Raw genomic sequence first — 127,625 nt, 5'->3', positions numbered from 1 at the left:
TGAAATCACTGAATATAAAAATAAAAAATCATGTTGGGCATTTAGGATTTTTCTAAAAAAAAGACATTGGACAACATATATTTTTTTAAAAGAAAAAATGAGAGAATCTGTCGCATAAAAAATTATGTGTGAGATGTGTGGAGGGGTATGTAGTATGTACTAATGCGTTAAGATTTTTTCATCTTCCAATACCTTGAAAATGGAAAACACAGCAGACTACTGCTGTATAAAAAAAATATTATTTTATGGTTAAATCAGTTTTGCACTTAAATATTTAATTTATTATAAACTGTTCTGACAAAACTCTATTTAAAATCTGCAAAGAAAAAAAATTTTAAAAGACAATAAAAGAATAAAATTACACGCTTTTGTTATTAACATTATCTATATAAATTTTTACATAAAATACTAAATACCTAAATTTTAATAAATTTATTCTAACAAACTATATATATATTAGAGTACTTAAATAGCAGCTAAAAAATATTTAAAAAGAGTATATATATATTGAAGTCCTAGCTAAAAGAAGAAAATTTATGATAATAAAGGGAATAATTTATGATTATTAGTTGTACATGCTAAGCCATTATTGAAGTGATGATTAGCATGCATATTATTGTGATTTGTATCAAATAAAATCACTGAATATAAAAATAAAAAATAATGTTGGCCATTTAGGATTTTTCTAAAAAAAGACATTGGACAACATATATTTTCTTAAAAAAAATGAGAGAATCTGTCGCATAAAAAATTATGCGTGAGATTGCGGAGGATATGTATTAATGCGCTAAGATTTTTCCATCTTCCAATACCTTGAAAATGGAAAACACGTTCAGGTTGTATAAAAAAGATATTATTTTATGGTTAAATCAGTTTTACACTTAAACATTTAATTTATTATAAACTATTCTGACAAAACTCTATTCAAAATCTGTGAAAGAGAAAAATTTTAAAAGACAGTTAAAGAATAAAATTACACGCTTTTGTTATTAATGTTATCTATATAAATTTTTACATAAAATACTAAATACCTAAATTTTAATAAATTTATTCTAACAAATTATATACATTAGAGTACTTAAAGAACAGCTAAAAAGTATTTAAAAAGAGTATATATATATATATTGAAGTCCGAGCTAAAGGAAGAAAAATTATGATAACAAAGGGAATAATTCATAATTATTAGTTGTACATGTTAAGTCATTATTGAAGTGATGATTAACATGCATATTATTGTGATTGTATCAAATGAAATCGCTGAATATAAAAATAAAAAATCATGTTGGCCATTTAAGATTTTTCTAAAAAAAAGACATTGGACAACATATATTTTCTTAAAAAAAAAAAATCTGTCGCATAAAAAATTATGCGTGAGATGTGTGGAAGGTATATACTAATGCATTAAGATTTTTTCATTTTTCAATACTTTGAGAATGAAACACGTTCAGCAGACTGCTGCTGTATAAAAAAGATATTATTTCATGATTAAATTAGTTTTACACTTAAACGTTTAATTTATTATAAACTGTTCTGACAAAATTCTATTCAAAATCTGCAAAAAAAAAAATTTTAAAAGACAGTTAAAGAATAAAATTACACGTTTTTGTTATTAACATTATCTATATAATTTTTTACATAAAATATTAAATACCTAAATTTTAATAAATTTATTCTAACAGACGATTAGAGTACTTAAGGAGCAGCTAAAAAATATTTAAAAAGAGTATATATATATATATATATATATATATTTGAAGTCCTAGCTAAAGGAAGAAAATTTATGATAACAAAAGGAATAATTCATGATTATTAGTTGTACATGCTAAGCCATCATTGAAGTGATATTAGCATGCATATTATTGTGATTGTATCAAATGAAATCACTGAATATAAAAATAAAAAATTATGTTGGCTATTTAGGATTTTTCTAAAAAAAGACATTGCACAACATATATTTTCTTGAAAAAAAATGAGAGAATCTGTCGCATAAAACATTATGCGTGAGATGTGCCGAGGGTATATACTGATGCGCTAAGATTTATCTATTTTTCAATAGCTTGAAAATAAAAAATACGTTCAGCAGACTGCTGCTGTATAAAAAATATATTATTTTATGGTTATTGGTTAAATCAGTTTTGCACTTAAACATTTAATTTATTATAAACTGTTATGACAAAACTCTATTTAAAATCTGCAAAGAAAACAAAATTTTAAAAGACAGTAAAAGACTAAAATTACACGCTTTTGTTATTAACATTATCTATATAAATTTTTACATAAAATACTAAATACCTAAATTTTAATAAATTTATTCTAACTAACTATATACATTAGAGTACCTAAAGAGCAGCTAAAAAGTATTAAAAAAAAAGTATATATATATATTGAAGTCCTAGCTAAAGGAAGAAAATTTATGATAACAAAAGGAACAATTCATGATTATTAGTTGTACATGCTAAGCCATATTATTGAAGATATGATTAGCATGCATATTATTGTGATGGTATGAAATGAAATCACTGAATATATAAATAAAAAATCATGTTGGCCATTTAGGATTTTTCTAGAAAAAGACATTAGACAACATATATTTTCTTAAAAAACATGAGAGAATTTGTCGTATAAAAAATTATGCGTGAGATGTGTAGAGGGTATGTGCTAATGCGCTAAGATTTTTTCATCTTTCAATACCTTGAAAATAGAAAACACGTTCAGCAGATTGCTGCTGTATAAAAAAGATATTATTTCATGATTAAATCAGTTTTACATTTAAACATTTAATTTATTATAAATTGTTCTGACAAAATTTTATTCAAAATCTGTAAAGAGAAAAATTTTAAAAGACAGTTAAAGAATAAAATTACACGCTTTTGTTATTAATATTATCTATATATATAAAAAAATTTATGATAACAAAGGAAACAATTCATGATTATTAATTGTACATGCTAAGCATTATTGAAGTGATGATTAGTATGCATATTATTGTGATTGGATCAAATGAAATCACTGAAAAACCACTTAGTGAGTCTTATCATTATAATTAAGTTCTCTTTTGACTGACATTGAATTTTAAATAGCACATATATACATAAAAGAGTGATTTGATCAATGAATACTTTATTACTTCCTGAAAATGACATGCACGAAGGAGAACTTAGTTAAGATAGATACACCACTCACATTAATTTAATTAGATCGATTTCCACCACTCTCTAGCTAGTTGATAGAAAAGTACACGTTTGCATATTGATTAGCACAAGATGATGATAGTTATCGGCTTACCTTGCAAAAAAAAAAAAAAAAAATTCTTCTATGAATGCATTGATTACAAATTTTTAATCTCTTCTATTGCTTTGTATATATTTTTGTATATGGAACAATATTATTGAAGTATTAATTAATAACTTGGAGTTTGGATTATTGCACACAAAGATTGATATGAACAAATATTAATTGTTTATTATATATTTTCAAATTGGAGTTAGACACAATACTACATGACAACTAAACTACAAATACAACAGACATAAGGACGTGGAACATGATATTTATATATATAAGCAGATATGCTCAAGACAACATAATATAAAATGTAAGATACTAAGATATATATGTTTGGTAAGAACTGCCAAATACTATTGATATTTTTTTCTTATATAATTGATGAGCAAGTGGGTATAATTAACACACGTAGAGAATTAGAGATCAAACACAAAGCATATTAATTAGTATAGTATTTTCTTTCTTAAAGTGACGGTGTTTTGTTAATTGATTAAGAGACTAAGGCAAGAAAAAGCTAGGCTCTAGATCTTGAAACTTTCGAAAGCAAATTAATTACTTACAACTAAATTATATTATCGTTATTAGAGATATAATTATTTATAGGAAAAATATATGGAACTAACTCCAAATCAGCTAAGAATGGAACAACTTAATTAATTATAATATAGTAATTAGTTTTATTTATTTATGATTTAAAATTTTAGTTATTAAATATTTCACCACATTCAAATTAGGAAGAGATACGTTCAGTATCATTGCAACATGAATAACGGAAACTGATTCAATTAGCTTCCGTCTCTTCACTCTCTTTCCCTCTATCTCCAAATACTTAAAACACGATAAATCAGAAAATAGATTCAGAACCATCCAATTTACAAAGAAAAGAAACATCCTAATAACTAGCATAAGCACCATCTACGTAAACGTTTTGGATTCACCTAGAGACATTTGGCTGATTTTTTGCTGAAACCATCTTGGTTCTCTAGCATTATTGTTATTTATATATATATATTTTTTTGATTAGCTTAAAATTGTGAGAGAAGTGATTATGATATAATATCAAAATTTTTATAATAGGAAGATTGAAAATTTAGTTCTGGTTAAACAAAAAAAATAGCATAAAATAGATAAAAAAAATTATGTAAAAATTCAAGCAAAATTTAAAAAAATTATATTTAAAAAGACATATTAAAAATACTTCTATCAGTTTAAATTTTTTTAAAAAAATAATTTGATGATGATTCAGAATTTGTGTCTTTGTGACACAAGGTATGGCTTGATACTTAATTAGTTTAGTGAGTGAATCCTAGGGCAGATTTGGAATAGAGTATGATCTACCATCATGGGAATTAATGATTGAATTAAGACAGCTAAATCCCAACTTGGTGACTACTCCGTGGAAAAAATTAGATCAGATGAACGTACCCGTTTCAGTGTGTGGTGAAGTTTTCTTCTTGTGTTTCAATATTAAGATATATAATCATCATATATATTATAATAATATTATATTACACATAATGAGTTGATAACTACTATATAGTTTTGAACTGACCCGTTTTAATTGAACTGTGTGTATGTATGTTTATAAGCTAATTAAGGCCTTTTCTGTCAAAAAAATCAGAATCAAGACATCTTCAATCATCGTCGACCAGGATATCATTATCCGAATCAAAATCTTAGTCACATCAACTATATATATAGAGATTAATTATATCAATTTATCATGCATATACGATACTAGTTACTAGTAGCTAGCTAGATTTGTATTAAGATTTTGTGAATGAGACGTTTTACTTGCACCAATGTGTAATAATAAGACGAATGCTTTTATATATATCAAACTTTTCAACACACGGATTTCATTATTATTTCACCTTTTCAAATCATGTTGACGTGTGGATTAAAAGTCCAAATTAAAGTCATCACTTTCTGATCCCACCACACGAGCAACAATTCATAGCAACATTCGTGCTAAAACAAAAATAATAATAGTAAATTATTAAATGAGTGAATATCTCATCCGATCCCTGACAATTACTTCAAAAGGATAACGAGATAAAAAAAAAAAAAAACCTAATCCGGTCTCTGATTTTTTTTGGGGATTGATTAGCTTCTGTGCTAAAAAAAATAACATTGACTTTTTTTTGGCACAGGGGCCTCGTTGTCCTTTCCAGATAATTGTCAAAGGTTGCCAATTGGGTTAGATTTTTTTTTTCAAAGGTCTCGTCGTCTTTCGAAGTAATTGTCAAAGACTGTTTTGAATTTTTCTTTTATTAGATATAACAAATTGAACCTATGGACGTAGGCCATCTTAATTAATAATCTTCATTAGGTCAATGTCTTTTCCCGGATTGTGAATGACCACAGTGTACATTTCAGATCTAATTAAGATCAGCATTAATTGTTATCTTAATTAATCTTATCAATGTAATGTGTGATTGAGAGGTACGTTCCATCGTGGGTCTATGCATGATTTCAAAGAAAATGGTTACTAATTCCAAAATCATATCGTTTTCAATGTTTAGTACCGCACGGACTGGCTCCTAATTGGAAGCAATGGACGCTCTGACTTGTAACTTGTGACCCCTACATAGTAGATTCGGAATTTCTATATGCTAATAATTATTAGGGTTTTAGTTAATAAGAACACTTGCTAAGGTTACTAATGAAAAGTTTTAGGGTAAACTACTAAATTGCTCCTTACGTTTGGGGCTCTGTTTTGGTCCTTAAAATTTAAAATGTCTTATTTGAATCCAAAAAAATTTCATTTAGCTTCAATTTAGTTCCATCGGAGGTCAAAGATAAATAATTAACAAAATGTCTTAGATGACAGCAGTATAAGAACAAGGTCGATAATCTAAAGAATAAGTACAAGCTCCGGAGGCACAAAATCAATCGTGGATGTATCAATACATTTATTTATCATTTTTCTTATAATTAGAATGAAATATTTTCTATAAAACTAAAAAAAATGTTAAATACATGTATTGATACATCCACGGTTGATTTTGTGCCTCTAGAGCTTGTACATATTCTCTAAATTATCGACCTTGTTCTTATACTGCTGTTATGTAGGATATTTCATTAATTATTTATCTTTGACCTCATGATGGGACTAAATTGAAACTAAATGAAACTTTTTTGGATTCAAATAGGACACTTTAAATCTTAAGGACCAAAACAGGATTACGCCCAAACATAAGGGACTAATTTAGTACTCTACCCAAAGTTTTATATAAAAAAAATTAAAAAACTCAAGTTTTTAATACATATATGTTATGTATTTATTAACAAATTTTTAAAATTACTACTAAAAACTTTAATATCATGCATGTTATATACAATTACTACAGGAAATTTTTTTTAGCAAAACCCTTATTATATTCATTCTATTATAATATAAGATAATAAGTCATAACTAAATATTATTATCTTTATATATTAATAATGATATGAAGTAGTCTACTTAAATATTTTATGGCTAGTTAATAAAATTTACTCGTGAATTTTCTATAAAATACATGAGATGTAGACATATATAAAACTATGTACACTTATGTCACAGAAGTGGTTAATTAATTATACGGTCCATGTGTGTGATTGATAAAACAAACACAATGAATGGTGCAACTGATGAAGGTGATTATCAATGCCTGGCAGATTCCCTCATAAAGATTCGACCATAGCTAAAAGATAGCACTATGCATTCTATATATGAAGGAAGGCTTGGATACATACGAGACCAAGAGACAGAGCAACATGGCCTAGCCAATTTCCCTACATACTATACCATAAATGGTGTGGCATATAGTACTTAACTAAAGGTAACCAAATTAATGTACCTAGGTACCAGAGTAGGCCCTATGCTGCCTAAGATATCTTCAATCAAAGCTTATAGCAAAAGCCAAAATAATGTTTGATATGGTCAATCAAACAGCACAAACTCCCTCAAATGAAAAACATGGGAGCAAAATATGTATGATATAGCTGTATTTTTTGCCAATTGTGTAACGGACCATGCAATATGACTGGAACCTCATATCTTCAATGGATCCGAATAGGGAACTACAACATGAAAGTGATTGGAATCCTGGGTATCCTATGAAGTTTTTGTTTTTGTTTGTTTTCTAAAGAAATGAAAACTTAACGATACGCTACTCTATCAACGAAGTCGTTGTAGTATAGTGGTGAGTATTCCCGCCTGTCACGCGGGTGACCCGGGTTCGATCCCCGGCAACGGCGTTTTTTGCTGTTACATTCATTGCTCTGCTTCTTTTTGGTCAATTTATGGGCTATAAATAGCCCATTTAGAATAACAAAACCCAATGGAATCTACCCAAAATGGAATTTTTTGCATGTTGGGCCTTGATAATTCTGTTACCAAAAGCCCCAATACCTTTGCCCAAAAACACCTATTTTACCCCCCAAAAAAAAGAAAGAAGAGAGAGATTAGTTCTGACCAAAATCAAAATGAAATAACCCGTAGGATTTTTTTTTTTTGGACTTGGGCTATGCCCAACAACCCAAACCCGTAGGATTAATGTAGTGTAGTTTCTCAAGTCCAAAAGAATAATGCAGTGTAATTTTTCTTTTGGGCTTTACGCCTAGTTGATTAATCGGAAAAAAAAAACTATAAAAATGAAAAGAATTGGTAGACAGAATTTACCAAGAAAGAAAGAAATAAGAGAAATTATTAATGGATGATATTCATTATTGAACAAGATGAACGTGTGTTTCAGGGAAAAGAAATGGATGCAAGTGTGTTAGAATAGGAAATTTTCTTCCCTTGGTTCTCACTTGAGTCATGACATTAAAAAATTCCTAATTTTCTGCATTTGCATGATCTGCATATGCCTAAACACACGTAGCTGAATTATTATTATTTGGTAGAAGATATTCTTTGTCTTAGCACCGTTTGCATCTCAGCTTTATCTAATATTAAATGGTTAATTAGTTTGTGAAATGTATTACTGCCAACTGAGCTTGCACTTGCATAGTTGCATGTAGTTTTATGTTATTAACAAAAACATTGTGGATTCAGAATTAACAGGAAAATCAAGCCTCTTCTTATATGGAAGATTGAAATGATTATTCATCAGAACACACTATATCTTTCATTTATAAAGTTAAACTGATAATACAGAACCAAAATCTTATTCATATGCTTGTACATTTATGAAAACATCTCCGAATTTGCACAAGAAGGTGGAAAATAATAATTGCTCCTAAAAGCAAAGTTGGATGAACTACCATAGATACAAATATAACAAGTGTCAACTGAAATTGAAAGGGAAAAAAAAAAGAAAAAAGAAAAGGGAAAAGAAAGAATAATAAAGAATTCTTCAAGTGTCTCTATCTCTTTTGGAAGTTAAAGGCCTTGATTGCAGAAGCAAAGATAAATGCAAAAAGCACAGCAATTCCAGCAACCACAACAGCAGCATATCCTATGAAGTCATGCTTGATTCCAAAATAACTGTGTATGAACTGCCCAACATTCTTGCCGCCTTCACCATCCATAGGAGTAGTTATATCTCCAAACTGTGATCCAATCAATCCATAAAGGGACCATGCAACTGGGCAAGCCCAATAGTACCACCTCCACCATATAGGTATGCTCTGTCATAACATAACAAAAAGCAAGTTAAGAAAAATGTTCATAAGTATAATTTTTTAGTTTTGTTCACCAATTCAAAGTTGTTAATACTTACAGGTCTTGGGACGACAAATCCTGAAAAGAGGTTCCAAATTGCATAGAATGCGGCAGCCACAATGGCAGCAACATGGTGGTTTGGTGTGACAGCAACAGCCATCATTCCATAGAAGGTGAAGTAGCACAATGTGAAGAACATGAAGTATAGATACCAGAAGAACTTCGCAGCTGTCCAGTCAAATTGGAGCATGGCGTAAATTATGAGGCCATAGGTCACGGATTGCGTGAAGAGGTAAGGTATTTCAACTAGTATCTGTGCAAATGCATAGGGTAAGGCAGAGTACATTCCAGCAGCTTTTTCTCTATAGAACACTGTTCTTTCAACTGCTACCACTGGCTGCACCGATGAAGCATTCTGTATTCCAAGGAACAGAACCGCACTATACATTGAACCAACTGCGTTGAACAAGTCTTGCCGTTTCTTGCTGTCAGCAACCACAAGGATTATTAGCTCAAGTGTTCAACAGGGCGGCGAAGAAAATGAGTAAAATAAAAATGGAATGTGTGTTAGTATTGCTTACGTTTTGTCTCCAAGGCCCCAGAACATTGATCCAATCATCAAAGCTATGAAAGTAGTGAAGAAGAACCTCACGGCAGTATATGGTGGATTGCGCCAATAAGACAAACGCTGTTTCCATAAGCAAGCTTGGCATTGGACCAAGAATGACTGAGAGAATTGAGTTGGGAAATGAAGATCCTTTGAACCAGGAGCAGGCTGTCCCAGCTCTTGTATAAGTTGCTTGTTTCTCCTGAGAAAGCCATGTAAAATAGTCTAAGCATTTTGGAGCTCAAGAATATTATAAGCATAGATAGACCTCAGCCATATGCATTATTAGCTTACCTATATAGATCAGAGTTTTTGTATAAATCTGTAAAATCAACACCCAAATTGAGTTCTTGTGCTGTTGTTGTAACTTCCAACATCCAAGTTGCTGGGTTATATCCGTCCTTGATTTTACTCACTCCTTCAATGCTCTGGAGAATGGAAAATATTGGAAAATAAGTAATTGCTATTGTGAATCATAGCAGTGAAGTTTAATGTTGAACTTAGGCAGGAACCTACCTCAAAATACTTGATCAAATGACTAGAATGATGACCAAGTGGCCCAACATAGATTTCTTGTCCACCACGCTTCATTAGGAATAACTAGAATCATATGTAAGCAAGATATGTCAGATTCAAATCCAATGGAGAGGGGAAAAAATTTATGAAATGCAGATACTTTTATCTTATCACCCTTCACCTCATCAAAAGCTTCAAATATGTCAATGCTAGGTTGATGAATGGTGCACACAACAGTTCTTCCTGTGTCCACTGTGTTCCTGACAGTTCTCATAACAATTGCAGCAGCTCTTGCATCTAACCCAGAAGTCGGCTCATCCATGAAAATTATGGAGGGATTAGCCACCAATTCGACTGCAATAGTTAGCCTCTTGCGCTGTTCGGTTGAGAGACCACTCACACCAGGCAAACCAACTAGTGAGTTCCTCAATGGGGTTAGCTCCACAAGATCCATGACTTCCTCAATGAACATCTGTAACCATTTGCCAAAAAGTTTTAAGCAATTAGTATCTAAAACGTGATGAGTAGTTTGTCATAATAAACATCTTAGATTTTAGCCATAGTGGTGTGTTATGCAGCAGTTACAAACCTTTCTAGTTTTGGAATCAACACTTGAAGATAAACGGAGCCATGCAGAGTAGAGCAAGGACTCATAGACTGTAACATGAGGTGAATGGATATCATTCTGTTCACAGTAACCCGAGACTCGAGCAAATGTTTCTTGCTTCTTAGGGTATCCAGAAACTTTTATGCTTCCTTCAATATATCCACCAGTTTTTCTACCAGCAAGAACATCCATCAAGGTAGTTTTACCGGCTCCACTTACACCCATAAGAGCAGTGAGAACACCAGGCCTGAATGCACCACTAACACCCTTCAGAAGCACCAACTTGTCCTCTTGTACACCTTGTTCTTTCATTTCCTGAAAGTTGAAATCAAGAGTAATGATTTCATTTGCTTTCTGATAAAGAAAAGTAGCTAAATATAGAAACAATGTTAGTGAATGTGACTTACCTGTGGCATGTCAACAGAATATACGACTTCATCAAAGGTGATAGCATATGGTTCAAAGGGAAGAACCATTCCCTTTTTCTTTCCATGGCTTGACTCCACAACAGCATCTTCTGCTGATCTTGAATTTTCTGCATGAAAAAATATACATAAAAAATGAGCATCTAAAGATGGTATCTTGTGATTAAGAGTTCATGAGTGATACGAACAAGATTACTGACCTATGCGTGGCAATTCAACCTCTTGTGCATCATCTTCAGATTCTTCAGTTATTGTAGGCTGTGGCTTATCAAATGCTGCACATTGAAGAAATAGTTATCAGTAACGAAGTTGTTGCATATATAAGAGTCTTGAATTGAATCACAATCACTAATGAATGATCTGATAAAAATACTCACGGCCAAGGATATTAAGAGCAGCCGCAAACACTCCATTGAAAAGGAACACATATCCAACGCAGGCTGCAAGGCCTATCCAATACCAATATGAGTCTGTGAAGAATCCACGACTCTCGAGAAAAGTAACTCCAAAGTTGGGGTTGGAGCTTTTCTGAAAATTGGAAAGAGCAAAATAAGTTAGTTAGGATTAGGCCTGCATGTTGTGGATATAATAAATAATAATTATATAGATTCCAAAAGTTGCAAGTTTCATGAAATTACGTTCCAACTGTGGCCAAGAAATTCATTGACCATTAGACCAGTTTGTCCATACATCAAAGGTGAACACCAGTAACCCCAAATCCACCAATCCTTTATATTCTCTGTTTCATTCACAAAGAAATGAAAATGCAACAAACATGAGATCATAAGGTTGAATCAATGCAGCATGTTTTGCTTTTGTGTTACACATCCAACATGTGGGTGTGCATTGTAAAACTAAATTCTACTTACTTCTTGACAGAAGGAAGCCACCCAATGAAAGAAACGCAAGAATTGCAAAGGAACCAAATGTGTTGGCAACAATCATGTTTCTACCGAGTGCTGCAATAGCACGGAATAATCCAGAAGCCAATTGGTGGACGAATAACAGCAAAAGATACTGCTTGAAAAGCCTGCAAAAAAAATTAAAAAAAAAAAATTCAAGACCTCGCATCAGATTTTACTTCTCTCAACTCTCAAGAGTTTAAGCTGTTTGGTAAAAACATTTATATGATTTTATATCTTACCTGCCGACATTAGGATCAAATCCAATGACATAATAGGTGAGGAAAACCCAAACTCCAACTTCCACAATTGTGACAGGAATCTTGAGAATCCATGAAGGAATAGCATATGCCCATGAGGGATAAAACAGAAGATCCCTTTGCTTGTAGAAAACAGGAAGCTTAGCAATGGACATGGAAATTTCAGCCATTCCATTGAACATGATTGTGATCAATGTGAAAAATAGGGCACCGGCATAAACACCAGCATCATCCTGGTTTCGGTGATGCATCTTAGTTCTAAAAAACAGTGTCATTGCTATCAATGCCATGATGGTTAGCTGCAAAGAAACAAAAAAGTTTTTGAGTATCAGAAAAGAATGAAAATGAAAACGTAAATGCGGAATTTGGCCATGTAGAAAGAAAAACAAACCTGAACAAGCTTGAAGACATAAACAAAAGAGTTCCTCTTCATAAGAAGATACTCTCTTGCGAAGTTAGCCTTCAAGAGTTCCTTCTTGTTGAGACCAAACTTCTTAGTGGTTAATGCAGCTGGATGGCTCTTAGACTTGTCAAATGGAACTGCAATCTCCTCATTAAGTTTCCTTCCAACGTGGAATGACTGAAAGGCTTCAGCAAACTGAGTAACCGTCACGAATCGATAAGGCTCGTCCCTGCGAGACCAATACTGTGCTTGATCCTTCTTTGAAGTCACTTCTTGAAGGAAGTCAGCAACACCTTTCCTCTCTGGACACCTGAATCCCATGGACTCAAAGAAGTCCAGCACGTATTCGCGGGCTCCATGGTACACAACTTGCCCATCGGAGATCAAGATGATGTCATCAAACAGTTCATAAGTCTCTGGTGCTGGCTGCAGCAAAGATATAACCGCCGTTCCATTCATAATGTGAACATATTGCCTCAGAGAGCTCACAATCTGGAAAGTTGTGGAACTGTCCAACCCTGTTGATATTTCATCCATGAACAGAGCATTTGTTGGTCCAACTAACATTTCTCCGGTGGTAACACGCTTCCTTTGTCCACCGGAGATTCCACGCAGCATTTCATCCCCTACCATAGTATCAGCACATATATCCAGTCCCAAGATCTGCAAAATTCAACAACATATAACTAAATTTCTATCTATAACAAGGATCCACATCCAGAGACACATGAATAGTTATATATCGAACAATACTAATTAGTAATAACTAACTAGTAGCTACCTTGAGTGTGTAATCAGTTGCTATGCTTGATTCCTGGCCTGCAGTGGAAACCGCCTTCATGTAAACATCAATATCAGGGTCAGGCTTGATGTTTGCTGCTTTCTCTCTTCTAGCCAACTCAGATAACATGTCTGTTGATTCCAGATAGAATAATTAGGGTTAGGTTATACTACAATTATGATTTTGAGGAACAAATATGAGACGAAGCTAAGGAGTAAGGACTAACCATAACGAGATCCAACTCCTTGAACCCTTGCAGAGAAAGCCAAGGTTTCCCTTACAGTCATCTCTCCAATATGAACATCATGCTGGCTGATGTAAGCAGCAGTTCTTTGAGGCACAAACTCATTCATTTCATGTCCATTGTAAGTCACTTTCCCAGCTACCTGAAGACCCTTATCAAGCTTGCCAGACAAGGCTAGAAGCAGTGTGGTCTTTCCAGAACCTGGAGGACCTAGAAGCAGTGTCATCCTTTGAGGCTTCACAATTCCGCTAACATTCTTGAGAATAGTAACGTGTTTCTTTTTGCTTGGGAGAACATGAATAATGTTCAAGAATCCCTAATCAAAGAAGAAGTGAGATCAGACTAGCTTCAAAAGAGAGTAATAATTAGATCATGTTCAGTTTAATTAATGGATTAATTAATTAATTACCTCAACAACGTTGAAAACAGAGTTGATGAAAGAAGGCAAAGCTCTGCTTCCAACGAAGGCCTCAGCATCGATGTTGAGATGTTCATAACGAACTTCAACGGTGGGAATCTCGAGGCCAACCCTATCGATACGCTGCTTGAGTTTCCTGAGGAACTTCTCGTTGTCCTCTTCGGCAACCTTGACCAGCCTCTCTAGAAGCTTCTGCCTCTCTTGGTAACCGAGATCGGTGACGTCGACCTCGCTGGCGGGGCCCTGTGAGGCCGTTAACAAACCTTTCCTGAGGCGGTTGTAGGTTGGAAGTTTTTCAAGCGCAGCCCACTTGAGAGCTTCTTCATCATTCTCTTCACGAGACGACCGAGAGAACACTTCAACTCCGCTGTTCCTCCACACCGATGAGCTTCTTCTTAAACTATTACTCGCTCTGTATATATCAGTTCCCTCCATTATTGTTTCTTTTAAAGAAACAACAACAGCAAATTCAACTTCTCCTTCCTCTTCTTCAAGTAGATTATATTGTTCTGTTTGTGATTGAGTGCTAAATATTAAATGGTTCTTCTTCTGTTTGTACTTAGATTATTGTTTGAAAAAGAAGAAGCTAAAGAATGAAAAAATATTGAGAGAATGGTTTTGAGATGGAAAAGTTCTCGGTGTATTTATACGTTAGAAGATGATTGTTGTTAAATACAAAAAACTGGCGGCGACTGAAAAGTCAGACGTTGAATTGGTAATAACTTAAAAATTAGTTGTCATTGGCAATAGAAAATAGTAGAATTTAATTAACTCGAGTATGAAAGAAAAAAGGTAGGAATAAAATAACTTGCGTTGCGTGGGAACGTTGTTAGGGAGAAAGTTCCATTATTGTGGCATATGGTCAAAGATATATGAAAGGGGAACTTTCCTGGTTACTTAGTTCGTGAATTCATTCATCTAGAAATAGTATTTACTATTATTCATTACTTACTAGCCGTAGAATGAATGCCTTATGTAAATGTAAAACTGTATTTTCATTTCTACTGTAACCACCGAAGGAGATACAGTGAATTAATGAAGAAGACAGGGTAAATATTAATCAAACTCCGGATAGATTAATATAATCAACTTAAAATTTTTAAAAAATAAATTTAATTAAATTTTTTTAAAAATTAATTTAAAAAATAAATAATTTTTCATGAACAAAATCAACTATTTATTTTGGTGAAAACTCAGGTGCAGTCGACTTCACGTGAAGTTGATACCTGAGAGTCGTTAGATGATTTGATTGATTTGACTAAATTTTCATCCAACATCTCTCGGATATCGATTTCACCTAAGTTTTTACCATTTATTTTTACTATATATATTTTAAAGGTGGGAGAAAAGAGAGGGGGAATCTTGATTATAATATTATATTATATTATAATTGAATTAAAACGAGGCGGCTGAGGAAGTCATTCATGTATGATGTATGGATGAAGATTGGAGTAGTAGTCACAAAAAATAAAAGACCATTCAAATCAGAAAACGTTAGGAGGTTGACCAGGGTAGTCACTAGTCAAGCACCCAACCATTCAGGAAACAGTCTCGCAAATTTTTTTAAAATTTGAAAAATATCAAATTATCAACATTTTTTTTTTCACTTTAGATTTTTGGTAACTATATTCACTTTAGATTTGAATTAATATTAGAAGAGTGCTAAGAACCAACAGATTTTATAATTTATAACCATCAATTAGTTATTATTAATGTTTTTAATAGTATGAGAATTATTTATTTTTTTTATTAATTAAATATTGTCTAAATTTTAATAAAAATGTTAATCTCTTAAATTTTTTTAATTATTAACTAATTATTTGTTTTTTCTATTAAAAATATTGGTGTAATAACCGGTTGAATATGAATTAGAGTGGGTGTCCATATAAAAAGTCACAACTCACAAGAATCCTGAGATATGGCATATGATGTAAATCAGTAATAAACTAATAATCGTTAAATTAGTTATTAAATAATATAAAAAAGTAACACATGTGTGATGTTAATTAGTTATTAGATAATATCTTATCTTGGAAGTCATATATGATCATCAAGGACGCCATCCTTCGTTTAATGGAGCTTCAACTGACCCCATCAACACGCATCTTTGGCTTCTAGATGCCTATATTTACATCGTTTATTCTTTACGCTTTAATCTCCCCAAACACATACTGTTAGGTAGCGTTTGTTTTGAGGTACTAGGATAGAGACTGGAAGACTGAGACACAGTATCATATTTGTTGGTTCAGAGACTGATACTAAAATTTCTGTCTCTGTCCCTAAAATTTCAGTATTTCAGTACCTCCAAAAAGTAGGGACACAGGGGACTGAAATTTTTAGAGACGGAGATTGAAATTTTAATAACATTTTATACCTAAAATACCCTCATTTCAATTAATTAATTTCAATTTTATCCTTTGTGCAAATTAAATTAGAGTTTTATTCTTGTTTCAATTTTTGTCCCTCCCTTTACGCCAAACAGAATACTGAAATTTATTTCGGTCTCTGTCTCTTAGTCTCTGTCTCTCAGTCTCAGTCTTTTTGTCTCTGTCTCTCCACCAAACGCTACCTTAAGAAATGTGTGATTTACTATCCAACTCTACTTTCAATTATTAGAGTATAATTTACAAAAGTTAGCAACTTGCCCAACATGATTAAAACAGGCTCAAAACCTTTAATTATTTTTTGAGAGGTTAGTACAATAATAATCGTGATGAGATTAATTAATCAGAATAAGCGGTAATTAAGGGAGAAGAAAGGGGTCTAAATTGACGTGCCTTTTGTTTGTTTATTAGCACATCACATATTTATGAATGAGGCCAATGTTAGTTGGCATTCAATTCCAATAAGGATAGGGTGTGTCGTTGAATCTATTGAGTATTGACCCAATGGAATATTGCATAGCCAATAATTAATATTAATATATTTCATATGGTCTTGTGATTCTAGATGAGACCAAAGCAGCCCTCAGTACAATATAACATGTAGCCTATCAATTTTGATGCTTTGGCTTATTTTATTAGATATTATTATGATTGTTAATTAATTTATTATAGTCTAAGGTCTGGGACGTTGAGAGTGTGTACGTAAAAAACAATAAACAAATTCAATCAACTTTAGTCTGCTTTCTCATGCCATGACTCGCTGGCCCTACCATCCCTAATATTTTTCATAAATCTCTTTCTAGATGGTTGATTTTCTTTCTTTTCTTTTTTTAATATACAAATATAAATTCATTTTATTATTCTTTCTTCATGTCTTTGATTTTATCACATCTTAACTGTTAGAATATAATTAGGATCAATTAGAATTATTTAGTATATCTGAATATTTATTATAGAATATTACGTCTTTATTATTACGATTTTCTTATTCCCTATAAATATTATTCTATATTGTATCATTCTAGACAACTTGAATAGACAATTTGATTACACTCAATAATATACAAATCTTTTCTGCAGTTTAGTCTCTTATTTCTAACATTAACAAAGTAATATTCTAAATCAGTTTTTTTAATAAAATTTTAGTTTTTAATTAACTTAAATTTAAATTTTTTATTGTATTAAATAAATTAATTTTCACATCAAATTAATTTTTCACGTGAAAATACTTTTTTTATATTTTTATAAAGGTGGAAACTCAGGTGCAGTCGACTTTAGGTGAAGTTGATAGTAGAAAGCGGTTAGATGATTTAACTAATTTAACTAAATTTTTATCTAACGACTCTCAGGTATCAACTTCACGTGAAGTCGACTGCATTTGAGTTTCCACTTTTTATAAAATAATAACACAATTATTTGTTCCAAATTTTTAGGAATGAATGACTGATTTGTAATAAAACAAAAAATTAAAAATTAATTTCATGATAAAAAAATTATTAAGAATTATGATTTACAATTAAATATTTGTAAAGAATAAGTTTCTTTTCTATAAAATATTTTAGTCTTGGGTTTCCATTTTCCAAATTAAAGTACAGAGGGAAAGTACTAAGAGTTAAAACTGTACCTCCTTGAACATAAAACTAAACAAGTCTTTTATTTATACAATGTTTGACTTGAACTTGAAAGCATGTATTCTAATTTCTATTCTATCTCTTTTGGAAATTGAAGAGTTTCACAGAAACAGCAAAGATAATAGCAAAGAGCACAGCAAAAGCAACAACCAGAATTGCAGCAACTCCTACAAAATCATTTCTATAACCAAAGTATCTCTTCAGAAACTCTTCCACTGTCTCATTTGACTCAATTTTACTTGTTATGTCTCCAAATTGAGATGAAACTAATCCATATAAGGTCCAAGCCACTGGACATGCCCAATAGTACCATCTCCACCACACAGCAATGTTCTGCCATAAAAAACAGAACACCATTAGTATGTACATAATTTCCTAACATGAGATTGTTCTTTGCATTTTGTACTTACTGGTCTTGGGACAACAAATCCTGAGAAGAGATTCCAAATTGCATAGAATGCACTAGCCACAATTGAAGCAACATGTTGGTTTGGTGTTATGGCCACAGCCATCATGCCATAGAAGGTGAAGTATAGAAATGTGAAGTACATGAAGAAGAGATACCAAAAGAATTTGGATGCAACCCAATCAAATCCAATCATTGCATAAACTATGAGGCCATATGTTACAGCTTGTGCAAGAATATATGGTAGCTCTATTAGAACCTGGAGTGAAATAAAATGGATCAGGTTACATTAATTAGTACTCTCAACTCTTTAACTTCCCAAAAGATTAATCAAGTTAGTTACCTGTGCAAATGCATAGGGGAAGGCCGAATACATTCCGGCCGCCCTTTCTCTATAAAAGACAGTTCTTTCTATGGCAACCACTGGCTGAACAGAAGAAGCATTCTGGACCCCAAGGAAGAGAACAGCATTGTACATTGAACCTATAGCATTAAACAGATCCTGTTTTCTTGTCCTACAAGTTAACTCAAAGGGGATCAAATTTCTTGTCCTACAAATTTCTTGACCTTAATTCAGACTATTTAATCAATATAATAACTCACTTTTTGGATCCAAGATCCCAGAACATGGTTCCAAACATCAAAGCTACAAATGTAGTGAACAGATATCTCACTGCTGTATATGGAGGATTGCGCCAATATGACCAATGTTGTTTCCACAAACAAGCCATACATTGGATGAAAAATGGTTGTGCATATTGAGTAGGAAAGTGAAGCTCCTTGGAACCAGGAGCAGGCTTGCTCAATTCTGCCACAAGATCTTTATTTCTCCTAAGTATATATAGGCAAAATTTTTCAGCATAAGAAGTCAAGAACACAGGTTTTATAATAACATTAAGGAATATCAAAGTTGTTTAGTAGAAAAATGAGTAAGATTATAAAGTAGATTACCTATAAAGTTCTGAATTTTTATATATATCAGCAAAGTCAACATTTAAATCCATTTCTCGTGCTGGAGTTGTGATTTCCAACATCCAAGTTGCAGGGTTACATCCATCTCTGATCTTATTGACCCCTTTAACAGACTAATTAAAAGTAAAAACTATAAGCAGTTAAATAATTGTCTTTTTTGATGATCTTTGAGCTTTTTGAGACAAATCATACCTCAAAATAGTTGATGAGTTGGTAAGAATGACGGCCTAATGGGCCGACATAAATTTCTTGCCCTCCACGCTTTAATAGGAAAAGCTGCAAGAAAATTTGAAAAAATGTAGCATCTTGTTTTGTTGAACATGATTATATCTCAAATTTCAAGTCTCACCTCATCAAAAGATTCAAATATGTCAATGCTTGGTTGATGGATTGTACAAACAACAGTCCTTCCTGTGTCAACAGTGTTTCTAACTGTTCTCATAACAATGGCAGCAGCTCTTGCATCTAAACCAGAAGTAGGTTCATCCATGAAAATTATGGAGGGATTAGCCACCAATTCAACTGCTATAGTTAACCTCTTTCGTTGTTCGGTAGAGAGGCCACTCACACCAGGCAAACCAACCAAAGATTCCCTAAGAAAGTTCAACTCTACAAGTTCCATGACTTCCTCAATGAACATCTATAACAATTCATTAGTAAATATAATTATATAACTATTAACCAACTCTTAGGCTTGTGTGATACAAGTGCTAACCTTTCTTGTTTCATGATTGATTTCGGGCGATAAGCGCAGCCATGCTGAGTAAAGTAAGGATTCATAGACAGTAACATGAGGAGAATGAATATCATTCTGTTCACAGTAACCGGATATTCGAGCAAATGTTTCTTGCTTCTTAAGGTAGCCTGAGATTGTAATAGTCCCCTCAATATAACCCCCGGTCTTCCTTCCAGCCAGCACATCCATCAAAGTTGTTTTTCCAGCTCCACTTACACCCATCAAAGCTGTGAGAACACCTGGCCTGAATGCGCCGCTAACGCCTTTCAGAAGGACCAATTTCTCTTCAATCACACCCTGACTCTTCATTTCCTGCATTGTAGAACAAACCAGACTTTTAAGACAACGTGTATTTTAAGTTCTTTAATCCAATATCTACACTGAAAATTTAGTGACCTGTGGCATGTCCACTGAATATGTGATTTCATCAAAGATGAGAGAATGTGGTTCAAATGGAAGAACCATTCCTCTTTTTCTCTTGTCAACTGCAGCCTCTGGCCTAATTGATGCAGACCTTGAAGTTGAAGATATAGTTTCTGTTCTGTTGTCACCTGCACAATAATTGAAAGCTTTTTCCAGAATCCAAAAGACTTGATAAGAATCATGATGAAATCCACATACATATGCATGTATACTCACCTATCTTGATCTTGCTACTAGGTGAAGTGCTTCCTCTGAGTGTCAATTCAAGGCCTTCTTGATCATACTTGTTTCCAAGAGATCCTTCTGAGATGATAGCTTGCGGCTTCTTCAGGGCTGCAGAATCATTAGAAGAGAATATATAAGAAAGTTATAGTAATCATTTGGTGCAACAAGATTAAAGCATTGTGGAGGAAGATACTGACGGTTGAGATAAGTGAGAGCGAGAGTGAAAGTGATGTTCAACAGAAGAACAAATCCAAACAATGCCACAACCCCAATCCAATACCAGTATGCATGAATGAAGAATCCACGTGACTTCAGAATCTCAACTCCAAGTGGATCAGTTGAGTTTGGAAGAGCCTGCTTAAGAAAACACATTGCATGTAGTAGCTATTCTATAGTCTGAATAGACATAATTTGTAGTTCAATAATTCAGGAACTTACATGGTTCCAACTCTTGCCAAGGAACTCATTCACCATTATAGCATTCTGCTCATACATTATAGGTGAGATCCAGTAACCCCATATCCACCATTTCTTGATATCCTCTGTGTTATTAAGGGACAAAACAAAAAGCAAACCATTAAGAGTGAAATCAACTCTTTATATGATCATGAATAGTTTGCACTTTGCAGATTGCTGTACCTCTTGACAAGATGAATCCACCCAATGTTAGAAGAGTGACTATTGCAAATGATCCAAATGTGTTGGCAACAATCATGTTCCTGCCAATTGCTGCAATGGAACGAAATAGAGCAGAAGCCATTTGGCCAAGTAGGAACAACAGAAGATACTGCTTCAAGAATCTGTATATATTTGGGTCAAATCCAATAACATAGTAGGTGAGTGATACCCAAACAACAACTTCAACCAATGTGACAGGGATTTTAAGGATCCAACTGGGAATAGCATAGGCCCATGCAGGGTAAAATAGATGATCACGTTGCTTGTAAAAAATTGGAAGCTTCCCAATAGTCATGGAGATATCAGCCATCCCATTAAACAAGATCATTACTACAGTGAAGAAAAGTGCTCCGGTGTAAACTCCACCATGATCCACTGAATCGTGATGCATCTCAGTTCTAAGGAATACTGTCATTGTAATCACAGCCATTGCTGCGAGCTAATGGCAAAAAGAAGAAAAACAAGAGGTGAAACTCAATGAATGAATCAATCAATCAATCAAAAACAGCAACATTTAAGGCTTTGTAAGACCAACCAGAGATATCTTGAAGATGTAAACAAATGAGTTCCTCTTCATAAGAAGATACTCTCTTGAGAAGTTAGCTTTCAGAAGCTCCTTTTTGCTAACTCCATACTTGTCAGTTGTTAATGCAGCAGGGTGGTTCTTTGTCTTATCAAATGGAACTGCTAACTCATCTTCAATTTTCCTTCCTACATGGAAGCTTTTAAATGCCTCAGAAAATTCATTAGCCGTTACAAAACTATATGCCTTCTCCTTGTGCATCCAATACTGTTCCTGATCCTTTCTAGAAGTTACCTGCAGGAATAGATAGATACATATATATTTCCACATATCTTATTCAAAATTTCATAATTAAGTATGGAAGGAATGTAAAGATTGGCCTACTTCTTGAAGGAAGTCTGCTATGCCTTTCCTCTCAGGGCATTTGAATCCCATGGACTCGAAAAATTCGAGGACAAGCTCTCGGGGTCCATGGTAGACTATTTGGCCATCTGAGAGGAGGATAATGTCATCAAAAAGCTCATATGTCTCTGGCTCTGGTTGCAATAAGGCTATCACTGCAGTTCCCTTTAGAATATGAACAATTTGTCTAAGGCATTTCATAATTTGAACAGTTGTGGAGCTGTCTAGCCCAGTAGATATGCCATCCATGAACAACGCTTTCGCTGGCCCAACCAACATCTCCCCTGCAAATAATTCACATAAAAGTTGAAACAGAATTACACACAAAATTGATGGACTAAGAGTTTGATCACTACCTGTGGTAACACGCTTTCTTTGTCCTCCGGATATACCACGCAACATTTCATCCCCTACTAGAGTATCAGCACATATTTCTAAATCCAAGATCTGTAAATCACAAATTAGATAAATAGTAGAAACCATAAAGACAGTATTTGTGTTTTTGATGATGCAATATTGTGAGAAATCAGAACTCAGAACTACTTGAAGTAGTTGAAGATGTCACCTTTAGTATATATTCTGTTATCATCTGGTTTGCTTCCTGGCCTTCAGATGCTGTTGCCTAGTATTATTAGAAAGCCAATAAGATCAAAAGGTTGTGTATCAATCAAAATGAATGGTTTAACTGAACTTAGGAGGGAAGAGTATGGTTAAGGTGGTAATGTATAATAGAATCAATTGCTGAAGTTCATCTCTAGAGAAATAGTAATGCTTGCTAAGTTGATATGCAGATTTTCCAGTGTTCATGGAGTTAGTTCCTTTCACCTTCATGTATATATCGATATCTCGGTCGGGTTTAATTTTTGCTGCTATCTCTCTTCTTGATAGTTCAGAAAGCAAGTCTGCACATGGCAAAATGTAATTATAAGTCATGCTTAGACTACAGTTTACAGATTTGGAAGCTATCTTCTTCAACAAGAACAATTTAAGGTAAAATTCGACTAACCGAATCTTGAACCAACCCCTTGACACCTTGCTGAGAAAGCCAAGGTTTCCCTCACAGTCATTTCTCCAATATGAACATCATTCTGGCTAATGTATGCTGCAGTTCTTTGAGGTACAAACTCATTCATTTCATGGCCATTATAGGTAACTCTGCCACTAACCTACAGCATATTTTTCAGCAAAAAATGGATAGAAGGTGAGCAATAATCATGGTTTGGTTAGATTATCTGATTGATGCATACATGAAGAAAAACATGAAAGAAGCACTTTAACCTTAAGATCCAGACCAAGCTTTCCTGCCAGAGCCAAAAGGAGTGTGGTTTTTCCAGAACTTGGAGGGCCTAAAAGCAATGTCATCCTGAAAATGAAAACAAAATGTAATGGTGAATAGGAAGATGAATAAAGTTTGAGCTTCAGGATTTCAATTAGTCATATCTTCTTACCTACAAGGTCTTACAATTCCACTAACATCTTTAAGAATGGTGACTTGCTTCTTTTTGCTTGAAAGGATATGGAGATAATTCAAATAACTCTGGAAGATTAAAAATTTCAGAATAAGTACAAATCTTACACAAACTAAAACCAACAACAATCTTGATTGAAGCATCAAAGGAAAGAGAGATTTAGAAATCACACGTGGTTTACCTCAACTATATTAACAATGAAGTTAAAAAACGTGGGTAAGGCTCTGCTGCCAACATGAGCTTCTGCCTCAACATTTAGATGCTCAAACCTGGCTTCAATTGTTGGAATATGGATTCCAACTCTAGAAAATATTCAAAGGAAAGTTTTGCAATTTAAAACTGTTGAAGAAAATAAAAGAGAAGACAATCTTTAACAATGGATATTATATATACCTATCAATTCTTTCCCTCAACTTCAACAGAAACTTCTCATTATCCTCTTCAGCAGCACCTACCAACCTTTGCAACACTTTCTTTCTTTCAAGTGTTCCAATATCAGTGACATCAATCTCACTCACCTCACCATTTGATGCAGTTAACAAGCCTCTTTTTAAACGATTGTAAGTAGGGAGTTTCTCAAGTGCAGCCCATTTGAGAGCTTCATCATCATCCACTACTTCATGTGAAGACTTAGAGAAAATAGTGTCCTTTGCACTGTTTCTCCAAAATGAAGAACTGCTTGCTCTTAAGCTGCTTGCAGCTTTATACAGATCACCACTTTCCATTCTCTAAGAGATTTAATCTGCTTATCTTTTAATAACTGTCTAGTTTATCCATTTATCCATGCTACTATTATTCCAAATTTTGATCTAAACCAAAGAATGGTATTATCACTTAAAGAGCAAGGAGTGTGAAATTCAGAACTGAAATTTATAGAATAAATGGAGGGTGATTCCTGTAGCATGATAGTGTTGAAAGTATTTACCTGCAGTATCTAATATCTACAAGTAGTTGACTTTAAGTTCATCACAGTATTTAATTTACTTGGATGAAAGCAAGATTAGTAGATTAGTGAATACAAAATGCTTGTTTGTCAGCATGTAATCGATTATATGTAGTAGTCTATGTCTTGCAAGTCAAGTTATTACAACTTTGTTTCAATGTTTCGTATTTCATATGACTTGTTCTTACACTTAGATTTTGATACATTGTGTTGTCACCTGTTTTATTCGCTATAAGGAAAACCACCAGAGTTAATGGACTTGAAAATTTTGATAATCAACGATAATAAGAAAAGATTTGGTGGTAGGTAAGTAAATATTATTATCCACCAAGTAATATAGATGCATTTTGAAGTGGTGAAACTTGCACGTGCCTCGTTAGATGCATGATGCACACATGCACATTTGTCACACTCACATAAGATCCTCGTTTTATTTTACTAAAGAAATCAGGATTAGTTTTCTGTCCATTTTTATGTTTATTAAAAGGAGAAAAAGTATAGAGTACTAATATATAATAATTAATTATTATATTTTAAACATATATATAAAGAGACACATTTAAAAAATATATTTATAAAGATATTTTTATTAGACACAGTTATAAAAAAGACATTTTTATTAAATATATTTATAAAAATACTTTTATTAAACACATTCATAAACAAGAATTGACATGTTGGCAGAAATGTTGTTGGCAGAAATATTGTTGACAATACTACAATATTGAAATTATTATTTTGTGTGTGGGACCTGACACCAATTTATTTTCTGAAGCATACCTTGAGCTAAATGGCGGAAACGGAAATTATTTTTGATATTGGGGTGGAAATGGGTTTTTTTAAGATTATGGATGGATAAGGGTGTTATTCTTAAATGTGGAATTTTTTTGTTTAAAATATGGAAATCGGACCCTCCAATTTGTTTGGGAATAAAAATCAGACCATCCAATTTATTAGAAATAAAAATCGGACCCTCCGATTTTTGATTTTTTTATAAAAAAAATTACAACAAACAAATCGGACCCTCTGATTTGATATTAACAAAATTTTAAAAACTAACTTACAAAGTAATCGGACAGTCCAATTACTGAATCCCATATCAAAATAAAAACACATGTACCACGAACAGAATTGCATTGCACACGTTCATCTTCCATAGTAAAATTTAGGGGTGTGCATGGTCCGGTCCGGCCCGAAGACCCGGCCCGGTCCCGAACATTTTAGAGACTAATTTGATGTGATTTCATCGGGTCTAGGGTCGGGTATGGGTCTCAAAAGTAGACCCGGTCATTATTTCGGGTCGGATCCGGGCCATAGCTCGGGTCACCCGAAATCGGCCCGGTGGCCCGGTCATCATACACAATTAATATTTTGTGTTATTAGTGATGGATGATAGCTATTATTATGTGAAATTTAAGTATTGTAAACTTTAATATTTTGTGTTATTAGTCATTATACATAAGACTATAAGTTAATGTTTTATGTTTAAAATGCATAAGACTTTAGACTAATGCCTAATCTTGTGTTATTTGTATTGATTTAAATATTTGGTGTTATTAGGCAATATTAGTATTGATTATGGTTATACTTTAATTTTAGAGAAGAGTTAGTTTTTATTATATTTTTCTAAGTGAATTTTATCATGTCAAATAATGGTTGGAGTCTTGGAAATTTGGATATTTTTACATGCTAACTTACAAGAAGGTATCAAGGTAATATAATGTTAACGGCCCGGTTTTCACCCGGTTTTTACCCGGTATAATCATGGCCCGAAAGTGTATAGGTTTCATCGAGTCTAGGGTCGGGTTCGGGTCTAACAAATAGGCCCAGTATATATTTCGGGTCGGATCTGGGTCACATCAAACCCGGTTTCACCCAACCCATGCACACCCTAGTAAAATTTTTTAGCCGCTAAATGGGGACTTTTATTAAATTGTTTCACCACTTGTTTTGGGTAAGGTTAATTTGGTCTTTTTAAAAAGTGTGCATGAAGAGTATAAATACTATAATAAATTAATTCTTACTTACTCCAATCCCATGTAACCGTTACGGTGCACAAGGGTGACATTCCCAAATTAAATTAAAATTTTGAGTTTGAAACCCTGAAAAAGTTGAAAAACCGAATCGACCGTTGGTTCCATCAAACAGAACACGCTCTCCCCTCTGTTTTCTCACTCCCCTGCTTCTGAAGCTACTGCAACTTCTTCAAACCAAACGATAATGACAGAAGATTATGGATTCACACAAGAGGAAATGGCTGTGACTGAGAACCTTGGGTACCCAAAAGCGTATGCTAAACTCTGCAGGGATCGTGGTTTCACTCCCTACCGCCATGGCCCTCCCTTCACTTTCATTCCTCATGCTTTGCATGAAGACGACGTAAGCAGAAAAATTGGATTTTTATCTTTCACTCTTTCTTTGCTATTATTGTAAAGGTGGGAACTTTAAGGGGAAAATGAGTAATGGGTTTATGGTTATTGAATGATTTCGTGTTATTGGGCAGCTTTAATTGAGCTTCAATTATGTGGTTTTTCTTTTCTTAGGCTGAAAGAGCAAGTAAATTAGATCAAATGTTTCCGATTATGGATCTGAAAGCTAAGCCAACCACGAAGCCAAAAATCTTTGTCAGCATATTGTGGAAGCAGCTTAGCCATCTTGGGTAAGCACTTCAATTTTTTGGTTTCTGAACTTTGTTGCAAATTTTCAATTTTTAAATTGAAGTGAAAATTCGGAAACTTTTTTTAGATCAATTTGATAAATTTTCAGGAATGCTGGTTTTGACCCTGCCGTAATTCGAGTGGATGGTTATGGCAATGTGCTGTATTATCATGCTGACTCAGCCTCTCCTCTTGCCTGGGACATTGATCACTGGTTTCCTTGTTCAAGTACTCTCTCTCTCTCTCTCTCTCTCTCTCTCTCTCTCTCTCTCTCTCTCTCTCTCTCTCTCTCTCTCTCTCTAATAAGAATGTGTATGAAACTATAATGTTGCTTCTTTTGTGGATGAACTATTAAGGGGGAGGTTTGACAGTGTTGAGCAATCTAAGGATATTGCAGAGGCAAGTCTGTAAGAGGAAGAAGAATAAGCTGGAATTCTTAGTCCCATGGTGGGATTTCCAATTGGGTATCTCTGTAAACCAATTCCTCTCCATTTTTGCCTCTTCAAATTCAGACTTTAGGTAGGTACATTAATTTAATTTTTTGTTTTTCCAAGTATTCCTTACTTTGTTCTTTTAGCATTGTGATATGTAACTAATGAACAAATAATATTTGTTGCTGCAATCCACAGGCACAGGGCATTTTCATTTTTGTTTTCTGAAGGGGAAAACCATGAACTGAATGCTTCACAAATAGTGGATTCCCATTCTTTTCCACAGCACTTCATTGGGCTCAAAGAAAAAGTTGGCCTTGCTCCAGCTGCAATTGTAGAATCTCGAAGGGAACCTTTCGATGTATTGGCTTTAAGACATCTCGATTATAATAACAAGAAGGCGAGGCCTATCTCTCAAGCAATAGGTTAGTATATGATCATTAACTGTTGGAACAAGTTTGAGTTAATTAGTACTTTCCAAGTACTTTCCAAGTTTGAGTTAATTAGAATTTTGATTTCTCTTCAGTATCTTCGAGAAAAGTAAATGCCAATCTACTGAAAGAAAATGAAGACCCGGAATTCGTTAAGAACCCCTACCAAGCCATTGTCATGGCAAGAGATTCTCTGAAGCAAAGAGAAGAAGCTACTAAAATGCAGACAGAGATACAGAAACTAGATAATGAAGTGGATGAACTGAAGCTCAAAAATGAGGAAGAGAAGCTCGTTATTGAAGACCTGGAAATGACACTCATAAGACGAAGGAGGAAGGCAGAAAAATGCAGACGGTTAGCGGAAGCTCAATCTTCTTATAGGAGCATGCTAGAGAAGATGATTAGAGATACCATGCACCAGTAAGACACTAACCAAAATTTATTTTTCCATAGACATAGTTTATCATTATTCTATGGATGATCATAATTTATATGGAGTTCTTATAAGCAAAATTTATGATATGGTTGTATGCCATGATAATGACAATTAAAATTACTACTCATGTAGGAGTGTCATGTACAAGGAACAAGTAAGACTGAACCAGGCTGCAACTAATGCACTAATGGCTAGACTTGAAGCTCAGAGGGGGATTTGTGATGCTGCAGAGAGAGAGCTTCATAAGAAGTTTAGACAAAAAGAAGAGGTAGAGAATCAGATAAGATCTACATGGGATCAAGGAAGGAAGAGGTCCAGAATAGATGATACCAACTTTGAAGGAAGAAGAGATAGTAATCAAGCTCTCTATTTGCCTGGGATCAGGCCAAGAACACCATTGCACAAGGAGCTCAGACTGTTCTTGGAAGAGGAACAAAGGACATCTGAAGCTGGCTTATCCGCAAATGAAGAACAAAAGCAAGAAGTAAAAGAAGAGGAAGCAAGAATCGGAAAAGAGAAGCTGGAGGAGCATGCCGGATCAGTTGTTGAATTGGATGGAGAAGACTCAATTGAGAATGGAGTTAAGAATCTTGAAATCAATGAATGCAAGAGAAAAGTCTATGAAATTGAAACTGAGGAAGAAGATGAGGAAATCAGGAGGCAGCGTGGGAAAGGAAACGTTGAGAAGTGGCTTCAAATGCTTTTAGAGAAGAGTCCAGAAGCACTGGATCCGGAACCATTCAAGACAAATGAAGATGCTCATGGTGGAACTCAAGATATAATAATCCAAAAGTTGAATCAGGTTTTCCCACAACTGGACTTGAAGATCTCCAAGGTTTCAGATTCTGATGACAATGAGAAGCAGCTTCAACTTCCTCAGGATAGAACAGAATGGGAAGCTGGAAGATCTATGGCAGCGGGAAACAAAAATTACTCTGAAGAAACTTGCATAGGTAGTGAAGGAAATAGAACTCCCAACTTTGATAAGGTGATGGAAAGTAAGGAACAGAAGAAGGGAAAAAGGCTTGTTAGATCAGAGAGTGCTGGTACCTTGAGGCGAATCCCATCATCACCATTGCTTCTTGGGATGAAAAAAGGCGTCGAATGCATTCGGAAGAAGTCCTTTAAGTGGTGATGATGATGAGGATCTTGCTGCGAAAAACATCTTGTTTAGATCATGTTTGGGTTTGCATTAGTCTATGCATAATGCAGTTGCCTTTATGTTTACTTGATTTTTCTTTTTTTCCTTCTCAATTTGTGTGATGCTGCCTGAATAAGTGAGTGGCCCAAAAAAGAAATTAAAGGAGAGAAAAACTTGTAAAAATGTAAGCATTCTATTGTTTGATACTTTGATTTGTGTATAAGATTCTTTTATTCATAGTTGTCAAATATATGTGAGAATGTATAAACGGCTTCTTGTTTTTGCCGCAAGATTCATATTTCTCTTTCTTACAAACCTGATAGAAAGTTGAAACACACATCTGCTATAGTAACTTGATTACTTGATTCACCTTTCTCTTTATCAGACAGAGAGAAATGACCTTGATTGTTCTTCTATACATTGTTTATCAAATCTAACTTAGCACATAATAATCTTGATGGAGCTGGTTGAAAACATATGATTCTCGAAATTTATGTGTAACCTGGATATATATAGCTAGAGAACTTTGATATGCTCACATCTTTTATCTTTATTAAATATACTTCAGATTCGATATTACATTATTTATTTCTGATGCCTAAGTCAAACAAAAGAACATGGACATTAAACTATACTAGTTAATCAGATTAATTAATATATAACAACCTCAAATGTATGTTTATCAGATTCATTATTAACATTTTCAGGAGGTAGATTTCCTCCACTTGTGAGGAGTCATAACACCTAACACACCACTTTTTAAGTCCATTGGCGTTTCCCTTCCAAACCTGCCACTCTCTTGTTCCATAATCTTCTCTACCTCTCCCACAATGCTGCTGCTTCTATTACCAATACCAAACTTCTTCAACTTGAAGAACAAACCTTTCTTCTTCTCCACCATTCTCTCCAGCTGCACCTGCATTGCATTGCACTGGTTTTGCAGCCTATAAACCTCTTCTTTCAGCTTCCTTATCTCGATCTGCTGAGCACTCATTTCGCGCTTTGACAGGCACCGTAAAGGCGTGTCTAAGCTGCCATTGCAGGGGCTCCTGAGGCCACTGAAGGAGCCACTACTCCAGTCCAAATGGCGGTTTAGCTTAGTTTGTTCAGAGAAGAGAACTTGAATAACAGCTCTCACAGGTAATCGTTCATTTTGAGCTGCATGAAGTGAGGCCTCTGGTGTGAGTTTTCTGCTATCAATAAGCCTACACAGACCCTTCCTTTCTTGCTTTGCCACACTTGGATGTGCCTATAACACACAACACAAGTTCATTATTTCAACATTGGAACATTAACATGACACAAGCAGCCAAAAAAAGAGAAAGATCAAAGCAAGAAAAACCACAATGTCCATATTATTACATATAATGTACCTTAAAAACAGTTCATATTTTCTTCACTTCTTTATCTTTATTTCCTTTTTATTCTCCTGACTTTTCACCTATGAAAGTCTTTGGATTTTATCTAATTTGGTAATGTTTGTTACACATATATCTCATGATCACCATGTACAACTAACTACTACAAGTCAATATAAAAGTCAATACCTGTAATTATGTAAGTATCATGCAGTACAATCTAAGCAAAAGTGCAGGTAGGTACTGATAATAAAGTGGAAAGGATTGTTTTATTCAAATAACATAGAAGAAGAGACTAATGAATGGAGTAACACTAACCATTCATGAATTGAATAACATTATTATAAATGTATATACAAGTTTCATATAGCACAGATAAAAGAAGGGGGAATAAGACAAGATTCTAATAATCCACCTATTTCCATGCATTACTATTTAATACTATCTGGACAACAGAAAAGACAAATGGAGATAAACGTTGATTAAACCAAGTATAACTATAGCCCCACATAGGTCATTCACTAAGAATAATGTTTGTCACACACACACCTTCACTCACATCTGATCTCTTCACACATGTCTTAGATTTCTAGCCCTACCAAAAAAATTTTACTCTCCTGGCCTGCATTATGATGTTGCCAACTCATACATTGGTTTTTAGTTTACTCTTTTAATTCTTCTCTGAAGAACACCTCATCTTGCTAGTAACAACACATGAAACATTTCCCTGGCTATGACATTCATCCAGATTCCATAATGAGCATACAAATCCCGGAACAAAACAAGAACAATGCATAACACTGCATTTTGGTACATTGAGAGATAAATCTGTTTGAAAAAAGAGATTAAGGCAAACAAAATTTCTGTCCACTCAAATATATGAACAAGTTTTCTTTATTTTCTTTATCTCTACTGTCTAAGTATCAACCAATTAATTTGTGTCCCACCAATTCAGCCACTGATAACAAGACATTAATTTGTGACTAATTGATAAAAAGTGAGAGAATAAGAAGTTACTTTGAGATAAGTATCAATGGCTCTGTACAAGCCATCATCAGTGGCTCTTGCATGAGTTGGAAGAGCTCCGGCGAGTGCAACAAACTCAGACAAGGTGAGATTAGCATCTAAAGCAGCCTCAGCAAGGTAGGAATCAATCAACTTAGCCACCTTAACCAAAGCAGCACCACTCTTAACACCTTCATGGTCCAAGCACACGAACCTCTTCACCAACCTTATCACAATCTCAACATCAAGCAGTGTCCCACAAGTGTGGCTAAACGAAGGTATCATAAGCTCCTTCAATGAAGCCTGGTCTAGCTGCCATGAAATCCGCTTCTCAAGCTCTAACCTGTAACTTCCCTCAACCCCAACCATGTTAGCTGTTCTTAGGAGCCTCAGGAGGAAGTTGCATGGAATGGAATCTTTCTCTGGTGGAAGAACACCAACCTGTGTTGCATGTACAAATATGAATAAGTATTGAATACAATACAGTAGTATTTGATGTATATGGTATTAGAGTTAGAGACTAACCAAGGTTTCAACAAAGAACCTCTTCTTTAGCCATGAAGCTGTGACACTCTCCGGTGATGTAAGACGATCCTTGTTATCAGAAAAGATGTCAGTTGAAGAAGAAAGGTCAGGGAGCCATTTGGAAGCATAATGAGTTATGATTGATCCTATCAAATCAGAACGAACACCTTTTTGCTTGATTCCTGAGAGGGTCTTCACGAAGTAGTCCATGTCCAGAATGCATGCATCATCAAACCAGCAATGCGTTTCTTCTTCTTCTTCTTCATGATGTTGGTGGCAGGAATGGTTGTCATTGTTCATCATTACTGCAGTGTTAAGGAACTTGTTGGCTCTGGTTTTTGTCTCAGTGGTTGAAGAAGCGTTATAGTTATTATAGTCCATGAATTGAAAGTGATATGAGCAAGGTTGAAACAAATGATGTGGACAATTTAACCATGCATTAAAGTTATTAAAATATACTCTTTTAGTATAGCTCTCTTTGGTAGTAATAAACAAAAAAATCAAGGTTTGTTGATTAGTGTAGAACCATTATTTGATTAGTAATGGAGATAGTAATAATGTTGTATAATTTAATCTCCCTTAAAGAAGTGGTTATGTTAAAGTGAGTGCAAATAGAAAGTCAGCTTGCAAAACAGTGAGATGAGTAAGTGTACGGTTTGTCAAAATTAGAAGTAAGAATCTGATTGCATTATTATATATAAAAATATGAAATGGTTGCTTTGGCAATTGGCATTGCTCAACATAATTGAGAAAGAGCTGTTGGAGGAAGGAGAATTAGGACCACTGGTATCATATTTTATTCTATCCTTATGACAGACACACACACCAAATTGCTTATATATATATATATATATGCTGCATGGAAGAGAGAAGAACAAAAATAATAATAATAATGCAGCCTCTAAGTTGAAAAGGACCTGAAAGAGACACAAATTTTGTTGTGTGTATAATATATTTATTTACATACCATAACCATATTGTAGAGGAAAAGAGTGAGAGCACTGAATGATGGAAGCTAAAAGGAAGGAACAGAAATCTGAGAGGGTCCCATTTCCCAATCAAAAAGGTGCATGTTACTGTTTTGTTTTGCATCCCAACGAGGCTCGTGAACCTTCACTATTTGTTCTTTTCAATCAAGACAACTCTACCCTCTCACTGCCATTGCCAATTTGCCATGGACCCCGCTCAATTTCTGATTACACACTGATACATACCTTGCAAATATTTTAGAATAAAACTGTCAGGGTATTTGCCTAAAGACAAGAATTTGAATGGAACATGTTGTCAACTGGGAATTATATATTAATTCTATGTTAAGATAAACCACCAAGTGGGAAATGTGAGTGAATTGTTACAATTAGCATTTATGTTAATAGTGTGGTCCTGAAGAAGAAAAGCCTCTCTCTGGGCCTGTCATGTTACAAAGTGGACACACTTTATAACTTTATGGGCTTCATGTTCTTCATAGACTAAGAGACAAAACTGAACACACAGCCCAACATTGGATCCATAACTGTGAGATGAAATTCCATCCAAAATTGACAAAAATTATTGTATAAAAAACAAAAGAAGAAAAATCCAACAGCTAGATGCTAGACTTGCAAACAAATTCATTCTTTCATTTTTCTTTTTAACACAAAAATAAAGTCGGATTCTATAAAGTAGAAAGGCTTGGTAAAACTAAAATCATAAAAGAGAACAACCCCACTTGCCTATGGGAACCAAAAAATTTAATGGGACTTGAATAAAAGTGACAAGCTAACTTATTGTATAGGCAATTAAATAGCCTACAACAAGTAGTTTTCCCCTTAACACTTTCTCAAGGGTTCTACTTCTTATTCTTTCTGCTTGCAATTCAACAGAAAGAAGCACTGCATTGGTTTAAAGGCCGCGAGGGGTTGAAGGACTGCTTGAGGTGTCACCACCGCCAACCGGATTCAATGGCGAAATGCTTGGAAGAGAGCCATTCCCACCCTCATTGTCGGCCACCACTGGTATCTTAACTGCAGCTGCTCTTTCCATCTCTTTCTCAAGCTCTTCTTCTCGGCGCAGGGCAGTGAATTGGGTGTCCAAGGATTTGGCTGCTGCTAACCATGCAAGAACAATCACCAGAAGCACTCCTCCAAGGTATGGGGTTGAATTCGCCAACGAGCCAAAACTCAATATCATAAACTGCTGAATTAGAGCGCCTCCGGACTTCCCCAAGGGGTTGCATACAACATCAATGGCTGCCTTTCCTTTGACCTGCAACAAGAAATTCAACAATGGTTAATCAAATGCGGGCAGATACTTTATAAAATCAAAACATATCTGAGTGTAGAAGTCCAAACCTTGGTATCCTCATCCAATGGAATGTAGGCCATTTCTTTGCATGGATCGAATAAACTGTACTTAGCACTCTTGCTGAATATGTTTTGCAATGCACCGACGTATACAGCAGCTAGCAGTGGAGTCATTCCAAACTTCGCAATAACAGGTGCAACCGGGCCTCCGAATAAAATAAGAGAGAAGAAAGCAACTCCTGTCAAAAGCAGGACAGTAGGGGTGATCTTGGCAGCAACTCCCCATCCGTACCTGTCAAATATAAATTGGCTCACAAGCATCATTGTGAATGTGGCAATTCCAGTTGCGGTTGAGAAGTCACCCATAAATGATGAGTACTCGTTCGGGCTAGGAAACTGCACAATTTGCATAGTTGAGTGTGAGAGAGAAATAGCAGAGTAAAATGGCCAGTAATAAAACCAAAAGCAAGACAAATTTACATTACCTGAGCTTTGAGCTTTGATTTCCATGTAACCTCAACAAGGTTAATGCTAATTCCGTATGCAACCACCAAAGTCGCAAGATCTCTTATGTATTTTGAAGACACCAGGAATTTTATGCTCTCCATTGTTCCCATTTTTGGCTTTTCCTGGAAAATAAAATGCATAACAAGGTTTAATATCATGTTATACGAACAAAAGATTCAGAATTTCTTATATTCAGACATATATAAGATAAAAGAACAAAAAGTTATGTTTAATACTATATCAAGACAGAAAATACAAAACGAGGCAATGAAGACACAGACTTAATAAAAAAAAAATTGGGACTTTGTCTCTGTTCATTGTCCATAGTTTTTGGGTGGAGGTAAAATTGGGCAAATTTTGCTTTTAAACAGAGACATTTTATCTTCTGTATTTCCATCCTGAAACTGAAACAGATACCAGACATAGCCAAAGGGATAACACAAATTTACCTTCTTCTTCTTGCTCCGTTCAGGAAGAGGAACATAGTTATTCACCCACCAATACAAGAAGCAGATAGCAAATCCCATACCAACAACTATGCTCATCATTGCTTTTAGAGAGATGGCCCAACCATCAACTCCAGGACCTAAATTTTGCCTCAGATTAGAGAAGTATTTCACTGTCCGGCCAGAGAACACGAGGGCTACATTGGCCCCTAGCCCAAATAGTGGATAAAATCGTTTCGCTTCGTCAACTGTAGTTATCTGCAGGGGAGAAGAAAAGCAAAAGCTTCTCATTAGCACATAGCATTCTAACCGGAAAAGAGTTCTATGCATATGAAACAACCACCTATCAATCATTATTAGATGAAAATGAATCAAAACCAGCGTACATATGCCAAACATGAAGATGAAAAAAAAATTAAAATAAGACAATCAATCCAACAACCAAACCTAACTAAAATACGCAACGTTTAGGATGCCAGAATCACAAAACATTATTGCATGATAACGATATTAAGTACCAACAAACACACTGTAACAGGATACAGAATCAAGCTAAAGACCAATTAACATCTAACAAAATCAGGTAAGAATTCAAGCAATGGAATTATATCTATACCTGATTGGCAAAACCCCAAAAGAGCACGGAAATGACCACACTCCCCCACAATTCAGCCATGACATAGAACAAACAGAAACTCCATATTCTCATAATTGCAAGGGGGCCAAGAAACCTTGGTCCAAGGATGTTGAGAAGCTTGTCCGCAAATGCCTCAGGGTGGATGTAGTTGCTGAGAGGGTACAGGACAAAACCAAAGGCACCAAAGAATGCAATAAATGGAAGAATAACAGAATAAAAGAGTGCTTGTTTTGACAAAACATTAGCCAACTTAGTATACAGCAACATGAACCCAACGGCCATGGGAAGGTTCACCCATGTCTTCAGAAATGGTATAATCTCCGCACTGCTACCTCTAGCAGTGACAACAAGAACATCCTTCGTGTCCCTGAGGATTGTGTAATTGAAAAGGATGCAAAAGAACATCATCCCCAATGGTATAATCTTCTTCAAGGTGGCAACTTCAACACCCAAAATCTTTGGCTTGTTCTCTGATTCAGTACTTTCAGCAAACAGTGGCTGCCCATCAGCTGAAGCTGCAGCTTCGGCCCTGCATACGAACAAATTCTTGCCCTTTTGGCCAAAGGTGTTGGCTTTTAAGGCAAATCCATTGAGTTGTTTTGGGATTGGTGTAGCTGTGAGGGGAGAAAACCCATCAATGATTTTGGGCTTCGGAGTGAAAAATCGATGCTTTAAGTTCTGGGGTGTTTGTAGGAGCCTGTTCCTGGGGTTTGTAGGAAGGGAGAGAAGCCCTCTGGTCTGAAGAACAGCCTCCATGTCTCTCTCTCTCTCTCTTCTCTCTCTCTCTCTAGAGAGACAAAGATAAGAACGTAAGCGCAGAGATAAGGTGGCTCTGGAGAAGAGAAGAGGAGATTGGAGAAGAAGATTATGTTCTGAATAACAAGAGAAGAAGGCACAGAAACAAATATCTTCCCTTTTATATATTATACGCTCATAAGAATCTACCAAACCCTTGAGCTCTCAGGGTTCAGTCAATAAATTTAATTAAATTAAATTAATAAAATATATAGAATACTTACATGCGGAAAAAAGGATCAATTCAATCTTAATTTAATATTATTATATGGTAAAGTATTAAATTAATTCATTAGGTTTGGCCTAATTTTGTTTTTACTTTTAAGGTGTAAAATAGTTTATTTGAATCTAAAAAAATTTTATTTCGCATCAATATAGTCCTGCTGTAAAGTTAAAATTAAATAATTAACGAAATTTAATTTTCAAGTCTAGTCTGTTACTTAAGAGAGTTTCTACCATAGAGGTGATGATGGCCTTGTCTTTATTGTTGCCGTCGAATTTTTTAGCAAAACCTGAATTTTGACGATGTTCTTCATGTGCTTGAACCAAGATTAGGCCTGCGGAGATGCATCTGCAAGGTTATACATATTTTCTATAGTCATGTAAGACATTTCTTAATTATTTAATCTTGAATTTACGGTAGAATATTACGACTATATTAAAACTAAATGAAATTTTTTTAGATTTAAATAAGACACTTTAAATTTTAGAGACTAATACATAATTAAATTCAAATATAAAAAATTAATTTAATATTTTATTTTATTATTATTATATTATATAATTTTTTTAATGCTCATTATAATTTCAATTAGGTCGATTTTTCAAGTTCATACAAACTGATATAACTTCTAAAGATTTAAGTGGTTTCAATTTGATTAATTTATATTAAAAATTCAAAATAAATAAATAAATGGAACAAAAGTTCAATATTTTCAAGTTTTCATATTTTAAAAAATTAATCATTTGATATTTGTAAAGTGGTAGTGTTTAAGAAAGATTAATTCATAAACAAGGTAAATTTATAATTTATATCATAAAAATAATTTATTACAAGTCAAAGTATATTATATATACAATATTTTGGGACTCTCTGATCAAATTAAACAAATTTTTAAAAGTAAGGTTGAAACATGTGATATAATCCACATGGTTTGTAAAGGAATCGATCTTAGCTCTTAACCCAAACAAAAATACTATAATAGCCATCATAGTAGACTATTTTACTTAATATTTGAATAGTATAATAAAAGACAATATAAAATTAAATTTTAATAAGAATATATTAAACATATAAGACTAGTTGATTCTGATAATTGATATTCAACAAATTTACCAAGATACAGATTATACGGTCACAACTCACAAGTGAATCCCACCAGCTATGAATGCGAGTGAAGTGGAAAATGACATGCATGAAAAAGCGTAGGAAATGGTCAATTAAAAGAAGAAGAAAAAAAAGTTTATAAAGGACATTGCTTTGCTACGATATTTCTGTACAAGTGGACAAGCTAATTTACCAAAATATCTTAATTTTTATGAACTCTACTGCATAGTAATAATAATAAATATGGTATATTCTCCTTATTATTATATACCTACCAATGATTCAATTCACATGATAAGCAATATTATTTCGGTTTAATTATTCTACTGGTCTTTATATTTTCGTAAAATTTTTAATTTAATCTCTATATATTTTTTTTTAATTGAGTCCTTGTACCAATTTTTTTTAATTGGGTCTTTACATTTTTTTTCTTTTATTTAAGTCCATGTACCAATTTTTTTTTAGTTGGATCTCTATAAAATTAAACTAATTACTATTAAGAAGAATTTAATTGAAAAAAATTTGGTACATGAACTCAATTAAAAAAATATATAAAAATCTAATTGAAAATTTCACGAAATTATAGAAATTAACAGACTAACAGACTAATTAAACCTATTATTTCTACATTTTTGGAAAACCTTGGGAAACAATTTTGGTTTCCAACAACAATAAGATATTAATATATTATATTATAAGGCTTTTTTCTGTTGGAGGATGGGATTGACCTTGAAATTTGAAAGTAACATTTGCGGTTCAAAAACCTTGGAATGTGAACTCGTTCCTTGAACCAACGGCTCGCATAAAATCACGGGCTTACCCAACTAAAAGTGAAATTGCAAATGGCACCTCTACCAACCTCATTCATTTGCCTCAATTTCTATCCACCGTTGATTGATTCTCCAATTTTATTATTGTTTTAGATACTTTATCAATTGTTATTTTGACTTTCTAGTTTCTACACAATATTTGATAGTAGTAAATAAAGTAAGAGTAGAATATCAGTTTTAGTAAAATTATACTACATATATTATTATATATACGGTGAAAAGTTAGGTGTAGTCGACTTCACGTGAAGTTGATAATTGAGAGTCGTTAGATGATTTGACTTATTTGATTAAAATTTCATCTAACGGCTCTTAACTATCAATTTCACGTGAAGTCGACTGCACCTAATTTTCACCTATATTTATATATTATGAGTGTTAAAAGCTTATATATTTTGAAGGTAAAATTCCTTTGTAGAAAAAATGATCTTTTTTTTTTTTTTTCTTGACATCCCCTATTTTAGTCATGTAATTCAAGGTCAAATCATGCTCAAAATTAAACACGTGCGCCTTATTTGATGGAACTAAAAAACTGTGTGAATCATACATCTATTAAGTAGTTGACTATTATTTTATCAACAGCTTCCGTTTAATTATTTTTCAAGTTAAAAGTATGATTATTTTCTAAAATCTGTTATAATAATTTTTATAATTCTAAATACAGAAAAAAGTGAAAACCTAATGGGGGGTTGGTTAAAAAAATGTGAATTGATTCTGAATTAACTTTGCTTATGAATTTGGGGCTTGAGAAGCAAAGGTTTCAAATTTTGAAAAACTCTCTTGGGAGAAATTATTGTTTAGCATTTTAGGTTGTATAGGGTTCAGATACTTATTACTAATCTTTGTTTATACACAAAATTGAATATATTTTTATGTTCAAAAAATGAAGACCAACAACAAAAAAATAAAATGCATAGAGTAAAGTATCGTTTTTGTCCCCAACGTTTATGGTAAGTCTCAAAGTTGTCTCTAACATTTCAATCGTCCTATTTAAGTCTTTAACGTTTCAAAATTGGTTCAATGTTATCGCGTTAGGGATCCGTTAACAGAATTAACGGCGGGACAAAATTGATATAATTTTAAAACGTTAGGGACTTAAATAGAAGAAAAAAGTTGGTGACAAAAATGATACATAGAAAAAAATTTTAATTTATATCCTTCAATAATATCAATTTTTGACTGTATATAATATTGAATTATTTTTTAATCACATCTAAGTAAATTACACTTAATCACACTGTTTTATTCTAAATAAATTTATTTAGAATGAATGTAATATGAAAATAATATATTTACTTATAACTTTAAGTGTAATTTATAATTAAAAACAAATATTAATAATTCTCAAAAGTATATATTAAATATTTTTTTTTTAAACTCCGGAAAGTCAAATGTGTATTTGTGACGTTTAAACTTTAAAGTCAATAAGTAACTCCAATGTGCATTTGTGTTAATTGAGTATACTCAATTAGGAAAAAAACAGTTATTGTCGTTTCTTAGGAGAATTAATATTTCATCAAGGCAAGTATAATAGGAACCTGAACATTTTATGGTGGAATATTTTTGAACATTAGTGATGAAGTGATATTTAGTCTTGTAAGTATTTATATAGGGACCTACCATAAACATGTAATTTTGTGTCTCATGCATGCCTTTCACGGAACGTGAGGGAAATGACTACAAAGCCGTGATTGCTTCAAACTTTGTTGCTTCAATTCTTCCATTTTTAATTCCCTTCTTCAAACGTGTCCAGTCAAAATTTTTAGTTGACTCACCGGTGGAGCCGTCCTCAAATTTCCAAGCTAGCAACTCCTTCCAATGTGCGATACAATGAACTAAAAATACTAGTTAACAAAATCCTTGTTATATTAGTAGTCTTTAAATTGTAATTACTAGTTAACAAAATCCTTGTTATATTATAGGTGCATTATTATAGAATTATAGTATTTCTTCAACCTTTATTACTTGTTATCAACTAATTTAGTTGATTAGTAGTGAATAACATGAGGGAGACAAAAGGATCGATTTAAGCACGTTTGAGACAGTCAACCATGCGGTTCTTCCAGTAATATATATGCATACCTGCTAAAATACAATACTATACTAATTTATTTGGAATTGAAAGAAAGCAAGCACCCATGGGTCCTAAACCCAAAAGATTTCCTCAGATTATGATAACAATATTACTATTAAATTTATTTAATCAAACAATGCCGTAGGGTGCCATGTTGTTAGGATAATATAATATATTGACAAAGGCAAAGTGGCAAATTATGAGGAGATATACAAGGGACACTTTTTTTTTTTTTTGTACATAGGGAAACTTTTTTTTCCCTCTCATTTTTGGTTGGAAGTGAGCCCAGCTACTCCATCCACAAGGATCAATTATTTGGGCTTCTGTTCAATTCCGATGTAAGCCTATTATCTCCCTCAACCGAAATCCATTTCACAAAAAAAAAAGTAGCACAAGAGTTGACCGAGATAATTAAAGATAGATGTAAGATGAATATTGAACCATGAGAATTTATTAAGGAGTGTTTTGCAAATTGCAACACTTTTACTGAGTTAATATTTTATTATACATACATTCAAACAATATTAACTGTTTATTTCCTGTCATTTATCTGGCGTGAAATTAAGAAATCTATTTCCTTATTAGTTGTAAACTTATTATCTTGTACACACAAAGCAGTAGCTTATAGCAAAGCACAAACTAATCTATTAGTAAGAAAACATCATCACTTGGAATATCTATGCAGAACCATCACACTAGAAATAAATCCTAGTGATTAATGCATCACATACCAGTAAGTAACATTACACAAATGAGTAGAGAAACAATATTCCACATCGAAACTAAGAAACTATATCTACACTATATTTTAGAATATAAAAGTGACATTGGGATACATTAATAAACTAGTGATACTGTAATGGCAATACACTTGATACATGCTAAAATAACACAAGTATGCTGGATCTTTTTGTAAGTGCTGCTGATGAGATCTTGATGTATTATGTTTTCTCAAAAGAAGCTGCAAAGATAAGAAAGTAAAACTTTTTGTTTCTAATCTCTACCCATTCAAGTCATTTGTGCAAGTTAATCCAAGAAATAAATATAACTGGTTCGTAAGAGTGCATGTCCATATATAACAGAAAATAAAACTCAAAACATTTACCTTTTAAATATGTATGTTAGATGGTAACAAAAATAATAAAATACATATATATTTAGTTATGCCATAATTAAGAGGTTACCTGCAGAGAATTGGATATCAGTGGAAGGAGTTGAAATTTTTTAGCAGCAGGACATAAAATCGGTCTCTCAAGTCATACAGAAATCTGAAGTAAGCATGTCTGCACTTGCGACTGAAGAAAATGGCACCACAAACTCCCCAAAAGCCTGAAGCAAAGCCAACTCCTAAGCCCATATAGAGGCAGCTCAGAAAATCTGATTCATCACCATCATCATCATTCTCACCCAAAGTCTTTGTGTCATCTCCATGATTTGAGCAGTTTTTGGGAAGGGGAGGTCCACAAAGATCAGCATTCCCAATATAGCTAAGCTCACTGAAGCTCTGAAGTTGGGTCCCTGATGGGATTTGGCCTCTCAAGTTATTGAATGACAGGTTCAAATTATCGAGGAAAGACAAACTGGACATGCTCTCAGGAATCTGTCCCGTGAGTTCATTTTTGGATAAATCAAGAGACTCCAGTTGTCTCATGTTTCCAATCTCTTTTGGTATGGTTCCTGTTAGCCTGTTATGAGATAGATTCAAGAAATGCAACTGAGAGAGGCTGAACAGTTGTGGAGACATTGTTCCTGTCAGATTATTACTTGAAAGGTCAACCATGCGGATCAGCTTCAGATTTGAATCATAATTTGATTGTTGACCTTTTACAAGCAATATAAGATTTTCTCTGTATATAAATAAAATCCTTTGAAAATAAAATTCATATGAAACCCAACTGGTTGAGTAATGCATGTTAACAAAGGCTGTGATGTTGCTTAGGCAATTGGGTATATGTCCTGAGATTCTGTTATATGCAAGATCCAAAATAATGAGGAAAGGCATTTGACATATCTGTGAGGGAATATTACTGACAAACTTGTTGGACCTTAACTGGAGGATCTTTGTACTCAGCGGCATCCACTTTGGTATGTTTCCAGAGAAGCTATTCTCGCGGACATTAAGGATGGATAAGGAGCGGCAATACTGAAGTGATGAAGAAGATATGTCCCCAGACAAGTTATTCTCATGTAGATGCAGTCCTGTGAGATTTGACAAGAAGCCCATTGATGGGGGTATGTTGCCACTAAGATTGTTGCCTCCCAGATTAACATGACCCAGCGACTTCCAATTCATCCAGCAGTCTGTTAGCCCTCCAGATAAATTATTATTAGAGAGGTCCAAGTACTGCAATTCATTGTTGATTTTCTTGCTATGGCACAAGAGATGTGAGATGGATCCTGATAGGGAATTGTTGTTTAACTGGAAGAAAACAACATTGGATGAGAGCCGAGGAAGACCACCTTTCATATTATTTGATGAAATCGATATGACGCTGGAATTCAGCAATACTTCTGATAAGTCCCCTTCTATGGTGTTGTTGTACAAAATGAGATGCATAAGTGTGGATGCAAGTCTCCAAAAGTTTCTGTTATTATCAGCAGCATCAAACGAGAACTTTGAGTCTTTAATGGTAAGCTGTTTGAGAGATGTCTGTGTATATAACCACTGAGGAAGTGTAGGGTGCAATGGTGTAAGGTAGAGCTCCACAAGTTGGAAAGGTGGTATCCAGTGAGGATCAAAATCAAAGGTGGTGTTTGGTGATCCCAACCACAAGACTCTTAAATTCTTTAGTTTTGCAAAATTTCTTTCAGACACAACTCCCGTGAAGAGATTTCCTTCAGCCATGAGGGTTACTAGGGATGACAAATTTCCCAAATTTAAAGGAAGAAATCCAGAAAAATAGTTGTTAGAAATGTAAAAGGAGGTAAGATACTGAAGCTGGCCTATCCAATGTGGAATTGAGCCATTCAAGTAATTATCATGCAATTCAAGCCTAGTCAAGGAATGAAGATTTGGCAACGTATTTGGTAGCTGGCCCATAAAATGATTACTTGAAAGGTCAATCTTAAGGACCTGAGAACTAAGATTGAATATCCATTTAGGCAACTCTGAATAAAAAGAATTACCGGAAAGAACAATGACCTGGAGTGATGCGCTAAAATTAGCATAGCCAAGAGATGGACTTATGCTTTCAAGGTTACAGCTGTCTAAGTAGATCTCCACCAATGATGGAAGCACCGTCACAAAGTGAAGCCAGTTAGTTTGCATGCGAAGATCAATGTTACTGAGGTCTATGTATTCCAAGGAGGGAATGCGAGAGAGCCACTCAAGACTCTTGATAGAAAGGTATATGTTGTGTGATAGATCAATGTAATTGAGAGTTGAAGAGTTCACAGTGAAATCAGATGAGATAGTTGTAAAGTTATTGTAACTCAAATCCAAAGCTTGTAAGTGTTCCATATCCAATAGAGAGAGATTGATGTCACCTGTAAGGCGTTTCTGCGAATCATAATCTTCATCTACATCATCATAATAACCAGACCAGAGACCGAGGTATATGACTCTGGCAGTGATGTTGTGACAGGTGACTCCCTTCCACTGGCAGCAATCTTGCTCCTGCTGCCATGAAGATAGGAGTCCCCATGAGTCAGTGACTCCTTCTTTGAACTTCCACAGGATTTCTTTATCTCTCTCGTTGCAACAACTACATATCATGCATAATGTGCTCAACATCATTGCAAACACATACTTCCTCTTCCAAACTATATTATTGCTATCCATTGATTAATTAAAGAAAGCAAACCTGAATTATAATTAGGGTTCATATCTCGCTTCTTTGTTAAGCTATGTATATATAGCAAGATTACGATTACCATACAAGTCATTCATACAGAAACCAAATGACTCAATATGGATGTGGAATTTTAGGGGAGACTTGATTGACGTGTGTTTCTGGATGTGGAATTTTAGGGACAGTTGACTGACTTGTGTATTCGTCCACCACCGTGGAAAGTTTCTTCCTCTAGTTAGCGCCATTAATTATGGATGATAACTTCTTTGTTACTCACAGCACAGGATGATAGGTGTAAACTGTAAAGTAAAGGAGGTAGTATTCTCATGTTGGGCTCTTATTGTATTGGGCTTTTACAGAAACCTTCTTCGTTGAAATGCGTTCTCCTTCCTCACCAACTAAAATAGTTAGGCCCGTCCAAAACTACTTTTTATTGGTGACTTGTCCAAAAGTAGTTTAAAACACAGAGAGTAAATCACATTATTTTGTAAACTTCAAGTAATAAAATGAGATGCATTCTCAAAAAATAAAAAGCAAAACATTCTTTAATTCTAGAAGACCAACACTGTTTTTTGCTTTTATCTTAGATTTGAACCAATACAAGCCCATTTTTTATACTGAAAGGGTTGAGCTCTAGCATTATATATATGTAACGCATTTTGTGATAAGAAAATTCTTAGATGTATTAAAGTGGGCCTTCACTTTTATCCTAACCAAAAACAAAAATAAAATAAAAAGTATACTTTTTGTACTTAATTTTTGTGATTTCTTTTAAACATATTCCTAATATTTAATTTAATATAATTTTATCCTAACGTTTTTTATTTATTTAATTTTATCTCTAATATTTTTAATTTTTGTCAAAATTATCCCTTAAAATTTTTTATTTTGTCCCTATCATCTTACATAAAATTGAACAATAGTTAATTGAGACAATCCAAATTTGCAAGAGTTGTTTGAGATAACTAAAAATAAATGTAAGATGAATATTGAACCATGAGAATTTATTGACGAGTGTTTTGCAAATTGCAACACTTTTACTAAGTTGATAAATTATTATACATACATTAAAACAATATTAACTCTTTATTTCCTGTCATTTAGCTGGCGTGAAATTAAGAAATACTATTTCCTTCTTAGTTGTTAACTTATTATCTTGTACACACAAAGCAGTAGCTTATAGCAAAACACAAACTATTAATAAGAAAACAATCATCACTTGGAATATCTATGTAGAACCATCACACTAGAAACAAATCCTTGTGACCTACTATATATATAATTAATGCATCACATAACAGTAAGTACTAAGTAACATTACACAAATGATTAGAGAAACAATATTCTGCATCAAAACCAAGAAACTATATCTAGGCTTTATTTTAGAATATAAAAGTGACATTGGGATTCAATAATTAGCTAGTGATACTGTAAGCGCAATACACTGCATGAAGTATCTGCTGGATCTTTATGGCAGGTGCAGCGGATGAGATCTTATGTATTATGTTCTTCAAAAGAACCTGCAAAGATAAGAAATTATTATTTTTTAAATCTCTACCCATTCAAGTCATTTGTGCAAGTTAATCCAAGAAATAAATATAATTGGTTCGTAAGAGTGCATGTCCATATATAACAGAAAATAAAACTCAACATTTTCATGTTAAATTATGTATGTTAGATGGTAACAAAAATAATAAAATACAAAGTATATATTTAGGTATGCCATAATCAAGAGGTTACCTGCAGAGAATTGGATCAGTGTTCAGTGGAAGGAGTTGAAGTTTGTGAGCAGCATCAGATAAAAACGTTCTCTTAAGTCATACAGAAATCTGAAGTAAGCATGTCTGCACTTACGACTAAAGAAGATGGCACCACAAACTCCCCAAAAACCTGCAGCAAAGCCAACTCCTAAGCCCATATAGAGGCAGTTCCGAAACTCAGATTCATCATCATCATCACTCTCACCCGAAGTCTTTGTGCCATCGCCATGATTTGAGCAGTTTTTGGGAAGGGGAGGTCCACAAAGATCGACATTCCCAATATAGCTAAGCTCACTGAAGCTCTGAAGTTGGGTCCCTGATGGGATTTGGCCGCTCAAGTTATTGAATGACAGGTTCAAGTTATCGAGGAAAGACAAACTGGACATCCTCTCAGGAATCTGTCCCGTGAGTTCATTTTTGGATAAATCAAGAGACTCCAGTTGTGTCATGTTTCCAATCTCTTTTGGTATGGTTCCTGTTAACCTATTATGGGATAGGTTCAAGAAATGCAACTGAGAGAGGCTGAACAGTTGTGGAGACATTGTTCCTGTCAGATTATTACTTGAAAGATCAACCATGCGCATCAGCTTCAGGTTTGAATAATAATTCGATTGTTGACCTTTTACAAGCAATGTAAGGTTTTCATAGTATACAAAGAAAACCCTTCCATCAAAGTATTCATAGAAAATCCAACTGGTTGAATAATGCATGTCAACAAAGGATGTGATGTTGTTTAGGCATTTGGGTATATGTCCGGAGATTCTGTTATATGCAATATCCAAAACAATGAGGAAAGGCATTTGACATATCTGTGTGGGAATGTTACCAATGAATTTGTTGGACCTTAACTGGAGAATCCTTATACTCTGCGGCATCCACTTTGGTATGTTTCCAGAGAAGCTATTGTCGCGGACATTAAGGATGGACAGGGAGCGGCAATACTGAAGTGATGAAGAAGATATGTCCCCAGACAAGTTATTCTCATGTAGGTGCAGTGATGTGAGATTCGACAATAAGGCCATTGATGGGGGTATGCTGCCACTAAGATTGTTGCCTCCCAGATTAACATAATGCAGCGACTTCCAATTCATCCAGCAGTCTGTTAGTCCTCCAGATAAATTATTATCAGAAAGGTCCAAGTACTGCAACTTATTGTTGCTTTTCTTGCTGTGGCACAAGAGATGAGAGATGGACCCTGATAGAGAACTGTTGCTTAGCTGGAAGAAAACAACATTGGATGAAAGTCGAGGTAGACCACCTTTGAAATCATTTGATGTCAGCTCTGTGATGCTGGAGTTCAGCAACACTTCTGATAAGTCCCCTTCTATTGTGTTGTTGTACAAACTGAGATGCTGAATTGTGGATGTAAATCTCCAAAAGTTGTTGTTATTGTCAGCAGCTTCAAGCAAGAACTCTGAGTTTTGAATGATGAGAGAATAGAGAGATGTCTGTGTATATACCCATTGAGGAAGTGTAGGGTGCAGTCGTCCAAGGTACAGCTTGTCAAGTTGGAAAGGTGGTATCCAGAGGGGATCAAAATCAAAGGTGATGTATGGTGATTTCAAAAACAAGTATTTCAAATTTTTCAGTTTTGCAAAATTTCTTTCAGACACAACCCCTGTGAAGAGATTTCCGGTTGCCGTCAAGAAGTCTAGGGATGACAAATTTCCCAAATTTGTAGGAAAAAATCCAGAAAAATAGTTGTCATCAATGGAAAGGGTGGTAAGATACTGAAGTTGGCCTATCCAATCTGGAATTGAGCCATTTAAGTAATTATCATGCAATTGAAGGCTAATCAAAGAATGAAGATTTGGCAACGTATTTGGTAGCTGACCCATAAAATAATTACTTGAAATGTCAATGTCAAGGACATGAGAACTAAGATTGAATATCCATTTCGGCAACTCTGAGTGAAAATAATTATTGTAAAGTTCAATATACTGGAGTGATGTGCTAAAATTAGCATATTCAAGAGATGGACTTATGTTTTCAAGCTGACAGCTGCCTAACCAGAGCTCCACCAGTGATGGAAGCACCGTCATCCAGTGGAGCCAGTTAGTTTCCATGCGAAGATTAATGTTACTGAGGTCTATGTATTCCAAGGAGGAAATGCGAGAGAGCCACTCAAGACTCTGAATAAAAAGGTTTTCGTTGTATGATAGATTAATGGTACTAAGAGTTGAAGAGTTTACAGTGGAATCAGATGAGATAGTTGTAAAGTCATTGGCACCCAAATCCAAATATTGTAAGTATTCCATATCCAATAGAGAGAGATTGATGTCACCTGCAAGGCATTTCTGCGAATCATATTCGTCATTTACTTCAACGTCATAATAATCACCCGGGAGAGTGAGGTTTATGACTCTGGCAGTGATGTTGTGGCAGGTGACTCCCTTCCACTGGCAGCAATCTTGCTCCTGCTGCCATGAAGATAGGAGTCCCCCTGAATCAGTGACTCCTTCTTTGAACTTCAACAGAATTTCTTTATCTCTCTCGTTGCAACAACTGCATATCATGCATAATGTGCTCAGCATCATTGCAAACACATATTTCCTCTTCCAAAGTATATTATTGCTATCCATTGATTAATTCAACCAAGCAAATCTGATTTTTAATTATGCTTTATAATTCGCTTCCTTGTTAAGCTATGTATATATATGAAGATTATGAATATTATAAAAGTCATTCATGCAAGACCAAATGAATAATCTATCTTATTTTTTTTAGGGGAAACTTGACTGACGTGTGTTTTATTTTATTTTACTCCAGCAGCTGTGGAAAGTTTCTTCCTCTAGTAGTTAACGCCATTTATTTATGGATGATAACTTCTTTGTTACTCACAGCACAGGATGATAGGTGTAAACTGTAAAGTAAAGGAGATAGTATTCTCATGTTGGGCTCTTATTGTATTTGGGCTTTTACAGAAACTTCTTCATTAAATTGCATTCTCCTTCCTCACCAACTAAAATAGTTAGGCCCGTCCAAAAGTAGTTTAAAACAAAAAAGAGTAAATGATAGTTTGTAAACTGCAAGTAATTAAATGAGATGCATTCCCAAAAAGAGAAGAAGCTAAGTACTCTTTAATTCTAGAAGACCAACACGTTTTTTGGCTTTTATCTTAGATTTGAACCAATACAATCCCATTTTTTTTTGTCTTTAGTGATTGTGATTTTTTTTTTCAAAGATACTTCTAATGTTTAATTTTATTCAATTTTGTCTATAATATTTTCGATTTATTTAATTTTGATACAAACTAAAAATGTTGAAAATAAAATTGAATAAAACTAAACGCTAGAGATATTTTTAAAAGAAATTACAAACAACAAAAAAAATATACTTTACAAAAAAAAAAAAAAGAAAAGAATAACACAAGAGTTGGTTGACATAAGTAAAGAAAGATGTAAGATGCATATTGAACCACGAGAATTTTTTAAGGAGTGTTTTGCAAATTGCAACACTTTAACTGAGTTGATAAATTATTATACATACATTCAAACAATATTAACCGTTTATTTCCGGTCATTTAGCTGGCGTGAAATTAAGAAATACTATTTTCTTATAAAAAATGTTATGTGCCCTTTAAAATTCAGTCTCCACCCAGTCTTTAAATTTAAATAATATTATTTAATTAAATTTTAGTTAAAACACATTTTTAGTTTGTAGTTAAACATGTTGATACTTAAAATTAATTTAAATTTCAAATACTAGAATTTTTTTAACTTTTTACTTATTTCATAAAGTAGTTATTTTATTAATTTTTTATTTATTTGCAGGTATCTTTGTGAGATGTACACCAGAGCAAGACAGTATTTCTCTAGTGAGGAGTATATTTGTTCTGGCCCTTTTATGGCTCTACTAACATAAGCAATGAGTTTCTCTTTGCTTTCACCTTCTTGTGCAATTAACCCACTAACTGCTTCTTCTCCTACCACTAAGTATACCTTTAATGGCGCACTAGGTTGAGGGGAAGTCATGGTGTGAGTGGATGTGAGAACGTCCTTGATCTTGTTCATTACATCTTGGTGGTGTTGTTCCCACTTAAAGGTGTTCTTCTCTTTCAACAAAGGTCTTAGGGGTCCTAAGAGCTCCCCTAATGCTGGTATGAACCTCTGAATGTACCCCAACTTGCCTATGAACTTCTGAAGTCCCTTGATGTCTTTCGGGAATTCCATGTCTTAGACAGCTTTAATCTTATCCTTGTCAGCTGAAATGCCTCCTTTGTGGACTCTGAATCCCAAGAACTTTCCAGATGACACCCCGAAGACACATTTCATGGGGTCATCTTGAGTCTATACTTTCTGCATCTAGTGAACACAGCTCTAAGGTGTTCTGCGTGTTGCTTTTCGGATGTTAACTTGACAACCAAATTGTCTACATAGTCTTCCACAAAGTCATGCATTATATCATGGAATATAGTAGTCATGGCTCTTTGGTAGATTCCTCCAACATTCTTTAGGCCAAAAGGCATGACAATACAGAAAAAATTTTCTATGGGTGTTCGAAATGCTGTCTTTTCTTTATCTCCCGGAGCCATTCTAATTTGGTTGTACCCGCTAAATCTATCCATGAAGGAGAACCTTTCAAATCCGGCTGTAGGATCCACCATTCTATCAACATCTGGTAGAGGAAAATCATCCTTAGGGTAAGCTTTGTTTAGATATCTAAAATTCATGCAGCACCGGATCTGCCCATTTTTCTTTTTCACTGGTATTATGTTGGCTAACCAAGCGAGGTGTTGTATTAGTTTGACGAATTTGGCTGCGAGTAACTTTTCGATTTCTTTCTTTACTTGAGCTTCTATTTCGTTGGAGAATTTTCTAGGAGCTTGCTTGACAGGAGTTGCTCCTTTTCTCACAGCTAAATTGTGGGTTACCAGGTTCGGGTCTAACCCCGGCATTTCATCATAATTCCTAGCGAACACATTGCTAAACTCTGTTAATAGCGCTATTAAATCCCTTTTCTCCTTCTCCCCTAGAGCTTTGCACATGAACAAAGGCCTCAGGTGTTCTTCAGTCCCTAAATTAATCTCTTCCAATTCTTCCTCCTTCTGCTTTACTTCATATTGGAGTTGGAGAAGGGAATTTCCTATGTTGCTTTGCAGATGTTCTTTCTATTGTACACTAAGAATGTCGGAGCCAGGGAAGTTTTGGTAATTTTCCTCCGCTGGACCCCCGAGTTCCTATAGGATACACCACCTATATATCCTCCACCTGGGATAATTTCCTTACGAAGCCCTAGGTCTTCGATTGTTTGTTACTTGTTTTTCGGTGTTTTCTTTTGGTGCTTCCTCTATCAGGGTGTTTTTTTGTGCTGCTTTTTGTCTGGGTGTTCCGATGGTGCATTCTCGCACAGGCCTTATTTTGTTGACCCCTGGTAACACAAGCTCTTCATAAAAATTCGCATCCACTAAATGTGCTTCTCCTGCATCAAAGGGTGTTACAGTGGCCGAGATTCTAATATCCTTCCCTCTCTAGCTAGACTTTATGCATTGATGTCAACTTGAAGGAACACACCGATGTAAATGAATCCATGGACGTCCCAGTAGGATGTGGTAGCTAGAACTTCCATCCACCACATGAAACTTATTATTGGTCTTTATGGGGCCAACTTCTAAGACAGTATTAACATACCCTCTAGATTTCACACCCACTCCATTAAAAGCATTGAGCCCTACTTGAATAGGCCTTATCTGATCAGCAAAACCTCCCATTTCTAGAAATATATGAGTGGGTATGATATTTACCCCCGATCCAGCATCCACCAAGGCCCTTCTGACCTTCATGCCTTCTACCACTGCTTCCACGTACAATGGTTTATTATGGTAGAACTCCCTATTGAATGAGTCAGAGTTCCAAAACACCAGGGCGTTTGCATGGGACTTTGCTAATCTTGTGAGCGGAGCGTTGACTCCCCCAAAATTTTTTTCATGCTTCTGAACGACTCCTATTAGAGCTCTAGCCACCTCTTTCTGAATGTGGGGTTCCAAGCCAAGTTGGTTGAACATGATTCTACAACCTCGAGACTTCAAAAGACCTCTTGTCAATGTGTCTTCATCCAAGGACTCCTCCATGGTGACCATCTCTTTTGCTTCATCTACGATCTCTGTTAGCATTACCTCTCCTTCAACGCCTATCATTCCAACATCATGTTGAGGAAAATGAGTGCTTTTTACACCTTCTTGATTTTGTTCTCCATTGAGGAATATCTTCCCTTCCTTCACTTGCCTATGAAACATCGTCCTCACCACATAACAATCAGTTAACCCATGGCTCTTATTTCGGTGCACCATGCAATATTTTGGGTCTCTCAAGTTTTCAGGTGTTGGTGGCTCTCTATCTATTCTGGGGTTTAATGTTCCATCCTCAAACCATCTATTTACGACAACCATGGCCTGAGCTCTGGAGAGAGGTAGCAAGGGAGGAGGACTGTTTATCTTAGCACCCCTAGAATCGGAACTCCTTCTGCCCCTGCCATCGGCAACACACACCTCCAGAGGAAAAACTTCTTTAAATCTCCTTCCACTGCGCTTCATTGCCTCGATTATTTCATATGCTCTCTTAAAGAGCTCAGAGAAAGTGTTTATGTTGCTCATAGAAAGATAAATTTGGAATCCATCTTCCACATTTCTAATACTCCGGTACACCAATTGTGGCTCTGGGAGAGTGTTTATACAAAGTAAAGCTTGATCTCTGTATCTCTTAATGAATGCTACCAATCCTTCCCTCTATCTCTGTTTCACTCTCCCCAGGTCCATGATGTGCATAAAGGGTTCCTCTTCTAGAAATTTGTTGCAGAACTCTATCACTAATTATTATTATTATCCGCTTTGATTAAAATAAAGTTTAGTTAATATTGTTATTAAATTTAAAATTTGTCGATATGAGTAAATATCAATATTTTTCGATAAATTTAGCTTTACTAATATTTTATTGTATATCTTTTATCATTATATTACTAATGTCATTTATGTTAGTAAATTATGTACATTTAATTCTATATATATTATTATTTATTTTTTAATATATTCAATTGTCATAAATATTCGTTTGAGATATTTATAACTTAAACATTTAGCCTATAATTATCCTTAATCATTATTTAATATATCATTTCCTTGATTCCTTTTCCTTGGCCGAATGCCATTAAGGAAACAAAGATAAGGAAAGCTAAACGTGGCTTGCATATATATATATATATATATATATATATATATATATAATGACACATAATTACCTTTCATCCAATTAATCATCATCCTCTTTACTTCATCACCGAATTGAACTTGAGGAATAAAAGAAAGAAAATTGACCGAGAGAGAAAGAGAAAGCATGACACATAATTACCTTTCATCCAATTAATCATCATCCTCTTTACTTCATCACCAAATTGAACTTGAGGAATAAAAGAAAGAGAATTGACCAAGAGAGAAACCAAAGCTCCTTTGACCTTTCCATTTCGATTTCTTATGATTAGTAACTCTAATAAAAAAATCTAATTCGATTAAAATATTTATATTTTTTTTTTTACGTGTTGGTGTCATTTTTGTTTGGTAGAAGTTGACAGTGACATAGCTCTCTTTCTTTTTGAATTTGGTCAATTGAAGTTTTAGGAGGTACAGACGATTTCTGACGTTTTCTTCTTCAGCAGCTTAGTCAAAAAGCTCCTCTAAAGTCTTCGTTGTTTTGATTTCGTACAGAAGTAGGATTTAATAATTTTATAATAATTAAATATGAATTTGATAAGTGAATGTTGGTTTGATTGACTATTGTTTGAGTTTGAATAAGTTTATGTTGAATTATTGTTGTTTTCTTGAGATTTTGATTCGACTATGTATGAATAGTCAGTTGGGGTGTTTTGATTATTTTGGGAGTCAAAATAGATTTTCAAAAGTTTTAAGAATTATATTCGGGTCAAGATTTTAAATGATTGTGGTTTTGAATGTAAGTTTTGACCTGACAAGGATCGTGGTAGTGTACCGCTTGTCCAGTGTTACGATGGACGTGGAAATCGTAATTATTTACCGTTCACAGGTGTGCGTTATTTTTCGATTGAAAACATCTGTGGGGATAGAGATGGTTTACTGCTCGCAGATAGTGGGGATCGAAGTGGATGGTTTATTGCTCACCATGTGAGGATCGTGGTACTGTACCGCTCACCAGTTTTCAATAGCACGATGCCTGGGTAGCTACCGGATATGTCGGGTTGGCTATATAACCAATAGATGAGACTCATCAGCCATAGGGCGGACATGCATCATACTTGTTTACATATATTTATTTGTGAGTGTATTTTCTGTGATTGTGGGTGTGCTATATGATTGTTTGATTTTTGTGTTCTTTATTTGTTAAGTCTAAATGTATTATATTGTTCGTTGTTGTTGGCTGTGGTAATAAAATAAACATAACTATACACCCTGATCTTATTAAGAACTCCCCAGTTCTTACCCCCTATTTTCACCCCTTTCAGCTACAGGTGCAAAAGTTTAGTGCGGAGCTACAGGAACATAGAAGATTATGTTTACAAGTTGAGTTGTTAGATTTTATTTTCCCTTCGTCATTTATTGTTTTGGTTTTTAGAGTGGCAGAACTTGTATTTGAGGATTTTTAAATAAGTTTATGTATATAATGTTACGTGAGTATATATTTTTTATGATTAAATAGTTTGAAGTACAGACTCTCCATTTTTTTAGTTAAAATTTCGATTCGTATTCGCGAAGACTCAATATTAAATATAGTATAGAATTTAGAGGTAAATAATACTTAAATTTTTTATACGATTATGAGGTACTACAAATTAAGGTATTACGGTCAGCATTTATGTCTCACCGTTCATCTCGATCCGGTGTTTTTTTTTTTCCTCTTGTCATTTATCTTTTCAATTTTGGAGATCAATTCTCTCTTTTTTTTTTCTTGGATCAATTCTCTCTTGTCATTAATTAAGGATTGTTAGATTAAATTGAGAAATATCAACTTATGCATATTTTTTTAGCTTGATTTAATTTCAAAAAATAGTCTAACTATATATGAGTTGAATTTCAGACAAAAAAACGAGGAGAAATTCATCGGATTTAATTTTAATATTTATATTTTAATTTTATTTAACAAAAATATAATTTGTTTGTACTTATCAAAATAGTTGATAATATATAACTATATGAAACTTTAATTTTTAAAATAAAAATTAATAAAAATATAATTATACTATGTGTACACACAAAAAATAATTACTGATATAAAATATATATATTAAAATACAAAATATCCATTGAGAATGACATAATATTAGTATTTATATATATGTAAATACATAAAATATATGAAAAAATATAAAATATACATATTAAAAATAAATTAAACAAAAATTATATATTTATACATAAATATATGATAATTTTTTATTTGTATAATATTTATGTTGAATTTTCACGGACATTCTTTCTTTTGGATTTTTTACTAAATAAATTTTAGATATCTTCATGCTGTAATCCATTAATTAGTTGTAATAGTCATGGTAGTTCCAAAAAAAAAATATTAGATTTTCAATATTTTTATTTCTTTTTCATTTAAGTAGATATTAATCAAGTTTTTTTTCTTATTACAAGAGCAGCATGAAGATAATAAGCTTGCTTTGGAAAAAAGATCTATGCTCTTTGTGCTGAGAACCGTGACTTTTATTATTACAAAACAAAAAATTAATGAATTCATCCATAAAAAACTGCAAATATATTAAAGCTTTGCTGTTGCATTTCTCTAGATTTATTTTTTTCTATATAATAATCTTAGTGAGATAATACTTGGTACTATTTTTGCTTTCACTTCAAGTGAAACTAATATTTATGAATTACTATAGAGGTATGTAGAGCTCAGTTACTTATGGACTCTTTGAGTGTGCTCATTCCACAAATTAGCAACACAGTGGTATTGGGTTAGGTTTTTTTCTATGGTATTGAGTCTCCTTTTTATAAAGTGAAAGCAAAAAGTCATTTTATTAGCTATGAGAAGACATGTCATATAAAATTCATTCTATGCAAAATTGCAAACCACATAAATTATTATGTCCTCTTGCACCTTTAGGGTGTCAAAATTCTCCGAAACTCGGGGTCTCTGCGGGGATTGCTTCGAATGGGGATTTGAAGGCGAGGAATTTTTTTCGTGGGGATGGGATGGGGACTAAAATCTCCCCGAGACAGGCGCGGGGATCCGAACGGGGATCCCCGCCCCGTCCCTGATAATTCCCCGAATTCTTGAGTTTATTTAAATATCCTTAATTTATTTCTAATATAGGGACTTTTTCGTAATTTTTCCTATTAAAAACCCTAACCCTACCTTTCCATTCTCTCCTACTATTCTACTTAGTGCCGTTTCCAAGCCCCAACTTTAGAGAAAAGTTCAAAACTTCCAATCCCCCATAGTTGTGTCTACAGTCACAGCCATAGCAGCATACCCCCTCGTCAGTCGGTATCGGCCACTCTTCCTGTTCAGTGCTTACCCCCTTATGGACTGTGATTTGCTATATTGTATTTTTGGATTTATAATCTTGGATAAGATATGTTTGTAATAATGTTTTGTAGTTTGTTTTTTTTTTTTTTTTTTTTTACTATAATTTTCATATAAATGTTCAACATATGAAGATGGGAAATGGGGCTCCGCAGAGAACACGGGGAACGCGGAAAATGGGGATGGAGACGATTATCCCCCCATGACGGGAATCGGGACGAAAATGGGGATCAATTCTGAGGACGAGGACGGGGAGCAGGGAGGCATCCCCCGCCCCCGTCCCACCCCATTGACATCCCTATGCACCCCACACACCATGAATCTCCTTGAGTTCTTGAATAATTTATAATTTTGCAATGAGTTTCTGTTTTTGTATAATTTTTGGAGAACCGAAACTTTGTAACTTTCAAGAAGTGTTAGCTTGCTTCTGTAATGTTGATTTCTTTTTTTGTTTGGACAGCTGACCTTCACTGCTTATGTTGGCGACATTTCCATTTTTTAAAATATATACTCTCTTTTGTTCTTCAAGAAATAAGCATGATTTTTATGTGTTATATATGTATTTAAGTTATTCATTATATATGTGAATTAGTTTTTTTTTTTCGCTCACATGGAGTTCAGTTTCTTTTTCTTTTTAATATTCAATATTTAAAGATTTTGAATTTTTTATGATTATTTTTTGTTCCTTTACTAAGAAATCAGTAATATGTTAACTAGCTACTATTGTACAATTCAATTAATATGAGAAGAAGCCTAAATTCATATAAGTATATGTAATTTTTCAATCAGCAGCATAAGTTACTTATTATTTGTGATGAACTTTCAATTTATATTTTGAATTGATGATTTTGGAATTGGACTTGAAGAATTACTTCTCTTTTTAAGGAGTAGAACACTTTTGCTTTAGAAGAATATAGAGGAGCAAGTCTACAATATACTTTTTTTTTTTGTCTAATTAAGACATTTCCTTTACAATCATTAGTTTTTTTTCTATAATTTGAGTTTCAGTTTAAATATTTAATATTTCTGTTACAGATGGAAGATTGTAATAATAAAGCAATGTAAAAATTATTACAAGAAGCATGTTGAAATCTAATATTATCTTTAATATATATAATATTTAATTTTATCAAATAAGTCTAATTATTAATAAGTATAAAAAAAAATTAAGAAGTCTACTTTCACTCCAAAGTTGTTAGAAAAGGTCAATGAATCACTCTAAAATTAAACTGACATATGAAAAAAAAATTAAGACAGTTTAATAATTAACTTTTTAAAGTAAGATGAAGAGTTTATACAAATACTTTCAGTAATTATACTGGGAATTAGATAAGAAATTTACAATATCTTAATTTATCTTATTTATGAAATGATTATAGAGTACAGAAATTAACTGACTCGAATCCACAACTTCTAAGTGAGTATAGGAAGATTATGTCATTTGAGTGATAGTTCATTGGCTATAATAGATGCATTATAATTGCTATATTTTTAGAACTCTTAACTATTAATTTCAATGATGCAATTGAAGCAATTATTTAAACTATTTACCCTGATTATTTACACCTTTTGAGTCATTTGTAAGGATAGAAGATTTTAGCTCCAACCGTTGATGTTGAGCAAATGAATGATTACCATACTATTTTTGAATAAGAACAAAGTGAAAATATACTTGAATTATGATTTATCTTACTTTAAGGAAGGACCAATACATTTATGCTAGCAAGCACACTCCAAAATTTTTAGTTACTATTACATTTTTTGGATTTTAAAATTATGAATTGCATTTTAATCGAGATTGTCATGTTATATTTATTAGAGATATTGATTATTCTGTCGAGTTATGTAATAGATCTAGATTATTCATTACACCATTGATGAAAGAATTTTTATTCCTAATTCCATCCAACACTAGACTATCTTTTAAATTTTAACGGAGACAATTTTTTTTTTATATTCTCTTATGATATGACAATTAATAAAAATCAAAGACAATTTTTGAATTATATAGATTTACTTCTCAAGTAATTAATTTTTACTCATAACCAACTTTATGTGGCAATTTTAGGAATCATCAACAAACATGGACTTAAAATTACCATTTCTCATGACAATTTAAACAATTTGACTAAAACAAATGATATAGTTTATAAAAAAATATTTAAAAATGTCTAATTTCTTCTTTGCAATATCTAAGCTATGTTGTCTCTGTATTAGTATGTCATTCTTAATTAACTTCTTATTATTAAAATCTACTAATTCAATGTGAAAAATAGTTAACTCTAAATTTATTTATATCCTACAAGATTTTATTTCAACTTTTATATGCTTATTTTCTACGTACATATAACTATAACTTTCAAATATAAATAATACACCTGTTAAGATACATTGATATAAGGTCACTTTTAATGATATTAACAGTTACAAATTTAAAATATTATAAGTAACGACAATGAAAAAGTTGGTTATGCTGTTTTTTTAGATAAAGTATACATCCCATTTTTATAAACTATGGGATTAATAATTAAATTGATCCCTAAAAGATGGATTGTTCTTCAAATTTACTTTTAAAAAATTTTATTAATCAAATTAGTCTTTTTAAAGATTATAAATCTATTGTTTTTGTCTTTCTATTACTTCTTTCTATTTCTGAAACATGATCATTAATAAACTTCAATACATGGAATTCATGTAAGTTGTTTATGCTACTGGTTATTAACAGTCTATATATTTTGCATAGCTCATGACATTTGCTTATGTTGTTTTGTGGGAATTAACTTAATATTCTATAGTTTGTGGAAGCTTTCTTCTCCTTTTAGTTTTTTTTTTCAATGGAAACAAGATTTAACAACAAAAATTTAACAATAAAAATTTTATCATTTATTTTAATCAGTTCAAAACAAGATACAACTTAGCGAAATTTAACTAAAAAATTTAATAAATAAATTCAGTTCAATACAATAGAGAAGACTCAATCATTCAAATAAAAGCTCATGCTTTAGTATCATTTTAACAAAGAGATTACATTAAACAAATAAAAGCTCACACCTCACCATAATTTTAACTTTAACAAAGATTAGTAATATTTTCAGCAGACGGCAGATTGATCAAAATTTTAACATAAATTAACAAAAAATTATCAAAGTTTAAGCATAATTTTTTTCAATACAGTATAAAAAAAACCAAACAGAGTACAGCCCAGCAGTAGCAGCAGAGTTAATCATTCAACAATAACATTAACAGTAGTAAAATCCGAAACCCTTCGTTCTCACTTATGAACAAAGCATAGAAAAAGAAGAACAAGCACTAGCAATGTGCACCGACCTTCGATCTGAGCAGTTGAGCGCGACAGCGAGTAGACAACGGCGAGCAGGACGGCCACCAGACGACGACCACTGTTATTAATTATTAACACCAGATTTCATTTATTTTTCCACCTATTTTCCGCCATTATATTGCCATTGAAATACTCATATATTTCTAATTTCTCAACCTAACCTTCACAAATTCTAACACAATTTTCATATATTTTTTATTTTCAACCTAATTTTCACAATTTTAACACAAATACATCTCTATCATGTATTAGGTATGAACTTTTATCTATTTATATTATTTTTTGTGCATTGTTTTTGTATTTTTTAGTAGATATTTGTCTTTCTCTGTTCTTTAAAACGTGAAGGAGACCTGATTTATGGAAACCAATCATAAAATTTTCGTACACCAATTTCATGAACATTAGTCAAAATTATAATAACAACATATATATACATATGTAAATATAGATATATAATTTTACTTGAGATATGTGTCCTATTTTCTGTTATTTATAAAAGTGAGTCAATATATATAGATGGGTAATGGACATATGAGTACTAACATTGGATTACATACAAGTTTTATTATTGACTAATGATAACTCTAGTTATAATAATATAGAGAGTAAATCAAATAAATATTTAAATTATTGGTCTCTAAAATTTGAAAAAAAAAATTACTCTTCGTTATAAATATGTTATTATAATTTTTTTAATTTTTAAAAGTTGTTTTACCAAACATAATTATAGTGCTTGTGCTTATTAAAAACTATTTTTAATATGATTTTACCAAATGTAAGTGTTATCGCTTTTTAAAAGCTGTCTTTTAAAAGTAAAAGTTTTACCAAACAAAACCTAAATAATACCTACATATATGGCAGAAACTCACCTGCAGTCGACTGCAGGTGAAGTTGCTTCTGGATGGTTGACACGTGTTACTATATGGTTAAAAAAAATCGGTTTATTTTATACAAATGGTTTATTTAAAAAAACCGGTTTGAATTGGACCAAACGGTTACTTTTATTCCCTTCTTCTTCGTTTTCACACGTTCGTTCTCTTCCAATTCATTTTTCAGAACTAATATCAAACTTTCAATTAGATATCTTTTTCTTATTTATATTTCTTAATCAAATTTATTATTTCAAATGTATTTCTTAATTTATGCTTTTATTCATTCCTCTATAAATGATAAAAATTATTTAATAAATACGTACATGTTTATGTCATCACACCATTTTAATATTTCAGGATGAAATTGATGGGACATTAGACAACAATTTTGAGAGTTTTACTGTTCATACTTGATGCATAAATTATCCTAAATTGTGATGTTTAATATAATATTTAATACACATGACTCTAACACAATTTATGTATTAATAGATTTAGAAGATTCACGTTTTTGAATTTAATCTAAAAGAATCAAATAAAATTAATCTTTTTTTATTTTATTTAAATAAAAAGCCTAAAAGATATGTGTAGAATGTATTTATCTTTTTTATTTTTTTAAAGAAATAATTGTACTAGCAAATGAAATACATAGAAAATATTAGCTTTGAAATTTAGTGTTAATGATTTTGTGGGAATCGTGTTTAATATAGTTGGTTAATATGAAGAAAGAAAAAATAAAAATAGATATTCTTTACAAGTCTAAGAAAGATATCATAAATGTTAAGATAATTCATCGCAATTTCATGTGGTAGAAGACAAAAATGTAATTATGGTATAATGTGGACTGTTTGATAAGATGAGCATAGTTGAAATTTTGGCATGATCTCTTCCATATTTGTTGCATGTCTCTTTAGTTGGTGATGTTATAGTTTATTGTGATGATACGATGGTAGTTTAATTGTATGAGTTAGGTCCTTTTTATTTGGTTGGATTTTTTCTATGGCTATCCTATTCTTGATGGCAATGCCAAAATAAATATTTTCATTAGTTGTTCTTTTTTTTTTTTCTATTTTTGGGTTGATTTTATTTTAAAAAATTTTATTAAAAATTTTTGTTATAGACAAAATTAATAATATTATGTTCAATTATTTAAGAAGACCAAATTAATATTTTGATTAGATACTTTTGTTTTATTGAAAATAAATTCTAATTTCATTAAAAATAAATTCTAGTTGGTAAGTAAAAACACAAAAACGTGCATGACAATGAAATCATAATTTCTAGACAAGTAAATTATCGTCTTATTATCTTTAAAAAATAATTTATTTATAGAATAATATTAAAAAATTAACAATAATTTGCATGAAAATAATTTATTAGTAAAATAAAAGTTAATTGATTGATTACCATAAAATTTAATTTAACGGCAAATTTGTAATTGAACATATTTTTAAAACTTAATTTAAAATCTGTTTACAGCTTAATTTAAAAGCAACTGAAAATATAAGTTATAGGAAATAAAACAAAGCTCATCAAGAAGATAAAAACAAAGACACAAAAAAAAGGGACAGATGATATCATTTATGCCATTCCTATAAAAAAATGTGAATTTTATTTTTTTTCAAAATACTAAATGTTACTTTTTCAAACAATTTGTATACATATATTTGACGAAAATTAAATAAATAAAAGTTTCAGATAAATTTAAAGAAAAATTAGTCATACCAAATTCATCCGTTAGAAATTTAGGAATAACACGTTGAAAAAATTGAAATTATTTTAAAGGTAGTTATTTGATCTACTTAAACCGATTTTTTTAAATAAACCATTTGTATAAAATAAATCGATTTTTTTTTAACCATATAGTAACACGTATCAACCATCCAAAAACAACTTCATCTACAGTCGACTGCGGGTGAGTTTTTACCCACATATATACAACGAAAGAAAAGAAGAAAAAGAGAAAGAAAAGTGATATTCAACTACCACTTCGTCCCTAACAACAACAACAACAACTAAATACATGGCGGTCAATCCAGAAGACCTCCGAAAGAAATCTCAACCTGCTTAACTAGGAACTCCTAGTGGTGGACAAGAACTACTACACTCTTTATGCTGAAGGAATAGAAGAAGATGATGAGGAAAAAAGAGAAAGAGAAAGAAAAGGGAAAAAAAAGATTGATGAACGACCAGAGAAACCGCCCGAAATGCGCCAGAAGAGACTAAAGCTTAATTTGGAACTTGAGGAGTGGAGGGACAAAGCAAGGACATTCATTATAGATAAGCTCACACCGTACTTCTGCACTCCGACAATCTCATAAAACCCTCTCTCTCTTCAAGAAGTTCACTGACTTAGATTTTGTCTCAAGATCCAAATTTCTCGTTCCTGTGCATCAACTACACACCAAAAAAGGTGATTATATGAATGAAAAAAAGCACTGCCGCTGCCATTTTTAAAGTGACCGTGGACACGGCCGAGGGATTGTTGAGCGGGATTCAACAAGCATTACAAGATGAACAGCTTCAACAGAAACAGCCATCTCCTCTTGCTGCCTCTTCTTCTGCTAATTCTTGTTCTTCCGAGAAAATTACACTGGATGAATATCTGGCAAAATCGGATGAAACATTCCTCGCATTTGAGTTTTCTTGTATCCGGCTGAGAGCCATTTTAGCCGGAATTAAGCTCTGTAAAATTGTTGCGCAGTATAATTTTTCTTGAAAAAATTACACCCATCCTTATCCAATATCTAAAAAAATAATAGTAATAAAAGGTCTAAATTCATTATATTAAACTTACTATATTTTATGATCCAAAATACTCAAAATGATACACAAAAAATTAGTAGATAAGTATTTATAAAATTAATTAATAATTTTTTTATATGATTTAGTTGTATTAAATAATAACACAACTTTACAAATAATATTATTTTTAATTCTGTTCTTCTTCCAAAAATTTTAATATGGTATAGAACTCTCAAAATTCTAAGGATATTCATCAATAGTAAAAACTTCGAATTTCAATAGGAAAAGTATAGGTAACATAAATTAAAACCCTTATCAAAATTCATCCGGTCCTTATTATATACATCCTTCAGAAAACTCAACATCAGTTCTTGTCTCACCTGTCCTTAATAGCAACAATTATCATTCTTGATCTCGATCATTTTCTATGGCTATTATTTCTAAGAACAAACATGATTTTTCATCGACACTATTGTACCTCTATCTTCTGACGATCTTCTTTTTTCAGCCTGAAAAAGATGCAACTTATTCCAACGCCAAGACTCTTAAATTCTTTAGTTTTGCAAAATTTCTTTCAGACACAACTCCCGTGAAGAGATTTCCTTCAGCCATGAGAGTTACTAGGGATGACAAATTTCCCAAATTTGAAGGAAGAAATCCAGAAAAATAGTTGTTAGAAATGTAAAAGGAGGTAAGATACTGAAGCTGGCTATCCAATGTGGAATTGAGCCATTCAAGTAATTATCATGCAATTCAAGCCTAGTCAAGGAATGAAGATTTGGTAGCTGGCCCATAAAATGATTACTTGAAAGGTCAATCTTAAGGACCTGCGAACGAAAATTGAATATCCATTTAGACAACTCTGAGAGAAAAGAATTACCGGAAAGAACAATAACCTGGAGTGATGCGCTAAAATTAGCATAGCCTAGAGATGGACTTATGCTTTCAAGGTTACAGCCCTCTAAGTGGAGGTCCACCAATGATGGAAGCACCGTCACAAAGTGAAGCCAGTTAGTTTGCATGTGAAGATCAATGTTACTGAGGTCTATGTATTCCAAGGAGGGAATGCGACAGAGCCACTCAAGACTCTTGATAGAAAGGTATTTGTTGTATGATAGATCAATGTAATTGAGAGTTGAAGAGTTCACAGTGGAATCAGATGAGATAGTTGTAAAGTCATGCAAATAATAAAATCACCCATTATTTTGTACACTGCAAGTAATAAAATGAGATGCATTCCCAAAAAATGTAAAGCAAAGCACTCTTTAATTCTAGAAGACCAACACTGTTTTTTGCTTTTATCTTAGATTTAGACCAATACAAGCCCATTTTTTATACTTAAATGGTTGAACTCTAGGCCTCTAGCATTATATATATGTAACACATTTTGTGATAAGAAAATTCTTAGATGTATTAAAGTGGGTCTCACTTTTATCCTAACAAAAACAAATAAATAAATAAAAGTATATTTTTTGTCTTTAACTTTTTGTGATTTTTTTAAAAACATTTTTAATATTTAATTTCATTTAATTTTATCCTAATATTTTTTATTTATTTAATTTTATCCTTAATATTTTTTATTTTTGTCAAAATTATTCTTAAAAATTTTTAATTTTATTCCTAACATTTTATATAGAATTAAATAAGAGTTGATTGAAATAATCCAAATTTGCAAGAGTTGATTGAGATAACTAAAGATAAATATAAGTGAATATTGAACCATGAGAATTTATTAAGGAGTGCTTTGCAAATTGCAACACTTTTACTGAGTTGAAAAATTATTATATATACATTCAAACAATATTAACTCTTTATTTCCTGTCATTTAGCTGGCATGAAATTAAGAAATACTATTTCCTTATTAGTTGTTAACTTAATATCTTGTACACACACAAGCAGCAGCTTATAGCAGAGCACAAACTATTAATAAGAAAACAATCATCACTTGGAATATCTATGTAGAACCATCACACTAGAAACAAATCCTTGTGACCTACTATATATATAATTAATGCATCACATACCAGTAAGTAACATTACACAAATGATTAGAGAAATAATATTCTGCATCAAAACCAAGAAACTATATCTACGCTTTATTTTAGAATATAAAAGTGACATTGGGATTCAATGATTAGCTAGTGATACTGTAAGCGCAATACACTGCATGAAGTATCTGCTGGATCTTTATGGCAGGTGCAGCTGATGAGATTTTATGTATTATGTTCTTCAAAAGAACCTGCAAAGATAAGAATTTTTTTTTTTTAAATCTCTACCCATTCAAGTCATTTGTGGAAGTTAATCCAAGAAATAAATATAATTGATTCGAAAGGGTGCATGTCCATATATAACAGAAAATAAAACTCAAAACATTTACCTTTTAAATATGTATGTTAGATGGTAAGAAAATAATAAAATACAAAGTATATATTTAGTTATGCCATAATTAAGAGATTACCTGCAGAGAATTGGATATCAGTGAAAGGAGTTGAGATTTGTGAGCAGCAGGACATAAAATCGGTCTCTCAAGTCATACAGAAATCTGAAGTAAGCATGTCTGCACTTGCGACTGAAGAAAATGGCACCACAAACTCCCCAAAAGCCTACAGCAAAGCCAACTCCTAAGCCCATATAGAGGCAGTTCCGAAACTCAGATTCATCATCATCATCATCATGATCATTCTCATCCAAAGTATTTGTGCCATCATCATGATTTGAGCAGTTTTTGGGAAGGGGAGGTCCACAAAGATCGACATTTCCAATATAACTAAGCTCACTGAAGCTCTGAAGTTGGGTCCCTGATGGGATTTGGCCTCTCAAGTTATTGAATGACAGGTTCAAGTTATCGAGGAAAGACAAACTGGATATACTCTCAGGAATCTGTCCTGTGAGTTCATTTTTGGATAAATCAAGAGACTCCAGTTGTGTCATGCTCCCAATCTCTTTTGGTATGGTTCCTGTTAGCCTGTTATGGGATAGGTTCAAGAAATGCAACTGAGAGAGGCTGAACAGTTGTGGAGACATTGTTCCTGTCAGATTATTACTTGAAAGATCAACCATGCGCATCAGCTTCAGGTTTTTATAATAATCCGATTGTTGACCTTTTACAAGCAATATAAGGTTGTCTCTGTATATAAAGAAAGCCCCTCCATCAAAGAATTCGTAGAAAATCCAACTGGTTGAATAGTGCATGTCAACAAAGGATGTGATATTGTTTAGGCATTTGGGTATATGACCTGAGATTCTGTTATATGCAATATCCAAAACAATGAGGAAAGGCATTTGACATATCTGTGAGGGAATGTTACCAATGAATTTGTTGGACCTTAACTGGAGAATCCTTATACTCTGCGGCATCCACTTTGGTATGTTTCCAGAGAAGCTATTCTCGCGGACATTAAGGATGGACAGGGAGCGGCAATACTGAAGTGATGAAGAAGATATGTCCCCAGACAAATTATTTTCATGCAGATGCAGTGATGTGAGATTCGACAAGAAGGCCATTGATGGGGGTATGTTGCCACTAAGATTGTTGCCTCCCAGATTAACATGACGCAGCGACTTCCAATTCATCCAGCAGTCTGTTAGTCCTCCAGATAAATTATTATCAGAAAGGTCCAAGTACTGCAATTTATTGTTGCTTTTCTTGCTGTGGCACAAGAGATGAGAGATGGACCCTGATAGAGAACTGTTGCTTAGCTGGAAGAAAACAACATTGGATGAAAGTCGAGGTAGACCACCTTTGAAATTATTTGATGTCAGCTCTATGATGCTGGAGTTCAGCAACCCTTCTGACAAGTCCCCTTCTATTGTGTTGTTGTACAATTCCAGATGCTGAATTGTGGATGTAAATCTCCAAAAGTTGTTGTTATTGTCAGCAGCTTCAAGCAAGAACTCTGAGTCTTCAATGCTGAGAGAATAGAGAGATGTCTGTGTATATACCCATTGAGGAAGTGTAGGGTGCAGTCGTCCAATGTACAGCTTCTCAAGTTGGAATGGTGGTATCCAGAGGGGATCAAAATCAAAGGTGATGTATGGTGATTTCAAAAACAAGTATTTCAAATTTTTCAGTTTTGCAAAATTTCTTTCAGACACGACCCCTGAGAAGAGGTTTTGATTGGCCATGAAGATGTATAGGGATGACAAATTTCCCAAATTTGTAGGAAGAGATCCAGAAAAATAGTTGTCATGAATGGCAAGACCGGCAAGATACTGAAGTTGGCCTATCCAATCTGGAATTGAGCCACTTAAATAGTTATCATTCAAGGCGAGCATATCCAAGAATTGAAGATTGGGCAACGTATTTGGTAGCTGGCCTATAAAATAATTTCTTGAAAGGTCAATCTGAAGGACATGAGAACTGAGATTGAATATCCATTTAGGCAACTCTGAGTGAAAAGAATTGTCTGCAAGAGAAATAAGCTGGAGTGATGTGCTAAAATTAGCATATTCAAGTGATGGACTTATGTCTTCAAGTTTACAGCTCTCTAAGTAGAGCTCCACCAATGATGGGAGCGCCGTCATCCAGTGAAGCCAGTTAGTTTCCCTGTGAAGATTAGTGTAACCAAGGTTTATGTATTCTAAGGAGGAAATGCGAGAGAGCCACTCAATACTCTTGATAGAAAGGTATTTGTTGTATGATAGATCAATGTAATTGAGAGTTGAAGAGTTGACAGTGGAATCAGATGAGATAGTTGTAAAGTCATTGAAACTCAAATCCAAATATTGTAAGTATTCCATATCCAATAGAGAGAGATTGATGTCACCTGTAAGGCATTTCTGCAAATAATAATCATCATCTACTACAGATTCTGCAAGATCATAATAATCACACTCGAGAGTGAGGTGTATGACTCTGGCAGTGATGTTGTGACAGGTGACTCCCTTCCACTGGCAGCAATCTTGCTCCTGCTGCCATGAAGATAGGAGTCCCGATGAGTCAGTGACTTCTCCTTTGAACTTCAACAGGATTTCTTTATCTCTCTCGTTGCAACAACTGCATGTCATGCATAATGTGCTCAACATCATTGCAAACACATACTTCCTCTTCCAAACTATATTATTGCTATCCATTGGTTAATTTAAGCAACCAAACCTGATTTTTAGGCTTTCTTGCTAAGCTATGTGTATATATAGGAAGATTACGATTACGATACAAGTCATTAATACAGAGACCAGATGAATCGTGTGTTAGTCTTGTGATGAGAAACTCGTTATGGATGTGAAATTTTGGGGGAGAGTTGAGTGACATGTGTTTTCCCACACCAGCTGCGGAAAATTTCTTCTGTAGTGAGCATGGATCATATGCTTTTTCTTTTTTTCTTCTTTTATTTAAAAAAATAATAAAAAAAGGTTAAAAACACAGATGAGAAGAACCCGAACCCGAACCCGCACCCAAATATGGTGCAGCATCCACCTCCATTTAGTCTCCTTGCATGGACCATGAGCATCGCCGTGAGCAAGTCAGCATCTCTGCATGAGTAATCAATGACTAATTGCATTATAACTAATAACTTATCAAGACAATGCAGGGAATCCTTTTTTTTTTTTTTTTTACCAAAGATATGAGACTCGAACTCGCAACCTCTTAATTGAGTATGGAGAGATTATGTCATTTAAGCTATTACTCATTGGTCAATGCAGGGAATCCTTATAGTTATAAAGTATGATAAAATTAATTAAATCATCATATAGTAATTCAATTTAATAATTCTCAGAAGTATATATTAAATGCTTTTATTTTGACACTCCGGAAAGTCAAATGTGTATTTGTGGTGTTTAAAGTCAATAAGTAACTCCAATGTGCATTTGTGTTAATTGAGTATACTCAACTAGGAAAAAAACAGTTATTGTCGTTTTTTAGGAGAATTAATATTTCATCAAGGCAAGTATAACAGGGCCCTGAACATTTTATGGTGAAATATTTTTGGGCATTAGTAATGAAGTGATATTTAGTCTTGTAATTTTGTGTCTCATGCATGCCTTTCACGGAACATGAGGAAAATGACTACAAAGCCGTGATTGCTTCAAACTTTGTTGCTTCAATTCTTCCATTTTTAATTCCCTTCTTCAAACGTGTACAATCAAAATTTTTAGTTGACTCACCAGTGGAGCCGTCATCAAATTTCTAAGTTAGCAACTCCTTCCAATGTGCGACACATTATAAACTAAAAATGCTAGCTAACAAAATCCTGCATTTAAGCACGTTAGAGACAGTTAAACCATGCGGTTCTTCCATTAATATATGCATACCTGCCAAAATGCAATACAATACTATACTAATTATTTGGAATTGAAAGAAAGCAAGCAACCATGGGTCCTAAACCCAAAAGATTTCCTCAGATTATGATAACAATATTACTATTAATTTATGTTAATGTTGCAAGTGTGAAGAGTGTTGAAGTTAGTCCTATATCAAAGAAAACAAGAAAGAGTGAGGAGTTTATAAGATGAGAGACTCAGTAATATCTTACTTTAAGATTTTAAGAGTTAGATGTGATATCTTCTCATCCTATGATCTCTCTCTAATTTCTCCTACCATGTGATTTGTCTTAAAAATTATAGTTTTTCTCCTTTAACATTTTTTTAAAAATATTTTTAATGGTTAATTTTATTCAATTTTGTTTTTAACGTTTTTAATTTATTTAATTTTGTCTCTAATATTTTATATGAAATTAGTGTTTAAGGATAATTTTGATACTAATAAAGTTAGAAACAAAATTAATTGAAACTAAATGTTAAAAATATTTTTTTTAAAAATTACAAACGTTAACAATAAAAAACATACTTTATCCAAAAAGAAAAAAGAAAAAAAAATAGCACAGGAATTTATTGAGATAACTAAAGATAGATGTAAGATGAATATAATATTGAACCATGAGAATTTTTTAAGGAGTGTTCTGCAAATTGCAACACTTTTACCGAGTTGATAAATTACTATACATATTCAAACATTGTTAACTCTTTATTTTCTTATTATCTTGTACGCACACAAAGCAGTAGCCTATGCCCTATAGAAAGGCGTAAACTATTAGTAAGAAAACATCGTCACTTGGAATATCTATGTAGAACCATCACACTAGAATTATATCCTTGTGACCTATATATATAATTAATGGATCACAGATCACATACCAGTAAGAGCATCTCCAATTCGATGTTTATAGAATATCATTTAATATTTTCAAAAAATGAATTACAACAACAACAACAACAAAGTCTTGTCCTATTAAGTGGGGTCGGCTACATGAATCAAACGATGCTATTGTGCTCTGTTATGTATCATGTCTACAGAGAGACCATTTACATGTAGATATTTTCAAAAAATAAATAAATAAATTTAAAATTAAAATTAGTTTATAAAATGAAGTCGATATTATTTTATAGATATTATATTATTTTAATAAAAAATTAATAAAATTTTGTTATTTATATAATTATATTGATGAAATAATTAAAAATAATATAAAATTTTAATCTATTCTATTATATAAAAATCGGATGTCTGCACTTAATGATGAAGCTGACGTAGCATGTTTCGGAGAGTGTTTTCCGATTTAATTGTTTTAATTCATTCAATACAATTTATTTCACTGACTTAATTATATCAACTAATTGATTTGATTAGATATTTAAATATTAATATAATTAATATAATTTATTATAATTTATATTACTTAATTAATTATACTACATTAATTATAATTCGTTATATTAGTGCATTAGTATTTTCAATTATAAAGTCTAAAATAAAATAAATAAATTATTATTTATTCTAATTAAATTTATTTATATACTATATGAATTAACGTTAATTTTATTGATGTTGAATAAAATTATAGAAGAATTTACGAAACAACATAAATTATTGCTCTTTCAATCAAATCATACCACATACAAAAATAAATTAAATTAAATAAATCGAATTTGTATATCTATATAAATAGAATTGAATAAATTCGATTTAGGCAAATACGTAGTAAATTGAATTCATAAGGTTCAAATTACATGCAACTTCTGAATAATTATAATGATATGGGTATTGTATATAAAAATTATCACAAAAATAATTTAAATTCCGTACAATATTTTTTTTGTATTTATGAACTATTAAAAATAAACAAAAAATATTGTATGAAATTTAAATTTTTTTGTATAGATTGTTATATAAAATACTAATATCATTATTATTATTTATTAAAACAGAGTACAACTAAGATTTTACTAACAATTTTAAATATTATATTTTTATAAAATTTTAAATTTTTTTATTATAAACACTTTTTGTAATTATTATAAATAATTTTATAAAATTTAAAAACGGCTTAAAAGATGTTATAAATAAACCATCTAACAAAAAAAACTTATTATAAAATCGGTTAAATCTGTAGTTAATTGATAAACTGTTGGAACTGGCCCGTTTTTTTTTTAAATTTCTGGTTTGTTAATAACTCCTCCAAACGGTGCCGTTTTGACTTAAAAAAAAAAAAACTGAATCTCCAACGGCTTAAGCCTGTAACCTGTAACCCAGTCCCACTTCCACACTCCTCGCTTCTCCTCTCTGAAATTGACGTGAAATTTTGATATTGAAAGAAGAACCCTAGCTCCCCAAATCGCAAGTTCGCAACCACCGCAGCGTCAGATTGAGAGAGATCGTGTTGAGATAGAATTATCTACTATTATAGGCTGAAGGTCAAGCACATGAAGCAATTAACTGAGGATCATAAAAGAAAAATGCTTATAGAACGGATGCAGGGTGAAAGAGACAAATGGCTTGCTGAGATCAACACAATCTTTGGTCATATTAAAGGTACTGTTAACAAATCTTTTGGGAATTATATCAGATTAAGAAACAAAAAACTGGTGCTATATATAAAAAATTTTTCTTTTTTTTTTAGTTGGATTTTGATAGAAATGTAAAGATTCTTGCAATCTTTACCAATACTGGGGCTGAGCAATGCTGTGACTCTCTATAAGTATAGCATAGGTGATCACCACACTTACTCTTTATCTATACTGAAATTCATAATATTTGAGTAATTTTGTAGTGGCAGGTAGCAATGGCAGCTAGGTGAGTTTTCATGTGCCATGTGAATTGTTTCACAATATTTTTTTTATCTTTCACTAAATATGAGGTCCTTTATTATTAGGTATGATCTCATCAAGTGTATCAATTCTGGTCGCACATAAGGTGTGGAAGCTAAAAGTACGTGTCATTAGACTTTGGACCGTTTCTTTGTAAAATCTGGGATGAAGATACCTATTGAGATGGTTGTCCTTGATGAAGAGGTAAAATATTCTCTTTGCATTTGAGATTTATTTTGGTAATGACTGAACAATAAACCTTATTTATCTATGACTCTATAAAATTAATGCATTCAGGGGGATACAATTCAATGTACTGCTAAAGACATATTTGTTCCTATCTTCGAGGGCCTACTCGCTGAGGGCAACATGTACATGGTCACTAATTTTGAAGTTGCTTTGAATACCATTAAGTTTAAGTCTACTAGACACAAATTTAGAATCCACTTCAAGAGGGACACGATTGTGCGTCCGATACAAGATTCTTCAATTCCATCGAATGTATTCAATTTTGTTCCGTTCAAAAAAATTCATGCAGAGTCTAAAGAAGATGGTTATTTAGTTGATAAATACATTGTTAGATTAATCTATAATGCATGTGTTGTTTAATTCTTTGAGGTCTAATTTTTTAATCCTATATATTATTTTGCACCATTTGCTGTCTTTTTTATTATGAGTATATAGTGGACAGATATGGATTTAAGTAATGGTTGTTGCTATTCCTCTCAAGTTTCAAGTATTATAGATTCGTATAATTTTTGTGAAATTTATTTAAGTGAAATTTGATTCTCTTTTTATCTTTTAATAACTAAATATACACCCCAAGAGTTTATAGAGTCTAACCGTAAAAATTAGTTATTACCCATGAAAAGGAGTTTGACTTTATTTTGGATTTTTGTCGTGAATGTTAATTTTGTATCTTTTGAATTGATTGAAAATTTTTACATAATATAATATAATATATTGTGACGGAGCATGTCTTATTTTTAAAATTTGTTTCATTAAAAAATTATATTAAGGAATAATTTTTTATTATTTCCTTCCTGTAACAATTATTCTATTCCTATAATTTTATATTAAGAAATAATATAATTTCTAACTCAATTAAATATTATTTCATTTAAATTTTGTTTAATAAAAAAATTTATAACATTTTATATATTATCTTTATAATGTCTTATAACAATTAAATAATACTTTAAAAATTAATGTCTTATTTTTATTTAAATTATGTATTAAAAATTTTTATTAAGGAAATATAATTTCATATATATATATATATATATATATATATATATATATATAAACTAAAGAATTAATATCCTTAAAGGTAACAAGTACTAACCTATATTTTTTTTCAGGAACTTCAATTTTTAGGTTCTAACTATTTATTAACACAGTCTTTTATATTTTTATTTTTAAAAAAGTTAAAAAAATCTAATTTCAACATGGATGAAACTTTGAAAAAAAATGTCATTTTTTGGAGAAAAATTTGAGCAAATAGTGTTTTGTTAATGGAAAGATTGGTGCCTTTATTTTGTAGATGTGATAGGTCAGCTTGCCTCTAGGGTTAATTTGGTCGAGTTCACATGGGATGGAAAGCCATCAAGTTATATCACCATAGAACTTGATGATCTTGAATAATACTTAATATCTTTTTGATAGTGGCTTTTGTTTTAAAATCTTATTTTGAAATTTTGTGCCTCTCTTTACTCTACAAGCATTGCTATTTCTTATAGGGGTGGACAGAAATTAAGGGTAACGTTGTGGATGTAATTTACAAAAGAATGTAAATTACATTCTTTTAAAAGCAAGAACTATACTGGCTTCCACACTAGACATCGTTGAAGAGGTTAACAACCATCTTATGGCTATCATTCCTGGAGGAAAAAAATTATATCTTAGTTCGGATTCCATTTGTATGGATGAAGGGATATGGAGAGTCAACTAGATCTCTATGGTCCTTAATTACTGAATAGCATAAATTGCTTTGGTTTGCCTTCACATAAATTAATACTCAAGGTTGGTGTTCCAGTGATGTTACTGAGGAATATTGACCAATCCAGTGGTCTTTGTAATGGTACAAGGCTACAAATTAGGAAGCTTGAAAATCATGTCATAGAATGTGAAGTCTTAACGGGTAACAATGTTGGTCATATTGCTTTGATTTTCCAAGAATGAATATGGTACCAATAAATGAAACCGTCCCAGTTAGATTCCAACGAAGACAGTTTCCATAATAGTATCATTTGCCATGACAATTGATAAGTCTCAGGGACAAACTTTATCTCATGTTGGATTGTACTTGTCCAAACCAGTTTTTACACATGGCCAACTATATGTACCACTTTCAAGAGTTAAGAGTAAGAGAGGTTTAAAAGTTTTACTTATGAATCACGTAGAAATATCTGCAAATTCAATCATCAATGTTGTTTATAGAAAAGTATTTGAAAAAATAGTATTCTAATGTAAATATTTTAATTTTATTTTAAATTATGTATCAGTGTATAATTATTTTACTTTAAAAAATATAAAATAATTATTACTCATTTTTTTAAGTTAAACTTTGATTTTAATAATAATTTTATAAATTTCTTAAAATAATAATTATTTTAGATTTTTGTTATAAATATCGAAGCATATCATTTTTTTATTTTTATAAATTTTTACGTGATGAGCACGGGTTCATACACTAGTTAAACTAATACTAAATATTAGATGATCAAATTTTATTTTATTGAGAAAGTCTAGGGACCAGCACTTTTGTTAAAATCTGGCCAGCACTTAACCATCAAAAGAAAAATGATTAATCCTACATCATTGGTTATCATCTCATACCATTAAAAATATTGATGATGGCTAATTGATGGCTAAACATCACAAATTCTGCTGGCCCCTAGCACTCCTCTATTTTATTTGATGCCAGCTCTATGATGCTGGAGTTCAGCAACACTTCTGACAAGTCCCCTTCTATTGTGTTGTTGTACAAATCTAGATGCTGAATTGTGGATGTAAATCTCCAAAAGTTGTTGTTATTGTCAGCAGCTTCAAGCAAGAACTCTGAGTTTTCAATGATGAGAAAATAGAGAGATGTCTGTGTATATATCCATTGAGGAAGTGTAGGGTGCAGTCGTCCAAGGGACAGCTTCTCAAGTTGGAAAGGTGGTATCCATTGGAGATCAAAATCAAAGGTGATGATTGGTGATCCCAAAGACAAGAATTTCAAATTTTTCAGTATTGCAACTCTGAGTGAAAAGAATTACTTGGAAGAGAAATAAGCTGGAGTGATGTGCTAAAATTAGCATATACAAGAGATGGACTTATGTCTTCAAGTTTACAGCTGTATAAGTACAGCTCCACCAATGATGGGAGCGCCGTCATCCAATGAAGCCAGTTAGTTTCCATGTAAAGATTAGTGTAACCAAGGTTTATATATTCCAAGGAGGAAATGCGAGAGAGCCACTCAAGGCTGTGAATAAAAAGGTTTAAGTTGACTGATAGATCCATGTAATTGAGAGTTGAAGAGTTCACAGTGGAATTAGATGAGATAGTTGAATCGTTATTGAACTTTTAAAAAACTGTCTGAAAAATACTATTAAGCTACCGGTGTTTTATTTAGCAAGTTAAAGAGCTTCTCTGCATGAGTAATCAATGACTAATTGCATCGTAACTTATAGCTTATCAAACATGTTCTAGATCTAGATTTACATATAATTTTAAATCGCCAGAATGTGTTGTGACAGTTGATGTGGTTAAAAAAGCTGAGGTAATGGCATAGTTGAGAATTTGTTGGCGGCTAAAAAAGCTGCACAGTTCGAATCCTAGGTTAAACACCACTTTTTGTTTTTCGTGTGAGAGAGAAGAGTGTATTTCCCAATGATGTGAGAAGAGAAGTGTTTAACTTTGCTATAGGAGCTACAAATCGGTACCTCAGATTTGTTTTATTTTTTTCCCAAACAATCACAAATCGGACCGTCCTATTTGTGATTTCGAAAATAAAAAAATTTTTAATGTTAAAATCGGACCGTCCGATTTTTATTTTAAAAAATAAAAAAATAAAAAATACAAAACGGACCATGCAATTTGTAGTGCTTTTTTTTTTCAAACAAATCGGACTCTCCGATTTGTAGTTTACTTTTTTCTTCAAACAAATCGGACCGTCCGATTTGAGTAAAACACCATATAAAAAAAACACCTAATCTTCCAATAGCAATGTATTACACATATATTTAAACAATATAAAAAAAAATTAGCCGGTTAAACACTTAAATTCAAGAAGTGGAATATAAAACTTATAGTAATGTGTGTGAGTATGTGTTGTGTAAAACCAAAAGAAAAAACGAAAAGATGAATATTGAACCATGAAAATTTATTAAGGAGTAGTTTGCAGCACTTTTACTGAATTAATAATTTATTATACATACATTCAAACAATATTAACCCTTTATTTCCTTATTAGTTATTATCTAGTACACACAGTAGTAGCTTATGGCAAAGCACAAACTATTTGTAAGAAAACATCTTCACTTGGCATGTCTATGACTCTATGTAGAACAAGCACACTAGAAATAAATCCTAGTTATTAATGCATCACATCCAAACTAAGAAACTATATCTACGCTACTTTCTCCTTATGATATAAAAGTGACATTGGGATACATTAATAAACTAGTGATACTGACAATACACTTGATACATGCTAAAATAGCACAAGTCTCCTGGATCTTTTTGGTAAGTGCAGCTGATGAGATCTTGATGTATTATGTTTTCTCAAAAGAACCTGCAAAGATAAGAAATTAAACTTCTTTGTTTCTAATCTCTACCCATTCAACTCATTTGTGCAACTTTATCCAAGAAATAAATATATTGGTTCCTAAGAGTGCACGTCCATATATAACAGAAAATAAAACTCAAAACATTTGACCTTTTAAATATGTATGTTAGATGGTAACAAAAATAATAAAATAGAGAGTATATATTTAGTTATGCCGTAATTAAGAGGTTACCTGCAGAGAATTGGATATCAGTGAAAGGAGTTGAGATTTGTGAGCAGCAGGACATAAAATCGGTCTCTCAAGTCATACAGAAATCTGAAGTAAGCAGCATGTCTGCACTTGCAACTGAAGAAAATGGCACCACAAACTCCCCAAAAGCCTACAGCAAAGCCAACTCCTAAGCCCACATAGAGGCTGCTCAGAAAATCTGATTCATCACCATCATCATCATTCTCACCCAAAGCTTTTGTGTCATTGCCATGATTTGAGCAGTTTTTGGGAAGGGGAGGTCCACAAAGATCAGCATTCCCAATATAGCTAAGCTCACTGAAGCTCTGAAGTTGGGTCCCTGATGGGATTTGGCCGCTCAAGTTATTGAATGACAGGTTCAAGTTATCGAGGAAAGACAAACTGGATATACTCTCAGGAATCTGTCCCGTGAGTTCATTTTTGGATAAATCAAGAGACTCCAGTTGTGTCATGTTTCCAATCTCTTTTGGTATGGTTCCTGTTAGCCTGTTATGGGATAGGTTCAAGAAATGCAACTGAGGGAGGCTGAACAGTTGTGGAGACATTGTTCCTGTCAGATTATTACTTGAAAGATCAACCATGCGCATCAGCTTCAGGTTTTTATAATAATTCGATTGTTGACCTTTTACAAGCAATATAAGGTCGTCAATGTATATAAAGAAAGCCTTTCCATCAAAGAATTCATAGAAAATCCAACTGGTTGAATAATGCATGTTAACAAAGGATGTGATGTTGTTTAGACATTTGGGTATATGTCCTGAGATTTTGTTATATGCAATATCCAAAACAATGAGGAAAGGCATTTGACATATCTGTGTGGGAATGTTACCAATGAATTGGTTGGACCTTAACTGGAGAATCCTTATACTCTGCGGCATCCACTTTGGTATGTTTCCAGAGAAGCTATTCTGGCGGACATTAAGAATGGACAGGGAGCGGCAATACTGAAGTGATGAAGAAGATATGTCCCCAGACAAATTATTTTCATGCAGATGCAGTGATGTGAGATTCGACAATAAAGCCATTGAAGGGGGTATGCTGCCACTAAGATTGTTGCCTCCCAGATTAACATAAACCAGCGACTTCCAATTCATCCAACAGTCTGTTAGCCCTCCAGATAAATTATTATCAGAGATGTCCAAGTACTGCAATTTCTTGTTGCTTTTCTTGCTGTGGCACAAAAGATGAGAGATGGACCCTGATAGAGAACTGTTGTATAGTTGGAAGAAAACAACATTGGATGAAAGTCGAGGTAGACCACCTTTGAAATTATTTGATGTCAGCTCTATGATGCTGGAATTCAGCACCACTTCTGACAAGTCCCCTTCTATTGTGGTGTTGTAGAAATCTAGATGCTGAATTGTGGATGTAAATCTCCAAAACTTCTTGTTATTGTCAGCAGCTTCAAGCAAGAACTCTGAGTTTTCAATGATGAGAGAATAGAGAGATGTCTGTGTATATAACCATTGAGGAAGTGTAGGGTGCAGTGGTCCAATGTACAGCTTGTCAAGTTGGAAAGGTGGTATCCAGAGGGGATCAAAATCAAAGGTGATGTATGGTGATTCCAAAGACAAGAATTTCAAATTTTTCAGTTTTGCAAAATTTCTTTCAGACACAACCCCTGTGAAGAGATTTCCGAATGCCGCCAAGGTGTCTAGGGATGACAAATTTCCCAAATTTGTAGGAAAAAATCCAGAAAAATGGTTGTTATCAATTTCAAATGTGGTGAGATAGTGAAGTTGGCCTATCCAATCTGGAATTGAGCCATTTAAGTAATTATCATGCAATTGAAGGCTAATCAAAGAATGAAGATTTGGCAACGTATTTGGTAGCTGACCCATAAAATGATTACTTGAAAGGTCAATCTGATGGACCTGAGAACTAAGATTGAATATCCATTTAGGCAACTCCGAGTGAAAAGAATTACCGGAAAGAACAATAACCTGGAGTGATGCGCTAAAATTAGCATAGCCTAGAGATGGACTTATGCTTTCAAGGTTACAGCCCTCTAAGTGGAGCTCCACCAATGATGGAAGCACCGTCACAAAGTGAAGCCAGTTAGTTTGCATGTGAAGATCAATGTTACTGAGGTCTATGTATTCCAAGGAGGGAATGCGAGAGAGCCACTCAAGACTCTTGATAGAAAGGTATCTGTTGTATGATAGATCAATGTAATTGAGAGTTGAAGAGTTGAGAGTGGAATCAGATGAGATAGTTGTAAAGTCATTGAAACTCAAATCCAAAGATTGTAAGTATTCCATATCCAATAGAGAGAGATTGATGTCACCTGTAAGGCATTTCTGCAAATAATAATCATCATGTTCTACAAGTTCTACAGGATCATAATAATCACACGAGAGAGTGAGATTTATGACTCTGGCAGTGATGTTGTGGCATCTGACTCCCTTCCACTGGCAGCAATCCTGCTCCTGCTTCCATGAAGATAGGAGTCCCGATGGGTCAGTGACTCCTTCTTTGAACTTCAACAGGATTTCTTTATCTCTCACGTCGCAACAACTGGATATCATGCATAATGTGCTCAACATCATTGCAAACACATATTGCTTCTTCCAAAGTATATTATTGCTATCCATTGATTAATTAAAGAAAGCAAACCTGAATTATAATTAGGGTTCATATCTCGCTTCTTTGTTAAGCTATGTATATATAGCAAGAGTACGATTACGATAGGTGCCATTCATGCAAGACCAACTGAATCATATCTCTTACTCTTGTGGTTGGAAAGTCATTATAGATGTGGAATTTTAGGGACACTTGACTGACTTGTGTATTCCTCCATCAGCTGTGGAAAGTTTCTTCCTCTAGTGAGCACCATTCATTATGGATGATAACTTCTTTGTTACTCAGCACAGGATGATAGGTGTAAACTGTAAAGTAAAGGAGATAGTATTCTCATGTTGGGCTCTTGTTGTATTGGACTTTTACAGAAAGCTTCTTCATTAAATAGTTAGGCCCGTCCAAAAGTAGTCTTTTTTTTGGTGACTTGATCAAAAGTAGTTTAAAACAACAGAGAGTAAATCACCCATTATTTTGTACACTGCAAGTAATAAAATGAGATGCATTCCCAAAAAATGTAAAGCAAAGCACTCTTTAATTCTAGGCCTCTAGCATTATATATATGTAACACATTTTGTGATAAGAAAATTCTTAGATGTATTAAAGTGGGTCTCACTTTTATCCTAATAAAAATAAACAAATAAATAAAAGTATATTTTTTGTCTTTAACTTTTGTGATTTTTTTAAAAACATTTTTAATATTTAATTTCATTTAATTTTATCCTAACATTTTTTATTTATTTAATTTTATCCTTAATATTTTCAATTTTTGTCAAAATTATTCTTAAAAATTTTTAATTTTATTACTAACATTTTATATAGAATTAAATAAGAGTTGATTGAAATAATCCAAATTTGCAAGAGTTGATTGAGATAACTAAAGATAAATATAAGTGAATATTGAACCATGAGAATTTATTAAGGAGTGCTTTGCAAATTGCAACACTTTTACTGAGTTGATAAATTATTATACATACATTCAAACAATATTAACTCTTCATTTCCTGTCATTTAGCTGGTGTGAAATTAAGAGATACTATTTCCTTCTTAGTTGTTAACTTATTATCTTGTACACACAAAGCAGTAGCTTATAGCAAAGCACAAACTATTAATAAGAAAACAATCATCACTTGGAATATCTATGTAGAACCATCACACTAGAAACAAATCCTTGTGACCTACTATATATATAATTAATGCATCACATACCAGTAAGTAACATTACACAAATGATTAGAGAAATAATATTCTGCATCAAAACCAAGAAACTATATCTAAGCTTTATTTTAGAATATAAAAGTGACATTGGGATTCAATGATTAGCTAGTGATACTGTAAGCGCAATACACTGCATGAAGTATCTGCTGGATCTTTATGGCAGGTGCAGCTGATGAGATTTTATGTATTATGTTCTTCAAAAAAACCTGCAAAGATAAGAATTTTTTTTTTTAAATCTCTACCCATTCAAGTCATTTGTGGAAGTTAATCCAAGAAATAAATATAATTGATTCGAAAGGGTGCATGTCCATATATAACAGAAAATAAAACTCAAAACATTTTACCTTTTAAATATGTATGTTAGATGGTAAGAAAATACTAAAATACAAAGTATATATAGTTATGCCATAGTTAAGAGGTTACCTGCAGAGAATTGGATATCAGTGAAAGGAGTTGAGATTTGTGAGCAGCAGGACATAAAATCGGTCTCTCAAGTCATACAGAAATCTGAAGTAAGCATGTCTGCACTTGCGACTGAAGAAAATGGCACCACAAACTCCCCAAAAGCCTACAGCAAAGCCAACTCCTAAGCCCATATAGAGGCAGTTCCGAAACTCAGATTCATCATCATCATCATCATCATCATCATTCTCACCCGAAGTCTTTGTGCCATCATCATGATTTGAGCAGTTTTTGGGAAGGGGAGGTCCACAAAGATCAGCATTTCCAATATAGCTAAGCTCACTGAAGCTCTGAAGTTGGGTCCCTGATGGGATTTGGCCGCTCAAGTTATTGAATGACAGGTTCAAGTTATTGAGGAAAGACAAACTAGACAGGCTCTCAGGAATCCCTCCCGTGAGTTCATTTTTGGATAAATCAAGAGACTCCAGTTGTCTCATGTTTCCAACCTCTTTTGGTATGGTTCCTGTTAGCCTGTTATGGGATAGGTTCAAGAAATGCAACTGAGAGAGGCTGAACAGTTGTGGAGACATTGTTCCTGTCAAATTATTACTTGAAAGATCAACCATGCGCATCAGCTTCAGACTCAACTCATAATTCGATTGTTGACCTTTTACAAGCAATATAAGGTTGTCACTGTATATATAGAGAGTCCTTCCATCAAAGAATTTATAGAAAATCCAACTGGTTGAATAATGCATGTCAACAAAGGATGTGATGTTGTTTAGACATTTGGGTATATGTCCTGAGATTCTGTTATATGCAATATCCAAAACAATGAGGAAAGGCATTTGACATATCTGTGAGGGAAGGTTACCAATGAATTTGTTGGACCTTAACTGGAGAATCCTTATACTCTGCGGCATCCACTTTGGTATGTTTCCAGAGAAGCTATTCTCGCGGACATTAAGGATGGACAGGGAGTGGCAATACTGAAGTGATGAAGATGATATGTCCCCAGACAAATTATTTTCATGCAGATGAAGTGATGTGATATTTGACAATAAGGCCATTGATGGGGGTATGTTGCCACTAAGATTGTTGCCTCCCAGATTAACATGAACCAGCGACTTCCAATTCATCCAACAGTCTGTTAGTCCTCTATATAAATTATTATTAGAGATGTCCAAGTACTGCAATTTATTGTTGCTTTTCTTGCTGTGGCACAAGAAATGTGACATGGACCCTGATAGAGAACTGTTGTATAGTTTGAAGAAAACAACATTGGATGAAAGTCGAGGTAGACCACCTTTGAAATTATTTGATATCAGCTCTATGATGCTGGAGTTCAGCAACACTTCAGATAAGTCCCCTTCTATTGTGTTGTTGTACAATTTGAGATGCTGAATTGTGGATGTAAATCTCCAAAAGTTGTTGTTATTGTCAGCAGCTTCAAGCAAGAACTCTGAGTTTTCAATGATGAGAAAATAGAGAGATGTCTGTGTATATACCCATTGAGGAAGTGTAGGGTGCAGTCGGCCAAGGTACAGCTTGTCAAGTTGGAAAGGTGGTATCCAGAGGGGATCAAAATCAAAGGTGATGTATGGTGATTCCAAAGACAAGAATTTCAAATTTTTCAGTTTTGCAAAATTTCTTTCAGACACAACCCCTGCGAAGAGATTTCCGAATGCCGCCAAGGTGTCTAGGGATGACAAATTTCCCAAATTTGTAGGAAAAAATCCAGAAAAATAGTTGTCACTAATATCAAATGAGGTAAGATACTGAAGTTGGCCTATCCAATCTGGAATTGAACCATTTAAGTAATTATCATACAATTTAAGGCTAGTCAAAGAATGAAGATTTGGCAACATATTTGGTAGCTGACCCATAAAATAATTACTTGAAAGGTCAATCTCAAGGACATGAGAACTAAGATTGAATATCCATTTAGGCAACTCTGAGTGAAAATAATTATCGGCAAGTTCAATATACTGGAGTGATGTGCTAAAATTAGCATATTCAAGAGATGGACTTATGTCTTCAAGTTTACAGCTGTCTAAGGAGAGCTCCACCAGTGATGGAAGCACCGTCATCCAGTGGAGCCAGTTAGTTTCCATGCGAAGATTAATGTTAATGAGGTGTATGTATTCCAAGGAGGGAATGCGAGAGAGCCACTCAAGACTCTTGAGAGAAAGGTATTCGTTGTATGATAGATCAATATAATTGAGAGTTGAAGAGTTGACAGTGGAATCAGATGAGATAGTTGTAAAGTCATTGAAACTCAAATCCAAAGATTGTAAGTATTCCATATCCAATAGAGAGAGATTGATGTCACCTGTAAGGCATTTCTGCAAATAATAATCATCATCTACTAGAACTTCTGCAACATCATAATAATCACACGAGAGAGTGAGGTGTATGACTCTGGCAGTGATGTTGTGGCATCTGACTCCCTTCCACTGGCAGCAATCCTGCTCCTGCTTCCATGAAGATAGGAGTCCCGATGGGTCAGTGACTCCTTCTTTGAACTTCAACAGGATTTCTTTATCTCTCTCGTTGCAACAACTGCATATCATGCATAATGTGCTAAGCATCATTGCAAACACATATTTCCTCTTCCAAAGTGTATTATTGCTATCCATTGATTAATTAAAGAAAGAAAACCTGAATTATAATTATGGTTCATATCTCGCATCTTTGTTAAGCTATGTATATATAGCAAGATTACGATTACGATAGGTGCCATTCATGCAAGACCAAATGAATCATATCTCTTACTCTTGTGGTTGGAAAGCCATTATGGATGTGGAATTTTAGGGACACTTGACTGACTTGTGTATTCCTCCAGAAGCCGTGGAAAGTTTCTTCCTCTAGTGAGCGCCATTCATTATGGATGATAACTTCTTTGTTACTCACAGGAACAAGATGATAGGTGTAAACTGTAAAGTAAAGGAGATAGTATTATCATGTTGGGCTCTTATTGTATTGGGCTTTTACAGAAACCTTCTTCATTGAATTGCATTCTCCTTCCTCACCAACTAAAAAAGTTAGGCCCGTCCAAAAGTAGTTTAAAACCAAAAAAAAAAGAGTAACTCACACTTTGTTTTGTAAACTGCGAGTAATAAAACGAGATGCATTCCCAAAAAATAAAAAGCAAAGCACTCTTTAATTCTAGAAGACCAACATTTGTTTTTTTTTTTTCTTAGATTTGAACCAATACAAGCCCAATTTCTTTATACTAAGAAGGTGGAACTCAGATCTGCGACGGATTAGTCGTTAATCTATTGAGTTGGGAGATACGTGGACAACCAAAATTATATAGCTAACACATTTTGTGATAAGAAAATTCTGAGATGTATTAAAGTGGGTCTTCACTTTGCATGAACAACTGATTATGACTCGTTATTGAACTTCTAAAAAACTGTCTGAAAAATACTATTAAGCTACTGGTGTTTTATTTAGCAAGTTAAAGCATCTCTGCATGAGTAATCAATGACTAATTGCATTGTAACTTATAGCTTATCAAACATCTTCTAGATTTACATATAATTTTAAAACGCCAGAACGTGCTGTGACAATTGATGAGGTTACTAATCTTGTATGTTGTCTTGTAATTAAAAGCTGAAAAATGTTACAGCTTATGTGATGATGAAGACAATGCAGAGAATCCTTATTGACAAAGAGAAAGCCGGACGAGCATGGTGTTGCAATTATTTTATTGCTTGTAACAAGTGTCTTTTACTAACAACATTATAATGAAGAATATTTGAATAATATAATCGGTTCGAACCACAAGAATCCAAAGTGGTAGGAAGGAGCTAGAGGCCTGCACTGCACTGCACTGCTGGCTGCTGGAGACTGGAGAGAGATATCATAATATCGTGGCAGCTATGCAGCTTGCTGTAAAGCCTCTCTCCATGGGACCACCATAATACTAGCAAAAACATTTAGACTCTATTTTTATTTTCTATATCTTCTATTTTTAAAATTTTATATAAACAAAAAGACAAACTAAACGCATTTTTATATATTCTTCAATTATATTTAAAGTATATTTTAAATAATTTTGTTAAAAGGTAAAAACTCAGGTGAAGTTGATACCTGAGAGCTGTTGGATGAAAATTTAGTCAAATCAGTAAAATTATCTAACGGCTCTCAGGTATCAACTTCACGTGAAGTCGACTTCACCTAAGTTTCCACCTTGTTAAAAATTAATTTATAAATAATTATTAATAGGTGTCAATATTTTAGCACATATTCATATTATTAATGCATTGTCAGCATAAAACATTTTTAGTTTTTTACACATGTATTCAGGGTCCATTTGAAAAATTCCAAAAGCTACTTTTTTAGCTTTTAACTTATAAAAAGTTATATTAATAGTGTTTAGTACAATTTTTTAGATAAATTTTTAACTTTTTAAAAAGTTATTTAAGAGTTTTTGAAGAAGTAAAAAAATATAATTTTTTCTATTTTCAAAAGCTATTTTATCACTCTTATTTAATACACAACTTTAAAACAAAGACTTCTATAATAATTTTTCAAACACAAATGACAAAATAACTTATTTAAAAGTTATTATTAATAAAAGTTCTTATATTTTAAGCTCTTTTTTCAAAAGAACTTATTTAAAAAATTTAACCAAACTGACCCTCAATCACATAACGTTACATCAGTATATTATTGTGCACGATGCTGTCAGTGCATAAAAACTAAATTCTTTATTAAAATCTACAAAAGATTTGTCCATAAAGACATAATCTTTGTACAAGTTGCCTGCATATCCTAAATTAATAAGCTTCTTGTTTTGCCTTCAACATATCACGAGGAAAGATAATAATAAAAAGTTAAAACCAAAGTTTAGTGGTTAATTTGGATAGCTAAGTGTTTTAATTAAGGAAATCACTGTTTCATTGTAATGGACAAAAATACAAAGATCCTTCTATTGTGTGGTCAATTTGTTGCTAGCTAGCAAGGTAGGTACATGGCCAGGCACTCCCCAACTTCAACCTTCAAATAATTAAATAAAGTACAATATCTATATGTGTTTTAATTAAATTTTGTCGCTAATTAGATTATAATATCTGTACAGCTCAGTGTTGTTTGTAGTTTAATTTGGAACTTTGAGCATTGGAAGTGGAAAAGAGATATGCCAGAGTTGAAAAACAACCTCTCCTTATTCTGACACCTCAAAATTCTTTTATACTACATACTACTCATTTGACTTTGCCTTTTCCTTTTCTTTTCCCTCAAAAAATCGCTTGATTCCAGCAAGACTTAGAATAATCTCTTTTGGAACTAGAATACATAAGGCCAGGGATTCTCTATGTATTTCATGATATGATTCTCTCTTTATATGTATAGGTATAGCGCATGCAACCTACCTACCCATACCAAAGCCTATCATTGTTTTAATCTTTATAATTACACCAGGACAAATATTCTGTCCTTTTTATTCTTTTTATTAATTATAATTTAGAGATTTTGAGTTGGTTTAGAATTATAAGTATCTATAATTAAAAGTAAATGGTCAAATTTATTTCTAAAAAATTACTTATTTTTTAAATTAGTTTTCATAAGATTTTTTTTAATTAAATTTGTCCTTCAAATATTTTAAATTAATCATATTAATCCTTCTATCATTTTTTTTGTTGATGGTGTTGAAATTTGTCCAGGCAACACATTATGTAATATTATAACACACTAATATATAGGGCTGCGTTTGTTTACAGAGACAGGACACTGAGACAGGGACACAGAGATACAAAATCGTGTTTGACAGAAGAGATATGGACAGAGACGATGTGTCAAGAAACACTGAATTAGTGTATTTTGTATCCATCCTGACAGGAAGGACACGAAGACACTAACAATGGACACAACTTATTTTTCATTTTTTCTTTCATCATTTTTGTTAATTTTTCATAATTATATTTTTTATTATTATATTTTTCATCTCAAATTTTTTGAATGAAAAAAATGAGAATAAATTAGATTTTCATAATTTATTCTAGTTTATCACCAAACAGAATACAATAACACAAAATTTGTATATCTGTTTATCAATATCTTGTCTTGTCCTGTTTTTAGTGTCATGTCATATTCTGTTTTCAGAAACAAACGCAGCCTAGGAGTCTTGATTGACTACTAACATAATAAATTTATGAAATTAGATCAAATTAAAATCTAATTTAGAGAAGAACTTGAGGCATTTGAATCTCTCAATTTGGAGTTGGTTTGATCTAATTTAATAAATTTATCATGTTAGTCGTCAATTAGGACTACTAAGTGTGTGTTGTGGTATCACTTTAATATGTTATATCAATAAATTTTGACGTTGTTAACAATAAAAAGATAAAATGACTAATTTAAAATATTTAAACACGAATTTAATTAAAAAATTCAGAAACTGATTTGACTATTTATTCGTTAATTAAATTGCACCAAAAATATGATACTTTGATTCTACTTAAAATGCTTCTTCAAGGAAATATTTTGTTCAGACGCTAAAAAAGACGAAACTAGAAATTCAATATTGTGTGTATAAATTAGTAAGCATATGATTGGGTTCAATTTTTTAATTTGTAAAGGTAACTTCTAATTTGTATCAATTGACGCAAGGGTGGGTAATGCTAGAATTAACTTTTGAAAGAGATAGCTAAACAGTATTTGAATACTATGAAATAGTGAGCTAACTGTGATGGACAAAACAGTCGAATCATGCGGAGAATCTAAGCAGTTATAATTAATCTCTGGTAATAACCGAAGCAAACAATGACACAATACACACCAAATCAAATCAATGTCCCTCGCTCGCTATCTACAACTACAAGGCTTGAATTTTGTGCAGATGCAGTTTCCCACAAATTTTGTGAAAATCACTAAGTTTAATATATAGTAGTATATTTATTTTGAAAGACAATGAGATCCTTAAAAAAAAAATCTAACTCGATTCCGGATAATTATTTCGAAAGGACAACGAGGTTCTTGTGCCAAAATAAAATCAATGTTATTTTTTTAGCACAAAAACTAATCGATCAAAAAAAAAGATCAGAGACCGAATTAAGTATTTTTTTGAGACCTCATTATCCTTTTAGAAGTAATTGTCAGAGGGTGAAGTATTCACTCTAATTTTAATTTCTAGCATATTATATATGGTAGTAATGGAATCCACATACACATGCATTGAAATTGTATTATTGGCCCTAGTATAGAGTGAGTACAGTGTAGACTATAGTACGGAGGAATTTTGATCTTTTAAATTTTAAATAATACAGTGTAGACTATAGTACGGAGGAATTTTGATCTTCTAAATTTTAAATTTTTATTTTAGAGAATAAAGTGAGATTTCTTATTATTAAATACTTTCTTTTTCGTGTTTTCTCTTAGTCTTCCTTATAAAATAAATAGCGCTTTATCTTTTAAAATAAAATTCAAAATTTATAAAATTTAAATCCAATATAGAGATAATAAAAAAAGAGAAATAGAGAGATTCCCACACCATACCTTACCTTTGCCAGTTACAACTTACAACAGAAGATAAAGGAGAAAATAGATTCTTCCCTCTTCAGTATTCCCAACAAAAAACAAATAAATAATGTGTATTTTATTTATTTATTTTTGGATCCGTCAGTCTTGCAAGTAAACAAATTATTAATGGATGGTGTCACTAAGCAGGAAGAGGATAGGAGCATAGATATGGGCCACCAGCATGGTTTGATTGACTAAATGTGCCCCAAATACAAGTATATATATGATCAGCAAATACTTTATTTGTTGACATATATATATAGTTGTGGATTTATATAGTGTGAAGAGTAACAAGGGAGGGATAAAAAAGGTGGAGAAGAGAGGAGTTGTTTAGAGAAGGTGAAACAAGAGTCACATGGGAGAGTAGTGAAGTGGGGAGAAGCAGAGAAGCAGAACTCCCCATGACGTTTAAAATGGACAACCAAATGGGAAACCAAATCTCGTTGTTTTCTTCCATTTCCGTGTATGGACCTAAAAATAATTATGACAAAAGGAAAAGAATCGGTTGAATGCCCCCATTGACACAACAACCCTCCTTGGTACTTGCTATGCTTCCTATTCCCCCCTATTCTCTGCCTTCCCTACACAATGCAACAATCAATTCCATCCCCTTCCATTATTATCATTATATATAATAATTCTTCTTTTTTTTTTCATACACTCGGTGAAAATTCAGGTGCAGTCGATTTTACGTGAAGTTGATAACAGAAAGTCGTTAGATGATTTGATTAAATTTTCATCTAACGACTTTTATCTATCGACTGCACCTAAGTTTTCACTTTTTTTTTATATATATGGATGAAAATGATGTGTTATGCATCGTTATTAGAATGTTTGCGTTTTTCTTTAATATAGAGTTAATTTCTTTTAATTGTTATTAAGCAAATCGGATGGCTAAATTTGTTGAGAAGGGACAAGGAATATTAAATTTGAAGGATTCGATTTCAGTAGAGGTAAAAGTAATTTTTAATTTAATTTACTAAATATAAATACTACAATAATTTTTTAAAAGTTAATTTTTATAAATTGTTTTTAAAAAAGAAAAAATTTACCAAATAAAATTTAATACTAGTAAAAATATTTTTAAAAAGTTTTTAAGTATACTGGTTAAGTGGTATTTTAGTAAATTTTAATTGTTGATCTTAATTATATATATTATATATTTTTTATAAGGTAGAAACTCAGATGCAGTCAATTTTACATGAAGTTGATAACTGAAAGTCGTTAAATGATTTGACTAAATTTTCATCTAATAACTCTCAGCTATCAACAGCTATTAACCCCTCATGAAATCAACTGTATTTGAATTTTTACTTTTTTTTTATAAATATAATCAACAGTTAAAAATTACTAAAATATTAGTGTATCAGTACACTTGAAAGTTTTTTAATATTTTTTATAGAGGTTAGAAATAGCATTGTCCTTTTTTCGGAGTTAAGAGTGGTATTATTCTTTGTGTAAATAGAGCTAACTGCATTAAGTGTTTACAATGTAATAAATAAGGGTTGTGACATTGTTGGAGGTACATCAATGCCCTTTTTAGGATTCTCCCTTTCGGCTTGCTTCAGCTTTGTGTCATTTTGCTGCATAGCTCTGATTCATGTTGGAGCGGGTAAATTGCAATTACCTTATAACCAACTCATGCACTGTTCTTTTTCCCAACTCTTCAATCGCTCTAAAAGGAAAGACTGCTAAACAAAATGATTGGCCTCGTGACAAACTGATTCATTTCATTATTACTTCATAGTAAATGAAAAATAGTTATTCATAAATCATAATAATGTTGGTGTTGAATGTTGCAAAGGCTTGGATCAACATCAAAAGCTGGAGATTCAACAACTAATAAGAGAATTAATGTATGTCTCGTTGATGAGCTAATTAGGTACAATGCTATATTGCTATATACATATGTATATATATATAGGTATCACGTGATGGGTGGTGAGACAAAAGAAATGGTTGTGATAATGCGCATGCTTGTGTCTGTTGTTGTGGTGCGCGAAAAGAAAGTTAGAAAGTTAAAACATGAGAGGATACTTTACTAATTGAGAAAGTATAGGGAGCCAATGGAATATTTGTACAATGTGTACATTAGAGGTTTATAGATGTCCGATTCAGTATTAGAGATATAATCATTAGTGTTATCTTTTTTCATTCGTTGAAGCTCTTGGGATGAGTGGTATCATGACATAGTATCAGAGCTCTAAATTCGAAAAGTCAAGAATTTGATTCTTGATAAATCCCAAAATTAACTTAAACTTTTGGGATGAGATGTTTATTATCTCTAGTACCCGGATAGTTATTTTAAATAGTGTGTACAAATATTTCATTAACACTACACTATTGAAATAACATTCTTCTAATTAAAAAAAGGAAGGAAAGAAGATGAAAGTGACAGGTGGCAAGCAAATGGTGTGGGTGAGAGAGGTGATAGTGACTGTACTAGGTTGGGGCCATAGGCTGATGGCTGTGGGGTCTGGTTCGGATCTATATTATGTTTCGGTCCATCACACCGGACCACCTGTCTCAGCCTTTACCGTTACATTCTCGGACTACTCGCTGCTCCCTTCTTTATTCTATGTCCTAACAAAATACTCTTACTTGTTTCATTTTTATTTTCAATTCAAACAAAAATTAATACTCAAAAAAGTTTATAAATTTTGTTAGATATATAACTATTAATATTGTATTCTCTTATTAGCTTAAATTTATAAGATGAGTAGTTTTATGATATAATATTAGAGTTTTTATAGTCATTAATTAGCTATCATTAGTATTTTTAATAGTGTAAGATTTTATTCAATGTGTGAAATTACTCATTTTTTTTTCTCGTTAAATATTGACCAAATTTTAATAAAAATACTGACTCTTTAGACTTTTTCATAGAAAATATAACTATTAATATTAATTTCTTTTATCTGTTTTAATTTTTGAGATGAATAATTTTATAATACTAACAAATATTTTATTCCAATATGAGAAATTTTACTCAGTCGCTCGTTATATTGCAGTACAGACTAATCATGAAGGAATATAATATGTAAGACAAGGCATACCAACTACTTGAGACCATTCAACTTTCTTTTTTTAATATTCAACTACAATTTTATATATATGGAACTACTATATACTATACAATTTAAGAAAAAAACTTAACAACAAAATGCAATTTAGCTTAGGACGTCAATTTTTTTTTTTCTTTTGGTGAACAGAGAACGTCAATTTCAATAGCAACAAATAATAATAATATGTTTCTGATGTTAATTTCATGCAAAAAGCTAATTATAACGGCGTCAATTTTAAAATGCATAAACATTTTGTTAACATGCATGCTTGGCTTAAAATAATCAATTAAGACCGTTACTGGGCTCAAGAAGACCACTGCCACAATGTATTTGTTAATTCACACCCCTTCTCCTGAGTCCTGACACACTTTTGATTAAGTTGTGTATTTTTTAAGGTGGAAACTCAAGTGCAGTCGACTTCACGTGAAGTTGATAACTAAAAGCCATTAGATAAAAATTTAGTCAAATCGGTCAAATCATCTAACAACTCTCAATTATCAATTTTACGTGAGGTCGACTGTACCTGAATTTTTACAATTTTTTAAATGCGTTTATTTAGTTGCATTATGTTTTGAAACGCAATTTATCTCCTTTTAATTTCTCTCAATTAATATTACCACCTCACAATCCAAATTGGTAAATCATTCGATAAGTATTATATTTATTATTACATTACAACAGTACAATTATATATCATTACATTTAGTTTTATGCTTTAATTTGGTTAGTCATTTATATTTTGACATTATTGAAAAACATATTAACTGTAAAATCACTAAAATGGCGAAACATTTTTACTTTTCACTATTTTTTTTTGTTTGACATGCATTGGTGTAACAAAAAAGATGGTAAAACATGAACGGGTAAATAGGGTGGACATGGAATAAACACGAAAAAATATTGAATTATTATTAACGTGCTAAAAGGTGCCAAGTTTGCAGCGGCTGAGAGTCACTAATCTCTAATGTTTACAAAAGAAAACGTCAAATAATACACCGTTTTACTTTAAGTCTTAAAACTAATCATGATTTCCTGGCTGTCAAGTGTCAACAATGCCAGTATTTATTAATTATTACAGATTAAGGATCCCGAAAGTTTAGATTTTTTTTTCCCTATTTTTTTAAATTACGTTTGTTTTCTTAGACTTAGATTGAGATACTGAAATTAAATATTGTGTTTAGTAAGTTAAATATTTTAATTTAGAGACACAATTTTAACCGAAAATAATATTAAAAAATAACTCAATTCAATATATTTTATATTAAATATAATACACAGATTTAATTTAATTTTTATTTTTAATTTTTATCTTTTAAATTCTATCTTTTAGTTTTAATTTTTCTTTTAAATATGACTTTAATGAATTTAATTACCAGTATATGGTTACTATATAAGTATATAACAAATTTTTATATTTGTATTAAATTAAATTACAAAATATCTATATTCATAAGATTATAAAAATGTAAAATATTATAATTTAACTTCTAATTAAATATATAATAAGGCTTAATTTTGATAAAAAATTTTAGAGCGGTGTTTGTATTTTTTCAAATTACAAACACTTCGGTTTGTATTTGCATTGATAAATAAAAAATTATATTTATATATTTTTAGTTTTTAAAAATTACGAATATTTTAAAAAAATATTTAAAGATATTTTTTAAAAATTATTTATTTAAATATAATTATTATTATTTATATTTATTAAAAATATTTTAATTTAATTTACCAAATATTACTATTTTTAAAAAATTATATTTCAATATTCAAATTCAAATTTGATAAATTAATTTTAAAGAGTAAATATTTTACCAATCTAACCTAACTATTTAAGTTTAATGGCGTATGCATAGGCGATTAGGCATACAATATAAAATATAATTTAATTTTGTTAATATATAATTGAGAGAAGCATTTATTTTTTAAAAGAATTTAAGTTAAATATACTCACAATTATAAAATATTTTATATAATAATTTAATTATATTTATTTTTTTTAAATTATTATTTTTATTATTATAATATTATATAATTAAATACATATCTAAAATTATCTTATACTCTAAACGCATTTAAATTTATAAAACACAAACACTTATTTGATTTGTGGATATTTGTGATAGATATATTTTAATTTCGTTTAATATATGTATTTTTTGTGTTTAACGGTATCTTAATAAAAAAAATTTTAAATACGTTTGGACATATTTAAATATTATTATGCATCAGCGTGTTTAATCTTATAAAAATTTTAAATTCGCGTATGCGAGTTTGTGTCAATATTTATACATCATAGACTCAAATTAAATTTTTTAGGAAATAACTGATATATGATATAAGTTTGGAATTAAATAACGGGGTCACAAAAATTTAATAATAAAAAATATAAAGAGAAGGAGGCAACGAAAAAAGGAGGAGGAAGATAGAAGAAAGAGGCGTTGGAGAAGGTGAAAGGGAAAAGGGAATTTCAAAACTCAAATCAGAGAGAGGGCATTTTTTTTTTCCGCATCGTTCAACCCTCTCTCTTTTTTTTCTTTCTGTCTCTGCGTTCGTTCCCACTGGAAAACCCTAGGCGTTGTGCACACTTCTCGTCTCACATTCAATCGTTCCGGCGAACTTCAGCCGCCGGAAATGGGCGACGAGCCACCGCTGCAGAAGAAACCGTTTATTTTAGCTGAGATAGGGTTTATGTTGGACATCGGAAACGGAGATCTTGAAGTCTTTTAATTAATTAATTGATTAATTAAGAGATTTTAATTGGTATTTAATTTCTGGAACAAAGTGTAACTGCCTGCGGCGGAAACCGTTGCTGTTCAATTTTGGTTGTTGTTGAAGATGGCGAGGGGAGGGCAGTGCTTCGAGAAGCTTCGGAGGTGCGTTCGGACGGTTTTCTTCGTGGCGGCATTGGTGGCGTCTCTTCTCGTGTCGTCGCTGCCGGTGCTGGTGGCGATGGTGGACGTCGTTGTTCCTTGCACGTTGATATCCAGCTTCACGTGCATCAGGTGCTACAGCTTTAGAGAGCATTTGAGACTATACGCTTTCAAGAGTTCCTTGACGGATATTCCTCTCGTTTCTATCATAAGATCCATCATCATTATCTGTATGATTCGTTTCTTCTCCTTTTTTCTGCTTTCGCTATGATGATAATACAGATCCCTATGTTGTTGCTGGTGTTTCAAGGATTCATTCATTTTATTTTAAACCTTACTTTATTCAGAACACTTTTTCTTTTCATCTGTTTTGTTGAGGATACATTGTTGAAGGTACATTGCTTGCTTTGTCTATCAAACTCCAATTTGTTTGTTTGTTTTCCATTCAGATTGTTCTTTGTATCGTTTCTGGCGCTTCTTCCGTGGTGCATGTATATATTTTGTTGGAAAAATTCGTTGGCAGATTAAAGAGCATGTTCCACTTCATCTAATAATATCATGAAGTTTACATACTAAATCATATTTTCAGTTGTTATTGTTATTATTATTATATATCAAATAAATAATAAAGCTGAAATACACCAGGAATTGCAGACTAATTTGTCTTTCCTATTTTCGTCTATCTCTTCCTTCTAGAAAAAAAAAATTAGAAGTATTGGTTTTGTGGGGGTTAAATTTGAACTTACAAGTTCTTATTTCACCTGGTTTTTGGTTAAACGTTTTCTTTATTACTTTGTATATTTTGCATTATTTGTATTGTTTGCGTGCAGAATTGGCGATGTTTCTCATATTGGGCTTTGTTAATTTGTTCATTTACAAAAGTTCCATTCTCATGTTGGGCTTGCATTTTTTATCCCTTTCCTGTGAGTGCAGGTGTTTATTCCATTTGTGATGCTCCCGGTCTCTCCCACGGTCCTTACCTTGGAACTGTGACTCTGTCCTCCTTACTCTCGATTGTCCTTCTTTCAGTGAAAGCTTGCATTTTCAGTGTAAATTCCCAGATTGAAGCGGAAGCTTCGGTTTCGCTTACTAGGAAGAGACTTCATTTGAAGAAATCATGGGGAATGCCTGTCTTGTTTCTGTCATCAGTTGTGTTTGCCCTTGGACATACTGTGGTTGCCTATAGAACCAGCTGCAGAGCAAGGAGAAAGCTTCTGTTTCATCGAGTTGATCCTGAAGCTGTAAGTTTTTAAAGTTCTTTTTATGCTCTTTTTGTAGTTTGATTTCTTTGGAATTGAGTAGTTCTAAAGCAATATTATTCTCCAGCACAAAAGCAAATTTCCAGATTCACAAGCCTTGAGTTGCTTCCTTTGTTATGGCACACCTATGTTAGAAAATGATTTATTTATTTGTTTTTGCTAATTATGCAGGTCCTTTCATGCAAAAATGTTTTCTCTAGCTATCAAAAGGTCCCACGATCTCCTGCTGCTTCTGGGGGAAAAACCCCCAAAAGTGACACTGAAATGAGGCGCAGACCTTTTGGACCAGCTCGTGATGAAGAACTGCCTGTCAGATTACTTGCTGACTCAGACAGCTTATTCATCAGCTGCCAAGGGCTTACCCTCCATTATAAGCTCAGCCTGCCTGGTTCACCCTCAATTAGCTTGTCCTCAGCATCGTCCTTCCTTGAATCTAGTACTTCTTGCAGCACTTCATCAACAGCTGGAGGGTTGCAGAAATTCAATAGACAGTTACTGTCTGCGACTCCAAAAATCCAGCAACAACTCTGCAGGAGCTATAGCAATCAATTCCATGGCTCTTCTCTATATGCACCTCTTTTAGACGGTCCAGAAACTTCTCTCTTTACCTCTGATGATATCCCTGCATTGCATTTAGATGAAATTCACGAAGGCAGTGAAACAATGAAATCAAATCCTTTGCGTTTGGAGCAAAGTTTAAAGGCAGCTGGCCAAGTAGGCATTGTTTTAATACATGGGTTTGGTGGAGGAGTGTTCTCTTGGCGGCATGTATTGGGACCTTTAGCTCAGCAGAGTAATTGCACTGTTGCTGCATTTGATAGGCCTGGCTGGGGCTTAACTTCAAGGTTACGACGGGAGGATTGGGAGAAAAAAGAACTTCCAAATCCTTATAAACTTGATAATCAGGTGATTACTATTTATCATTAGTCATTGTACTAGAAGGAATTATTTGTTTTATACGCTCTAGTTTTAATTGAACAAGTATTAGCCATGAAACCAGAGCTATAAACAGATTGCTTCCCATTTAAGAGGTGGGTTTACTTTTTAACTTTCAAGGGCTAGTTTTCAGTTTATATTCAGTTAATGGCCTTTTCAGTTTCCTCAAGTATGACGTATCTGATGGAGGTCTGTTTTTCCAGGTTGACCTGCTTTTATCATTCTGTTCTGAGATTGGATTTTCTTCAGTTGTGCTAATTGGTCATGATGATGGAGGATTGCTTGCTTTGATGGCTGCACAAAGAGTTCAAACAACGATGAATTCTTTCAATGTGAGTACTTTTCCTTCTTTTTCCCCCTCCTCTCCCTACTTTCTTTTGCATATTAGATAACTTTGATTAGCTGAGCTTTTTATCTGAATTGTGTGTAAAGTAAAGCAAGACTAATGGACTTGTGAAGCGTTATAAGAGATTAATTTTGATAAACTATCAAATGCAAATTAAAAATAAATAAATACGCTTTCTACTAATGATATATATAGTGATCGTGAGTGTGAAAGTCCAGCGTTTATTGATATGGGAACACATGATTGGATGCTTAGGTAAAATATTTTACTTTGACAATGTATCAACTATCAAGATAATAGCAAAGCCTCTTTCAAGGTTTCTTTCAAAACTACAATATTTTTCTGGAAATTCAGCAACACCTAATGTGTGTTTCTAGGTTAATAACTTAATTTTGTGATGTTGATCACAATGGCGTTTCATTTAACTGATTCTTGTTCTTTGGTCCTGATCAATAGGGAATAGTGGGGTTGTATTGCTAAATGATTAGTGACTTTGCATAGATTTAAATGTGTTCATATCCGCTCTTTGGTTTTCAGGTTACTGTGAAAGGGGTTGTATTGCTAAATGTGAGCTTGTCAAGGGAAGTAGTCCCTTCCTTTGCTCGAATCCTTCTACATACATCGCTTGGAAAGAAACATTTGGTTCGTCCTCTTCTAAGAGCAGAAATCACTCAAGTGGTGAATCGTCATTCATGGTATGATGCTACCAAACTGACGGCAGAAGTTTTGACTCTCTACAAGGTATGTTGTTAGCTGTCAGATTTGACAACAAAAGTTTATTATGGTGCATCATATGTTTTCGCTTTTGTTAGCTTACTCATAGCAAATCACTTGTATGGAAAGAAAAATTATTACTTAACCAGATATAACTATTGTATAATGAACTATCAGAGACTTATAATGCCTAAGAATACTTATAAAAACCTTTAGTTCTTGTTTTTTTATGTTAAACATTTTTATGGAAGGACTTTGGTGGGAGGTTTAAGAGCCTTATTCAATTGTTTTTCTTTCGCAAACCTTTTTCTTATCCTGGCAAGTCATGGTAAAATTTCCAAATTTGAAAACTCTGCTCTGAAATTGTTATATATTATGTTTCTTTTTCTTCCCATCTAGGTGTTTGTTCATAATGCTTATATTATCTCTTCCGGAGACATATTTAATTTACTTTCACTCATAATGCTTCTACGTATGTTAGGCTCCACTATATGTCGAAGGCTGGGATGAAGCACTTCACGAGATTGGAAAATTGTCTTCTGAAACCATCCTTACGGCACAAAATGCAGAATTGTTGCTTGAATCTGTGGAAGACATTCCGGTATTAGTCATAGCTGGTGCTGAAGATTCCCTCGTCCCTCTGAAATCCTGCCAAGCAATGGCATCAAAATTTGTAAATTCTGTAAGTATCTTGGTCCCTATATCCTAATGATTTAATGGTTGCAATCTGTTTGAACTTCACTTGTTACTTCTCAAGACATACGACTTCATCCTTTTTCGAAGTTTGCTAATAATTCATGCGGATACTTTTCCCCCTGCAGAGACTAGTTGCAGTATCTGGGTGTGGCCATCTACCCCATGAGGAGTGTCCGAATGCACTGCTTGCAGCTGTATTGCCGTTTATTAGTAGATTGTTCTCTGTATATGACTCGCCAAGCCAATAGGGTGGTCTCTTTCCGATTTGAATGAAAATATACATAGGTCAATCCATTTTGGTGGCTTTAGTTTTCCCCGACCCGTTCTTTTTTACTTTTTTTTTTTTACTGTCTTTATCCTTTTCCCTTCCCTTGCAGTTTTCTTGGTTTCCTCTTCACTTATTTCCAAGCAATATCAAAGAGAAGTGGATAAAAAAGGGAATCTCTTCTCTTTGGTGTTTTTGACGTGGTAGCTTTAGGAGTTTTTTAACCTGTATCTAAGTATCTTCCTTCCCTTCCCTGCTCGCGCTATTGTTTTTCTTCTTAGCTGTCGATATTTATGTCCTTTCGAGCTGCTTCTCATTTCCCACTGCCAAAGACGGTGGGGGAGGATAGCATACATTTGTAAATTTAATTTATTATCAGATTCATCATGAATATATTTTAGCGCAGTTGCTTCTCATCATGAAGCTAATGTATCATGTATGTTTCATACTAGATTTTTTTTTTTTTTATGTGTGTATGATTTGTTAACTTAAACCTACTTTTATGATAAATATATTAAACTGATACAATTAATTAAATTGCTAATGTAGTTAACATATATTATTCCGAATAGAACCATTCGAGTCCTAAAAATTAAAAAACAAGAAAACGGAAGAATTAGGTGGTGTTTGGTACGAGGAAATGTTTTTTGTTTTTTATTTTTAATTTTTATTTTTTGAAAACTGATTTTGTTTTCAAATGTTCAGATTTTAAAATGTTTGTTTTGATCATTGTTTTTAAAAAAATGAAAACATTGAAAACATGTTTGGTTTATGAGATACATCATCCTTCTTAGATGGTGATGGGACCTTTCGAGAAGACTATTTCAAATCGTTCCTTTATTAGGACAATAACTCCACTATGTATAACTATGAGTGTGCTGAAATAAAGTGATCTTAGTCACATGCCTAGAAAACGCCAAAAAAGATAAAGCTTATTCTTATCCTCTAGCTGGCATTGTATGATAGGTTTGTCTAGATTTCGTAAGATATCACTTCTATCTAGAGACTTCTATAAAAGGAGGTGTTTACCTCGGTTGTAATCAGATCTCAAGAAACATTTTCTGAAGGCACATCATCCTTCTCAGATGGTGATGAGACCCTTCCAGAAGACTATTTCAAACCGTCCCTTTGTTAGGACAATAACTCCACTATGTATAATTATGAGTGTGCTGAAATAAAGTGACTTTAGTCACATGCCTAGAAAACGCCAAAAAAGATAAAGCTTATCATTATCCTCCAGGTGGCATTATATGATAGGTTTGTCTAAATTTAGTAAGATATCACTTCTATCTAGAGACTTCTATAAAAAGAAATGCTCACCTCAGTTGTAATAAGATCTCAAGAAACATTGTAATATTGAAATCTTTAAAATAATATTATATGAATAAATAGTCATACATAAATTTATTCTTTTTAAAATATCATAATCATACATAAATTCATTTCATTCTTCTTAATTGTTTTTCAACAATTGTAACCAGTTTATTATTTATTTCTTCCCAAACTGCTGTGTTATTATCCATTCTTCACTCTTCACTCCCTCTTACTGCCCATTCTTCACTCGTACAGTATGTCCATAAAAGTCTTTGTATTTTTATTAGACCATTTTTTATTATCTTTAGTTTTAAATTTCCCATTATCTTATACTAATAAATATTAACTACTATTAAATATGAGTCAGAAACTAATAAATATCAACTACTATTAAATATGAGTTAAAAATAGATATCAACAATATCACATGTAATTATTACATGTAATTATTAGCAATAAGAGTGAAAATAAAACAAAACTTAGTCTTTCAAAAAAATGCAGCGCAAAGCTAAAAGAGAAAAAAATTGGGAGAAACCAAAATCCTCAAAATCAGAAACGCAGAGAAAAAAAAGTTTACACTAAACATAGTGACAGGAAGCAGCATAGCAGGAGGCAGTACAAGGACTCAGAGAACAACTACTAATTGAAGAAGAGTTGAGAGGATAAAAAGAATAAAAGTGGCACAAAGAAACAAATAAAGAGCGATAAATTTAGAGAAAATACGTTTTTTTTTTTTAATTTTTGGCTGTGATGAGAATGGAAGAAAGACACTCTATAATTACATAAATACCACCATATTTTCAAATAAAAATTGTGAAAACAGAGAATCAGCAGTCAAATTTTTGTATTCATATCTCATGGTTGATCATACATGTATCAAGTAGTAATATCAAATTCATAATCATTTCTGTAAAAGTGAAAATACAAATAGTTGAGTTGTTTTATCACGTACAAGATAAAAATTGGATGTCATTTTTTATTTTTAATATTAGACTAATAATTGTATTTTTTTTAAATGGTAGATTGTTATGATATTTCTTTAAAATATGAGACGATTTAATTTAGAAAGTAGAAATCAAATCGTTCCATATTTCGAAAATATAAAAATTGAACCTTTTTTATTTTTGTACTTAATTTCTTCAATTTATATTTAAAAATAAAAAAATTTAAAATATCCGATTTATGTATATCTCATATTTTGTTATATATATTTTTAAAAAATATCAAAAATTATAACATTAAAATATATCATTCATCTCACTTTTATGAAATGAAAGAAAGAAATTTTGCCGAAAGAAAACAAAACCAAAAAACAGTTTTGACTAGAGGAGCGTTGACCTTGACCCCCGAGTGGCATTCATTTGAGTGTGTAGAAAAAATAAGAAACGCATTGCCATTGGTCCCATACTGCATGCTTCTGTAACCATATCAAACAACAAATCACCCAAAACGTTGTCGTTTAGCCTCGGCAGCGCCTTCAATTTCATCATTCTGCGCAAAAAATGGTCGGTTCCTTCCGAGTTGTTGTAGAGTTGTAGAGTGTACTGTTGCTGCCACTTGCTACCTTTCCTTGCTCCGATCACCTTCCCATTCTTCAAACGTAACCTCAACTTAGTACTCTCCATTTTCGCTCTCACTTCATTATTGCAACTTGGAATCAAATATAAAATGGAGTACGAGACTCAAAACTCGTTTTTACTATTATTGGAAATGGAAACCCTTCCTACAACTTCTAAAAATAACTGCCTTCTTAATCCCTAAGTTACTGCATTAGCATTTTACTTCTATTATGTAATTTTACTCAATTTATATCAGGTTTCTGAGCATTGGTGAGTGTAGCCATGTCAGGTCCATCAGGTGCTAAGGTTGGAGATTTGATTGATTTTAAGTGGGGAACTCAGACGGGAGCTGGTGTGAAAAATAAAGATGTTAGGTTCTATGAATCCTTTGTTTATGAGGGAGTTGAATATTTTCTCTATGACTGTGCCTACTTTTACCTTGATCACCATTTTGAAACTTCTGTTGGTAAGCTTGTGAAGATGTATGAGAGACCAACACATGAGAAGGTGCTCAAAGTTGTCTGGTTTTTTCGTCCCTCCGAAGTTCGCAACTTCTTGGGGGATTATCAGCCTCGTTGGAATGAGTTGTTCTTGGCATCTGGTGCAGGCAAAGGTCTTTCCAATATCACTCCTCTGGTAACTTTGTGCTATTATTTCATTATCTGAAATTCTGAATTCCCTATATTGTCTATAGTATAGTATTATCAAAAGAAATGAGTGAAAGAAGTTGCATTTGCTTGCAGTTATGTTGATAAGAGATTAGGCTCCATTTATATGATTTGTTTGTTGAGGAGTGCTAGGGAGCCAGCAACTTTTGTGTTTTGTAACCATCAATAGTGTTTTTAATGGTGTGAGATTACATCCAATGATGGGAGATCACTCACTTTTCTTTTAATGGTTAAGTGTTGGCTACAAAACACAAAAATTGCTGGCCCTCTAGATTTTCTCTTGTTTTGTTATTGCTCTGAAAACTTATTAACCCATGCACTATTTAATATTACTTGATGAAGTTGAGGAAATAATCTGTGTCATTCTTATGGTAAAGTGTGCTACTTTTATACCTCTTCTCTCCAAATTTGTTTTCAGGAATCAATTATTAGAAAATGCAATGTGGTTTGCACATCAAGGGACAAGAGAAATACTGAACCATCTGAAATAGAGTTGAAGACAGCTGATTTCTTTTTCAATTGTGCTTTTGATGTTGGAAGGCGTGCAATCCTTGATAACTTTCCAGATGTTATAGGTGGAATTGAAGGTTAGTTATTTGCATTTGGTATTTACTTGGTATTTTTATGTGCGGAAACTACAAACTGTTTGGCTTATTAATGTGGAACAATTATTAAATTTATTCAGTACACAGGCTGTAGTTGCATAAAATTAACATTCCCATTTACATTAATTCATTGTGTTACTGTCATGCAGTTACAAGTTTCTTTAACAGGAAACAGGAGAGTAATCCAAGTAAACCTCTCCAGGCTAGGACAAAGACACGACCTAAAACTTTGATCAACACTAGGAGTGATCCTTCTGGCATGTTGTGCCAGCAAATTGAACATAATGCTGAAGTGAGAACGTCTGAGAATGTTGTGCCAAAGAGTTCATCGGATGCTTTTCCATATAAAAAGAGGAAGGTTGAAGATGAAAATCCAACCCTTAGTCCAAGTCGCGAATTCCCAATGGAGAAGGAGTTAGATGAAAAGGGGGAAAAACTCAGGCAGGATAAAGGAGTCAATAGATGCAGGAAGATTACTGAGGTGACTAAAGGACCCAATGCAGTAAGTGTTCATCCATGAAAATCATAATTTTAACTTGTTTCTTGAAGGATCAATCCTAAATGGATAGAATGAATCAGACACACCATAGCTTCAGTATCTGCTTGCTTGGCTTGTTGAGTAACATACTGATGACAATATTGTAGGAATCTGGAAGGTTCACCATTTTGATCATTAATTAGTTTATCATCGAAATTCTACACATTTCCTCTTCATTTTAATTATTTAGTAAAAAATGATAGTATTATTACTTACTCTTCATTAATGTAGGATGCTGAGAGATCATTGCATTCTTTTCCATATAAGAAGAGGAAGCTTGGAGATGAGAAGTTGGTCACTAATAGAAGATCAGATCCGGTAAGTGTCACCCGTGATAGTTGCCATCATAAATGTCTTTCTTACAAGACTAACCCAGATGGGACAAATGAAATTAGATACACTATAACATCTGTTATCTGCTTGTTTGTTGAGTTGAGAAAAATAACCACACAAATACTGTAATAGTATGATTCATCAGTAAATATTATGATATTGAAGTTCTTTTTTCCCTTATTATTTGGATAAAATGATGGGAGTCCTTCTTTAGTCACTCCTTAAATGTTGAATGATAAGGGATCATTATCACATTCTTTTCCATTTAAAAAGGGGAAGATCAATAGGAGTTTGAGCATTAGTCAACCTAACAAATCCCTTAAGGACAAGGAATTTGACGAGGAAGTGGCAAAAGTCAGACAGGACGAGAGCAGAGTCAAAACACCTGCGGGAGTTATTGAGGTGACTGAAAGACCAGATGCTGTAAGTCTCATCCGTAACTGTTATCATATTTCATCTACTTATGTGAAGGATTAATCCTTGACTGGGAAAAACAAATCAGATACATATTAATTATTCTGCTTGGTGTGTTGAGAGAAATAATCACCCCCTCATTTTTGTTGTTTCTGCAGGAAAGAAGGAGGTGGTTTAAGAAGGAGGTTGGTTCTGCTTTTCTAATACTTGCTACAGATTCCTGGCTCTAGGCTTTTGGCACATTTAAGTTTACATGGAAAATATCTTTTTCTTAATTGGATAATAAAGGAGCTGGTATCTCTTCCTAAAGAACACAAAAACAGCATTTATGGAAGTTTGTTCACATTTTCTTTTTTGGAAATCTTGGTATCTTGCACCCGGTGCTACTGGATTTAATTCAGTTCAAACAATTTATCAACACATCACAACAGTTTGTATTGTATGCTTGTATCATACAGATATAATGTGAAATTAATGTTGTGCATTTTTTTTCATAAAAAAATAATTCTAGCATTGGGACCAAAGATTGCGGGAAGCACAGGAGATGGGTACTCTGGTCTTGCTTAGTAATCTGGATCCATCCTTTTCCTCCATTGACGTAGAGGTATATATTATTCAGATTTGCAACTCCTTTTATTTTTGTTTGGATATTTCTACAGAAGGGATCTCGCTTCAATGTCAATATTGCTCATTAAACTGTTGACGACTGATTCAACCAATTATGCTTCTAACCAACTTCATGGAAATTCCAACGAGTTAATGATATAGTTTGTTATGACATATTTTTAAAGTCTGCTATGTCTTGTGTGTGGAAATGGATTATGTATAGATTCACAATGGATATGACAGACAAACTGAAGTGAGATGGGAGTTATTTTTTCCCACTTAGGAGTAAAGTTGGGTGTCGATTTTATATTATCAGTTTTTCTCTAATGATGGTCCTCGTTTTTGTTCTTCAAATTTTTTCAGAACATAGTTTGGTCTGCTCTCCAAAAGAAGGTTGACGCAAGGCTAATAGAACAGAGAGTGAAATCCAATGATTACTATGGTATTTACATATTTAACTATATAACAATTATTTTATTTTATTATTGGTCTGTCATTTTGGTTACAAAAAAATTCCCCATACATAATATGCCTTTTTTGATGTTTAACTTATGATTTGATTTGATTTTTGTTTATCATTGGATGACAGGTAGAGCACTGGTTATTTTCAAGACAGAAGATGCAGCTCAGTATGCAATGTCTGAGTTGAATAGGAGATGCCTTGTTCTTGAAGATGGAAGGCAATTCATTCATTGCTCTATTTGTCTTGATTGTAATAATGATAATATCATCTTATTCTTCCTAAAGCATACCCCTAAAACTCTTTGTCACTTGCAGGGTTGTCAGAGCCCGAAAGGGAACTATAACAGAACCCAACAAGCAACGCAAATTCCATGGTCATTTGACCATTGACAGAATCCCACCTGAAAGGCTGCGCCCAGAAATGGTACCATAAAATTCAATTTGCCGATTGATTTACCTCTACCCTTTTTCTATCCATATTTATGTTCTTTGCTTTTTATAGAGAAATGCAGTATCAACATCACATTGTGCTCAAGGCAATACAATTGAATATGAGATGGCTAGTGACTGGCTCTTGCAATACAAGAAATATGATGTCTCATGGGAAGCATTGTCTAAGGTGGTTTAGCATAACATTCCGAAGCACTATATTTTTCTGTTTTGCTTGCCCATGCATTTTGTTCATAATGAATAGATGCTTTAACATTTTTCCTTTACAGAAACAAAGGAAAGAGATAGAAGATGTGAAGAACAAACTTAAACTGGACAGAATTTTTGGTGAAACCTCCTAGCTATTAACCAACTAACAAATTTGAGTTTGACAGAACCATGTTGTACTAATCATGTTTCTGCAGTACAAGAAATTCTTCTTGGCATACAGTGTTCACCATTTTTTGTAGGGTCTAACCGATTTGATATCAGCTATATGTTTTTTGGATGGCATGACACTACATTCATTGTTTTTTGAACAACTAAGGGTAAATATATACACATACATTCTCTTCATGCAAATTCTTGTTTTTTAAGAGTTTGTTTCTATCCCAACTATGTTTTAGAAGCATAGCATTTTTCAGCTGAATCAAGATATATGAAAAACATGAGAAAAATAAAAGTTAATAAACAAGAAGCCTGATATAAAGAAATTAGTACACATTGTTATACATCGTGCATGGAAACTAGAAAGAGGAAGGGGAGTTACCTGCTTGAGTTTAAGGTCATTGTGTTTTGTGTCATCTCATCCTCAAACTGCTGTTGTTGCAGCCGCCACCATTGCAGTCATTTGGTGATTAGTTTCAGTTTGTTGCGCATCCACTCATGACTCATCCAAATCTAATTTTGAGTTTTTGGTCAACCAAGTCAAAATGAACGTACAATGTACAACACTATGAGATGGGCCAGCAGGAAAGCCCAAGAGAAAGCCACAACAGAACAGATATTGGGCTAATTCAATTTTTCATTTTTGGTTTGGGGCTTCCGCCTTGCTTTATGTGATTCATTCACAGTGAGAAAATATCTTATTCCAATTTCCAATGTTACTACCAGGGCTGGAAGTGAGCAGAGTTGAGTCGAGTTAGACCAAGTTCAAGCTCGACTCACCAAAATTGAATTTGGCTCATAACTCGACTTATTAACAATCGAGCCTATTTCTTAAACTCAAGCTCGACTCACCAAAAGCTCACAAGCTGGCTCAAACTCACGAGCTGGCTCAAATAATAGAAACATAAATACATAATCTATAATTTTATATCAATAAATTATAAATTATATATTTTAAAAAATATTTGAAAAGAACAATTATTATTTATCTATCAATAAATATAATTTTTTTATTTATGTCTTACATCAAAATTATATGTAATAAATAAATATAAATTTTAAATAATTAAGATAATTAATGTATATATAATTATATATTATTATTTCATATGTATATATATAATATTAAAAGTATAGACTAGATGCATATAGGATATGTATATTAATAATTATATATATAATCGAGTTAACTCACGAGCTAATGAGCTGAGCTTATCCAAACTCAAACTCGACTCATTTAATTTATGAGCTCAATTTCAGGTTCAAGCTTGACTCACCAGCTCACGAGCTTAGCTTATCGAGTTATTAACAAGTCGAACTCGAGCAGGCTCATAAGCTGGCTTGACTCACTTCCGGTTCTAGTTACTATTAGCCAAGTAGTCATAGAGTTGAATACTTAAATACCAAAAAATATAAAATAATATAGGCGTAGAGAAAAGAAGTGACACTAGAGACTAGAGTTAAGATTAATAGATTATAGATTTGGCAGAGCTCACTTGTGCATTATATTTACTCTGTATTCATCGTATATAATTAAGCTATAACCTAAGTGTGTGTTGGTATTTTTTTTTTTAGTTTAATGAATCGCAATCGCCTTAACTATTAACTAATATTCCTTTTTAAATAAAAAAAGAAAAATAAAAGGAAAGGAGAAGCAAATAGGAAAAGCAAAATCAAAATTTATTTTGGTCACCGAATATTGGCACGTTATTTTTTGGAGTTGAAAGTTGATAGTTTTTTTTGTCTTGAAGTTGATGGTTGAAACTTATCCATCAACCCAAAATATATACTAATACAAGGTTTAAGTTGTGGATGGTGTGTGTGTCCCCATAGATAGCATGGTCGTTCTCTGGTCGTCCACGACATAAACATAAGAATCAACAAATTAAAGTATTAAACCATGTTTTATTTATTTATTTTATTCCTTTTCTACGCAGTCTTAATCATTCACTTGTGGTGATTACTAAATAGAATTTCAAATACTAATTATATTGTGTGATAGTTTGTGTGTTGATGTTGTTTAAGGTACACATTTCTTCTATAATCAATGTCTATCACACTGTCACCATGTGAACGTGCCTCCATTTAAATTCAATGGAGTACAATTTTCTCACCACGTCATTAATTATTGTTTGGTTTTCTACTACTCTACTTCATTGGCAATGCAAAGGTATTATTTTTCAATTTTCATGCACTAGTCTCACAAATAATTAATTAACTAATTTTGCTCGTTCAATTTTGTGGGCTTGAATATTTGTTTGGACACCAAAGTTGGGAATCCCACTCCAACAGATACGCAATCTCCTGTCCCATGCTTATTCCGTTTCCAATTGAGTGAAGAGGATGCAATCTTTTGAAGGAATCAAACTCTATTATACTTTCATTGGGACATAGCCACATAGGTCACATCCATCTTTCTGCGCCATCTTCCACCAACACTTTCTAATTTTCTATACTCTCCCAACAATGTACAAGTGTTTAATTAATTCGTTTAAGAGAAAAACCCAAAACAGCACTGATAATTATCTCAAAAGACAATAAGGTCTTTGATAAAAAAAAAAAAACTCAATTCGATCTCTGACAATTTTTTCGAAAAGACAACGACTTTGTGCAAAAAAAAAGTTAATATTATTTTTTTTGGCACAAGGGCTAAACAATCCCAAAAAAAAGATCAAGAGTCAGATTGGATTTTTTTTTCTTAGACTCTGATTGTCCTTTCGAAATAATTGATAGGGACCGGATGGGTATTCACTCAGTCTAAGAACACAAAATAAGTTTATTATTAGTGAAAAAATTTCATTAAAAATATAAAAAATTTATGTTTTTAATATATTTATTTTGTCTTTATTAAATAAAAATATTTAAAATTTTTTATTAATAATAAATTTATAAAGTACATATTAGTTAAATTCTTAATTAATTAATATAAGAAAAAGTATAGGTAACCAACAAGATTTTTGAACAATGTGTAAACAATGTGAATTAATAGGGTTAAAAGAGTAAATTTAATTAGTAGCATTAAATTAAGGTGTAGTGTATTCTCATTTGATTGGTGGTTGTTCATATTGTTCAAAATTTTCATTGTTCTCCTAACACTCCCCATTCATATGTTATTTATTATTGAATGCGAAGAATTTGGGTCGGTGAAATTCAATTTTTTTAATTTCAATAGATACTAAAGTATAAAAGAGTTTTAGATAAATATTTAATCATATATTACTAGATTACTAAAAGTAACTAATATAATGCAGTCTTATTACTTAAAAAATTATTTAAATATATGAATTTGATTACATGACACTCTTAATATAAAATATGAGAAAATTTAGAGGGTTAAAAGTAAGTAATTACATACTATTGGATGAAATTTTATATTATTAAAAATATTAATAATAACTAATTGATTATTACAAATCACAAGATTTGCTGGACCTAGCACTCTTCGTAAAGTATAATGATGAGTCAATAATTTAGTACATTTGAATAAATGATGAATCATATAATGAAGTATAGTGCAGCTTAGAATTAAATAAGTTAGTTACAACATACCTTAGGGATATAGACTCTTCTTTTCCTATGATATGCAATGCAAATGCGTTTCTCCCTTTATTACTTCACGTGCCAAAAATTGAAGCCGTTGTCATTATTATATTTGGAACCTAACCTCGAAGAAAGGGTAAATTGGAACGACCATTATTCGAAAAATCTGAAGCATAATATATAAAAGAGGGACAAATAAATAATCCTCAAATGGAATCCAGTGGTGCTTCCTCAATACATGCATGATAGATGAATTAGAATGTAGGCGCACACTTTTTAGGCCAAATTTTAGGGGAGAATTTCAGGCATGGTAAATTTGTCCCCACACTATAATAATCCAAATGAATGTGTACGTAGGTTAATTATTTATTGAACTGCCTAACTATTATATCATCATTATGCACAATATATTGGACCTAATTAATTTGCTTGATGACTTGATGTGGCTATTAATGGAAGTGGTTACTATATAGAGGTCATTGTTGTCACTAAGAATAAGTTATACGGATCTTCCTTTTTTTTTTATATATATAAAATATGATGATCATGGTTAGCAAAGATATATTGTGATGAGCAATAACGTGCTGTGCAATCTCTGTGTTACGTAACTTTATATATGCAATGCATGATGCATGTAAAATCAACCTCAATGGTATTGGTTGAGCAAACATGATGCTATAGCAATTAGCGTTATATTATTATGTCGTCACAGTGCAGGTTTTAATGATATAATATCCTAAGACTTCTCTCTTTATGTATCAACCTATGAAGCGGACACTTCGCTGAGTTGTCGTGTCCACGTATCGGACATATTTCGGACACCACACTTACTGTCGGATACACATGTCTACTGTGTCCAACCGTATCTTAATAAAAAGTAAAAAAATTCTTCTCCGGACATGCTTGGACACACCTAAATAACATCACGTGTCAGCGTGTCCAGTCTTATTCTTAAGATATATTCGTAAAATAAATTTAGATATAGTATATATTATTATTTACTAAAATAAAAAATATTTTAAATACTTGATATAATTAAAATAAGACATTAAAAATAATTAAAAAAATTAATTATAATTTAAAAACTATATTTTTTTTTTATTTTGTAAATCTAAACTAGAGCTATTTAAGTACTTATTATTGGCCAATAAACTATTACATACAAAAAATAGAATTTGAAATTAAAGTAAAACATCATGCATGTTTTGTGACGAGTCATTTATCTTTAAGTAAATGAGTCTTATCGAAAGATTAGTTACTGGATTTGTATAGAAGGAGATGTATATATTCTATATTAGTTAAAAAGTTTTCTTGGTGGCAACTTAAAATTATACATATACATGTACATATACACACTATACAATAAAAAAGTATCGGGATAAAATATATTTTTTGTCTCTGAAATTTGATAATAGTTTTAAAGATACCCTTAAATTTTATTTTGTTTTAATTTTGTCCGAAATTTTCGATTTGCATCAAATATATCCTTAACGGTTAATTTTCAAAAAATTTAAGACCAATTCAACAATAATTTCATAAAAACAACACTCAACACAAGAAAATCAAGCATAATTTTCATGCATTATTGTTAAATTGGTCTTAAATTTTTTGAAATTTTAGCCATCGAGGGTATATTTGATGCAAATCAAAAATTTTTGGGACAAAATTGAAATAAAATAAAACTTATAGGTATTTTAAAAACTTTTACCAAACTTCAGGAATAAAAAATATTCTTTACCTAAAAGTATTGAGAAAGAGAAGAAAACATAATAAAATGAGATGAAGAATTATTATATGAATCCATGTATTTTGATTTGTCATTTTGAGATCTTATTTATAGGCACTGAGTTCATACACGAAAAGAAACATCTCTTTAAATAGATAAAACTCTTCAATAAGTCACAACTTTTCATTATAAGTTACAACTTTTCAATAAATCACAATTCTATGAACAGATACAACCTTTCAAACCTGACTTTTTTCATGCATTTTGAAAATCTCTCTCATAATAATTATTTTGCTTCATCAATAATCAGTTTAATGTTATAATCTTACAATTACCATGATAATAGCGACATAACTAAACGGTCATGAAGATCATCATTCAAATCTTCAAATGCTTTTGCAATAAAAAAAAAAAAAAACAGAAAGTGGATGCATGTACACAAATTAAATGCCTCTCGAATAAGCAAACATATAGATTCTCTAAAAAATTTATATCAGTACATATTAAATGTACCTTGTTAAATGTACCTTATTTTCCAAATATATAGATTCTCTATAAAACTTATATTAAGAAATACATTAATCTTTGTCAGAATTTTACAATGATTTTATATGTATGTATTGTCATGTTTCTAAAACAGAGAAAAGAAAACTGCAATAATAGTCCTCTTACCTTAATATCACAAACTGGTATTCACACACAAATACATGTACATGGTTCAAAAATAAACTTTTTCTTAAACAACAAAATATTCATGTCATGCCAAATACAAATTCTTTTGGTCCCCATACCTATTTTTCTGGTTTTGCCACTGCCAACAACAGAAGAATTCATACACCTCATAAAACCAAGTGGGGTCTCAAGCACCCTTAAGCATTAGATTAATTAGTATGACCCATAACTTATTGTTAGTCTAATTCATAGTTTAACTTAATCATGCTGAATTAATTAAATAATTCCTGCTTAGTCAATCTTATATATATATTAATTAGGATAGGCAAAAAAACAAGAGAAAACACACCTATATAACCAACTAAACCGGCTTCTTGGTTGGTCAATGTTGGTGTAGAAGAAGAAGAAGGTGAACACAGATAGAGAGATTATTTTTATCAGACCAATCTATCTATCTCTTCTGGTATGTTCTTATATCTATCTATCTATTCATTGCAGTGTTCTCTCTAAACAAGAGAGACAATCAAGATTATATATACTATATAGATATATTTTCCAACCATCACTACCCATGCATGCATGTATGTCACTAACCATAACCAAACTTGAAGCAATGGAGAGCTTAAAATCACCTTTCAAGGGTGTTGTAAAAGACATTCGTGCAAGATCTTTTCACTATAAACAAGATTGGTCTTCTGCTACACACTCAGGATTCGGGCAAGTTGATTTTTTAGTTATCTTTTCAGAAAATTATGAATAAATAACTATGTAGTTATTGACCACTTTGCTTTTTATTTTGATTAACTTCAGGATCTTGGCTCCAACTACCTATATTTTCTTTGCTTCTGCACTTCCTGTTATTGCATTTGGGGAGCAAATAAGTAGAGACACAGGTACCTACTTCATCTTCTTCCTCTGCATGCATGTCTCTTATTTAATTATACACCATACAAGATATGCAAATTTGTAATCAAGTTTAATTTGAATGTAGATGGAAGTTTGAGTACAGTGGAAACACTGGCTTCTACTGCCATATGTGGATTCATACACTCAGTATTTGGTGGTCAACCTCTGCTTATACTTGGTGTTGCTGAGCCAACCATCATCATGTATACATATTTATACAACTTTGCTAAAGATAGAGATGGTTTGGGACAAGAACTCTTTTTGGCTTGGGCAGGATGGTAAGTAAAGATTAATTTCCATGCATTATTCCAAAGTTTAATATTTTATATACTTGTTGTTATAACCAAAATCTTTTCACTATCTCAGGGTTTGTGTTTGGACTGCTCTCTTGTTATTTCTTCTTGCAATATTCAATGCTGGAAATATCATCAATAGATTTACAAGGATTGCTGGTGAGCTTTTTGGAATGCTGATTACTGTCTTGTTCATTCAACAGGCCATTAAGGTCAGTTTCTGATATATATATATATATATATATATATATATATATATATATATATATAGGCATCAAATGAAGCATGAGTTTTAGCATAACATAACAGATGGGGGAGAGGACATTATTTGACACAAGTTCTTGGAAAATGCAGGGAATGGTGAGTGAGTTTAAGGTTCCTAAGGAGGGAAACCCAACATTGGAAAAGTATCAGTTTCATTGGTTGTATGCTAATGGATTACTGGGTATTATATTCACCTTTGGCCTTCTCTATACTTCCTTAAAAAGCAGAAGAGCAAGGTCATGGTTATATGGAACAGGTTTGTGTGGTGGATTCTCAAGCCATTTTTTAGCACAACCAAAACTATGTTCTAGAATTTGATGAGATAGGTTTGTTTGTTTTGAACAGGGTGGTTCAGAAGTTTCATTGCAGATTATGGGGTGCCTCTCATGGTGCTGCTCTGGACAGCCCTATCATTCACAGTACCAAGTAAAGTTCCTTCTGGAGTTCCAAGAAGACTTGTTTCTCCTCTTGCTTGGGATTCCACATCTTTGCATCATTGGACTGTCATCAAAGTAAGCCATATATTCTTCCATACAATCACACTTGTTGCTGCTTTTGTTGTTTTGGAAAATACTAATAAGATAACATTTAATGCAGGACATGGGCAAGGTTTCACCAACATATATATTTGCTGCTTTTATTCCTGCCATAATGATAGCAGGGCTTTATTTCTTTGATCACAGTGTTGCTTCACAGTTAGCACAGCAGAAGGAATTCAACCTAAAGAAGCCTTCTGCATATCACTATGACATATTGCTACTAGGATTCATGGCATGTTTCTGCCTTAAACATAGTTTTTTAAATGTATCTCTATCATGTTAATTGTAATTAGATTGGATTTAAGAACTGAAGTTTTACTTTGGTTTGATTGGAAACTTGATCAGACTTTGCTTTGTGGATTAATTGGCCTGCCTCCTTCAAATGGAGTTCTGCCTCAATCCCCTATGCACACCAAGAGCCTGGCTGTTCTCAAGAAACAGGTAGGTGAATGAGCTTTGGAATTTGGAATCAGTAGCAGCAAGTTTTATTAATGAATCTGAGATTTGATATTATATTTTTTAATTGTAGTTGATAAGAAGAAAGATGGTTAAAAGTGCCAAAGAAAGCATAAAGCAGAAAGCAAGCAAATCAGAAATCTATGGGAATCTGCAGGCTGTGTTTATAGAAATGGATAGCACTCAAGATGTAAGCATAATCCTTCAAATCTTGTCCCAATTGAAGAATAGCTAAGTTCATATTATTCATCTTGAATTTTGATTGTTCACAGAACCATTCAGTGGCCAAAGAACTAGCTGAACTAAAAGAGATTGTCCTAAATGGTGAAGATAAAGGAGAAAACAAGGAGAGTAATTTTGATCCTGAGAAACACATTGATGCATATCTACCAGTGAGAGTAAATGAGCAGAGAGTGAGCAATCTCTTACAATCACTCCTTGTTGGAGCATCAGTCTTTGCTATGCCTGCCATAAAAAAGATTCCAACTTCAGTTCTATGGGGATACTTTGCATACATGGCCATTGATAGTCTTCCAGGAAATCAATTCTGGGAAAGAATACTGCTACTCTTTGTGACACCTAGTAGGTGGTACAAGTAAGTGGAAGCTACTCATTTCCATGTAAAAGACTTAAAAACTCAATGGTGTTTCTGATGGCAATCCAATTTTGCAGGTTGTTGGAAGGGGATCATGCTTCTTTTGTTGAGTCAGTACCATTCAAACATATAATGTTATTCACACTGTTCCAATGTGTGTATTTCTTGGTTTGTTTTGGAGTGACATGGATTCCAATAGCTGGAATATTGTTCCCATTGCCTTTCTTTGTGTTGATCACACTGAGGCAGCATATTCTCCCCAAATTCTTCATTCCTCACCATCTAAGGGAACTAGATGCTGCTGAATATGAAGAAATAGTAGCAGGTGCTCCAAGATTGAGTCTCAACATGTCTTTTAAGGTACATCATGATGCTCATATATATATATTTTCACTATTCCATCTTTCTTTTTCAAGGTGTTGATTATTTGCATTTACATATCAGGAGGTGGAATCACCTATTGTTGGATCAAGAGAAAAAGGTGATGCTGAAATGTTAGATGAGTTAACTACTAACAGAGGAGAGGTGAAGGTCAGAACTTTTAGCTTCAATGAAGAAAGACAAAGCCAGGTAACTATGTTTCAACTGTCATTTGATTCCAATCAGCTTAAATTCTTTGGACATTTCTCTTTCTCACACAAATATAGATATCTTTTGCAGGTTTATCCAGATGAAAGAGTGAGTGAAATGGATCCCACACTCACACAATGATCATGTTGTATAGGTAAGTTTCCAATTCCCTATAGAAAAGGAATGAAAGGAGAATATGATATATATTGATATCAATATATTGGAGATGGTCAAAGTTGTGAAATGTAGAAAATTTGAAGGCCACCAGTTATAGTTTGTGGATTTTAGATGTAAAATTTGCAAATTTGTAGTGAGTTGAATCTTCCATAGATAGTAATTTAGTTAAACATATCAAATTTTTTAACAATTTTTATGTATCATCTTTATATAAAATTAACTTTTATGTGAGTAATTATCTTATTGTGAAATTAATATTTTGTTCTGCTAAAATATACATTAATTATATCCTAGTAAAGTAGCTATTGGGGCTGCCACCTCATCATATTCATATATATCCTACTAATTGTTGTTCCATCACTCAAGAAACAAGAAAATTATTTGTATGGTTAATTAATTATTTCAATCTAAATCCGGTGGACAGATACCATGTAATCAACTGTATGAAACCACATGCGACTATGTTAATTGGTGCCTAATGAATGTACAAAAACAATCATTCTCAAAACTGCTATAGTAAAATTCCAAGTATCGTTGTCTTTACATCCGAAGGGTATTTACAAATTTAATTAATTAATATTATTAATATTATTAATATTATTATTAATATTAATAAACAGTTATTAATCGTTTAGTATTATTTGGTTAGAGGGACACAATAAAAGATTGTGTATGTTTAAAATATTGTGTCTATTAGTTAAAGGGACATAACTCTTTAAAAATTATATATGTTCAAAATATTGTATTTATTGGAAATAGAAAAGACACAATCATTTGTATACGTAACTAATCATAATTGCTACGTGGAATATGTATAAATAAGTCATTGTTCACTATTTTAGAAATGGGGAGTGCTAGATAAACAATGACTATCTTAAACAATATGAACAACTACCAATTAAATAAAAATACACTATATCCTAATTTAATGCTACTAATTAAATTTAAGATTAATTTACTCTTTTAACCCTATTAATTCACATTATTCACACATTGTTCAAAAATGTTGTTGGTTATCTGTACTTTTCCTTCAGAAATACAAGTATTAAGTGTACATTTTAATCAACTATTAAGAGATTTTTTTGTTCAAAAGAGTTGAGAATTTTTTACTATTGCTAATTAAGAAATTCTTAGGTTTCATTGTATTTTGGGAGAGTATTGTCATCAACCCTATAGCAACTAAGTGTGGGGATAAATATCTCTCTAAAAAAAGCAATCTAATCGTGTGTCTTGAAACCACTACACAAATATAAGATTTTGTCATCTTCTCATACTAATATACTCAATAACATTTAACTCTTCATACTTATTTATTAAAAAAAAAACTCAATAGTATGATTGTTATATATTTTTAGAATTTAATTTTGATATACTATTAGTGTAAAATAATTTTACACGTGCATATAACCCTACATTAATAAAAATAACTACTTTTAATATTGACCGCATAAATGATCATCCAAAAAAATAAATATAATTATACGACTGTGTAAAATATTTTGGACTGTACATCAAAATTAAACTCATATTTTTAATGGAAAAAAGTTTCAATCTAATATCTAATCATGTATTATAGTAAAGATATTAAACTAATCTTCCACAACTAGACCGACCACCTTAATAAAATAGGTCTATTTTTTTTTTCGGAAATTCCAGAGAAATGGAACCATATTAATAAATTTGTTCACAAAAAGCTGGAATAGTATTGGTTCAATTAATCGAGAACATGGGTTGCCTAAGATAGAATCTGGTGGATCCCCTTCTTCACTGATTTTCACAGGTCAATTGGACACACTGTTCTCAATCCCCCACGAGGGTATCATTAAAACATGTAGATTTGGTAAACAGCATTCGCCAAATTCACATAATTGAAGGGTAATCTCGTCCTTTCACTCCAGAGATCTAGTAGGACACAGCATAACCCACCTTCTCATGAGAAGATCTGTATGAACATGATCCAATCCAAAGCCATGTGTATTGGCATCATTCTACAAAACGACACTAAAATGGTCATTTCATTCGAGTATATTTTTAGTTGAATCCCATCCATAATGTTTGTTTATAAATAATGTTGTGCGGTGGCGTAGCAAACCCATTTGGATGCCACTTAAACAAAGTTTTGAAGGGACAAAATAATGTCGGAATGTGCATAAACTTAGCTTAGAAAGACATAATTACTAAGCGGTGGCGACATATTCTCCAATTAAACTTATATGATGCATGAATTAAGGTGTGTAACATTATTAAATCAAATCTGAATCGCATGAAGTTGGAGTATGCAGACTTTTGAGGTAACCGACAACGTTATGTTCTGAATTTGGAAGTAACATGTGGGTTTAAATTTAATAGCTTTGTGATAATATTATTATCATTATCATTGCCTGAAATTGGAAGCAATTAACTAACCGGTGTAGTATGAAATCTGAATATTATTGCAGTGTTTATCAGTAAAACAATGCGAATTGAATGCGATGCTTAAAATGAAACCGTGACTTCATTAGTCAAAGCAAGCTAAGTAAGGAACACGTGCGTGCTCATCATATATTTACTTGAATAATCCTCCCAAGTCCCAATTATATATACTAAGTAATCAATTCTTTCAACTATATTACATCCACATTAAAAAAAAAATCGGTCATTCGTATTAGGGGTGTACATGGTTCGGTTCGGACCGAAGATTTGGTCCGGTTCCAAAGACTTTAGGGGTTAATTTAGTGTAATTTTATCGGATTTAAGGTCGGATAAATGTCTCAAAAATAGATACAGTCATTATTTCGGGTCAGGTCCGCGTCATAACTCGGGCCACCCGAATTCGACCCGATGGCCCGATCATCATACACAATTAATATTTTGTGTTATTAGTGATAGATGATGGCTATTCTTATGTAGAATTTAAATATTATAAATTTTAATATTTTGTGTTATTAGTCATTATAAGATTATAAGTTAATGTTTTATGTTTAAAATGCATAATACTTTAGACTAATGCATAATATTGTGTTATTTGTATTGATTTAAATATTTGGTGTTATTAGACAATATTAGTATTGATTATGGTTATGCTTTAATTTTAGAGAAGGGCTGGTTCTTGTTATATTTTTTAAGTAAATTTTACTATGTGACTTGTGAAATAAATAATGGTTGGAAATTAGGTGATTTTTACATGCTAAAGACTCATTTTTCATTCGATTTTCACCCGGTCCAAAAGTGCGTAAGTTTCATCGAATCTAAAATCGAGTTAAGATCTAAAAATTAGACTCGGTTTATATTTCGGATCGAATCTGGATTAAGACAAACTCGATGTGGTCCGGCCCATATAAATCCTTAATTCGTATAGAAATAATACATGTATATACACAGATAATAGTGTTTTTTAAATATTATTTGTGGAATTGCTTTTATAATATTTTTCACTTAAAATAATAGTTCTTATAATTAGAAAGTGATAGTTATGTAGTAAATGCATGGAATATTGGAATTTAGTAAAAGGGATTGGGATAGATCCAGTGGCATTAATGTAGTTTAGGTAAGATTGAGTGGTGTTTTCATGCGGCAATTCAAATAAAAACCGAGTGGTTGCTGTGCGGGATCTCATCCATCTCATCTATCTCTGCTTCTTGAATTCATCTCTTGCCATGAAAATGCAGAATCTGACTCTGCTTTTAGTGCTATTCCTCTCAACCTGCCACTCTGCTTTCTCCATCACAGACGGTCAGTACTTCTTAACTTTCCACTTAATTCACTTATTACATAAATACTATATACCATGCATGAGATATGTGCACCATTAGAAATTGTAGAATCTAGAATGTAGTCATCATTTAATTCTTCATTTTGAATTTCTTTATCCGATCCATTTAAATTGTTTTTCTCATATAAAACTTTATTTGGTATTTGAGTCTCTATTAGTTAGATTGATGATGAAATGGATAACATAATTAACCAGATTCATTCATTAAAAAATGTAGCGATCAAACTAAGCACGTAAAAATATTAGAAACCAAACTAAGTATCAAGTGAAAATTGTTAGATCATATTAAGTTTTATCTCTGGTTTCCTATAACATAGCAAATTTAGATTTGAAAAGCCTAAAACTAAATATTTTATTACAGTAATTATAAGTATACTATAAAATAAAGTATTTTAAAAATAATTAAATTATATATAATGGGCCATTACTGATAAATATCCTTTTAAAAGAAAAGAAAGAAAAAACATACAACTCATGGCCATGGGGATCTACAAGAACAATATTTGTCAATCAATCTCTTCACATGGCTTATACACTTCATCATGTGCTCACAGCCTTGCACCAAACATATCATGTTCTATTGTTTCTCACAGTATGGAAACAAATTTTTTTATAAATTAAAAAAAAGTTGTTAAAGATAAATTACTTAGCTCATTTTCTTTGTGGTGGGCCATACATTAACGGTTTTTTTTTTTTCACTTTTCAGGTTTATTGCCGAATGGGAACTTCGAACTGGGCCCAAAACGGGGCCAACTAAAGGGCTCAGTAGTTACGGCCCAAAATGCAATTCCTAATTGGAGCGTAACGGGCTACGTAGAATACATACAATCAGGGCAGAAACAAGGTGACATGCTTCTTGTTGTGCCGGAAGGTGCTTACGCTATTAGGCTCGGCAACGAAGCTTCCATCAAGCAGAACGTGAAGCTCGTGAAGGGGTTGCACTATGCCATAACGTTCAGTGCTGCACGCACGTGCGCACAGGAGGAGAAGCTCAACGTGTCTGTGGTTCCAACCAATGAGAAGAGAGATTGGGGTCAGATCCCCATTCAGACCATGTATGGTAGCAATGGTTGGGAGTCCTTTTCTTGTGGCTTCGTTGCTGATTTTCAAGATGCTCAGATTGTCATCCATAACCCCGGTGTTGAAGAAGACCCTGCTTGTGGCCCACTCATTGATTCCGTTGCCTTGAAGGTCTTGAACCCACCCAGAAGAACCAGAGGTACAAGCTTGTTAATAGTTAAGAATCACAACTTTTGTGTTTTGTAGCCAGTACTTAACCATAAAAAAAAAAAAGTGAGTGATCTCCTACCATTTGATGTAATCTCACACCATTAAAAATATTATTGATGGCCAATTGATGGTTACAAAACACAAAAGTTGTTGGTCCCTAGCACTCCTCTTTAGTTAAAGCTATCAAATTATTTAATAATTCTCGACTATCAACTTTACATGAAATTAATTGCAACTAAATTTTTACCTTTAATTAGTTAAGATTTTACAAAATTTTACTAAGTTAGATGATTTTACAGCGAATTTGCTGAAGAATGGAAACTTCGAAGAAGGGCCATATGTGTTTCCAAACGCATCTTGGGGGGTTCTGATCCCACCACACATTGAAGATGCTCACAGTCCTCTAATAGGGTGGATAGTTGAGTCTCTGAAAGCAGTGAAGTACATTGATTCAGAACACTTCTCTGTCCCTGAGGGCAAAAGAGCCATTGAACTTGTTGCAGGGAAAGAGAGCGCAATTGCACAAGTTGTGATCACCACAGTTGGAAGGATCTATGACCTCACCTTTGCCGTTGGTGACGCCAGCAATGCATGTGAAGGGTCCATGATGGTTGAAGCATTCGCTGGCAAAGACACAGTCCAAGTCCCTTACCAATCTAAGGGCAAAGGAGGCTTTATCAGAGGCAAGTTGAGGTTCAAGGCTGTGTCAACACGTACCCGTGTTAGGTTCCTAAGCACGTATTACACCATGAAGAATGATAACTCTGGTTCGCTTTGTGGACCCGTCATTGATGACGTCAAATTGCTTAGCGTCCGTTACCCTAGACATGCTTAATTAGTTATATCCAGGATAGTTATGTAGTGTTTATCTTATTATTATAAGATTGCATAGCTAGTGCAATCAAACCACATTCCATGATGATCCGATCCATTTGGTTTCAATGAGCATCGTTGATGCATCTCTTGTAACAATTATTATTATTATTATTATTATTATTACTGTACCATATAATTTTCATCATCATGTACTATCCACCCTGTTTTTCCGTAAAAGTTGGCGAGTTTCTTTCAATATTAAAATTGATGTATGTGGAATGCATGCTAATCTTCTCATATTATCATAATGATATATACAAATTAAAAGGAGCAATTTGGCAAAGATCTCATATTATCACAATTTTGAATTAACGAATCACGCAAAAAAAATTAATGAAAAATAATTAAGGCTAGTTATGAAAGAGGAGAGACTAAACCCTTTTAAAGTTAAAAAAAAAAAAAAAGAAAGATAAATTGTGTGGTCAGTGTTTAGCAGTGATCTCCTAATTTGTAGTAATTGCATGTTGAATGGAATTTGAGTGAGTAAAAATGTGATGAGCAAACGATAGACGCAGTCGCAGTAACAATGCTGTTCTCGCAGAGTCACACGATCATGTTAAATGCCACGTGCGTGTCTGCATGGGTCACGTGCCGCGGGCTTTGGTGTGTTGGGTTTTCGTTCAAAGTGAGTGATTGAGAGAGCGAGCGAGTCTATTTTCCCTTTTCCATCAAAACACTTTCCCATTTCTGCTTCGATCAACCAACGCCGTAACCACCTCAGATCAAAGCAGCACCATGTGGCGGAGGCTCGTCTCTTCTCACTTCAAATCCCTAACTGCACTCTCACCTTCTTCTCATTCCCGATCCGCTTCGCCAGCCCTCCGATTCGCCGCCGCCGCCGCCGCTCCTTCCTCCGCTCCCTTCATTAATCGCCATGTCTCCACCCAATCAGGTATTCCCCTCTTTTCAATATTTTTGGTTCTCCTATTGAGTTATTTATTATTCGATTTTTTATTGGATTTTTTGTTTTTTTAGGTGGTAAGGTAAAACTTAGGGTTGAGGATGTAATGCCCATTGCCACTGGGCACGAACGCGAGGAGATTCAGGCTGATCTCGAGGTTATTCCTTTCCTCATTCCCTACGATTGCGATTCTATGCGTAATGTGGAAATCTTATTAATCGAAATTTAGTACAAGTTTAGATTAGGAGATTTATGCACTGAGTACTACTACTATTCGATTGATTATTTGTTTTTAGGTTTTATTTTCCGAAGTTCTGAGGATGCTTTCCATTATTTTCATTGCTAAAGAAATTTACCAAAAGCTATTTTAAATTCAATCATGCTATTATTTGAATCTCTTAACTTCACTATTAGTCTGCTAAGATTTTTTTCTCTCTCTCTTGTAGTTGGTAAATCTAATCTGTTTCTTATTGTTTAGGGAAGGAATATTCTTGAAATAAACCATCCTGAAGGTCCATTCGGCACAAAGGTTAGTCCCGATAGTGGCATTTAGTTATTTTTAGAAATATAAGATTGCAAAGTTTTTGATGTTTACAAACCATTAGATTTTAGAAGATAAAGTGCTCGGTGGTGTTTTTAGTTTCCTTTTTAGTTGTTTGATTGCATAAGAGGGTATGAGTACTCTGTGTCAGAATTATGTACCGTGTTCAACCTTTTTTTTCTATCATGATTTAAAATAAAATATAGCATAATAAACAGTCATTAAAAAGTTTTAATGCATAAAGTAAGCATAACCAATACATATTGGGTTATTAATCCATTGTTACATAACAAGTGCATAAAAATACTTAGAAGGTTAAATTGATAAAATTGACATTCACATTGGAACAACTATGACTTGCCATTAATGCTCCATTTGTCTGTTGAGTTCAATGCAGAAATAATCCGCCAGAGCTTCTGCTCAGACAGTATTCTAGCATCAATTTATGCTTAATAGAAATAGCTGCCAATCAATATAGAGATGCCCATAAAAAATGTTAAAATTCACGAGGACTATCTGTATTATTCAATTCGATAGGTAATAGTGGTGAATATTTAGCCTTTATGAGAAAATGTTATCCTGAATTGCTTTGTGCTTGGTGGTTAAAGATAAAAGTAAGCATGAGGCTGGAAAACCAATTAGTGAAAGTTATAGCTTGTTAGGTTTGTATTGGGTTTTACAGAAGTAAAAATATGCATTCATTTAAACTATTATTAGAATAATGTGGATTTGAAGTGGGGAAATCCTCTTATTACCCATTGAACCTTAACTGTGTGCTTAAGTTTCTTCACTTTTTGTTTTTCACTTCTAAATTGGCTATCAAACCTGTCTGGGTATTTGTTGTGCTTCTTTTTTATTTATTCCTATTTTATTGTTATAAATATTAGTTTTAGTTTGTATCCACTTTCATTGTTAATATGCTATGTTGATCTACAGGAAGCACCTGCTATTGTAAAGTCTGTCTATGATAGAAGGATAGTCGGATGCCCCGGAGGTGAAGGTGGTAAGTTACTTACCTTTATTTATGAATTCCTATGTGAAAGCTTTCTTACAATGTGGTGAAAATTACTGGAATTTGCTTTTTTATTGAGGTGAAAAACTTTTTTGATCGCAGAGGATGAGCATGATGTTGTCTGGTTTTGGCTGGAGAAGGGCAAGCCTTATGAATGTCCAGTATGCTCACAATGTTTTAAGGTAAGTTGAGATTCATATTCAGTATTTTACCATATCATGAGTAATAAGGAGTTAAATGTCAAAATATGGCAGTATTTATAGATTGAAAATATCCGCTTGTTTACTTGCGCTTGTACTTAAGTATTGATTGCCATTGGTTAATTTAAATACTCAACCTGGCTATTATCATCATCAAAGCTAGTGATAAGTGGGGAAACCAAACCTTCTTTGATGGGTTGTAACATATAGCCATTCTATGATGGATGAAGTGTTTGCCTAAATGAGCTTCTGTTTATTGCACGTATAACTGGAGATAATTTAGTGCCTGTTTTCTAGCTAGGAGCCTGTCACAGCTCATTGTAACTAAATATTTGGTCTTACATTTGCAGCTTGAAGTGGTGGGAGCCGGTGGTGATCCTTATGAACATGGTCACCATTGATTTCATCCTGCAATTTTCGTCCCGGAATAAAATCTTGAAACATGGAGAGACATTGTTTACAATCATGCCGTTAAAATCATTGAGGCCTTTTTGTTTTTTGTTTTGTTTTTTATTGGTTTATATACCTTGCGGTCTTGCAACTCTAGAGATAGAAAGTTTCTACGGTTATTTAGACACAGGCTGGTCATTTTGATCGAGCTATCAAATCCTGTTAGGTTATCATTTTTGCTTTGCGCAATAATTGATAGCAACACTGATTCATTAACTTGGCTTTAATATGTAATAGAACTGGCAGCATTTTTTATTTTGAGCAGCTAAACCCAAAAGCTGTAATCGTATTAATTAAAGAATCTTCCTCTATTTTGGTTGAATTGTTGACCTCATGTGCACCATTTCGACCAGATCATGGGCCTAAGCCCCAAATACCGCCTAATGGACTAAACGAAACCATGTAGTAAGCCCAAATACCGCCTAATGGACTAAACGAAACCATGTGGTAAGCCCAAAAGACATCTAAAATCTGAGCCCAAAAAACGCCTCTAAAAGAAAAGTCATGTTTCTTGTCCACACCTCAACATATTATTTAATATTTATATACAATATGACTTTATTAAAAACGCCTGCAGTTCTAAAATGAGATGATGCTGATAAAAGAATAACATAAATAAATAAACTCTAATAAAATAAGAGAAAGTATAGAAGAATAACATATAGTAAATAATGCAAACATCAGATTAAAAAAAAGTAAATTAAAATTAAAATTAAAATTTTTAATTAATTAATTATTATTTAAATATTAGGCTTAAAAATGTAACTCATTGTTTACATTGTTCACAATTTTTATTGTTCACCTAGCGGGAACGGAATAAACGGTGGGTGGGTAGTAGACGACTTTGGTGGA

General features: G+C 32.8%; 16 protein-coding genes, 1 long non-coding RNA gene and 1 other non-coding gene across 26 annotated transcripts; 7 read left to right on the top strand and 11 right to left on the bottom strand.

The window, feature by feature from the left end:
• Positions 1 to 7,455: 7,455 nt before the first annotated feature.
• TRNAD-GUC (transfer RNA aspartic acid (anticodon GUC)) lies at positions 7,456 to 7,527 on the top strand. Its single transcript has one exon. It is a non-coding gene; the product is annotated as a tRNA-Asp (tRNA).
• An 850-nt stretch (positions 7,528 to 8,377) lies between these two features.
• On the bottom strand, positions 8,378 to 14,872 carry LOC107612727 (pleiotropic drug resistance protein 1). The gene is made up of 17 exons (XM_016314448.3): positions 14,090 to 14,872; positions 13,663 to 13,996; positions 13,437 to 13,567; positions 12,644 to 13,318; positions 12,235 to 12,551; positions 11,960 to 12,120; positions 11,729 to 11,829; positions 11,468 to 11,618; positions 11,291 to 11,365; positions 11,073 to 11,200; positions 10,648 to 10,980; positions 10,240 to 10,530; positions 10,059 to 10,142; positions 9,837 to 9,970; positions 9,517 to 9,744; positions 8,994 to 9,420; positions 8,378 to 8,901 (listed from the first exon to the last, which is right to left on the bottom strand). The coding sequence occupies exons 1-17, from the start codon at positions 14,531 to 14,533 to the stop codon at positions 8,638 to 8,640; spliced, it is 4,278 nt and encodes a 1,425-aa protein (XP_016169934.1). The 5' UTR covers positions 14,534 to 14,872; the 3' UTR covers positions 8,378 to 8,637.
• A 3,216-nt stretch (positions 14,873 to 18,088) lies between these two features.
• LOC107614075 (pleiotropic drug resistance protein 1-like) lies at positions 18,089 to 24,790 on the bottom strand. 2 transcript variants are annotated; one of them, XM_088496558.1, is made up of 23 exons: positions 24,341 to 24,790; positions 24,129 to 24,249; positions 23,927 to 24,015; positions 23,757 to 23,841; positions 23,485 to 23,644; positions 23,304 to 23,380; positions 23,044 to 23,100; positions 22,835 to 22,925; positions 22,461 to 22,762; positions 22,089 to 22,370; positions 21,515 to 21,992; positions 21,314 to 21,417; positions 21,073 to 21,232; positions 20,867 to 20,983; positions 20,624 to 20,778; positions 20,207 to 20,539; positions 19,841 to 20,131; positions 19,684 to 19,767; positions 19,471 to 19,604; positions 19,123 to 19,350; positions 18,863 to 19,034; positions 18,524 to 18,778; positions 18,089 to 18,446 (listed from the first exon to the last, which is right to left on the bottom strand). In XM_088496558.1, the coding sequence occupies exons 1-23, from the start codon at positions 24,670 to 24,672 to the stop codon at positions 18,189 to 18,191; spliced, it is 4,365 nt and encodes a 1,454-aa protein (XP_088352684.1). In that variant the 5' UTR covers positions 24,673 to 24,790; the 3' UTR covers positions 18,089 to 18,188. The 2 variants fall into 2 exon arrangements, with proteins under 2 accessions (XP_088352684.1, XP_016171787.1); XM_016316301.3 differs by having other exon boundaries at positions 21,073 to 21,229.
• Positions 24,791 to 26,916: 2,126 nt separating this feature from the next.
• Positions 26,917 to 30,276, top strand: LOC107610318 (uncharacterized). The gene is made up of 7 exons (XM_088496559.1): positions 26,917 to 27,269; positions 27,434 to 27,549; positions 27,657 to 27,775; positions 27,904 to 28,066; positions 28,177 to 28,403; positions 28,505 to 28,829; positions 28,978 to 30,276. Exons 1-7 carry the CDS (start codon positions 27,111 to 27,113, stop codon positions 29,978 to 29,980), a joined length of 2,112 nt encoding a protein of 703 aa, XP_088352685.1. The 5' UTR covers positions 26,917 to 27,110; the 3' UTR covers positions 29,981 to 30,276.
• Positions 30,277 to 30,499: 223 nt separating this feature from the next.
• On the bottom strand, positions 30,500 to 33,339 carry LOC107613568 (root phototropism protein 3). The gene is made up of 3 exons (XM_016315637.3): positions 32,875 to 33,339; positions 32,362 to 32,790; positions 30,500 to 31,235 (listed from the first exon to the last, which is right to left on the bottom strand). Exons 1-3 carry the CDS (start codon positions 33,253 to 33,255, stop codon positions 30,690 to 30,692), a joined length of 1,356 nt encoding a protein of 451 aa, XP_016171123.1. The 5' UTR covers positions 33,256 to 33,339; the 3' UTR covers positions 30,500 to 30,689.
• A 1,133-nt stretch (positions 33,340 to 34,472) lies between these two features.
• On the bottom strand, positions 34,473 to 37,719 carry LOC107613031 (plastidic ATP/ADP-transporter). The gene is made up of 5 exons (XM_016314864.3): positions 36,726 to 37,719; positions 36,113 to 36,367; positions 35,642 to 35,785; positions 35,205 to 35,552; positions 34,473 to 35,118 (listed from the first exon to the last, which is right to left on the bottom strand). Exons 1-5 carry the CDS (start codon positions 37,500 to 37,502, stop codon positions 34,756 to 34,758), a joined length of 1,887 nt encoding a protein of 628 aa, XP_016170350.1. The 5' UTR covers positions 37,503 to 37,719; the 3' UTR covers positions 34,473 to 34,755.
• A 4,611-nt stretch (positions 37,720 to 42,330) lies between these two features.
• LOC107610319 (receptor-like protein EIX2) lies at positions 42,331 to 45,840 on the bottom strand. 2 transcript variants are annotated; one of them, XM_088497405.1, is made up of 3 exons: positions 45,573 to 45,823; positions 42,954 to 45,473; positions 42,331 to 42,730 (listed from the first exon to the last, which is right to left on the bottom strand). In XM_088497405.1, the coding sequence occupies exon 2, from the start codon at positions 45,227 to 45,229 to the stop codon at positions 42,971 to 42,973; it is 2,259 nt and encodes a 752-aa protein (XP_088353531.1). In that variant the 5' UTR covers positions 45,230 to 45,473; positions 45,573 to 45,823; the 3' UTR covers positions 42,331 to 42,730; positions 42,954 to 42,970. The 2 variants fall into 2 exon arrangements, with proteins under 2 accessions (XP_088353531.1, XP_088353530.1); XM_088497404.1 differs by having other exon boundaries at positions 42,954 to 45,840.
• Positions 45,841 to 46,793: 953 nt separating this feature from the next.
• LOC148546961 (receptor-like protein EIX1) lies at positions 46,794 to 49,902 on the bottom strand. Its single transcript, XM_088497232.1, has 2 exons — positions 47,301 to 49,902; positions 46,794 to 47,080 (listed from the first exon to the last, which is right to left on the bottom strand). Exon 1 carries the CDS (start codon positions 49,900 to 49,902, stop codon positions 47,323 to 47,325), a length of 2,580 nt encoding a protein of 859 aa, XP_088353358.1. The 3' UTR covers positions 46,794 to 47,080; positions 47,301 to 47,322.
• Positions 49,903 to 52,814: 2,912 nt separating this feature from the next.
• LOC107610323 (uncharacterized) lies at positions 52,815 to 53,852 on the bottom strand. Its single transcript, XM_016312385.1, has one exon. The coding sequence runs from the start codon at positions 53,850 to 53,852 to the stop codon at positions 52,815 to 52,817; it is 1,038 nt and encodes a 345-aa protein (XP_016167871.1).
• A 12,894-nt stretch (positions 53,853 to 66,746) lies between these two features.
• Positions 66,747 to 69,960, bottom strand: LOC107610324 (receptor-like protein EIX2). Its single transcript, XM_016312386.3, has 2 exons — positions 67,232 to 69,960; positions 66,747 to 67,012 (listed from the first exon to the last, which is right to left on the bottom strand). The coding sequence occupies exon 1, from the start codon at positions 69,844 to 69,846 to the stop codon at positions 67,249 to 67,251; it is 2,598 nt and encodes an 865-aa protein (XP_016167872.3). The 5' UTR covers positions 69,847 to 69,960; the 3' UTR covers positions 66,747 to 67,012; positions 67,232 to 67,248.
• Positions 69,961 to 78,282: 8,322 nt separating this feature from the next.
• LOC107613151 (receptor-like protein EIX1) lies at positions 78,283 to 81,757 on the bottom strand. 3 transcript variants are annotated; one of them, XM_088496886.1, is made up of 4 exons: positions 81,498 to 81,752; positions 81,169 to 81,398; positions 78,864 to 81,032; positions 78,283 to 78,637 (listed from the first exon to the last, which is right to left on the bottom strand). In XM_088496886.1, the coding sequence occupies exons 2-3, from the start codon at positions 81,177 to 81,179 to the stop codon at positions 78,881 to 78,883; spliced, it is 2,163 nt and encodes a 720-aa protein (XP_088353012.1). In that variant the 5' UTR covers positions 81,180 to 81,398; positions 81,498 to 81,752; the 3' UTR covers positions 78,283 to 78,637; positions 78,864 to 78,880. The 3 variants fall into 3 exon arrangements, with proteins under 3 accessions (XP_088353012.1, XP_088353011.1, XP_020964092.1); XM_088496885.1 differs by having other exon boundaries at positions 78,864 to 79,431; positions 79,711 to 81,751; XM_021108433.2 differs by having other exon boundaries at positions 78,864 to 81,757.
• Positions 81,758 to 82,566: 809 nt separating this feature from the next.
• Positions 82,567 to 86,001, bottom strand: LOC107610326 (receptor-like protein EIX2). Of its 3 annotated transcripts, none has more exons than XM_088496883.1 (3): positions 85,854 to 86,001; positions 83,100 to 85,640; positions 82,567 to 82,882 (listed from the first exon to the last, which is right to left on the bottom strand). In XM_088496883.1, the coding sequence occupies exons 1-2, from the start codon at positions 85,871 to 85,873 to the stop codon at positions 83,117 to 83,119; spliced, it is 2,544 nt and encodes an 847-aa protein (XP_088353009.1). In that variant the 5' UTR covers positions 85,874 to 86,001; the 3' UTR covers positions 82,567 to 82,882; positions 83,100 to 83,116. The 3 variants fall into 3 exon arrangements, with proteins under 3 accessions (XP_088353009.1, XP_088353010.1, XP_016167875.1); XM_088496884.1 differs by having other exon boundaries at positions 85,740 to 85,880; XM_016312389.2 differs by lacking the exon at positions 85,854 to 86,001 and having other exon boundaries at positions 83,100 to 85,733.
• A 10,028-nt stretch (positions 86,002 to 96,029) lies between these two features.
• LOC107613930 (uncharacterized) lies at positions 96,030 to 101,194 on the top strand. The gene is made up of 7 exons (XM_016316131.3): positions 96,030 to 96,773; positions 97,477 to 97,784; positions 97,974 to 98,708; positions 98,942 to 99,070; positions 99,622 to 99,825; positions 100,280 to 100,480; positions 100,620 to 101,194. Exons 1-7 carry the CDS (start codon positions 96,509 to 96,511, stop codon positions 100,740 to 100,742), a joined length of 1,965 nt encoding a protein of 654 aa, XP_016171617.1. The 5' UTR covers positions 96,030 to 96,508; the 3' UTR covers positions 100,743 to 101,194.
• A 2,356-nt stretch (positions 101,195 to 103,550) lies between these two features.
• On the top strand, positions 103,551 to 108,049 carry LOC107614491 (protein ANTI-SILENCING 1). The gene is made up of 13 exons (XM_021108431.2): positions 103,551 to 103,673; positions 103,889 to 104,268; positions 104,719 to 104,887; positions 105,055 to 105,407; positions 105,675 to 105,761; positions 106,050 to 106,199; positions 106,349 to 106,375; positions 106,702 to 106,794; positions 107,160 to 107,238; positions 107,386 to 107,476; positions 107,574 to 107,682; positions 107,761 to 107,877; positions 107,978 to 108,049. Exons 2-13 carry the CDS (start codon positions 103,915 to 103,917, stop codon positions 108,047 to 108,049), a joined length of 1,701 nt encoding a protein of 566 aa, XP_020964090.1. The 5' UTR covers positions 103,551 to 103,673; positions 103,889 to 103,914.
• Positions 105,000 to 106,055, bottom strand: LOC148546960 (uncharacterized). Its single transcript, XR_015896581.1, has 2 exons — positions 105,660 to 106,055; positions 105,000 to 105,554 (listed from the first exon to the last, which is right to left on the bottom strand). It is a non-coding gene; the product is annotated as an uncharacterized LOC148546960 (long non-coding RNA).
• A 6,350-nt stretch (positions 108,050 to 114,399) lies between the features above and the next one.
• LOC107610327 (boron transporter 4-like) lies at positions 114,400 to 117,961 on the top strand. 3 transcript variants are annotated; one of them, XM_088497117.1, is made up of 13 exons: positions 114,400 to 114,729; positions 114,823 to 114,905; positions 115,004 to 115,196; positions 115,285 to 115,423; positions 115,566 to 115,731; positions 115,821 to 115,987; positions 116,073 to 116,246; positions 116,360 to 116,455; positions 116,544 to 116,660; positions 116,743 to 117,065; positions 117,143 to 117,425; positions 117,510 to 117,635; positions 117,726 to 117,961. In XM_088497117.1, exons 1-13 carry the CDS (start codon positions 114,584 to 114,586, stop codon positions 117,774 to 117,776), a joined length of 2,064 nt encoding a protein of 687 aa, XP_088353243.1. In that variant the 5' UTR covers positions 114,400 to 114,583; the 3' UTR covers positions 117,777 to 117,961. The 3 variants fall into 3 exon arrangements, with proteins under 3 accessions (XP_088353243.1, XP_088353242.1, XP_088353244.1); XM_088497116.1 differs by lacking the exons at positions 114,400 to 114,729; positions 114,823 to 114,905 and having other exon boundaries at positions 114,988 to 115,196; positions 117,713 to 117,961; XM_088497118.1 differs by lacking the exons at positions 114,400 to 114,729; positions 114,823 to 114,905 and having other exon boundaries at positions 115,011 to 115,196; positions 115,285 to 115,370.
• A 3,415-nt stretch (positions 117,962 to 121,376) lies between these two features.
• Positions 121,377 to 123,814, top strand: LOC107614242 (BIIDXI-like protein At5g11420). The gene is made up of 3 exons (XM_016316465.3): positions 121,377 to 121,523; positions 122,270 to 122,782; positions 123,093 to 123,814. Exons 1-3 carry the CDS (start codon positions 121,448 to 121,450, stop codon positions 123,626 to 123,628), a joined length of 1,125 nt encoding a protein of 374 aa, XP_016171951.1. The 5' UTR covers positions 121,377 to 121,447; the 3' UTR covers positions 123,629 to 123,814.
• Positions 123,815 to 124,296: 482 nt separating this feature from the next.
• LOC107612671 (cytochrome c oxidase subunit 5b-2, mitochondrial) lies at positions 124,297 to 127,095 on the top strand. Its single transcript, XM_016314373.3, has 6 exons — positions 124,297 to 124,561; positions 124,645 to 124,727; positions 125,049 to 125,099; positions 126,048 to 126,114; positions 126,226 to 126,305; positions 126,674 to 127,095. The coding sequence occupies exons 1-6, from the start codon at positions 124,405 to 124,407 to the stop codon at positions 126,722 to 126,724; spliced, it is 489 nt and encodes a 162-aa protein (XP_016169859.1). The 5' UTR covers positions 124,297 to 124,404; the 3' UTR covers positions 126,725 to 127,095.
• The last annotated feature ends 530 nt before the right edge of the window (positions 127,096 to 127,625 follow it).

This window comes from Arachis ipaensis, chromosome B8, assembly GCF_059453495.1.
Source record: "Arachis ipaensis isolate K30076 ecotype BB chromosome B8, ASM5945349v1, whole genome shotgun sequence".
NCBI classification, from domain to species: domain Eukaryota; kingdom Viridiplantae; phylum Streptophyta; class Magnoliopsida; order Fabales; family Fabaceae; genus Arachis; species Arachis ipaensis.
The sequence above is the reverse complement of the archived record's forward strand: the minus strand, read 5'-3'. Positions and strand labels throughout refer to the sequence as shown.

Coding starts and splice junctions, on each gene's coding strand:
- LOC107612727 (XM_016314448.3), bottom strand. CDS start 14,533: ATGGAGGGAACTGATATATACAGAGCGAGTAATAGTTTAAGAAGAAGC. Junction 11,830..11,959: donor TGGCTTCCTTCTGTCAAGAA/GTAAGTAGAATT, acceptor TGAATGAAACAG/AGAATATAAAGGATTGGTGG. Junction 8,902..8,993: donor GATTTGTCGTCCCAAGACCT/GTAAGTATTAAC, acceptor ATGTTATGACAG/AGCATACCTATATGGTGGAG.
- LOC107614075 (XM_088496558.1), bottom strand. CDS start 24,672: ATGGAAAGTGGTGATCTGTATAAAGCTGCAAGCAGCTTAAGAGCAAGC. Junction 23,101..23,303: donor ATATCGATATATACATGAAG/GTGAAAGGAACT, acceptor TAATAATACTAG/GCAACAGCATCTGAAGGCCA. Junction 20,984..21,072: donor CGCTCTCACTTATCTCAACC/GTCAGTATCTTC, acceptor ATGATTCTGCAG/CCCTGAAGAAGCCGCAAGCT.
- LOC107610318 (XM_088496559.1), top strand. CDS start 27,111: ATGACAGAAGATTATGGATTCACACAAGAGGAAATGGCTGTGACTGAG. Junction 27,550..27,656: donor AAGCAGCTTAGCCATCTTGG/GTAAGCACTTCA, acceptor ATAAATTTTCAG/GAATGCTGGTTTTGACCCTG. Junction 28,830..28,977: donor ATTAGAGATACCATGCACCA/GTAAGACACTAA, acceptor CTACTCATGTAG/GAGTGTCATGTACAAGGAAC.
- LOC107613568 (XM_016315637.3), bottom strand. CDS start 33,255: ATGGACTATAATAACTATAACGCTTCTTCAACCACTGAGACAAAAACC. Junction 32,791..32,874: donor GGTTCTTTGTTGAAACCTTG/GTTAGTCTCTAA, acceptor CATGCAACACAG/GTTGGTGTTCTTCCACCAGA. Junction 31,236..32,361: donor CCATTGATACTTATCTCAAA/GTAACTTCTTAT, acceptor TGTGTGTTATAG/GCACATCCAAGTGTGGCAAA.
- LOC107613031 (XM_016314864.3), bottom strand. CDS start 37,502: ATGGAGGCTGTTCTTCAGACCAGAGGGCTTCTCTCCCTTCCTACAAAC. Junction 36,368..36,725: donor TTTGGGGTTTTGCCAATCAG/GTATAGATATAA, acceptor TCTCCCCTGCAG/ATAACTACAGTTGACGAAGC. Junction 35,119..35,204: donor CATTGGATGAGGATACCAAG/GTTTGGACTTCT, acceptor TTCTTGTTGCAG/GTCAAAGGAAAGGCAGCCAT.
- LOC107610319 (XM_088497404.1), bottom strand. CDS start 45,550: ATGGATAGCAATAATATAGTTTGGAAGAGGAAGTATGTGTTTGCAATG.
- LOC148546961 (XM_088497232.1), bottom strand. CDS start 49,902: ATGGATAGCAATAATATACTTTGGAAGAGGAAATATGTGTTTGCAATG.
- LOC107610323 (XM_016312385.1), bottom strand. CDS start 53,852: ATGAAGCGCAGTGGAAGGAGATTTAAAGAAGTTTTTCCTCTGGAGGTG.
- LOC107610324 (XM_016312386.3), bottom strand. CDS start 69,846: ATGGATAGCAATAATATAGTTTGGAAGAGGAAGTATGTGTTTGCAATG.
- LOC107613151 (XM_021108433.2), bottom strand. CDS start 81,475: ATGGATAGCAATAATATACTTTGGAAGAAGCAATATGTGTTTGCAATG.
- LOC107610326 (XM_016312389.2), bottom strand. CDS start 85,717: ATGGATAGCAATAATACACTTTGGAAGAGGAAATATGTGTTTGCAATG.
- LOC107613930 (XM_016316131.3), top strand. CDS start 96,509: ATGGCGAGGGGAGGGCAGTGCTTCGAGAAGCTTCGGAGGTGCGTTCGG. Junction 96,774..97,476: donor AAGATCCATCATCATTATCT/GTATGATTCGTT, acceptor CTGTGAGTGCAG/GTGTTTATTCCATTTGTGAT. Junction 99,071..99,621: donor CAACGATGAATTCTTTCAAT/GTGAGTACTTTT, acceptor TTTGGTTTTCAG/GTTACTGTGAAAGGGGTTGT.
- LOC107614491 (XM_021108431.2), top strand. CDS start 103,915: ATGTCAGGTCCATCAGGTGCTAAGGTTGGAGATTTGATTGATTTTAAG. Junction 104,888..105,054: donor TGTTATAGGTGGAATTGAAG/GTTAGTTATTTG, acceptor ACTGTCATGCAG/TTACAAGTTTCTTTAACAGG. Junction 106,376..106,701: donor GGAGGTGGTTTAAGAAGGAG/GTTGGTTCTGCT, acceptor AAATAATTCTAG/CATTGGGACCAAAGATTGCG.
- LOC107610327 (XM_088497117.1), top strand. CDS start 114,584: ATGCATGCATGTATGTCACTAACCATAACCAAACTTGAAGCAATGGAG. Junction 114,730..114,822: donor GCTACACACTCAGGATTCGG/GCAAGTTGATTT, acceptor GATTAACTTCAG/GATCTTGGCTCCAACTACCT. Junction 115,197..115,284: donor TTTTTGGCTTGGGCAGGATG/GTAAGTAAAGAT, acceptor TCACTATCTCAG/GGTTTGTGTTTGGACTGCTC.
- LOC107614242 (XM_016316465.3), top strand. CDS start 121,448: ATGAAAATGCAGAATCTGACTCTGCTTTTAGTGCTATTCCTCTCAACC. Junction 121,524..122,269: donor TGCTTTCTCCATCACAGACG/GTCAGTACTTCT, acceptor TTCACTTTTCAG/GTTTATTGCCGAATGGGAAC. Junction 122,783..123,092: donor CCCACCCAGAAGAACCAGAG/GTACAAGCTTGT, acceptor ATGATTTTACAG/CGAATTTGCTGAAGAATGGA.
- LOC107612671 (XM_016314373.3), top strand. CDS start 124,405: ATGTGGCGGAGGCTCGTCTCTTCTCACTTCAAATCCCTAACTGCACTC. Junction 124,562..124,644: donor CCATGTCTCCACCCAATCAG/GTATTCCCCTCT, acceptor TTGTTTTTTTAG/GTGGTAAGGTAAAACTTAGG. Junction 125,100..126,047: donor AAGGTCCATTCGGCACAAAG/GTTAGTCCCGAT, acceptor GTTGATCTACAG/GAAGCACCTGCTATTGTAAA.